Source organism: Daucus carota, chromosome 1 (assembly GCF_001625215.2).
Source record: "Daucus carota subsp. sativus chromosome 1, DH1 v3.0, whole genome shotgun sequence".
In the NCBI taxonomy this organism is placed as follows: Eukaryota; Viridiplantae; Streptophyta; class Magnoliopsida; order Apiales; family Apiaceae; genus Daucus; species Daucus carota.
The window spans coordinates 21907813-22036086 of NC_030381.2; the positions used below are offsets into that span (position 1 = coordinate 21907813).

At 34.6% G+C, this 128274-nt stretch overlaps 9 protein-coding genes and 1 long non-coding RNA gene across 13 annotated transcripts; 4 read left to right on the forward strand and 6 right to left on the reverse strand.

The window, feature by feature from the left end:
- Window positions 1–4457: 4457 nt before the first annotated feature.
- LOC108198760 (protein BEARSKIN1) lies at window positions 4458–6870 on the reverse strand. Its single transcript, XM_017366533.2, has 3 exons — window positions 6626–6870; window positions 5574–5863; window positions 4458–5290 (listed from the first exon to the last, which is right to left on the reverse strand). Exons 1-3 carry the CDS (start codon window positions 6786–6788, stop codon window positions 4670–4672), a joined length of 1074 nt encoding a protein of 357 aa, XP_017222022.1. The 5' UTR covers window positions 6789–6870; the 3' UTR covers window positions 4458–4669.
- Window positions 6871–12054: 5184 nt separating this feature from the next.
- LOC135152626 (uncharacterized) lies at window positions 12055–14755 on the forward strand. Its single transcript, XR_010291988.1, has 2 exons — window positions 12055–12929; window positions 14420–14755. It is a non-coding gene; the product is annotated as an uncharacterized LOC135152626 (long non-coding RNA).
- Window positions 14756–18277: 3522 nt separating this feature from the next.
- On the reverse strand, window positions 18278–25162 carry LOC108203783 (coatomer subunit beta-1). The gene is made up of 6 exons (XM_017372954.2): window positions 25007–25162; window positions 22150–24241; window positions 20698–21207; window positions 20141–20226; window positions 18711–18957; window positions 18278–18501 (listed from the first exon to the last, which is right to left on the reverse strand). Exons 2-5 carry the CDS (start codon window positions 24193–24195, stop codon window positions 18753–18755), a joined length of 2847 nt encoding a protein of 948 aa, XP_017228443.1. The 5' UTR covers window positions 24196–24241; window positions 25007–25162; the 3' UTR covers window positions 18278–18501; window positions 18711–18752.
- A 24799-nt stretch (window positions 25163–49961) lies between these two features.
- LOC108194412 (probable beta-1,3-galactosyltransferase 8) lies at window positions 49962–53796 on the forward strand. Of its 3 annotated transcripts, none has more exons than XM_017361366.2 (9): window positions 49962–50064; window positions 50958–51184; window positions 51280–51338; window positions 51462–51661; window positions 51746–52003; window positions 52097–52184; window positions 52358–52483; window positions 52912–53021; window positions 53363–53796. In XM_017361366.2, the coding sequence occupies exons 1-9, from the start codon at window positions 50052–50054 to the stop codon at window positions 53509–53511; spliced, it is 1230 nt and encodes a 409-aa protein (XP_017216855.1). In that variant the 5' UTR covers window positions 49962–50051; the 3' UTR covers window positions 53512–53796. The 3 variants fall into 3 exon arrangements, with proteins under 3 accessions (XP_017216855.1, XP_017216861.1, XP_017216850.1); XM_017361372.2 differs by having other exon boundaries at window positions 49994–50064; window positions 50895–51184; window positions 53363–53616; XM_017361361.2 differs by having other exon boundaries at window positions 49995–50064; window positions 50937–51184; window positions 53363–53616.
- Window positions 53797–55344: 1548 nt separating this feature from the next.
- Window positions 55345–64321, forward strand: LOC108204783 (conserved oligomeric Golgi complex subunit 6). The gene is made up of 11 exons (XM_017374393.2): window positions 55345–55720; window positions 56463–56515; window positions 57337–57484; window positions 57585–57692; window positions 58320–58387; window positions 60627–60750; window positions 60834–60980; window positions 61101–61364; window positions 61459–61743; window positions 62505–62651; window positions 63552–64321. The coding sequence occupies exons 1-11, from the start codon at window positions 55505–55507 to the stop codon at window positions 64053–64055; spliced, it is 2064 nt and encodes a 687-aa protein (XP_017229882.1). The 5' UTR covers window positions 55345–55504; the 3' UTR covers window positions 64056–64321.
- A 743-nt stretch (window positions 64322–65064) lies between these two features.
- LOC108208514 (protein NRT1/ PTR FAMILY 4.4-like) lies at window positions 65065–67794 on the reverse strand. The gene is made up of 5 exons (XM_017379051.2): window positions 67587–67794; window positions 67236–67453; window positions 66674–67120; window positions 66438–66580; window positions 65065–66257 (listed from the first exon to the last, which is right to left on the reverse strand). The coding sequence occupies exons 1-5, from the start codon at window positions 67699–67701 to the stop codon at window positions 65375–65377; spliced, it is 1806 nt and encodes a 601-aa protein (XP_017234540.1). The 5' UTR covers window positions 67702–67794; the 3' UTR covers window positions 65065–65374.
- Window positions 67795–76343: 8549 nt separating this feature from the next.
- On the forward strand, window positions 76344–78111 carry LOC108194555 (GDSL esterase/lipase At1g71250). Of its 2 annotated transcripts, none has more exons than XM_017361543.2 (5): window positions 76344–76590; window positions 76743–76876; window positions 77009–77251; window positions 77344–77599; window positions 77722–78111. In XM_017361543.2, exons 1-5 carry the CDS (start codon window positions 76344–76346, stop codon window positions 77946–77948), a joined length of 1107 nt encoding a protein of 368 aa, XP_017217032.1. In that variant the 3' UTR covers window positions 77949–78111. The 2 variants fall into 2 exon arrangements, with proteins under 2 accessions (XP_017217032.1, XP_017217130.1); XM_017361641.2 differs by having other exon boundaries at window positions 76749–76876.
- A 191-nt stretch (window positions 78112–78302) lies between these two features.
- On the reverse strand, window positions 78303–78949 carry LOC108194741 (transcription initiation factor TFIID subunit 10-like). The gene has a single exon (XM_017361819.2). It carries the CDS (start codon window positions 78947–78949, stop codon window positions 78539–78541), a length of 411 nt encoding a protein of 136 aa, XP_017217308.1. The 3' UTR covers window positions 78303–78538.
- Window positions 78950–85157: 6208 nt separating this feature from the next.
- Window positions 85158–86578, reverse strand: LOC108213930 (uncharacterized). Its single transcript, XM_017385720.2, has one exon. The coding sequence runs from the start codon at window positions 86515–86517 to the stop codon at window positions 85321–85323; it is 1197 nt and encodes a 398-aa protein (XP_017241209.1). The 5' UTR covers window positions 86518–86578; the 3' UTR covers window positions 85158–85320.
- An 8863-nt stretch (window positions 86579–95441) lies between these two features.
- On the reverse strand, window positions 95442–100187 carry LOC108204967 (disease resistance protein RUN1-like). Its single transcript, XM_017374678.2, has 5 exons — window positions 99468–100187; window positions 97951–99043; window positions 97552–97827; window positions 96051–97430; window positions 95442–95961 (listed from the first exon to the last, which is right to left on the reverse strand). The coding sequence occupies exons 1-4, from the start codon at window positions 99989–99991 to the stop codon at window positions 96435–96437; spliced, it is 2889 nt and encodes a 962-aa protein (XP_017230167.1). The 5' UTR covers window positions 99992–100187; the 3' UTR covers window positions 95442–95961; window positions 96051–96434.
- Window positions 100188–128274: the final 28087 nt, after the last annotated feature.

A 128274-nucleotide genomic window follows, 5' to 3' on the forward strand; every position in this document is an offset into this window, starting at 1 on the left:
AATTTACTATTATAACAATAATAAGGAACATGAAGCATTGAAGTCTACATTTTATTTGGAGTCTTGAGTCCAAAATCCTAACCATCCATTATATGTTAATCTAATGGTCAGTTCTTTTCCATTTTTTTGGAATAAAAGTATACAAACATAATGTTAGAAATCAATAAGTTTTGATGATAACATAACACTCTGTAACTTGTTCAGTTAGAATCTTTATCATTTAATCAGTTGTAATTGTTATTTCATTTATCTTGAGATGCATCAACGGATGGATAGAATAGTATGGCTAATTGTAAATATCCAATGCCATGTAATTTTGTAAGTGAAGGATGTTCAACGGATGAATCATAGCATTTCAACTGATGAAGGCTGCACCACTTTCGATTGATGAAGATCAAAGTCTTCACTGCTAAAGCTGGTACAGTGTTCGATCGATAAAGTCTGTAAATCAATCGATGGATGAAGCATCAACGGATGAAGCAAACAGCCGTTGAAAGTGACTGGAGCTTAATTCTGACAGATCACATGGGTTGATTACACTAATTTGGACATGATAGCGTATTTAGGACAATAAAGAAGAAACAAAAACACATCTGTTTTATGCAATGCAACTTGGATTATTTGAAGAAGATCAGTCAAAGATGAAAACAATTCTGGAGACATGCATAAGACAAATGGGGAACAACAAGGTTTAGTTTAGAGTGCAAATTTGTATTCTAGTTAACTTTGTAAACTTGGGATATATAACCAAGTTGGAAACAACAATAGTTCTTGTTCGAAACATTAGCAAGCTTGAGTGAATTGAGAGAACTAGTGTTGAACCAGCAGCTGTGAGAATTGTAATCAATCCATAGATTTCTTCTTGATATAAAATTTATCGGGTGGATCAAACAATCTACCCGTAATTTTTAATTACTGGTGTTATATCTTTTCTGCTACTAGTATTGTGTTTTGTTCTTGAATCTTTTAAGTTTTTAAAAGATTGTATTCAACCCCCCATCTACAATCTTTCTCTAAGTTCTGTGTAAAATAACACATAATATTGATAATATTATTTTCTAATATGTTAAAACTAACGGTGTTAACATCAGTTATGTGCAGTGCATAATTGTCGAAAATCAAATAAATCTTATTATTATCTTCTCTTGGTTGTTCACATTAATCACTACACGCCCTGCAATTTTAATCGCGTATCTGCTCCATCCTACAATCAAAGAATATGCTTTTTTCTCTTTTAATATGATTGCATATTATTGTTTCCGTATCATGTTCTTGATATGAATTGTGATGATAACGCATTTAGAACGTTGATTTTTTGTGGCATATGTAATTCTCAAAGAATTAATGAGGCTATTTATATTTTGTGTAAAAAAAAGAGGTTATTTGTACTTTGTTTGATTTGTGATGTTCTTCGATTTTTTTTATCAATTTTTTTGACAAAAATGCACTTGCTCGTAACAAGATACACCCATACTCCGAGAAGTTTTTTTCATTGAAAAGCTATTATTTAACTGAAAGACATGAAAATGTCTACGAAAGTTTAGACAATAAAACTTAATGTCTGAAAAGAGAACGTCCCAACTTGTAAGACCACACTCCCTGAAACTAATACGATCCATTAATAACAAGAAAAATAATAATAATAAATTTAATTATTAAAATCTGTGTAGTTTGTCAAAGAAGGTAAAGTGGATGAATGATAAATATAAAAATAATTTGTCAAAAAAGAAGATAAATATAAAACAAAACAGAAAAAATATATCCAACCAAAAGGGAGACCCTTTAGCTAGATATAAAACAAGCTAAATCATTATTAAGAATATAATGAATAATATAAGTAATACAAATATAAATTTTAAAATATAAAACTCTAATCTTCAAAATAATATCTAAAATTTTAAATAACAAATTAGATATAATAAACAAGCCGACAAAATGGCACAAAATTGTTGTTTACGATATATATATATATCAAATAAGACACTCAATTATTGTTACCGAAGACCCATTTTAAGTTACAATAGGTCTAATGTAACGCAAAATTACCATTTCATGGGCTAGTGCTATCATTGCTATCAAATGTAATGTTTTGATTATCAAATGTAACACAACTAAAAGCATTACGTTAGGGAGATAGACCAACACCAGATTAACCAAATGTAACACTAATTCACTGTTACCTTAATTTATGAAAAAATGACGTGGCACCCACTTGGTTGGACTGCCACGTCATCATGTGGGACCCCTTGCCACGTCAGCATGTGGGGCCCCTTGCCACGTCAGCGTGTGGGACCTACCTGCCATGTCAGCTTGTGGGGCCCACTGGCCACATGGACCGACTCATCATCATGCAGGGCCCACATGCCACATGAACTGACACATTAGCGTACGCTAACGTAACACTTTTTTTCTTATGACTAATGTAATAGTTTTAAATGTAATGTAACGCTAAGTGTAATTAAACTTGCAACAGTAATAATAATAGCTAATGTAACATTAAATTATCAAAAAATCTGAAATGTATTGTTTGTAAATACATTAATTCCACTCTTCTCCGTCCGCGGGATGACTAATTTCTCCATCTTTGACATCTCGATTCTTGTACCATCTCATATGGTCGGATGTATGTTTTGACATATACAAGCGTTGTAGTCGAGGAATCAAAGGAAAATGTCTCAATATTTTTTTGGTATTTTTTTACCATCTTTCCTCAAAACATCCCGATAACGATCTTTACCACATATATCACACACAACTTTATCCTTGTCATCTCCATAAAATAACATACAATCATTCTCACATAAATCAATCTTTTGATATTCAACCCTCAAACCCTTCATTATCTTCTTCATTTCATAATAAGTTTGGGGCAACGTGTTTTTTTTTGGTAATACATCCGCAAAAAATGTAAGCAAACTATCAAAAGCCTTATTACTACAATGTGAGATATTCTTGAATTCTAACAATTTTGTGGTAAAGCTTAATCTTGTATACTTCGTATTACCGGGATAAATAGGTGCTCCATTTTCAACAATCACCTCATACAATTTTCTTGCACTATCATTTGGAACTTCTTCTACATTCCTAGTTCCCGTATCCACGTTGTTATAAAATTCGGAATTTTCACCGGCAAAATCATGTAGCATCACATTCAAATCTACCGGTTGTTCTACCCTCGTAGGTTCCCGAACACAATAACGATTATGCGATTTTCGACTACGTTTTCTTCCTCTTTCTTCACCATGTGATGTCCAAACGGTATAACCCTCAAGCATCCCCTTAGCAAGTAAATGGAATCTAACATCATCGATACTTAACCAATTCAAATTCCTACAACGTTTACAAGGACACTTCATTGTACCATCTTCTCCCATTCCATTTTCACTTGCAAATTTTAAAAAAGTTTCTACACCATTCCTATATTCCGGAGTTAAGGAAATTTTATCACTTTGCACTTGATTACTAATCCAACTTCAATCCAAGTTTGTCATCTACACACACATTTAACACACATTTAACACACACATTTAACACACACATACATTTAATAACACATACATTCAATACACACATACATTCAATACACAAATGTAATAACACATACATTTAACAAATAATTTCACATGAATTTCATACATTCAATACAAGCATTCAATACACACACACACATTTAATATAACAAACACATTTAACACACCCACCACACACACACATTTAATGCAAAGAAATGAAAATCACTTACTTGAAATGTTTGCAAGCAATAATTCTTCCCCACTTTAGCTCCTTTCTTCTCCTTTGATTTTTATTTCAAGTGAATGGGAGCTCACTACTAACTAAAAAGTGATATAAAAGCTGCAGGTTAAAACCGACCGACCAATCGGTCGATTTTAGTACCAAACAAAAAAAACGACGTCGTTTTAAGGGGCTGACGCACAGATATTTTTATTTAAATTGATTTTTAATTATTTTTCAGCGGAACACAAAACCGACCACAGGGAACGGTCGGTTATAACAGTGCCATGTCATACATATAACCGACCGTTGCCGACGGTCGGTTTTATTTGTTGCCACGTCACCCAGGTCGACGTCGTATTGTGATTTCGATGGGTTAAAACCGACAACGCGACTGTCGGTCGGTTTTATAAGCGGCGGTCGGTTTTGTGCGGTCGGTTTTGACCTGTTTTCCTGTAGTGTTGGAAGCCAAGACATGAAAAATAAATTATTTTTTTTACAAATGCCAATACATGAAATATGAAAATATGATTTAAAATTAATCATAAAACATATTATATATATATATATATATAATAATATTATTTATTGTTTATACTAATGTTTATAATACAAAAAGAATATTGTAGAAACTAAATTAAACACAAGGGTTAATTAAGTGCCGGTATTTCTGTACATGAGCAAAAATGGAAGTATAAAAAAGAACAAATAAAATATGAGTGGAGTATCTATTCCCAGAAATAACATGAGTGTACATTCAAATTCAGACTTCTTAAATTCCGATAAATAATGTTCATAGTACTATAAATTGGTAGTATATAGTTTAAGAGCCACACACATGCTTATTATGTCCAGCAGCTCCAATATCTACTTAATCAGAAATGTTTACACAGAAAATAATCAATGTTGATAATAAAGCAAAATGTACTAAACACAGTCACTTCCCATAGTTCCAGAAATCTCCACGCAGTGAGAGCTGATGAATTTGATCATGATGCATGGAGGAGTTACTTGCATTCGGCATATCCTGACCATCAATCATTCCCCAGCCATTCAGTGCCTGATCATGATCATTTCTCCCATCTCCAACCATGTTCTGCGAAGACGGTTCACACGTGCCAACTTCGAGTCCAGTGTCACACGTTTGGTACCGAAGATTGTCACTCCCACTCTCACATTGGTCTCTAGGATTTGTCATGAGTTGTTTGATCATTAGGGGTGACTCGGATGGGAGTGTGGGGTAGTCGTAGCCAATTGTGCCTTTGTGATGACTAGTAGGGATGAAGTTTTGGGCTTCAAGGTGCTGGTGATGATTGTATTGAGATAATGCCATTGGATTGATGTTGTGGGAGTAGTTGTTGAGGCCGAGATCAAAGGTTTGTTGGGTTTGCTGGTGGAGGAGATATTGGTGATGATTTTCGCGGTGAGATAGCATGTTGTTTGATGAATTGATGTTGTTGAGCTGGTCCGAAACTGAGCTAGCTGCTCCCCCTCCTTCATTCACGATTTTGAACAAGTTTTTCTTCTTGAACACTCTGCAGATCACCCAGCCATCTTCCTGCAATTATAAAAAAGTGGATCAGAAGTGAGAACTAAATTAAGACTTATAAGTGATTAGACTTTTTGGGAAAGAAGTATAAGTCTTGAAATAAAAACTAGCATTCTTAGCTTTTTATAAGTGCTTCTGGCTTTTTAGACAAACTAGTCAAGAAAAGTAGAAGCTGGTTTATAGGGAAGAAGAAGCACTTATACATTATACTTTATTGCCAAACAGGCACTAATATTGGTAAAGCCTAGCTTGTCTGTAGAGCATTTGGTAATTCAATTAGTACGATTCTTACGCCATTGGACATGAGATTTCCATCAGGATCATTTTCACCATCTTCAAGCCTATACTCATGCATGATCCAGTCGGTCTTTTGGCCATGAGGAGCCCTGCCGCGATAAAAGACAAGGGTTTTCCTCATTCCAATCTTCTGGAAGCTGTTCCTGATGCATTTATCTCTTCCTGTTGCCTTCCAAAACCCTGCATTGGTAGCTCTGTTGGTTCTGGAGCCTGTTGGATACTTCCTGTCCTTGTGGCTGAAAAAGTACCACTCATTCTGTGGTGTCGACCCAATCTTACATTTCTCTGCAGTATATACTCAAATATGTTCAATACATTATAGAACTAAAAACTTTAGTATAATTTTAGTATTAATCAAAAAAGAGCTAATCAAAGCTGGAGTCCCGTCCAAGCCTAAAATTTTAGTATAATTTTTTTGATCCGGACTTATAATTAAAAATCAAAAAGTTTTATTAAGTCCTGGACGGCTAAATAACATTAAGAAATTAGTTAAAGTTCATTATAGCTCGGGCTAGTTGGTAACGGGATTCCCACTGATAGGACCCCAGGGGCCAGGCATGCATCTATAATAATAGAGTCTAAACAATCAAACAGCAAGTTCGATAATCACTATTCACTGGATAATTCGAAAAATTAATTTTGAATATACATGCCATGTTAAAATTGCAGTTATATGCATAAACTACTTGCATGCGTTCAATTCTCATACAGAATATCACCTGGTTCACTTAATTCAAATATAAGTGAATCCATCAAGGTAGTTAAGGTTTTCAAATTATTCAACTTTTTTAACAATTAAAGATTTATCGATCTGATATATATCCATTATAGCTAGCGCAAAATTCAAAAACTTGATCCGCATGCAGATGATATAAAATTAACGAATTCAATCTAATACTTTTCATTGATATTAAATTTGTTCAAATTCAGAAGTTTCCTCTACCAGAATGATAATTAAATTTCTATTTCATTGATATTGTTTAAAGTAGCTAGACAACGTAATTAATAAGAAAAAAAAAAGGAGGGAAGGATGTAATGAAAATTGACCTTGCAAGTCCCAAGGCTCAATCTTGTTCAAATCCACCTCTCGAATCACCTCCATCTCAAACTTCTCAAACGAAATCTTCTTCTTCAAGTAGTAATGAAGCAGCTCGTCGTCCGTCGGATGGAACCTGAACCCCGGTGGAACGCCGCCGTTAGCCGAAGCCATCGATGATTAATTCAGAACCTTGCTAGCTCTCTCTTTAAACTTCCAAGTTATGAGCAAGTGCTCTTGAAATGAAATGAAATGAAAGCACTTGAATATATATGAGTATCTCATTGGAAGTTGCATGCATATATTTATATTTATGAGATTTCGATTGTCAACTACGTGTGTAACTGCGTTGACGGCCGGTGACTACGCCGCCGGGGAAGCTCAAAAGCAAAAGCTAACGTAGAAACAACTGCAAGTGAATATGCATGGTCATTTTTCGAGATTAATATATCATAACCTAGCTAGCTAACCCTAGTGGTATATCTCTCCCTAAAATGCGTTTCTACACGCATTATGGAGCGTGCATGGAACCATTAATTATGTCATTTTATTATAATTACAATTAATTTTGTTAAAAAAATGATGAATAAAATTTAGTTGTTTATGGATGGTACTCAAGTCCGAGATTGTGCGCATGGAGTTATGTTGGAGGGTTGTTAAGATGAAGTGAAACAAAGTTACAAAACCCAATGTGAGGTTAAGTGTTGGATCATGTGCTAGCACAAACAACTAGTAAAATTAGGTAATAGCTGCACCTTTTGTTCTCACTGTTGTTGCTCACAAACTACTCCCTCTGTCCCATTTTAACTGATGTTTGACTTTTTAACACGTATATTGAGGCGTAAAAAAACAATAGCTACACTCAATAAAAAAGTTCAATTCTTATATCAAATAAAAGTTTAGATTCCAAACTTTAATTTGATATAAATTTTATAAAGAATAACTATGTTCAGATATGATTTTTTTAACATCTTAAAAGACGTGTAAAAAAGTCAAAAGCAGTTAAAATGGGACGGAGGGAGTACTAACAATACTTGAAGTTCTCATCTTCCTATGCTGTATTATCTACAAGGAACGTGTACCCAAACAAGCATGCATGTGTACAAGTCTAGACTCTAGAAGATGATCTTATAGCTCATTCGGTCATCTTCGGCTGCCTCTCAAAGTGTTGGAATAGTGAGTTATACGAGGTAAAAGTCGAAAATCAGTTCTAGATTTAGTTGTAGGAAATATAGTGCGTGTTTGGAAATAGTTTTTGTTTTATGTAAGAAACAAGAAACACTTGCTTCTAATTTTTTCACTTTTAATTTAAACGAAAAAACACTTATTTTCAGCTTAACCAAACGTGAGAGGATCGTCCGCAATACCCGCAAGTACTAAGATGGAATATTATTTCTATGACATTATTAAATTGACATATTATAGTTTAGTTTCCAGCTAATATTAAAAATAATATATTTTCATTAGTTATAATGTCATATACTTATGAGCGTTTAACTTAGTATTCCCTCCGTCTCAAATTAATGAGTTTTTTGTAAAATAATTTTCTCAAAGTAGTGGATCTTTTTCTCCATTCAATTGTATAAAAATAGGATGGAAGGTGTAGCTATCATAAGAAATTTTATGGAATCCGAAAATTTTGTACTATGAGTTGGGTTGACACCAAGAATGTTAATATTACTCCATCCGTCCCACCCAATTCTTTACATTGGGTTTGGGCACGGAGGTTAAGAAATATGTATAAAGTAGTGGAAAAGAGAAGGAAAAGTGGGTGAAGTGGTGGGACCCATTGATTTTTAATATATAAAAGGGAGTTGGTGGAGTAAAAGTAGTGTGAAAAGGAAGAAAAAGTGAGAAAGTGGTGGGACCTATTAACTATTTTAGGAAAGTTTTGTGATGTAAAGAAATGGATGGGACGGCCAAATAAGGAAACTGTAAAGAATCTGGTGGGACGGAGGGAGTATCTTATAACACGTGCAATGTATAAATATTTTTTGAAAATATAAATTTATTTTAATGTACGGATTATTTGTACAAATATGTATAACATTTTATTTTATCATGATGATTTATTTTATGAATCATCTTACTATATTTTGAACGGTGAGTTATACATTATTGTTAAAGACAATATTTTCATTTCACTGAATATAAAAAGATTCAGAGATGATTTAACAATTATATTTGAATTAGATCATAAAATATGATATAAAAAAGTATAAATTTGATAATAAGAAACATATTCTATTTATGCAACCTCATTTATTTGGTTAGGTCATAAAAGGCGTCAAAATGATCATATTCTAATTTAAAAACCTTTTTGTTGGTTTTTATAAAACTTCCTTCTATTCCGTGTTTTGGCGATAAAAGGAATAGGAAAGATATTATAATTAGTTACAAATAAATTTCTAATTGATTTTTTAAACAAGAAAAATATAAATACCATTTTATATTTAATGTAATACATGTAATCTTTATTATTATATAATCTTAACTATTTATCACGGATATATTTGAAAGTAGTATATCAAACGACCAAATTATCTTCTAACTATTACTCCCTAGTCCCATTTTACATGTCCATTTTGACTTTTGACCATTCAAATTGACTATATTTTGACTGAACTTTACATATATCAGATAATTGAGAAAAATAATAAAAATTATAATATTAGAAAATATATTTAGTCTATTTTAATATGCAATTTTCAGATTTTAGAAATAATTAGTAGATAATTTGTAATGTTGAGTCAAAAATTGGTCAATTTGACTGCTCGAAAAGCAAAATGGACATGTAAAAGAAGACGGGGAGTATATATAAAGAATATATTATGATAAAACATATGTATGTAAATCAAAAAAACACTGAAAATCACTTGCTATCACACGCGTTGAAGTAGCTTGGCATAAGGTTAAGTGCAGCGATTAAGATAATGAAACAAACGATCCCGAGGAATACTAAAGATAATAATCATGCGATATTTGATTGTTATCCAAGCAACAGTTCCGAATAACAGCTAAAACCTTCTTGGAATCCTGAATCTTGATTGGGCGGCCCATTTTTAAACATGTATTATCAACGATAATTAGGATTATTTAGTCCATAAATCAATTGAAAACTAGGCAGAGAGATGCATGCAGTCGCCATAGCTCGGGGAATTCACATGTGGCCCAGTTTTCTCATCACTTAGCTTGCCTCTATTTTACGTTTTCAAGTCTAGTAGTGACCTGTTTTATTAATATTTGCCTGTAAATTAAGTGATCGTTGAATTTCTTGTTTTATTTTTCTATTTCTTCGACAAGGAATGAAAATTCAGTATCATAATACTTGTAAAAAGTAAACATGAATTTATGTCAAGCTCTCCCATTTTTTTATAAAATATATTTTACTTGTTGTTTTGATTTTTTAGACTTTTTCTAATAAACTTGCATATAAGTGTGTATTCTAGAAATAATTGTCGAGATGAGTCAAAGTAAAATTTTAAAATTTGGTTATTCAAACATATAAGATTGTGGAACTCGAAGATTCATTTGCACAAGAAAGAGATGAATTCTGAGATTCGGTTATGAATTATATATCTCATGAGATATAATAAATCATAATACTAGTGAAAATTAAACATAAATCTCTGTCAAACCCGTTTCGGAAATTTTTTATAAATATGTAGATCGGTATATATTCAAATAATAATTTCCGAAGTGATAGAAGATCAAAATTAAAATTTTGGTTATTCCAACAGATAAGGTGAAGGTATCAATTTATGAATAAATACTTTTTTTTTGAGTAAATTTATGAATAAAATACTTGCTATAATTTTGTGGGATTTGGTTATGAATTCTACACAGCGATAAATTAATGAACGGATATTCTTAAAACTCTGATTACAGTGGGTCTGTTTGGAAGTGTCGTTAAAAATTGATGTGTGGTCAGAAAAAGTATCGGTAGAAAAAGTGTTGTGATAGAAATCAGATAACTTTTTGGTAATTTTTTTGATATTTGCTTATTTTGAGTTATAATATAAAAATAATAATTTTCTTGGTAAGGTTTGATTGTGAAATTTGTAACACCTTCCTGCAAAAGTTGAAAACAACTTTTTTCAAAAGTATGGGAGGACCTGCTTTTTCTAAAAGCAGCTTTTCAGCTAAAAGCTGCTGTTCAGAAAAGCTGTTTATAGATATACCAAACAGTTTTTCACCTGCTTTTCAACAAAAAGCTGTTGTTGCTGTTACCTGATGTACTCACCCGTCCCCAATTTGAGTGAGCTGATTTGATTTTTACGGAGATTAAGACAAAAATAGTACGTAGAAAAGAGTAAATTGAGTTGAAAAGTGGGTAAAGTTGTGGGACCTATCAAAATTTAATAATAGATTTCAGATATTGGAGAAATGTAAAGAAAGTAATAGCGTTTTTCCAATAAAAAGGAAATATAAAATAGATATAGTGAATGTAAAAGGAAGTATAAAATAGAGAAGTATTGGGTGTAATATTAAAAAATAGTGTTCAAAAATAACAAATATAATAGATTAAAAATGATTAAGGGTAATATAAAAAGGACATTAGGAGTAAATGTTATCATTGTTCCAACAGAACAAAGTAGATATAGGCTTGACGTGAAACCGAATAGAGTGTATTTGAGATGAGTACGGTAATAAATGATTGGTAACTTGTAAAACAGGCTGCATGACAAATGAACTAGATTAATTTAACGGCAAGTCACTTGATGTTCTTGCAGCTATAAAGAAGTGTCTCCCCAAAAGTACAGGGAACCACACGTGCAGCTTAATGAAATAGTGGACTTCTCCTTCATCAGGGCATTGACTTTTTGCTTCTTCAGTAACTTCAAACTTGCTTCATCTTAATAAATGATCTTTTGACTTTAATTATGTGATTAATTTCACTACAATGTTGATCACTAGTATCACAGTTTTGCCGCTACCATTGTTACAGTGGTTATTTTCTTTTGATGTGCCTCAAAAAATTAATACTTGCGTCACGGAGGTTCGTTTGACGTTTTACACGTATTTTATTTTTTTTGTTCAAAGTCGTTTGAGCTTTTCCTGGAGTATGGCATGAGTTATTTCAGCGCCGTAGCGTTTGGTACTCGAACATTGGCTCGAGGCAAGAACTTATTAAATCCATCGTTTCGGCTCATAATAAATTAAAAGTTGCTCCTACTGCTCAGCCGCCTATCAGTAGAAATGAATCAATTTAGATAGTCCTTTGTGGCTCCGGTGGCGGCTAGATCTACGCGTTATTGCTGCAACTTTAGGTCCTAGAATCTCATCTACATTCCTCCCTAATGGAAAGAGAGTTGGAGAGGTGACAAAACTTTATACTTTTCATTACAAAACCAATAAACCCGAAAAAGATGGATTATTTTGTAAACACATTTTTGGGCCTATCAAAAGTGGAATTTGCGGTTGTGAAAATTATCGAGTACGCCAATTTGGAATATCTCTTTTTTTTTTAAAGGAGACTTACACTACAAGAAAAAGGTCAATAGACATCATAGATTAGACATCAGTCACCCGTGCCACTGATGTTAAAAACATTTTTAACATCACCCCATTTTTAAACCATGTCTATAGTCTTTTAAAACATCACATGATTTTAAACCGATGTCTAAAAAATCATTAAAAATTTTCAACGCGCGGGCCATCCAACATTTTCCCCCCTTAGTCAAAAAACATCCCGCTTATTATCAAAATATTCCCCTCCTTAGATAAAAATTGGATTCCCCCCGTTTTTTGCCCTTTTGAGACATAATTTAAACAAAAATAAAATCTAAAATCAAAACTAATAACTAAATCTAAAATTAAAACTCTCTCAATACTCTCATCTCTCTCGACACACTTATCTCTCTCGACACACTGTCTTTCTCTCGCGACTCAGCTCACCCTTGCTCCACCGGTCACGACCGCTCCTCTCCGCTTATCTCCTGCAAACACTTTGTGACAGCCCTCCACTCACCTTGACTGAAGTCCACTCATCACCTCCACTGCAACCGCACTCACCTCTGCTCTTCACCTCCGGTATTTTCTACTCTCTACTCAACTTGGTAAGTTTGAATTTTCACCTCCGATATTCTCTACTCTCTACTCAACTTGATAAGTTTGAATCGAACTGGGTAAGTCTTCTCCGCTCATCTCTTGGTTAAATCGAAATCCTAACTTTGTAAATTTGGGGTTTTTTCAAATCGAAACCCTAATTTTGTAAATTTGGGGTTTTTTCAAATCAAAACCCTAATTAACTTCTCTGCCTTTGAATTTGCTGCAGGACCTTTCTTGGATACGGTTGTGGAATTAAAACTTCAAGTATGAATTTAAATTTGAATTTGTGTGTTGCAACTTTAACTGGGCTTGTGTGTTGAGTTGAAAATATGTGTATTTTAAGTGAGCTTCTTGATTTTGATGCCTTTTTTGTAGACATAGATTATGTTTTCCCATAGTAATTACTCTAGAAGTTAATACCCCGCGTTATGCCTCTGTATTTCTGCATGTAAAGGATTGCAAAAGAGATACTTAATGCAAATAAATAGTATTACCTGCTTAATATCAACAAGGTTCACGTTAGCTCTTTAATTAATATTGAGGTGGCTTGAGTTATCACCTGTTTTCATAAATCAGTCTAGGACAAACAAATGTATTGCCCATCACAAATTCAACGATAGTAGCAATCCACTTCATACTTGAGACTAACATATAGTGCACTAATTGTTTTTGTAATCTCACACACACAGAGGTAAACATTGGTCACTGGCTATAACATATTTAACCCCACTGACCCAATTATTACATGTAGTATTCTTAAAAAAAGTGATGCCATGAAGTGCCTAAAGAATTTTCAAATCTACAAGCACTATAATTGTGGACATTGATTGTTTCATTTTGGTATTTTGGCATTCTTAATGGTCGTTTCATTTGATGGGTCTTTTTGGCTAGTCTCCGCAGCTTAAGAACAGCCTCGATATCAAAACCCTTATCCTACCCCTTTTCTCTGGATATTGTTCTGTTCCCCTGCCAACACAGAAAGTATGGCCTTCTAGTTAAAGACCTAAAGATGGCTAGTGTATGCACTTATATTAAATATAAGAATAATGGGAAAGTCTTCTCAATTAAATTCAATATAATGCAACTTTAACCCTGTATAACATATTTAACTCTCACTTTGAAGTGTCTAGGCCAAACAGGAGATGTGTTAATGCGGAATTAGTTTATTATGGCGTAGACAGTAAAGAACTGTATCATAGACTTTTTTCCTAACCTCTTGTTAGCACAAAATATCTTAATAACATTAGCAGATGTAGCACATATAGGCTTGAAGTCCAACAAGACATTGCAAAAGCATGAAGAATGGCTACAAATAAATTACAAGAAAAATAACCAATGCAGGGGCTGATGAGCGATCACAATTAACTGTTGGTGTTAAGTATACAAAAATGAGACAATATCAAAATTAACCAGTAATGTGCAAGTGTACCTCCTGTATAACAAATGCACAAATATACAAATGTAGATATGATCATTTAGTTCATAACCATATTTAAAATTTTACTAGCCAGTCATATCTTGGATTTTTGACAAGGCAGTGTTGGAACCAATCTTTTGCCCTATTGCAGCAGAAGAAAATGTGAATATTTTCTTTTTCGTACATTTCTTTTCTGAATAGTGCAGATATAATAATTGATTAACTTGTTTCATCTATTTTATTGGTCAAATAATTTGAATAATTCATGTGTTCCTTTTATGAGCACTTGTTATGTATGAATAGGTAATAGTGGTAATCCTTTAGTATTCACTTTCAGGCACCACAGGACGAAGATGCTACAGATCTCGAACGTGCAACTTTTGCGCTATTCATGCTGCCTGACTGGTACTTCTAATTGCAAGAGCACATATGACCTTTAGGTCTTCTCTGTGTAGTAAATTGCTAATTTAGAAAGTTTCTAGTGGTAGCCTTATGTTTGGTACATAATTAATTAAGGTCATTCAATTTGTAGTACCGGAACACTTCAGTTAAATAATAGTGGTAGGTCGGTAGTTTGTATTTTGGTATATTTTTCCGGATTGATTGAATTGCTAGTGATTTTGTGTTTTCAGATTGAATTGTTAAGGATGAACGTGGTAGTTTTTTTGGTTTATTTTGCGGATCTGATATGTTGGGTGCTGTTGGTTGATGTATAAATTGAATAGTTGGTTGATTGAATTTTTGGCTACATATACTTACGAAGTTTCAGATTTGTTTCAGTAAAATCCAAATATACATCACTTTTATCGAAACTAAACTGATGTCAAAAAGGTTGCATAAATCACTTTTACTAATCCAAAACTGATGTCTAAAATAGAGATATACATCACTTATATTAAACCAAAAGTGATGTTAAAGAACATATAAGACATCGGTTTTAATTTATCAAAGCTGATGACTTCTAGATAAATAGACATCACATGTTTAAACATAAACGATGTCAAAAAATATCATTAACATCACTTTCAAGAGAATACATGATGTATGTGTGGAAAAATTCATGGCACCTTGTATGTGTAATGTCATATAATAAGAGTAATTTGATTATAAACTCATTTATCCCTAACATGTTTTGTAAATAATCATTGCATGGACATCGTCAAAATAGTTATATGTGATGTCCAATAAAACTATAGACATCGGTTTTTGACCGATGTCTATATACAGACATCACCGACAAAGACATCGGTCGACAAAGCACATAGACATCGGTCAAAAACTGATGTCTATTAACCTTTTTCTTGTAGTGTTAGGCAAGTGCTTTTTTAGAAACAGCTTAAAACATGAATACTATGGCTGTAGTTTTTTGAAAAAGCTAAAGCCCTTTATCAGATTTAAACTGATGACTTACGCCTTACCATCGCGTTACTCCACCGCTGAATTAAAAAGGCCATTTTGCTTCAATTCCTGAATTAGTCACTTTATGGATAGAACCTAAAATGGAGGACTACAAATTGTTGAATCAACTGCTCATTGTTCAAACAACTACTCAGAGTTCCTAGAGCCCCTTGTAAGGCTTATTGGAAAACCAGTTGTCGGACTTGATTAATCGCTCTTTGTTCAAAATTAATAGTTTCATTTTTTTGACCTTTGAGGAGCCGTATGAGATGACAGTCGCATGTACGGTTCTGTAATAGCGTTGTGAACAGTAATGTTATCGTCGACTATAGTTATCTAACAGTTCAAGTACAGTTGATATAGTTGAAGCGCAGTCAAAATATGGTTTTTGGGGGTGGAATTCGTGGCGTCAACCTATAGGGTTTGTCATTTTTCTAATTTCGTCCTTAGCCGGGTCTGAAAGATTACCTTTTTTTTTTTGATAATGAGAATGAATCTCAACGAATATGAAGCGGCAATTCACCGTGATAATTCTTTCATTCAAGAAAGTTTATCATCTAACCATCAGACATGCAAGATGACCGGAGAAATTTAGATAATAAAACTTTAATGTCCGAAAAGAAAAACCGATCTTCTTCCAAGCATCCTGAAAATATAAACAAAGGAAACAAGGTGAATATAAGTCCATATATAACTGATTATATATATTATTAAAAATAAAGGATAATATGTCCAATAATTAATAATTATTAACATCATGTGTGTATCATTCAAGTAGTGAAAAGGAAATTAAATAAAGTCGCAACCAAAGGTGGATCTTTGGTGAGACACTAAAGAATAAGAAAATATACCGAAGATATAACATAACAATTATTAATAAGCCAACAAAGTAGCACATAATTGTAGCCAACAAAGTGGCACGTAATTGCCTTTTACAGGCCAAAAATATGCCATCAATCATGGTCACCCATAAATGGTACATAATTAGCCATCAATAGAGGCACAATTAACACACTAACTGATTTAAATGTGAAGAAAGACATTTTCAAAAAAATTCAAATAATTTCCATATATACAAAAGAATCAACTTTAATGAGATAAAGGAAATTCCAATTAAGAAAATTAAAATTTTTATATGCAGTCCTTAGAGTCTAAGAATAACGTCGATTAATAAATTTAATATAACAATTATTAAAAATGTTATTATAACAAATACTAAAGAGGTTAATATCAAAAGTTAAAAAATGAAGAAGAGTCAATCACTATTAAAGGAAATATTACATGATGCAATTACCCTTTATCAATAGAATAATTAAAAATAAATGCACACAATTAAAACTGAAAATTAAATACAATTTTACAAAACTGAAACCATAAACTATGTCAAAACTTTAGTCAAAAAATATTACAACCGGAAGCCACCACCGCGAACCACCGTTAAACCACCACCGTCTACCCGACATTTAAAATCTCGTAAAAAAACAACATGTTAACACTAAATTAAAAACCTATATTTGGTCGTGGTTGCATATAGTTCAATCTTACGCAATTAAATATCAAAATATAAAGGATATATTTTATGAATAATAATAGTAAGATTTGATGCATCTATCTAAATTATCAACAGATCACGTAAACAAGTAAGATTCTAAATTAGAAAAAGTACACCTTAATTTTGTGGAGTATATTCACACAAAATGAGTCGTTTTCAAATATGATCACTCATTCAAATATGTCCTTGCAGATGTCGGTGAGAAGATCGATATCCGGATATTTGATTCGGTTGAAAACACAAATCCAGATGGATGAGAATTGAAAGTGTGAATAAGAGAGTAAAAGAGATCAAATCATGTTATACTAAAAAAAATTTATATAAACATACAAAGAAATCATGTAAGTGAAGGCTTGAGTATAGACCTGACCTTTAACTTTGAGATTAAAGATTACCTTTTGATTAACCAGAAGCTTGTTTTGACTAAATAGCTAAAATCATTATTATTATGAAAAATATTCTAAACTATAATGTTAATCATATATTTTTATTTAATTTTTATTATGCGATCAAACAACTTAGAAATAAGTATCAAAATGTCAAATGATCTATATTTTCAAAACTCGAATAGCTTCTTAATTCTCATCTTTACTCGTTCGGGTCAATTTCAAATTTTATTCGATTCAACTTTGTTGCACTTGCCATCGAATAACTCAATTCTCATCTATACTCTTAATCAATTTCAAATTTCATTCGGTTCAACATAATTCAATTGTCATCGTTTTATATTATTCTGGTTCATACCATAAACAGTCTTTCCTAATTCACGTATTTTTGTTGAAAATTTTTATTTCCTCTTGTGCACTTACAAAAAATTACTTATGACTTGAAATCACCTAAATAGATAATTCAGATATTCTTGATATTGCCCTCGGCCGCAAGGTGATCCAGCGGATCAGAAGAACACAATCTCTCATACATAGTACATACAGAGTAGAGAGGACTGAGGAGTCCTTGCTCTTTGGTAGAGATATTTTTTAGTATGTACAAGTATATCGACCGGCTTTATGTTTCATACTTCGAATGTCCATTTTTCATGCAAAGTTTAATAGTTTCGTTTCAGCAAAGCTTGTCTTTCAGCCTATATGAAAAGATTTACCCGCGCCAGGCACAGACTTTTTGACCTGCACCAAGTTTTTTAAAATGATACATAGTGAACAGTTAATGATTCAAAGTACTGGCACAACAGTATAAACTTCATATTAACACAAGCTTGGGAAAACTATTCTTTTTCGGGTAGTTGGGTTGAAAGAAAACTGAATCAGTAGAAATCGATAATACAAATGTTAAAGAAATATCTACTCATGATCATACAAAAACATTTAGATCCAATACCCAATTATTCTCCGTTCACTACAAACAAATTCTTCAAAGAGTATTTGTAACTATAAACAAAGGCAACACTTGTACAAAAAGAGTCCTTAATCCTTGATTTCATTCTCTTAGAACGTTTCTTCAAATGCAAAACTCTGCAATACGACAGACGCAAGGAATTAGATAAATTAAGATACCAAAACTACAAATTTTAGGTGAAAGGAAAAAGAAGAACAAAGCAACAAACTGGGCAAACTCAAGATAGATTTTTCCCCTCAATTGTTCTCCCAACAAATAAAAAGCTAATTCTTAAACTTATAGAATAAAGAAAAGCGGCAAGCTACTTTAATAAAGGTCAACGTACCAATATTATGAAAAGATAAACTACGTTATTCTTCAATGATAATCATCCACTGCCCTTCTGCTTCAGAGTAATCTTGTCACCCAAACTTAGAGCAATACCCTGGGTCTTGCTTCTTATCCGAATATATCCACTCAGCTTAGCATCCGCCTGTTTCTCAATGCTTATATTAACCAAAGCATCCTCCCCAAATACACTCTTTGCATACAAGTTAGCAGCTAGGAATCCACATTCGCCTTCCAAAGCAGACCTAGGAAAGTGGAAAACCAACAGTAGAAAAAGCAATGTCATTTATATGATCAAATATCGAATTATGGAGTGATGGTTTGTTTATACAAGGAAGTTCTGTTAGAGCAACAGGAAGAAGTATAACAAGTTGATAACACAACAGCAGATGTTAAACATATATAAGGCAGTGCAAATTACAAGCTGCTCAATTATTGATACATATAGGGAGATCAGATTTAAAGGTTACCACAACACAAAAGGATTATCCACACTGATATTACTGACACAGAGCACTGACATTCAACAATAAGCCTGGAGGACAACGTAAAGACCCTTTGTATCTATCTGGACAGAAAGTGCTTTCAGCATTAAACTAGCATAGTGTTTTGCATGGATATGGTCTTGAACGGTTCTTGATGACTGATTCAAATAAAAAGAAAGAAGCCCCCCAAGTGTTGTGATTTAATGGCGTGCAGGTAAAATAGATTCACGGTATGGATATGGACTGAGCCTTGTTACATCCTTACATGAGAGAAAACTGACATAGCAAGTTTAAAGAGATAACTGTGTCCGAAAGTGGGTAATAAGCCCAAGAGTGTTCCATTACAATTTAAAGAATAAATAGATCTTCTAATGGTATCATAAATCAGGTCTCGCTTGAGAAGCCCCCCACCCCATCTCTATTCTCTCTATGTTACAGCATATAATAAAGTAATATATAGATATATCCAGATCTCCCAAAGCTGCCCTCTCTTACTTATCTATAGGAAAGAGAGTCCTACAAAACCTGTCGGTCATAGATACCTAACATCTGTTTCTCATTTCTCTCATTCCTGATATACTTGGATATAAGTAAAGCCAAATCCATTTATCCAGCTCTCCATCCAAAGCTTCGTTATTCGCAGAAAGACAAGTTGTAGATTTGATCTTAAATCACCAAATTTTTATTAATAATCCCTTGCACATCATCAATTCACCGCTAACTTTGCCTCACTAAAATAACTATTTTGAAGCAGCTTTGGAAAAGATAAAAAGATGCTAGCCAATGCTCTGCTTTTTTGAAAAAATGTTTTGGCATATTTGAACAAGCTTTACGACAAAAAGTAAAAAAAAAAACTATTAGGATCTTCTAAGTGGACGGTTAAAAAACACTTAAATTACAGGAAGAAAGAACCTTCAAGTAAGGTCAAAGCTATAAGACTTACGGTCCTGTGAGGCACTTCATGTTGGTCGACTTAATAATGTGATCAAGGAATTCTTTCTCATCTTGAATTACAGTGTTGACAGCAACCTGCAATCCAATTTGTCAGATCCAACTTAAAGCACAATAAAACAAATTGCAAAAAAGGATAGAGAACTACTAATGATCATAGATCGAGGACAAAGCGTAAAACAAAGGATGACTAGGAGATGTCAGAGGGAGTATTAAAGCTAAGTAAAAATGAATAGAACACATATAAATTCATTTGGCAAAATAGACAACCCAATGAGTGCCCTCGATAACTACATAAGTTTTCATGAGTATCATGTAAGACCCCCATGCAGCCACGTACACCTACAAAACCACCTTCCATCTCAAGATAAAAAAGCAAGAATCATTTTAGCCTAAAAGGCAAACATATCATTCAAAGAAGATATATGTTTGTTGTCCCATGGACAAAAGCCCTAAATTCTTAAGTCCAAACTCTCAGTTTGATGGAAAACATATAGGAATACGTGCCAGAGATATTCATATACAAGATTTGAAGGATGAGTCTGATACCTTGTTTTCCCACTCAAATTCCGCCCACATAGTTCTGAAGGCAGCATCGCCACATACTGCAGGAGATATGTAATCCATGATGTCAATGTGAATGTCATTTAGGACAACAACAGTTCTCTCAAACACCTTGGAAGTCTCGTAAACTATGTTTCCAAATATGACTCCAGTCTCAGTTGAGGAAACCTTAATGTTTGCTTTTATTTGTTTGCTTGATTCGGGAGCCAAGGTATAATTCTGAGGACGATCTACAAGTTTAAGATCACCCATAGTTGCCAACTCCAAGCACAAATTCTGAAGGGTCTCCTTAGTTCGATTAATAACAGTCACATCAAGAACAATATCGTAGTGATGAACTGTCACGCAGGCCTCCGCATAAACAGGATCACTGAATCCAGTCAATTGAAGAATACGGTTTAGTTTGTTTGCGCTATCTCCATCCTGTATAAATTCCCCTGTGGCGCGTTTCAGATCATCTTGAACCTCATCCTCTAACTCTAGTTGGCTCATACCCTTGTAAGAACAATAGCGACAACATTTTAGAATAGAATGGCAAATTCTAACATTAGTATAGAAACAGAAAAGGAATAAGTGACAGGAAAAACAAAGAAAATTTTACAAAATTAAGACCACGGGTAGAGATGTCAAGTCAATTTAGTATACAAAATCAAATCATTTGAACTGATATCAATCAGTAACGTTACAAAATTATGAAAATACCATACAAAAGTTACATTATGTCAAGACAGGTAAGCAAACTAGATGCAGAATGATGCAGGACAAAACGAAGAAAAGAGAGTACATGCATATTTAGACAGGTAAGATGTACAGACATTATATACAAAATACAACAGTAGAAGCCACACAACTTATGTACAATGTACTACTAACATATAAACTAATACTCCCTCAGTTCGTTTGGATTTTTAACACTTTTTTTACATTGCTTAACACGCATTTTAAGACGTACATAAAATATAGTTCCATAAATTATTTTTGAATTTTTTTCTAAATTAAAGTTTGAACATTATATATTATTCAGGAGAAAAATAAAAGTGAAAATAATTAATGAAACTATACTATATAGGAGCCTTAAAATGCGTGCCGAATCCTCTCTCAAAAATGTTAACAATCCAAACGGACAGAGGGAGTATAAGAGTAGACTGACCATTATTAATTAATTAAATAACAATTCATAATAAAACAAACAAGTCTATTAAATGTTGCAGGACTACATCAAGTTCGTCTTAGTAGGAACCGTCTGTTATAGTCGAACTTATTAATACACACACACACACACACACACACACACATACACTCAGTAAGTACCAAGAAGGCAAGAACAGAACAACTAATTTCACTATTGTTATCCCAGTTGTTAGAAATAAAAATATTAAAGTAATAGCATGAGCTTTAGCTGCATGTAGTAACTTGTTAGAAGCAAAGATATATTACCTTCCTGCTCTTCAGATGGTAGAAATCAATAAGGTCATCTGGCTGTGCAAAGGATATCTGTGCCTTCGCTTTAATTTCCGCTGTTTCACGCAACTGTTTATCTGAAAGCATCTTAACAAAACTTTCACGGCAAGATTGCAACCATATCTTCCTGACCTGATCCCCAGTGTTGCACAGCAACCTTATGCAAAGGACAATCCTGTCATGTGAATCATTATCAATTGGATGCGAAAGAAATGAAGATTGGCCTAGTTGAATTATGGAGACTATGATCAATAATGCTTGAGTAGAAGCTTTATTAACTTCGACTTTTGATGATTGAACCTCTTCATATCTCAGTATGAGTTTAGTTAGTGTGCAGGACACAACTGCCCCGAGGAAAAAATCTCCAGACAGAAGAAGGGATCTCAAATTTCCAGAACTCAGTGATCCTTGAACAACAGTAGGAGGTGAAAAAGCCGTTTCAGAGGCAGCACTCTGAGTAGCATAGGTACCATCAGCCAGAATAGCTGGCCTTTTAGACGAGACAGTAATAGAGTCAACTTGCTGAGGTTTCTTTGAAGAATCAGCAGACTCCCCTTCCTCTGCATCAGTGTAGAAGGGCAAGTCTCCTAAGCACTGTTTAATGGTTGTGATGCCACTCTCAACTTCTGAAAGAGAAAGGCAATACTCTCCAATAATCCAAAGAGCACATGAACAAACTCTGGCTGCTCGGATCTGGTAAAAGGTGTCCAATAATCTCGTTATAATTGAAACTCTCAATTTTGGGTTACTTTCAATTATCTCTCGGACAAAAACAACGACATCCATAGCAGAAGCAACGTTGCTGTCCCCCAGAAAGTCCATCAACAGATGAACAACAGTACTTGCCACTTCTGGAAACTTTATTGCGCAAGAATGAATAGCTTGAATGAGCATTTGGCGGTACTCCCCATTTTTCTCAAGCTCCCCACTTTGAGTTTTCATCACTTCCTTCTTCAGAGTAAGAACTACCTCATTGATGTTCCGGGGAGTAATTAATTCAAGAACAATATCTAGTGTTTTCCTGCGAATATCAAGGTTTGGGCTCGAGACAGCCCTAAGAACATCCATAATCAGATTGACCATTATCTCTTTATGTGCCGATTTCAGCTCAGTTAGCCGATCAAGTACAATAAGTTTGACATTGTTGTCACTTTGAGACGACAAAAGCTGACAATAAGTATTTGCTGCAGCGGTAATAGCTGTAGGCGCAGACGAAAGAGATACAAGTGTTCCAGCACATTCGTACACAACAGCAGATGAAGGAACAGTTAGTAACGATATAATAATCTTTATATATCTTCCTTTCTCTGCCTTATTTGTTCTACATACTTTTCTAATCAACTCCAAAACAACCATTTGAAGCAGCTCTCCCCACTCAGATACCTTATCAACATGGGTTAAAAGATAATTAATAGCACGTTCCTGGGCACAAGTGAAAAGCATAAGAAATGCATTTCTCTTGGCTGATTGATCTTGTTCAGTTGCAAGAACTTTCTCAATCATCTCAGGGGCATCAACCAAGAGCTGCTCCCCATGAGGGAGCTTGTATATGGCCATCACTGCAAGTATTGCATTCCTCCTAATATATTGGTGTCGATGCTCCAAGTTTGCCAAAACAGAAGGAATCAATGGCTCAATGATCTCCACCTCATTTAGCCGGCAAAGAAACCTTAAAGTCACACCCCGTATGTATTCATTTGGGTGCTGCAAATTGTTCCTCAAATTCTGGCAAATTAAGATCATTTCTGGCAAGACCATTCCTCTAGCATCTCTCTTCTCAATAATTTCAAGATAAAGAAGTAATAGCTTCTGAACAGTATGGTCCTCAGAAGGCAACACATATCTAACAATTGTGATAAAAAGCTGTGGAAGAGTTTCACCATTCAGCAACAACATGATAGCTTTCTTCATCGCATCAACCTTTGCTTCCACATCATTCCCTTCTAAAGCTTCCTTAATCTCATTTGCAATAGCAGGTGTACCTTTATCAAAATACACAAGTAGAGAGCAAGATTTCTCCATATCTCACTCACCTAAAGATACAACAAAGCAAAGATCTGATCCAAACCTGCAACATTTAAAGCAAAAAAATAATTACTTCACACTCGATCTCAGCATACTAGCAGCATATAAATTTATTTAGACAGAAAAACAATGTCATAGAGCTTCTATTCCCAATCAAAACGTAATTAGAGCATAAACCATAGACAATTTGAAATGATTTGAGGAACTACAGAAGTTTGGGCTCACAAACAACTATAATCTTCATGAAATTTATGAATCTGATACAAAATCATCATTGTAAAGCAGAACATACCAAAAAAGTTTCAGATGACAGATCAACTTAAAATAGCATGTTCCAAATAGACATTCAATCAACACATTAGAACACGCACAAAATCAATACATTAAGATCTAACAAACAAATTCATAGCAGATCTCTGATCAATAAGTATATGTGTGCATTATGTAATTCGAATCTACAGAACCACAAATCACAAACAGCAAATCGGCAAGTGTGTGTGGACTAAAACATGACGCCATGAAGCATTGTCGAATCCGAATAAAATCACCACATATTATCATATTCTACGGCATCAGATCACAGATCAATAACAAATTAGTACACTCAAACTACGCATCTAATACGAAATCATCTTATATAATAACAAAAAAAAAAAACAAAACAAAATCCCAGATCGAGTGATAAAACAGAGTGATTCACACCGAGATTCAACTGATCGAAAATTCCATACATTCAGATCTATAATCAAATAGTAAATACATACAGTATGTAGTTCAAATCTAGATAATCATCATGTTCGAGAAATACCAGAGAGAGATCCCGGCGAGAGAGATGAGAGAGAGAGAGATTGCGATGTCACTAATTTATGCATACACTGATCAGATTTATATATTTCCCCCATTTATCTTGCTTCGCCAATCGCCATGTTTTTTACTCGCTACACTGTCGTTTTACATTAGTTTTACTTTTTCACAAGAAGTAACTCAAGAAATAATAAGTGCATTTTTTTGTTATTCTTTTGGAAGATCTAGATAAATCAACTCAAGAAATAAAAAAGTGCATTTTTTGGTAATTTTTTTGCAAGATCTAAATAAATCAACAAAATATATCATATACTTTAAATATTATTGTTATCTTAGGAAAAAAAAAGTTGAGAGAGTTAGACAAAAAATAAAAAAGTACATATATGTTATGTATAATATATGTAGAAAATTTTGAGAGCCAGATATTATAGGAAAAAAATAGATATATGTTATATAATAATATATGTAGAAATAAAGTTGAGAGAGCTAGATAAGAGATAAAAAAGTAGATATCATTGTATTATTCATATCATCCTTTTGGTCTATATGACATCAATATATAAATTACAAGACAAGTCAAAAGTCATATTATTAATAGGAAAAATCAATAGCCAAAAATCATGAAGTCAATTCTGAGTTAAAAGTCATCCACCCTTTAACATTTCATAACACTCCCCTTGTGACTTGTATCAACATCATGTCTCATTAAAATCTTATTCGGGAAAATCCAGTAGGAAAAAACCATAGTGAAGGAAAAAGAGTACATGAGTTGTACAAAATAAAAAAATATATCGTTTTTGTCTCCCCCTCGTCATGAAATGACTATAAAAATTAGCAAATATGTCGAAGTCTGCACGTCCTGATCATGTGTACTAATTTTTCGAAAGGAGTGGTGGGAAGATCTGAATAAATTATTAGGTTCCCACATAAATGAATTTAACTTGTCGCTGTTAATAAATCCTTCCTTGCACGTGATGATGCCTTGATAAAAATCTTACGAGAAAAACCAATGGAAAAAATCATAGATAAGGGAGAAAGAGTCTAGTGTGCATTTGCTCCCCTTTAATAAAAATTGCCTGCAATAATTTATCTCATAATAAAAGAGAATCTCCAATATACTCTATATAAATATTCAATTTCAGATCCACCGCTATCATAATCAAAATAAGCACTTGGTCCTGCAAAATTAAGTGTGTTTTTGGCTAACAAAGTTAAGCGCTTCTTTTCATATAAGTTTTCTCCTGCTTTTTGTTGTATGTTTGGATGCAGAAGCTCACAGCACTTTTCTAGCAATTTAAGTTGAGAATTTGGAAGCTAGCAAGTATAGCTTCTCAGCCAACTTTTTTCTCGAAAGTCTATACTGTCTTTTAATTCAACTTGTATCTGATGTACTAAATTTATATTTAAATAAATTAGTGTGATTTAAATTTTATATATTAAGTTTATACTTATATAAATTAAATTTTATTTAAAAATGTCATATTATAATTTAAATTATTGACCGAGAATTTCTTTCAATTGTTCACAAAAAGTTAGTGTACTATCGTTTACTTATAATCATTCTCGGATTCACATATAACAATATAAATCATTCATCCGGCAGTAATTCTTCTTTCAATATATACACTAGAGAACACTTTATCATAAATATGACATAGAGTATTTTGATTATGAGGTGCAACTCAATTAATTGTTAACTAGAAACACATTCTAATTTTCATCTGCTCTAGTCAGATACTTTATGAGTTGTCACCTATAATATGATATACAATGATAACATGTATATTGTCAAATAATATTATGTTGGATTGCTGGTCCGAATCCCTTTTTCATTTGAGGAGAGTAATGTTCTCTAGTGTTTGTTATAATGCTTCTGGCAGTTAAGATCCTTCTAGAATTTTTATTGTCAGGTGGGTCATATAAAACTTAAATTGAATATTCACATAGTGCGAGACAATTTTGCAATCAAATAATCATTTCCCTCACAAATTATCATTACTTTTCATAACCAGTACAAGATTATCATACTATTATTTGAGCTTTACATTCATAAATTCTAGAACTTCATTTTTTTTGTGCACAAATAATCATTCATGTCCCACTGACTTGACACATTTAGGTGTGTGAACTTCAATTTCAAATATTTTTATATTTTTAAGAGATAATTATTCGTTGAGCTCGCTACTTTCACAACTTCAGGGGTGAGAGGACTACTGGTCCAAATAATTTTTCTTTGTAATTGGTTCAATTATCTCTTCTTTTTTCTTGACCAGTTTTATCAATATTCTCTAATATAATTTGCTTCTTGATCCTCATTATCACTAATAACCTCAAGTTCAATAAATATCATCAACGTCGATTTGACTTATAATTCCACTTTATTCTTGAAATGACATAGTATATCGAGATCTCAATATTTTTAAGTACGTTTACGTTTTCTCTAATTATTCATGTCTATAATCTCTTCTGGAGACCCTTCAAAAGTTATAGACTTCTCAAATTACCAATCATCATAGATTCTTTTACTTCTTTTCAAAATTGTCATGTCTATAATTTATTATAGAGATCTTTCTAGAGTTATTGACTTCTCAATCTAGCCATCACCAATGTTCACTACTTCTTTTTACTTTTAATATTTATTTCGGATATAGAACCTACTATATCATGTTTCAAGCATTTTTTTTTTATATAAACATAGTAGTATCTTCAAGTTGTCCTTCTGGGACATTAATATCAAAGGAGCATATGTAGCCGATGTTTATGACATAGTCACAATTTATGGTCATCAAAATGAATTATCTTATGAAATCTGGTTCATGTTCTTTATTTTGAGGATCAAGATGAGGCAATAATAATTCATTCTTATATCTCTATTTTCACTGGCTATTTATTATCTCCCCCTGATTTTGGGAAAACAAACTCGTTAAATCAAGTCATAGCAAATTCACATTAATGATTCCAATTGCACTCATATGTAATATATATCCAATCGAGAAATCTATCTTACCAACTTGGCGGAAAATCTGTTATGACCAAATAATTTGTTTATTATTGGGAGAAATTACGAAATTTGTCTATATGATGCGAATCAATAAACATATGATACAAAAAATCAACAATTTTTATGGACAAGATAATACTCATTGTGAGATGCACCTGCATTATAAGCTTATATTCTAAATAATTAATCGCACATACTTCAGGCTGCGAGTTGATAATAACTTCATATATAACTATATATTTTACAAAATGTCACACTGTTCAATAATGGGAGATTTTTACCTCATGTCATATCTTCATTAATTCATTCTCAAATATGACAAATCACAACTATATCTTTGTTCATTATTAATTTTTCCTTATAAGCAAATAACATATGTATCACTGAGAAGAAGAATCTACAGTTTCTTCAACAAAAGCCCGTAGAAAATATCAATTACTATTTGCATCTTTATCAAATTGAGATGACTTAGCTAGTCATGCCAAACTATAAACTTATAAGTAAACTTCTAGTTTATTTCAAAATCAATTTCGGTTATGGTTATTATAAACTAATGGGGAAACTTTCTCCAAATTACTTTTAGTGCAATGAAATATACTCAATATTTAAAAGCACTTGATAGCTCAATGGGATATCAAATTTCATTCTTCAATCTTTTTGGGAGAGTATAATTGCATCAATATACAGGCAAGTGCTCAAATGAGAACCCCAACTAGTGTGAGATATGAGATCTAATCTCAGCCACACATTTTTATCCCCAAATTAAATCACAACCCCACATTTGAACCTTTATTTTTTAATCCATCTCTTTCATTCACCTCTCACCCACACCAACCACCCACCCACCACCTCCCAGTCGCCCTCGCCCGCCATCTGCTCATCCCTCTCTCCCTTTCCAGCCGCTGCCACCACCGCTCCGATCTGCCTCTTTCTTTGCTGTTGCCGCCGGTGTCGTGGTGGAGTGTCCACCGCCGGCGACACTACAACCACTTCCACTCCCGGACACCACCTCCGATCGCAATCATCCCCCCACCCCAGCCGCCATCGTCTTCACCTATCAGGCCCGTCTTCTTTCTGCCTCGACTTGCTGCTGTTGATTTTATGCGCTCAGATTTGAAACAATCGTCGATGATGATTAATGCTAGTCACCGGAGCTCAGATCTGCTGCTGATTTTTGTATTTGCTGGAGGTTTTGGTCTCCGGAAGGTGGGCAGAAATAATGGTTGGATGTGGTGAATTTCATTTTTTATGGTGTTTTTGATTTTCCGATGGTGATTTTGCTTTGTAGTTGGTGGTTTTTCAGGTTTGGGGGTTGTAATGGTGGTTAGTAGATGGTGGTGGTGTTGTGATTTTAATTTTTAGACGTTGTTTTGGTTTCCTGGCGCTGATTTATTGTTTTCTGGTGGTGATTTTTTATTTTATGACGTTGATTTTTCATTTTTTGACGGTGATTTACAGATTTGGGGGGGGGGGTGGTGGTGGTTTGTAAATGGTGGTGGTGTGGTGATTTTAATTTTTTGGCGTTGATTTTTGGTTTTCTGGCGGTGATTTTTAGTTTTCCGGTGCTGATTTTTAGTTTTCCGATGGTGATTTTATGTTTGCCGGTGGTGATTTTCAAGTGGTCGTCGGAGGTGGTGGTGGTCGCCGGAGGAGGTGGTGGTGGTCAGCGGTGGTTGAAGGTGATAAGTAGTTGAATTAAAAGAAGGTGAAATATTAAAATATTAAATGAATGGTGAGAGATGAATATAATGTATTTAAATGAGTGGCTGAGATTAGATCTCATATCTCATCTCACCATAAGATTGGTTCTCCCTGGAGCATGACTCTATATACATGCTCTTCTGGAGTAAATGTACTTGAGAGAGTAGATAAATACACGCTCTTCAAGAGCCTTATTTACGCTATTCTAGAGCTTTATACATTCTCTTCCCGAGTCTAATATTTAGAATAATTATAATGAGACATCCTATATAATACTCCCCTTTGAATGAATCATATTAGATATGAATTATTGATACTAATGATCTTTATATCAATCAAGAGAAATATTTATTATACACATAGTAAGAATATGACTAAAAATATTTGTAATGTCATGACCATTGCTACTGGCATGGTTGATATCTTTTTATTTTCTAAATATTTATATATTTATATAAAGGAGGGTCTTAACAGACTGACGTTGCGTCTTCCACATCTTGTGTTCTATTTTTCTCAATTACTAGGATTTTGCTATTTTTTATTGACAAGTAATTTGAAATTTTGGAGTTATCGACGGTTACTGCTTACTGTAAGGACCTTTCTATGTATGTGCTAACTACAGTTTCGTGTCTCGACGGACTTTTCTTCAAGCTTCTCGCTCTATCTCTCTGCAATTCTGTATACCATCTCTCTCTCTCCCTCCCTTCGTTCTTTTTATTTTGATCTGATTTTTTTTGCTTTTTTATTTGAATTTCAGGCTTCCCTCTCCCTCCCTCCCTCTGTTCTTTTTAATTCGACCTGATTTTGTTCGCTTCTTTTTGAATTTCAGGCTTCCCTCTCTCTCCATCCCTATGTTCTTTTTAATTCGATCTGATTTTTGTTTTCTTCTTTATTTGAATTTCAGGCTTCTATGTGATAAGTCTTCGTTCTCGTAGAAAAATTTACAAAGCGATGGAATGGATCGTGATGGAGAAACCTCATGTATTCAGCGTATCACTCTCTCCCTCCCCCACCCCCTCTCCATTTTACTTGATTTTACTTGTCTGATTTTGATGGTTGTGTAAGTGTCGACGAATATTTGTAAATTTAATTTGCGATTGGGAAGATGAAATCCAAATTCTAAATGGACAAGCAATTAGAAATTGTATTGATTTTGATTAAAGTGGAAGTCATGGAGTTTAATCAAAGATTTGTTAGGTGGCTATCATGATGCTGATGATGCTCTGGATTAAAATCCCATTATAGTTTGCTCTGTTGGAGTCTCTCAAAAAATGACAGGATGAGGAGTTTTTCAGTGTGTGCACTTTGTCTGGTTATAATGACAGGATGAGGAGTTTTTCAGTCTTTTGCTCTTCTTAATGTGAGTTCTTTTGAATTTTATTCATTATTTTTTTATATTGCCTGTGTTAGTATATATGTATATGTATTTATGTCTTGCCTTTTATTTGTTTTCAGTAACTTGGATATATTGAGACTGATAGTTGTTAGGTGGAGAATTGATACATTTTGCAAAGAATTCTTTGGCCAGTGTGTATTTTTTTAATTATGTTTTTCATCATTATTTTGCTCGGTAAACTATTATGGTTTACTTCTGATGCTATAAGGATTCAATATCTATGCTCATTTACTAATTAGATTGTTAGAGTAGTGCGAATAACTGTATGATTGTTATTAGCACAAATGATATTATTGTCAACACTCAAAACTTTGTACCTATTTTCCATATTCCATCCTATTTTCCTATTTTTCAAGCTTTCTAGAGTATATTTTACTGATTTTCGTTTGTGATTAAAATTAGTTAGTTAAAAATTCTCAAATTAATGATCGGGTTTTCTTGAAATGGATTGATGCTACTTCTTACACTTTATTTGGAATTACAGGTTTGTTTGCAGCTAAACTGTTTTAAAATGAATTTGCAATTTACACGTATAGTGTTTTTAATATGTTTCAAGTACTGAAAAGTGGTGACCAATCCGTTGCAGGAAGTATTTTCCTGCTATTTGGTGGTCCACTTTTTTTTATTGCAATTCTTGCTATAGTGCAAGTTGCCATTTTTAAGAAAGAAGAGGTTCAGAAGTAATTGAGTAGCCACTAATATTATGTTCTAACAGCTGGTTCTGTTGATCCTGATTTTGGCTTCGATTCTGGCTCACTCGAGAGTTATCTATGCAAGGATTTATGTATTAATGTATGCTGTCATTTTCTTTTGAGTTGATATATTAGTATAATAGAGAGTACTTCATATGGCACGTAATTTGTCTGTATAGGAAACCTGCATCAAAGAAGACACGATTTCGCTTATGAACATTCCCTGTGATTGTAGACGGTCCATTTGGGGTTGTTTTTGCTGGGGAGTTTATTGGAATTCTTGCATTTTCTGTGTTTATAATCAGGATTGCTTTTGTTTTTATCATAGAAGACAACAACAGCAACGTAGTTTATGCGATTCAATCCTTTGTTGGAGAAAAGGTTAATTTACGCCTTATATATTGTGATTCTTTGAAGCATATAGCATGGTTATTTTCCATTAACTATAGGAGGAACTATCATCTGTAATCTTATCAAACATTTTTTTGCTCTTAATACTCTGCAATCATCATGTTATCTATATGAGTTGTTTAGAAGCAAGTGTCCATGATTTTTGTATGATTGTTGAATATTTTGAAACTGGGATATCTTTATACTATTGTTGATTCAATGATTTAGGTATTTTTGACTCTCCTCTAATCTGACATTCCTTTGACAGTCTTAACAAATGCAACTGAACCTCGTCCTTCACTCTTTGTAGGCATTTTTTGGACTTCTTCTTGCTGCTGGTCTTAAAATTTTGTTCTCTTTCCTATCTTAATTTTGAGTCTCATTATCGATTTTTCATTTGATATTTTTTTAGTTATGACTAATTCTGAATCTTGACAGAAAAGTTATTGTGTAAATTTCACTTGGCATATTGGAACGAAGAGCTACTCAATAACCAGCAGGGTATGTGCGGGAGCCTGTGGTACGAAATCCTTCTCCACAGTGGTCACGAGAGACTTTATCAGAAAAAGATGAGCGAGGTTTCTGCACTTAAAGATAGTCTCAAAAAGGTAAGGATCTTTACTGAGTATGTATCAACGAGAAAAGCTAAGAAAGCCTGACGTGCGGAAGATGGAAGTAAAGGCAAGTGCTCTGCTAGGAGTATATTGATAGTGTTTGATTTGCTGGAAATGTAATTGATCATATGAGATCCACATTTGGCTTATCATATTTTTCAGAAATAAATTACTTATTTACCAAAGTAAGTTCTTATTTTCATAAAAACGGGGGCCAATTTTTACCTTCAATTTTTCTTTTTCGATCTACAAGCATTTCTTAAAGCCTGGAGGGAAGCATCAAGCATGCCACTGTGATAGAAAATGTTCGGTTACAGTTCTAAAAAGGAACTTGCAAGCTTGAAAATGTAGGTTTTGTTGGACCATGCAAAGGGGTGACATGATTTTTCATTAGGGGGTCATTGTAGCTCCTACTGATCTAGCTCGGTTCACAGAGCACTGGATCCTCTTTCAATATGTTGACAACTTGTTGATCAAAGGTGGTGGTACACTGGATGGTCAAGGAGTTTCAGCTTGGCCACATAATGACTGTAGAACTAATCCTCATTGCAAGCCTCTTCCTGTTGTCATGCACTTACTCTTATCAAATTACCTTCCTCTTTTTGCTATTTTGTTGTTTTATTACTAGAACAGACACAAATGTGTTTAATTTTGTTGTGCTTTTCTAACGACACAGAGCTTTGGTTTTGTCAAGCATTGATGGCCTGATTTTAAGTGAGGCCTTCACAAATTTATTATTTGATATATTCTTATTTTGGATTGATTATTTGTTTTCACAATAATTTTTTTGCCATTTTTTTAATATTCAAAACCTAACTTAAATTAAAATAATGAAGTACATGAGCTTCTTCATCGCGCGGAGCGCGTTTCCCCCTAATTGTTATATTATAGTAGGATATCATTTTTTGCAATTCATAATTCTTTCATCAGTAATTCAAATTTAATTTTTTCAAAAAAAAAATAATTCGAATTTAATAAACCACAACTAATCACAATATGAACTCATGATTTTAACAACCCAATTCATAATACTATATCCGTGAGATACTGTATAATATTTATTTATTCAACTAAAATTTATTATATTCAAACATCATACTAGTCTTTATATAGATCTATCCTTCAGGGATATTATATCATTTAGGATAAACTCATAAATTAAATATTATGCTACTATATCATTTTTCTAGAATGTAATAAAGTACACATAACATTTATTCTATAGGCATCGCTCAATGTCATTTTTATGAAAAATATGATCAATATCCTTTGGAAATTTCACAACAATAAACAATGATGTGTGATAATAAAATAAAGAATTATATTATATAGAGACCATTTTTGGTTGTTATTTCGTGCAACTTCTGGTAGCTATCACTTACTATTATTCAATTAAAAACAACATCAACCGGTAGTTGTCAATTATATCAACATCATTTAACTTAAGTGGTAAAAATTACATTTATCAATGCTAATTTAAAATCAACTATAAATTTAAAGGCACATAGTGATATTCAAATTCTATCATATACCAAGAATATCATATAGAGGTTTCAGAATGCCACTTGTTAGGAGAATGTATGATATCTAATATACACTCTGATATGTGAGCAAGACAACTTGATATAAGTGATATAGCGTGTGTGCGCAAAAGTCATCTAATTTAAATCATAATATGTGATGTTTTGCACTATCTCAAAACATTTAATGTTATCATAAATTGAAAGATTATATATGGACATGCAAGTACCTTTGTAGCATATATTAATCGGGGATACATAGAGAAGTCAAATATAAGGTCACACATAATTTACCTAGATAAGAAGTCTAGAATACTTTTTGTCTCACTCATACAAAAATTAGATATGCCACTAATCTGTGTATACAATCTTCTTATTATGACAATTAAGCTTAACACCAATCCATACTCAGATTAAAGAGGACAATGACTTGAGATAAACGATTTTTAGATTAGAGGGTCATATATGACTCATGATGTTTTAAAATTAGAACAACTTACTATTTGATTTGTTTTAATCCAAAAACATTTAATCATAACACTAGTGAAAATTCATTTTCACATTTTTCTCTTACTTTCAAAATTTCTATTTCACCCAAATTAAAATGATTTCTTGAAATTGAATTATTAGTATCATCTTTAATACCCGAAACCATATTAATCAATAAATTCAAGCACGTCTACCGACTACCTAATAACCAATTTATACAATATACTTCAAGTATTTCGTTATGATAATTTTTACAGTCTCTTGCTGGCCTAAATTAAAAATCACTTTCATAATTTACTCACGAGGCTCACTAAATATGTCAAGTCATGTCGATCGATTACACAATAAAAAAGGTTATCGAAATTCCGACCACTTGCACATAGATTATATCAACAAATTCCTATTCATAATTCTTTCCAAAATTCACTTACGACTCGTGAATTTTCTATCTTAAGTAAAACATATACCTCCCACATTTCATATACTCAATTACATTTTCAAGATTCTATGAATCAAATTCTCACAAACTCATCAATAAAAATTCTTACGATATCATCGCAAAAAACACTTCTATATTCATGTCTAAAAATTTAAAAATATTATTCACCGTTATCTACATAATATCCTTTCATTCACTTTGATTAAATTCCCGATCTCTAAATTATTTCTAACCACATACAGTGGTTTCTTCTCAATATTCAAATTTGATTCATTATTTTGATCGGATTTAATTAAACATATATCTCAAAATAATCATCCATATCTCAAAATAATAATACATTTATGCACATCACTTACATTTCAATTTATCCACTTCATTCTGAGTGTCACAAAATTTCTGTTATAAAATTGTCTTTTTCACCAAATGCTTCGACAATAATTCTATATTATATAAAATGGACCAACTCAATATGGTAACATTAGCATAATCACTTTTTTAAATCTATCTCACAACCAAAATATGCAAATAATTTCCGAATTATTTTGAGACAAATATTTTCACTCTCCAATATGGAGGGTCGTACCCGAGTCAAACCACCATCCATCTATATCATTGACTAAAATACCAAAATACGCAAATAATTTCCGAATTGTTTTAAGACAAATATTTTCACTCTCCAATATGGAGGGTTGTACCCGAGTCAAACCACCATCCATCTATATCATTGACTAAAATACCAATATTACGCTAAAAAAACACATATTTTATTTGCTCTCTATTCCGAACATTTTAAAAAAAATCTTATACAAAATCATCTATTCCAATAAAAATTCTCAAATCAGACACAATAATATTATTTCCATTTCCACTTACTCCCTAATCTGAGCATTTCAAGAATTTCCTTTTAATACAATGCCGTCTATTTCAACGATTTTTTTATTCCTTGTCGTCAATTTTAAATAATTTACTTGACTCTCACTTTCACAATTGTGCATCGTCTTGTAATTTTATTTTCTTTCCAAAATTTAAGAATTTATCTCGTAAGATCTGGTCTTTTTCAACCATAATGCACAATTACTTTTCCTGGACACGAATTACTTTTTCACTTCTCCTTACTTTAGGCATTTGCCCCTATCTTATAAATAAAAAATAATCATTAATTACCTAATGTATCACAAATATAACATATACAACAAAAAATGTCTAAGCCTACAACACATAACTCAAGAACAAAAAACAAAATCTCGTGAAATAAAAAACAATTAGTAATAGGTTGACACCTAACCACAAATCAAAACTAGATATGATAACATGCACATCCATAACTGTTAACGGAGAAAACTGGTAGGTTAACAAAGATGAGGTTCTCGGCGTGGATCAAGATTTCTGTTGGCGAGAATATAGGAAGTGGTTGGTTGTTTGTTATGGAGGCGGCTGCAATTGTAAGCAAAGGGTTCAAGATTGCTAACTGGAATAGCTCTCAAGAATGATCGATGCCTACAATCTGCCTACGTACCCCTATTTATAGGGGATCAAGCCGTTACGTAGTTCTTTCTCCTAAGAGACCCATGTCGGCTGGGCCTCCCCTTCTAGAATCTTTCTCCCGGAAGGGACCCAATACGATGAGGCCTAGCCCTTTGGGCTTACCCCAAATGCAAGGGCACTCTCCTACTCCCCGACAGGGACAACCTGCCAGACTACAGAGATAGGACCTCCCAGGGTGTCTTCCTCTCTATCCTCTACCTCCTAAGGAGGACAACTCCCCAGACTACAAGGTAGGGTCTTCTTGATACAACAATGAGATCTACTCATGCTCAAGGGCGTCCCCCTAAACACAAAGTACCCCTCACTGTTCTTCGGAACTATGATAAAATGAACTTTCCTCAGCAAGTGGGCGCGCCTAAAGATAGGGCGCGCCCTATCTTTTGACAGGGTTACTTTGAAGCTGAACTAATCTTGACTTTCCTGGCCCATGTAGACGCACTCACATAGACCCGGCCCAGTCGCTATTCTTCACAATTCTTCACAAAATCATCATAACAGACGGAGAGTCTGGCGTTATGAGACGCCCCATCTCCGGCTCGCCGCCGGTATTCATAAGCAACGAGGAGTTACTCAAGGAGTTGCACTACTTGAGAAACGAAGCGAGAGAACAGCAAGCGCTCAGAGAGCGAGTCGCGCAACTGGAGTCCCTTGTTCCCGGAACACATCGTTCCGGGAAGCAGCCCTTTGAAGAGGAAAGTCAGTCAGGCCATCGCGATGATAGAAGGCCTGTGATTGTTCCACGAAACTTATTCGCGTCAGGCGGCCAGACTACCGCCGGAGGAGAGGGCGCCAGGGACGGAGGAAGACCCCCGCAAGATAGACGAGCGACCGCACATCTGGAGGAGGCCAGTCGAGATGTTAACGCTCTGGCGGAAAGATACAGAGGAAGAGTCAGTAGGGCGGATCTTTTGGCCCTGATCAAAGATCTTGAAAGCAGACCTGAATATGCGAGTACCGGGTCAAGAACGGCAGGCACGGGTCGAGAAGGACATAGGAAGGAGATTCCGCATGGATCAGACTCAAGAAGCTATGACAGATCGCAAGAACAAGAACCCCGTGGTTTGGGAGGAAGATCGGAGCGAGACCCGATCGTGCTTGAAGGACGGCAGAGTCAGGGAGGAACGCGCGAGCATGCGACGTCTCCGGGCAACGGAAAGACTCATCATCAGGTTCTTTTCTTGTCTCCTCTTTGTAAATTATCGTAAAAGTTATATTATATTTCGTTCTGGTAGTAGTAGGATATGTAATAATGAATGGTTAGGCAAATCTTGATCAGACCATTGCCGATCCGCGCATTCAAGCCTCGTCTCAGGCCAATGCTCATGCCAATCCGCATATTCAAGCCTCATCTCAGGCCAATGCGCCCCCATCTGCTCAGACTCACGCTAATCAATCCAATCCTCTGGCCACGGCAAGTGATCTCATGGCTACCGGAACACTACCATCAATGACTCTGTCACAGCCAAACGTTCAGACCATTCCAGGCATCGGAGCTATTGATGTCAACAGCTTAAGGAAACTTCTGGCACATTTCGACGGAAGCCAAACGTCTCTTTCAAGCCAAGCCCTATCACCATTCTCTGCTGAGGTGATAGAGGCTCCGCTGCCAGCCAATTACAGAAACACCACCTCCGATTTAAAGTTTCACGGCAACTCAGATGCTGTAGAGTTTCTTGGAAGATTCAATGTTGAGATGGGTGTTTACCAGATACCGGACCCTGTCAGGTGTAGACTTCTTGCGGCCACATTCAGAGACAGTGCCTACCAATGGTTCCGGAAATTGGAACCAGCATCCATCACTTCTTGGACAAGCATGCAGACTATGTTCTTGACTCAGTTCCAGGCAACCGTCAAGTACGCTCCACCAGTCACCACTCTGGCAAACATCAAACAAAAGGAAGGAGAGACTCTTCATGCCTACTTCAAACGTTTCAATGCAGAGTCATCCAACGTTCGGGGGGCAACTGATGAGACACTGAAAAGTTTCTTGGTGGCTGGGCTTCGAGTAGGAACTGATTTTTGGAAGCACTTGCAAGGCAATGATCCCAAGTCTCTGGCAGATTTATATGCAAGGGCTGAGGCATACAAAAATGTTGAACAGTCACTGGCTGAGAGTCGAAAGAATGAGAGAAGCCCTGGTAAGGCCCGACAAAAGAGAAGGGACCGGTCCCCAAGTCCAGAACAAAGGGGGAGGCGACGAAGCCCCAACCGGGTCAACACCATGTATAGAAGGAACTATACACCTCCTCGAGATCATGAAGAAAGGGAAGATCGCTGGACACCACTTGCCGCGCCAATCGGTCACATCTTCGAAGTTAATCGTGACAAGGGACTCTTCCGCAGGCCAGCTCCACTAAATTCTTGGCAAGCCAAGAATAAGGATAAGTACTGTGAATACCACGAATCAACCGGGCATGATACCCATGAATGTAGACAACTGAAAGAAGAGATTGAGTTGCTAATCAAAGAAGGCCAGCTTAATGAATGGATAGTACGAGAAGCCCGGTCCCGACGGGATAGTCGAGCCAAGGACAGAAGGGGGCTCGGCTATACTGGCGATCAAGAAAGAGGAAAGCAAGAGGACATCCAGTTCGTTAAGGAGGGAAGCATTCATGTCATCTTTGGAGGGCCACATTTGGCCGGTGAGGGGACCAGGGCTATGGAGAGATATGCGAAGGAAGCAAAAGGTAGGCCTCTTACTAGTATACATAATTTGTCATCTAGACCGCCTAAAGTCTTTAGAGGCGAAGCCATTGACATTACCTTTTCAGAAGAAGATGCCAGATGGGTTCACCACCCGCACAATGATGCCCTGGTGATCGCCCTTCGTATTGGTCCAATGAACGTTCATCGTGTGCTCGTTGATAACGGAAGCTCTGTCAACATTCTCTATTATGGCACCTACCAGAAGCTTGGCCTCCCTGATAAGGATATGAAAGTTGAGGATGTCTATATCTATGGATTCGGTGGAGAGGCTGTAAAGGTAAAGGGGACCATCCGGCTCCCGGTAACTCTAGGAGAAGGAACATGCTCAGCCACTCAGGTGATGGATTTTATGATTGTGGATCACGACTCATCACACAACGCCATTGTTGGGCGACCATTACTGAAAGAGATGAGAGTGGTCACGTCGATATATCATTTGTCTATGAAATTCCCAACACCTGGAGGGATTGGAGTTGTAAGGGGATGCCAATATGACTCCAGAGAGTGTTACCTGCAATCTCTTAAAGGTTTCAAGAAGAGTAGACCACTGAAAGAGCCCCTTGTTGCCAACACTGGTGGGGAGGTCAATATGACTTACTTCGTCCAATTTCCTGATGAAGGAGATAATCTCGGGCAATCAAAAGGGAAAGAACCAATGGAAGTAGATTCAGATGCCGAGCTTAAGCCTTGCTCTATATGGGAAAAAGGGGAGACATCTGGAACCAAAGAGGAGTCTGATCTAGACCCAAGGTTGCCCCTAGAGTCAACCAAGACCGGTCCAGCTGAAGATACCGTTGAAATCCAGGTTGGGGAGGCCAGAGAGGCCAAAACATTGAAGATAGGGTCTAAGCTGAAAGGAGAGTTGAAGGCAAGCCTTATCCGTTTCTTAAGAAGCAACTTGGATGTTTTTGCTTGGTGTCATGCTGATATGGTAGGGATCGACCCAGAAGTAATGAGTCACCATTTAAACATTGACCCTACCAAGAAAGGGATGAGACAGAAGAGAAGGCCTGTTAGTGGAGAAAGGGCCCAAGCACTAAAGGAAGAGGTTGACCGGTTGTTGGGTGCTAAGTTGATCAAGGAGTCGTTCTACCCTACATGGCTGGCTAACCCGGTCCTTGTCAAGAAGCCTAATGGGAAGTGGAGAACCTGTGTTGATTTCACAGATCTGAACAAAGCATGCCCAAAGGATAGTTTTCCACTCCCGAGGATAGACCAGTTGGTGGATGCCACAGCAGGACACGCTCTGTTAAGTTTCATGGATGCCTATTCAGGGTACAATCAGATACCCATGCATGAACCAGATCAGGAGCACACTTCTTTTATAACTGACAGAGGACTATATTGCTATATAGGGATGCCGTTTGGACTAATCAATGCTGGCGCAACTTACCAACGCCTTGTGAACATGATGTTTAAAGACCAGATCGGTAAGACTATGGAGGTTTATGTAGATGACATGTTGGTCAAGTCCAAGGAGGCGCAAGATCACATTCGGCACTTGTCTGAAATGTTTGACATACTTAGGAAGTATCGAATGAAGTTGAATCCCCAGAAGTGTGTATTTGGAGTTGAGTCTGGTAAATTCTTGGGGTTCATGGTAAATCATCGAGGAATCGAGGCTAACCCTGCAAAGATCAAGGCGCTACTTGATATGAAGGCTCCTCAGAATGTCAGGCAGGTTCAAAGCTTGACAGGGAGGATAGCAGCATTAAATAGATTTGTGTCCAAGTCCTCCGACAGATGCAAGGAGTTCTTTAAAGCGATCAAGGAAGCCGGAAAGACGTTCTTATGGACGGAAGAGTGTGAGGAGGCCTTCCAAAAGATAAAGAAACAGTTGGGAAAGCCACCTCTCTTGGCCAAGCCTGTAGAAGGGGAAACATTGATCTTATACCTGGCCGTTTCAAGATACTCGGTTAGCGCCGTTCTCGTGAAGGAGGAGAAGGATGTACAATTCCCAGTGTATTATGTTAGCAAAAGGCTATTGGATGCGGAGACAAGATACACTAGCATGGAAAAGTTGGTATACACCTTGGTCTTGGCAGCAAGGAAACTTCGTCCATACTTTCAGGCTCATAAGGTTGAGGTAAGAACTTCATACCCTCTCCGTCAGATTATGCATAAGCCAGAAGCAACGGGAAGATTGATGAAGTGGGCAGTAGAGTTAGGACAGTTTGATTTGGAGTATAAGCCCAGGGCTACGGTCAAGGGTCAAGTTCTGGCTGATTTCTTGCTAGAATTTGAAGATGATAGCCAAGAATGGGCAATAGTGCCATATAGTCCCAACGTTGAGCCCATTGATGGTCTTTTGGTGGAGGATGACACATGGTGGAACTTGCATGTCGATGGAGCTGTCAACTCTGACGGAGCTGGAGTTGGTATAGTTTTGGTTAGTCCTGGGGGGTGTAGGTTGTTAAGTGCCATTCACCTAGGGTTCCCCGCAACCAATAATGATGCAGAATATGAAGCTTTGATCAATGGTCTAGCCCTAGCTATAGAGATGAAGGCCAAGAACCTTATCGTGTACAGTGATTCTATGTTGGTGGTTCATCAGGTAAACGGGGGGTTCTTGGCTCGGGGTTGGAGAACGAACTTATACATGACCCATACGCAAGAACTGATGAAGAAGTTCAGAGAGGTACATTTGGAAAAGGTTCCTCGCGAGAAAAATGAAGGTGCTGATGCATTGGCCAAGGCCAGTTCTAGAAGGGACACCAAGTTATTAGGAACTATCCAATTCTGTGTTCAAGAGAAGCCAAGTGTGTCAGAAGCACAGAAGGTCACCCGGTTCAGAGGAGATCTGATGGAGGTAGAGGATAAAGTTGTGGATACTTGGATGACTCCTATACTTAAGTTTATCCAGGAAGGTCAACTTCCGGAAAGTGTGAAAGAAGCTAGGAGTCTCAGATATAAAGCTGCGAGATTTGTAATATACGATGGTGTTGCTGAAGTGCATTGCAGGGGAAGAGTGCAATTATATCTTAAGGGAAGTGCATGAAGGAATATGTGGCAATCACTCGGGGGGTAGTTCACTTGCACTGAAGATCCTTAGGCAAGGATACTACTGGCCAACTATGAGGAGTGAAGCAAGCAAGTTCGTGCAAGCATGTGACAAGTGCCAGCAATTTGCCACATATTCATCTCGTCCTGCAGCAAGTCTGACTCCATTACTCAGCCCATGGCCATTCGCTTTGTGGGGGATAGATCTCATTGGAGAGCTTCCAAAAGCCAAAGGAGGAGTCAGGTATGCAGTAGTGGCAGTAGATTACTTTACAAAATGGGCCGAGGCCGCGCCTCTAGCAACCATTACTGCTAAGAAGATAACAAGTTTTGTATTCAATTCAATCGTGTGCAGATTTGGTATCCCGTACAAACTGATATCTGATAATGGGAAACAATTTGATAGCAGAGAATTGAAGAAGTTATGTGATGACTTGAATATAAGGAGGAACTTTGCAGCTGTGTATCATCCACAAAGCAATGGACAGACTGAAGCAATCAACAAGATCATCAAACACACGCTGAAGGCCAAGTTGGAAGAGAAGAAAGGTGATTGGCCGGAGGAGCTTCCAATGGTACTATGGTCATACAACACTACGCCAAGGACAACCACTGGGGAGTCGCCGTTCATGTTGACCTATGGTTGTGAAGCAATGGTTCCGGTAGAGGTCGGAGCAGGTTCCTTCAGGAGAGACCATTTCCAGGAAGAGGACAATGTTGTTAACCAGAGGCTACATCTAGATATGTTAGAGGAAGTCAGAAGGGAGTCGCAAGTTAGGTTGGCAGCATACCAACAAAGGACAGCCCGATTCTACAACAGTCGAGTCAAGCCTAGACCATTCAAAGTGGGAGACTTAGTGTTGCGCAAGATGATGCCAGGGATGAAGGTGCCAGGTCACGGAGTGTTCGGGGCAAATTGGGAAGGACCCTACCGCATTCGGGCTGAGATCTTTGGAGGAGCATACTACTTGGAGGACATGCAGGGTGAGCCCATCTCCAAGGCATGGAATGCTGAGCACTTGAAGAAGTATTATCAATAAAAGCAATATGGACTCTGCTAATAGGGGTAGCATGTAGACTTTAGATGAGGAAGAACACCTTGTGTAATCACAATTCAGTATATATTGGCAAGACTCTTTCATTCATTTTTACTGCCTGCAAACACAGGGCGCGCCCAAACATGGGGCGCGCCTACTTGCTAACGACTTGAAAGATTACTGAGTTATCAAAGACAGTAACTCCTCTTAAGAATTCTGATTAAGAATAAACCCGCGGGAAGAGTAGTAAAGCAAAACGATCAATATATATATTAGACCAACTGCTCTTTCTGACTTAAGTAAGATCAAGACTGGGCGCGCCAAGTGATACGGTGCGCCACGTGCTCCCTTGCAAATATTTTATAACACAAGCATAGTCAGGGAGATTCTCATATACAGGATGAAGTATAAGAAAAATGAACAAGCAAGCAATATCATAAAAGATAGCACTTGACAAAAGCAGTTAATAATTAAATGCAAAAACAGCAATATGAGGGCGCGCCTCATATTCAAAATCCATCACAGTCGAATAAATAAAAGTATACAACTTGCAGGGTTACAGGGACCCGCGCCCAAAAAAACATTTATAAAGTACGTGAATAAATTAAGCCTGATCTTGGGAGGAGTCAATAGGATTGGGCTGAGACCCGGAGGCAGTGGTAGTCTGAACGTCTGGAATGTTCTCACCATTCTGCAGCCTTGGAACTTCATCTTCTCTAGTCTCTTCGCCATCTTGGCGCGCCTCAAGTGGGTAAGATTGCTCGAGGAATTTGTTTGCAGAATCTGAAGCAGCCTCCAGTTCAATCTCCATTCTCTTATCCTCGATAGCCTTGGCTTGTTCCACCTTGAATTCCTCTATCCATAGTCTGGTAGCAGGAACGAACTTGCCCCAGTCATAATCGGGATCAACAGCAAGAAACCCAGTTACATAACTCCGAAACCCTTCAGCAAAAGCTCTCTCATGGGACGCGCCCAGTTGGGTGGTCAGCTCTGTGACTTTGTTCTCTAAGGACAACACCTGTTCGCTGGCTGCAGTAAGTTCTTGAGCTGTTTTGTTCAGATCTGTTCTAAGAGTATCAGCATCAGCCTTTAACTTAGGGATATCCCTCTCAGCCCTTGCTTTATAACTCTCAAGTTCTTTCTTTTCTTTCCCTGCCTCAGCCAGTTGTTTCTTCAATTTGGCATTCTCTTCATTTGCAGCATCTAGGCGCGCCTGAAGTTTTTCAGTATTCGAGGGGTTGCACGTTAGATGAAAGAATAGCTCTCCTGCGGCGCGCCTACACGCCTCAGCCGCTTGCTCGCCGTTTCTTTCGCCCCAATTCTTGAACCTTCCGGGGCCAACATAGGCGTCTGCCATCTTAGCAAACCAGTCCCCTGCAGTTGTCACCGGCGCCTCGTAGGGAAATTCAGATGGTGTCTCCTGCAGTTTCAACTTCTTTGGGGTGTGTACCCCCAATTCCTGGCTCTTTCTTTTATCATGACCCCTCTTCTTGGGAGAGGGAGGCTTGGTAACTTGTTGACTAACAGATACCTTCGGTACCTGTATAGAACTGGACGCGCCCACATTTGTGGCGCGCCCACCTTTCACGCCAAATCCAGCGGGGAGTGACATATCTGAAAATATAAAACAAAACAACATGAGAAAAGTTACAGACAACAGCACGGACTAAAATATGAGCACAAACATGTCTAACATAACAGTAATAAGGATATAGACGGCAAAGAACATGTAAACATATTAAAAGAAGGGGATTAACCGTCAGCAGGCGCGCCCTGATCTGTGTCTTCTTCAGATTCTTCTTCTTCCTCAGGATCGGGTTCATCCACAACTCTAGCTTTCCTCTTTATAGGGCGCCCCCCGTAAAACTCTTGATACGAGCATATGTTTCCCACTGACTCGCTTAAAAAGCCATACTCTATTAAACGATCAGTAGTGACTAGATGATTGATAATCTTGCTCTCGTAGGGAAGATTGATTATATTTTCCGCACGCTTCTTGGCGCGCCCAGAAAGCGAAGATTGTTTTCTTTCGGCTAAGGAATAAAGGGAATAATAATAGATTAAGTATGGGAAAATTAAAAACAGAGAATTAACTATCAAGGCGCGCCCAGCAGAAGTAATGGAGGACTTACTAGGTTTGGTGTTAAACTGAGTCCTGATTCTCTCATCAGGCCAAGTATAGAAAAACGGTTCCTTCCACTTCTTGTCGTGGCTAGTCTTTCCTTCTGACCAGCCTGTAGAGTTATGAGTTTTCCACACAACTAAATAATAGTATCCACAACTGGACGCGCCCAGTCGGAAGAAAAAGCTCAGATCCTCCATGGTGGGGGCACGGTTATTATGGTCACGGTATAACGTATATAGAGCAATAGCTAATTTCCAGCTGTTAGGAGATAGCTGAATAGGGGCAATGTCATACCATTCGATGATGGATCTAAAGTAGGGGTGGAGTGGAGGCCCAATACCAAGCTTCACTAGTTTGGGAGTAAGAACCATCCTTGGAATGCGCAGCCGGGGATTATAGTCAAAAATGTGGGGCCTCATCCATGGATGAGGGCGCGCCCAGATACACCCCTTATCATAGTATCTTAAGCACCACTCAATTTCTGCTTTAGAGGCTGTGGAAGATAATCCTACACAGGCTAACTTTCCTGCCTTTTTTCGCCTCTTCGCTTTCAAAGCTTCACGGACTTCCCCTTCCTCATCCCAGTCGAAGTCTAATTCAATGTCGGTTATTTGGGGGTGAACGTAAGGATTAGGAGAAGGAGCTGGGGAAGGAGGGCGCGCCTCATCTAGAAGGTCTTCTCCGTCTATAGCATTGTAAAAGTTTCTAGCCTCTTCCTCGGCTGCAGCCTCCTCAGAATCTTCTTCAAATTCGTCGCCATCATCCTCCAATTGGTCCTCATTACGTTCATCTGATTGGTCGTTCTCAGATTCCAGAACACCATTCTTCTTAGAGAAATCACGAAGCTCCCGTTCGTCTTGATCTAACAGATCATTTATATCAATTTGATGAGTTTCTGGCAATTCAGGGGAAGAGGCCCCGCTTTCAGTCATGCCCACGGTAGGTCGAGGAGGAAATGAGCGTAAAGGAGTAGGTGAAAGAGGACCTGGCGCGCCCAGGATAGCCAGCTGCAAAAGAAAAGGAAGGTTGTGACAACTGGGCGCGCCAAGATAAAGAAAATAGAAGGAGAAAACATTCGTTGAATAAGAAGTTAAGCATAAAGAAAGAAAAGAAGGAAGGATGAATAGAAAGCACAGGAAAGCTTCAACCTTTAGCCACAACAATATCAACAGAGATAGTGTATAGGCATAAAACGGAGGTGATCAAGGAATAAAAAATAGCTACAGATAATGGGCGCGTCTAGAGATAGGGCGCGCCAGGAACAGAGAAAAAGGGGAACTCAACATAACGGAAGGATCTAATCCTATGGCACACATATACATAGCAAAAAGCCAAGAAATTACATACCACCATTACAAGGCGCGTCTAGTCTATGCCAAACAACTCAGACATCACAAACATCTATCTCAGATTAAAGATTCCTTAAGCAAAATCAAACAGTAATACATACATATATACATACAATCAACAATGAAGAACACTAAAGGAAACGAAAAGACACATGCTCAGAATTGACAGATTGCCGGGTGAAATAAAAGGATAAAGACATGGGCGTGTACCTTATGAAGAGGGGAGTGCTGGGCTGGTCTCAGAATTTGCAGGGGAGCACGGACGTGGCTTGTAGAGCTCGGTGAAGATCGACGACGGCGAGAGGTTTTTCGGAGTATAAAGAGGTGAAAATGAAGAAGTGAAAAAAGATAAACACCCGTATTTATACTCGGGTAAAAAAGGGGATTAAAATAAAAAGAAAAAATAACGCGAACGTGGGATACAGCTGTATACAACAAGGACTTCAACGGTCATGAACATAAGGCGCGCCTAGATAGGTCAAGGACAGTTGCTGAAAGGAGGTGAAAGTTTTAAAGATCTCGTCGACATTTTCAATGACACCAAGATCTGGGGGGTAGTTGTTATACACAAAATTGTGAAGAATAGCGATTGGGCCGGGTCTATGTGAGTGCGTCTACATGGGCCAGGAAAGTCAAGATTAGTTCAGCTTCAAAGTAACCCTGTCAAAAGATAGGGCGCGCCCTATCTTTAGGCGCGCCCACTTGCTGAGGAAAGTTCATTTTATCATAGTTCCGAAGAACAGTGAGGGGTACTTTGTGTTTAGGGGGACGCCCTTGAGCATGAGTAGATCTCATTGTTGTATCAAGAAGACCCTACCTTGTAGTCTGGGGAGTTGTCCTCCTTAGGAGGTAGAGGATAGAGAGGAAGACACCCTGGGAGGTCCTATCTCTGTAGTCTGGCAGGTTGTCCCTGTCGGGGAGTAGGAGAGTGCCCTTGCATTTGGGGTAAGCCCAAAGGGCTAGGCCTCATCGTATTGGGTCCCTTCCGGGAGGAAGATTCTAGAAGGGGAGGCCCAGCCCACATGGGTCTCTTAGGAGAAAGAACTACGTAACGGCTTGATCCCCTATAAATAGGGGTACGTAGGCAGATTGTAGGCATCGATCATTCTTGAGAGCTATTCCAGTTAGCAATCTTGAACCCTTTGCTTACAATTGCAGCCGCCTCCATAACAAACAACCAACCACTTCCTATATTCTCGCCAACAGAAATCTTGATCCACGCCGAGAACCTCATCTTTGTTAACCTACCAGTTTTCTCCGTTAACAATAACTAATAACATAAATAATAAAAACAATTAGAAGCTACATATACAGAAGAAAAACCAGCCGCTTTGAAGAGTATCAAAAACAAGATCTAGATTAATAACCAATATGCGTAATAATACGGAAAAAAGACCAAAAACACATATGAACTTGCGATTATAAAATATGAAATAAAACTACTGACCCATGAACCAAAAATAAATATAAAAAATTTTTCCAAAAAAAATGGATATATGTAGAACCCAAGAATGAGCGCCTGTTAATTATGTGCCAATAGAAAAGACAGCAGCAGTGATTTCCATAACCAAACCATGAGGCATGACAATTGACAAATAACTTTGTTTTAAAAGAGAACTCACGAGGAAACCATCAACTATTTGGATAAATGGCTCAAGTAGAATTTTAATGGCCCTCAGACAGGAGAGGAAAATGGTCAAGAAAAAAAGACCAAAAAAATGTCTAAAATTGAAAATAAATAAATCCTAACTCTTGATATCAATGTTACTCTTTTTTGAATAAATGAGTTCATTCAATAATAAAAAACCATACGGCATCTACATAAACAGTCGCGTCGAACAAACAAAATACAGAAACAATCACCGATCAACTCTTGATATCAATGTTGGAAAATGACACGTGCACAAGATATACAAGTACATAATAGGTTCAAAAAATTAAATAATCTTTTTTGAGTTAAGGACGGATCGAACAAGCTAATCTCATTCTATGTTAGTGTTTTTTTCTGGATATCATCCACTGTTTGTAGGTTTTTCTTCCACCACCTTCACTCCAATCGTAACAGTCTCCTTGCTCATAATCAATATTGTCATATATTTGTACTTACAAATATAATATTAATTAAAAATATAACACTGATTATAGTGAAATTTTTGATTTGTGCTTTTTTGATTCGATTTCTGCGCCCGGAATCTTGAGGCAGATCCCCATTGCATCACCATTCTCCAGTGGAAATGTGGAATTGGTTATGGGAATTGATTATAGTGAATTTTTTTTTTTTTTTACATTTTTTCACTATTCTAAATTTTACAAAATTATAGAAGTGTCCCCTCTAAAATTTAAAAATATATAGGTGTTTTTCGAAAATTTGCTAATTCCGTCTCTAGATCAGCCCCTGCGTGTGAGGCCTGGCTGGGAGGCAAAGAGGAGGATGTTAAGGCTCCGCCCAAGAAGAACAGTTTCACCAAAATATGCATCATCATCAAAACTTTCCACTACAAACACATCCAGCTCACCAAAATAAAACTAGATTGCCTACCAAACCATCCTTGTTTACTGCTTTACGATCGCCTCATGTCGATAACAAGTCGAGAAACAAAAAACAAACCATCCTTGTCCCCATGTTTTACTGTGTTATATGTCCATGGACAACATTCGCCATATAGTTCGTAAAAAGACTAATTTGGGTAAAAAAAAAACAAAAAAAGAGGTTGAAATATGCATAATTTGTCTTTCGTACATTAAAATTATTCAAATTCTATGATCCAAACGGCACATAAGTGTCCGAAAGTTTCCTCTGACCCGTGTCGAGGAGGCACACAAATACGTCTACATTACTACTCCTGGACATGAGTTTCTTCTAAATGTGTCACACAAACAGGTTGTTGAGCCATGAAATCCACATGACTGAACTGCCACTCTATGCAACCAGAGCCATCCATTTAAGAACAGAGCCTACTCACCAAACCTAAAAATACTTATGGCAATCAACAACTACTAATTAATCTCACTCTGCACTTCTGGTGATTCCAAAGAGCCTGCATGTCACTATTAGGTACATTTTTTTCTATGATAAATTTTTCATGTGTTAATTAACATCAAATGACTCTGTCACAGAGGCCTAACTCCTGAACATTGCATATGATGATTGTTCTAAACAGACTACTTAATTAGCTTCCTAGTAGATTAATTTGTGGTTCATGTAGCTGCATTTATGTGATTTACTCTAATTTATTTTATATAAGTTTTCAGTAACTTCTCAAGGTTTTTAATTATAATATTGAGTCAGATGTATTCGCCGAATGAACCTCCCTGGTATTCCTCGAGTCGGGGTAAGGTCTGCGTGCACATGACAGTAAATAAATCATACATATTTTTCAATAAATTTCAGTAGCTTTCCGCTATTATATTTTTCAAGTCAAGGTTTTACAGAAACTATCTCTCTGCTCTTTGAGTAGGAGCATGCAGACTTATTTATTAAGTACATGCTTAAAGGAACCATGCATCTGCAGAAATTAATTTATGTTATTAATATATAAATAAATGCCTTCTAACACTGAGTATAGATGAATTTTCTGTGGCTGGGAACTGGAGTAATTAATTGATCATCACCTTAAAACCCCATATCTTTTCACATGACATGTTTTTAGCAAACTGTGGCATAATTCAATGTTTGAAGTTTATGAGGAATCATGGCCACCCTTAGCTCAATGGATTTAATGTTCATGAAAAGAAAAACATTCCTTGTTTAACTGTATAAATATGGCCTAATGACAGTACTTCTGTTTGATCATCTACCAAATACTAATCTCTCTTTTTTAATTTTATCCACAATTTCGTGGCTTTTACATTTCGGTATCTCCATGAACAATATCACAAAACCAGAATTTTTTAGAGTGCTGCTGAGCGATAATAACAAGCTTATAGTACTATCGCGTCATTTGGCAGTACGATTGTGGCCTGGACAGCTTGTGTTGGACAAAGACCAGAACAAGAAAATGAGGGCAAAATCTGTTTCTGGGAAGGTCATTTTGGCGCTATGCATTGCAAGTTTTCTTGCAGGTTCTCTTTTTACCAACAGGACTTGGACTCGCCCTTCAGAGAGTAAAGGCGGAATTTCTCATCATGTCGATGAGAATCTGAGCTTAGTCGGTGCTGATTGTGACCACAAGCGTGTAAGCTGTAGCTTAGCTTATGTCTAAATTTGTTCATTTATGGGAATTATTGAATTGATTAACTGATCAGTTAAGTTTTTGTTAACTATTTTCAGAAACTGGCGGAAGTGAGTTCATTTGACGGAGAATTTGAAAAGACTAATCAAGCTATTCAGTAAATTTCTTATGCTTTATAATGACGCTAATCTTTTTGAGATGTCTTTTATTCTTTTACCATTTAACCATTTTATATGATGAAAATGCTTAATCATGTTATAATTCGATGCACTGAATTCAGGAAGCTTGATGACACTATAAAATCACTGGAAACCGAGCTGATACAGTCACGGACAAGCCAAACTGCTAGGAGTAAACCTGTGTTGGAAAAAACATTGACGGCTAGTAAAGCAAAGAAAGCCTTTGTCTTCATCGGAATCAATACAGCTTTTAGCAGCAGGAAACGTCGTGACTCTGTTCGAGAAACATGGATGCCAACAGGTTCCCGATTTCACAAATTTAACTAAAATTAATCATTTATAAATAAACATTAGGTACTAAGTCTGCAAATACTTTAAAATGCAGGAGCTGCACTAAGTAAGTTGGAGAAAGAAAAAGGGATTTTTATACGGTTTGTTATAGGACATAGCGTGACACCAGGTGGAGTCCTTGATCGAGCAGTTGATGAAGAAGAGGCCGAGTACAAGGATTTTCTTAGGCTAAAGCATGTCGAGGGGTACCATGAGCTGTCCAGCAAGACCAGGCTGTATTTCTCATCAATTGTTTCCATTTGGGACGCTGAATTTTATGTTAAGGTTGATGATGATGTCCATGTAAATTTGGGTAAGTACAAAGAAAATGGTGCTCGTAATCAGCTGATAACTGAATCATTTTCCCATGCAAGCTAATTTACAAAATCACACTGGATATTTGCAGGTGCACTAGTGAATACACTTGCCCAGCACAGAGCGAAGCCAATGGTCTACATTGGATGCATGAAATCTGGTCCAGTTCTTTACAAAAAGTGAGTATTCTAATAGAATCAAATATAAACAGAGTACTCTTCTGCGTTAATTAGTTTAAGAAGCATTTTAAGCCACTGTGATTTTACACCTACAGACTTGATTTCTTTTATAGTTATGCAAAATCTCCAAGCTAGTTAATTTTTGTATGCCTGGTTAAATTTGGAATGGATAGAGAGGAGAAATACTATGAGCCGGAGTTCTGGAAATTCGGGGAAGAAGGAAACAAGTATTTCAGGCATGCTACTGGCCAAATTTATGCCATTTCCAGGGGCCTTGCTGACTACATATCAGCAAATTGGTCGGTACTATTGTTTTTCTGTCTATTTAAACATGTGTAAAAATAATATTAGAAAAGGTCCAAAAAGTCACTATTTTAAGCCAAATGGGTCTCAATGTCATTTTGAAAAATAGCCTCAACTGTTACTATAAAACACGACTTGAAGTTGCGTTTTGGTTTTTCTGAGGAAAACACGACTTGAAGTTGGGTTTTCAACATAAAACACGACTTGAAGTTCAGCAGAAAACACGACTTGTAGTTGCGTTTTTATTAACACAACACGAAGTTGCGTTTTGAAGTGACAGTTGCGGCCATTTTTTCAGAAAATGACAATAAAAACTTTTTATTACTATATAGTGACACTTGGGGCCAACACCCTCCAGAAATATGTGGCTTGGAGCTAATAGACCAAGGTACATGAATATTTTTTGTGTATTTGTTGTATACAGGCCGATATTGCATAGATACGCCAACGAGGATGTTTCACTGGGTGCATGGTTCATTGGCTTGGAAGTTGAGCACGTTAATGACCGTTCCATGTGTTGCGGGACTCCTCCTGGTAACTTCATGTCTTGAGATTATATATCAGTTACGCTTGTTTTGTCATTTGTCAAGACAACTGATACTTTATCTCAGAGTCTCGGACTCTACTTTCGAATGAGACATATGTTCGGTCTTATCATATGTTAGGACACGTGGGGTGTTTGGGATTTAAGTTAAATCCTTATTAAGGAGTAAGGACTTTTTTAAAATGCATATTTTTGTAACGAGGACTTATTTCAGGAAAAAAAATAGAGTTTAGTGTAACTTAATCTCTCCAGAAATAAACCCTTATTCCTCAAAAATAAGCTCAGGCAAACGGGCGTTTGTTAACATGCTTTGTTTTATGGATATGACCAGAATGCGAATGGAAATCTAAAGCAGGAAAAACTTGTGTGGCATCATTTGACTGGCCATGCAGCGGAATTTGCAAGTCAGTAGAGCGGATGAAATTCATTCACAATATCTGCGGAGAAGGTGATGCAGCTGTGTGGAATGTTGCTTTGTAATATCAAGAGCAACAGGAACCCATGACAAGCTACAGCCACCATTTTACAGTACTGGGAGAGAATGAGAGGGGAAGAGTTTGATATCCAAGTTCTTGCTTAGACTTATTGTAACCTAGCCAGCTAGTGTTGAAACCAAACACAATTTTATCTGCTGCATTTCTAATTTTTCTATCAAAAAAGTTTCCAGAACATGCATGCATCAGACTCAGTTTTTGAATTTTCATATTTTGGTTTTATCATCAGCATCTCCGCCTTTATCGTTATATTATGAGTTCCTTATATTATATAAACAAAAATCCTCAGCCACATCATCTGACTATATATTCTAATTCCTCTAATTTAATTATTAAGAATCAAATTTTCTTTTTGTATGACCTAATTTTGAGGGAAGGAATATTCAAATAGAAAATGTTTTCAAATTTTGATTTCATCTTTAATTTTCATTTTAATGGCCAATTTTTTTTAAAAGATAGAAATTCAAAATTTTTGAATCAGAAGGAAATAATTGTGAATATTCAAAATAGAAAAGGATTTCGAAAGGGGAATTTGATTTCATTTTTAACTTCCTTTCTAATGGCCGCCCCCCCACCCCCACCCCCACCCCCACCCCCACCCCCCCAAAGATAAAATGACCTAATTTTTTAAAAGACGAATTTGAAATTTTCTGATATTATTTTAACTTCCTTTCTAATGGCCTAATTTTATTTTATTTTTGATAAAATGGCCTAATTTTTAAAAATACGAATTTGAAATTGTCTGATTTTATTTGAGAAAATAATTAATAACATATTTTAAATAGAAAGGTTTTTGAAAATTTATATGAAGAAGAATTCGGATGTATCTCTATTTTTCATTCAAATGTCCTACTTTCTAAAGATATAAAATCTGAATTCATCTAAATTTTTTGATTGAATATCATATTTTAATTTTTTAATGTTCTATTTTTCAAGAAAGGGAAAAATTATCAAGAAATTAGAGATAGAATGCCTCTAAGATATATAATAAGGAATATATTTCAAAACAGAAATATAAAAATAAAATATTTTTTATCTGATAAATAAACCAATAAATAATATTAAATACAAATATGTTAGTATTTACCGAATATAATAATTTCTTGACAAAATGTCTCTCATTAAATAATTAATACCGTCCACTGTAAATATATTGGTTATTAATATAGGGTCGAGCTAGATGGAGAATAGGTTGTTGCGCACTTTCTAAAAAGTGAAGATCTCTTTACAAAATGTTCTCGTCTCAATCACTACCCGTTAATATAATTATAATTATAATTATATAAGTAATAATATATTTAATTTTATGAGAAATTGTAATTTTATAAAAATAGAAAAATATTCTTAAATTAATTTTATGAAAAAAATAGTAAATCCTAAGCAAATTAAGTAGAAAATATATCGTCTATGCAAGCACTGCGAAATGGGAATGAGCAGGGGTGTAATCCAGCTCAGCCGAACATTGTCAGGCTCGGCTCGAGCTCGATCAGGGGTTCGAGCTCGAGTTCGACAGAGCCCTTAATTTTAAGATTAAGCTCGGCTCGTGAAAGTTCGATAGGCTTGAATTCGGCTCGAAAACTCGAAAGATTTTACAAAATAATAACAAAATTCAAAACATTATTGGTTCATAAAAAGGATAAAAAATTAAATATTTTATATAATAATATAGAAATAATATAAAAACAATTATAATTATAATTATAATTATAATAATACATGCTCGATTAGGCTGGCGAGCCTCTCAAACCGAGTAACATGAAGCTCGAACTCGATTTGGAAAATCATAAAAATAATTCGAGCTCAAGTTAGGATCGATTATTTTTTAGCAGAATTCGAATATTTTACTAGCCGAGTTGCAGCTCACGAAATGTTCTGTTCATTTACAGCCCTGCGAATGACAAACGAAACCCAAATCTGAACCAATTTCATCGTTGAATTAAGTTAACACTCGTAGCATATTTGCACACAAGCTACAAGAGATGACGACGGTGTTAGCGCCGGGACTATCAAGGAAGCTGAAGAAAGTGCTGGAAACTCGCACTGACACGCCGGATCTACTTGCGTCTCTCAACACTCTCTCCTCCTTTTACACCGACAATTCTCCCGTCGCTCGCCGAAATCTCCGATCTACTATCGAAAATCGTGCTCTCGATATCAATCGTGACTTCCTCCTCGCCTCCTCCACCGCTCAACAGGTCCGCTATCACTTTTACACACATTATGCTTACACACACTAGTGCGTGTTGTATTGTGCTTAAACGATAATGATTTAAAACGAGAGTGAGAATCGGTGATTTGTTTATGTGAAATTAGTAATTTTGATGCTAAGAAGTGATCTTGATTGCATTTAGATGCCAATGAGTGATTGCGGTTAAACAGAGACAAAAATGCATATGCGTATATTGGAACGATTCAGAAAGAGAATTGTGAGATCAGTGATATTTGTAGGTGAAAGTAGTGATTTGGATTCGAATGAGTATTCGAGATCGCTTTGACAAATATGTACAGACAGCGAAGAAGCAAAAATGTATATATGTTTAGGCTTGTGCGAATGAGATATTGCGATTAAAATTATGTATGTATATGTTTTAGTTGGAACTGCTTGAAATGAGAACTTGTGATTCGTATAGGTGAAGACGGTGATTTTGGATGCGAAAGAGTGATCATGATTATGTATCTTTATTTAACAGAGAGAAAATAATTGTATGTATATTTAGTTTGTGCTAATGAGAAATGGTAGAATTGATGATTTGGATGAAAATGGGTGATTGCAGTATGAATATAATTTAAAGCTTACACTCACACAATTTTCACTTTAATCAACATTTAGAATACTCACTTTGAGTTTGTTCTCGTTGGAGCAATTTTAGTTTTCATTTTAGCTAAATTTGTGTGTGTTTATAAGTGATTGACTGTTTTTTGTGTTGTTGATGGAAGGCTTTGGACCGGGTGGAGGAAGAGATTAATGCTATTACCGAGTGTTGTGATAAGTAAGTGTATGCTTCTTATTTGATTTTATTCATATGAAGACTGTAAATTGTGATGTTCATTTTTACGCTAGACAATTAGGCAAACACTAGTGTGCGGGCGATATTTTTATAAACAGACGACAACTTACAAATAAACACCTAGTATGCAATTCATGATCTAGCTACATGACAAAGAGGTTGATTGACACATAAAATCAAATCATTATGATTGTTAGAAGATGTAGCCAGTCGTGGTCAGTCTTTTTGCCAGAATTTTTCTTTGTACTCTTGTTGGTGCTATTATTCGCTTCTTTCAATCGATTTCACTTGATAGAACTTTTCTCCTGCTTAAAAATTGGAAATACTATGAATAATGGCTCTTTTGCAGTTGAATAATCCTATTTATATAATTTTTATCTTTTAATAAATCATATCTTTGTATTAGGTCCAAATATAGTTATATGCTAGAATCTTTCGGATGATGGTTGAATAATGGTTTGTGTTCTACTTCTGTTATCCTGTAAGAAAACTACGAAATGGTAGAAGTTCTTTGCCCGTGGACAATGTTATCTTCTCTAAATTGTGTTATAATTATTGCATATGTATGTTTGATTGTTATTATTTATTTTCCTCTGAATTGTGTTATTAAAATTGTTGCTATTTATTATTTTAGTGCACTTCACATCCCACTTAAGAGTCTAGGAATTCCCTTGTGCTATGTAGTATGTAGTGCTTTTCACTCCTTAATAACCTTTTCTTTAAAGAACTGCGTTTGACTTGATTATTATATTTTTGGATATCTACTGATATCAAATATTGAGATGAGAAGCTGTACCTTTCAGTATTTCAAAGGCTTTAAGCAGTTGTAATGCGACAACTGGAGATATTATTAGCACCACTGAAAGGCTCAAACATGACCTTGAAATCACTACGCAGAGGCAAGAGATCGTGGAAAGCTTTCTACGTGATTATCAGCTTTCCAGCGAGGAGGTGATAGCTTAATCATTAAGATTGTTTAAACTTGGTAATTGCCTTTATAGAAAGCTTAAGCTTTACCCATTATATCAATTTCTTATGGCATTTCTTATAGATAAATGCACTAAGGGAAGAAGAGTTAACCGAGAATTTTTTTAAGGCGCTTTCTCATGTCCAAGAGATCCATGCGAACTGCAAAGTACTGCTCAGAACACATCACCAGGTGACACCACTCACTCACTGGCTCCTTCTCTACATACGATATTTAATATATATTTATGTGTTATAATTGTGCATCTGTTTCAAGTGCTGCATACCATACTTGCATCCTGTTCTTGCGGTCCACTCCAAATTGGCTTTCATTCTCTGTTAAATGATGCAAAGATTTTGTCATATGTAAGCCCATGAATGCTTATATTATAGAGACAACTACATATGGTTTAAAGATGTCATAAGTTATTCATGTAAACGTGTACTTAATTGTAACAAAAATATAAAGCATGAAAAATAGTTGATGTAGAATGACGGTGCCACAGTTATACGAGATTCTCTCATTAATTTTGCTGACTATGTATAGATTACTTGAATATTTGAATTGCAATCTCGCACCTTTATACTCTATACATATTAGCGTATCCAGATGCTTTATTATAAAAAAATTACCTGTATTTGCAAAAATGTAGCAAGTATCCTATTATAAAGGCTATTTGGTTGGTGAAGTGGTAAAATTTAGAATGTTATATCTGATTTTAGTTTTATAATTTATAAATTAACTCCTTTACTTTTGTAAATTGTAAACTGATAACAAATTGTTCTCTCTCATTGGTACTCACTAGAAGAACGTTGACAGCGTGCAGGTTTGGAGCTTATGGATATGATGGCAGTGCACCAAGAAGGAGCCTATGAACGTCTTTGCAGGTGAAATATACCTAAATTAGCATATGCCTTGAACCATGAAACATATTGAACCTTTTGTTTACTACTCCCTCTGTCCCCCTTGGTTCTTTACATTGAGGACAGACTACAGAGGTCTGGGCACATATTTTAAGGCTCCTATAAAGTATAGTTTCATAATCTATTTTAAACTTTTTTTTCTTTTGAATAAAAGTTTAATGTTTAAATTTTAATACAAAAAAAGAAAATTTTATAAATAAGTTATGAAACTATACTCTATATACACCTTAAAATACATGCCAAGGAGTGAAAGAAAACTGTAAAGAAATGAGAGGGACCGAGGGTGTATATGTTTGTATAGATATGGTTTTCCGTTCTTAGGAGCCCTACTATGTAACATAAGAATAATAAATATATTATTTCGTGAATATACTGCAACAGTGAATGTAGTAATTAGATGAAGCATGTAGACACCTACCACTGGCCGTCTGCAACTTGCTGGACGTTTCGGGTAAGGGGACGGCTGGGGTATTTTCCCAAAAATCTGGAGACGGCATGCCGATGGCCTGCTAGATTTGGGGACGCTCTGGGGACACCAGAATTACTAAACTAGCCGTCCCCACTATATACAAAGTCTAAATCCATAATATATATTTCAGCTGCCTTTCTTTCCCCCCTCTTTCTCAAAAAATACATCTAATATACTGATCTGGAAGTTGTTTAAAATAGAAGGCACATCTACTTAAAATTAATGATTTAGGGGCTGCTATATGTAAGAAGGTCTACTTAAATAGAAAAGAAGAAAGAAGGCCACTAAGGCTGATAGACTAAATGGCAAAGCTTGAAGAAGAGTTGATATCTGATGTTGTTTATATTTAGGAAATAGGAATGCATGATATATTTTATGTCTTAATCTTTTTACCTCATGTCCTTAATCTAATAATTAACCGTCAACTACTGTGAGCTTCTCAGTTAATTAGTTTCTGATTCTATAGTTCTCTATGTCGTCCACAGAGTCCCCAGACATCCGTTTCTTGTATTAGGAGGTATTCATGAACTGTCAGATGAAAAGAGAAAGAATGGAGGCTAGAGATAGATGCTTGAAGGATAAGTGGTAAAAAGTAGGGGGATTTACATAAAATACCAGATAAACAGCGAAGACTACAGAATTACAGATTAGTGATAGATGTTAGAAGAAGCGGCGAAGAATGGATAGGCTAAATTGCTTTAGTGTAAACTATCTTGCCAACATGGCTATATCTGAACATGTCACAAATGTGGAGACTGGAGAGGAGCACACTTCACTCTTGAGCTCACTTAAGTCGGGTTATATACGAAAATACCAGATAAACAGGGAAGAATATAGATTAGTGATAGATGTTAGAAGAAGCAGTGGAATGAAAACGGACAGGCTAAATTGCTTTAGTGTAAATTATCTTTGCCAATATGGCTATATCTGACCATGTCACAAATGGCTATATCTGAACATGTCATAAATGCGGAGATTGGAGAGGAGCACAATTCACTATTGAGCTCACTTCTAGAATAAATATTCACTGATTCTGTATGCTTACATGTTTATTCTCCTGGTTTACTGTGTTCCCAATGAGCAAATAGATAACTGTATTGCAAGTTCTATGTATAGTATACAAGGGTATGCTTTTTTTAAAGTAGTTGATTAAAAAATCATAGCCATGAACTAGTGGACATATAGGGCTTAATACAAGTTTGATCTAGTTAGTTCAGTGTAGGATGTAAAGACTCAAGAATTTTTTTCACATTGTCACATTAAATCTAACACTTTACTAGCACACAATACACTTCCAGCTAAAGTAGATGGGAAAGGGTTTAGTTTGTCTTAATTGCAAAAACACTTTAAGACAAACCCCAAACATATTAGGTTATGACATGTAAGTATATGAATTAAACCAGAATATATGTCATAGATTACAAACTAAGCTTAACATTTTACATTTTATTCTTTCTCGATATGCTTAGTGAAGAAACATGACAAAGTTAAGGAAATGTTATATTCCTGTTCCGCAGACCCACAATGCTAATCCCTCTATACTCAAAGGTTGAATTTTTCACCGGCAGTCTATTCACATATACTGTGAGATCCCAATATACTCAACTATTTTCGTCTATTCTCGGCTGCTGCAACCTATCTTTTTGTACTTCCCTTTGGACATACCAGTATTGCTTAGTATTCGTTCTTCTGCAGTCACATAATTTCGACTTCATTACTGTTAACTTTATCCAGGTGGGTTCAGAATGAATGTCGGAGATTGGGTGACACTGACAATCCTGAAGTTGGCGACCTTTTGAAAAATGCTGTCCGTTGCCTCAAAGAGAGGCCTGTGCTTTTCAAATATTGTGCGGAAGAGGTATCTATTGTACTTTAATTCTAACCTCAAGTAGCTACAGTTGTTGATTTATCTTTTAACTTTTTATGCGTGCTTATATATAGGTAGCAAATATGAGACACAATGCATTGTTCAGAAGATTTATAAGTGCCCTTACACGTGGAGGACCTGGCGGAATGCCCAGGCCAATCGAAGTGCATGCTCATGATCCCTTAAGATATGTAGGCGACATGCTTGGTTGGCTTCATCAGGTTTGATGAACATTAGTTTGGGTTCTTTTGTCTTGTACTTCTAATATATGGCTGTAATATTGCTATCAAATTATCTAAGTATATTATTGTAAGTTATTATTTCCTTTGTATTTGATGCAGGCCTTGGCATCAGAAAGAGAATTAGTCTTTGTATTGCTGGATCCTGATGCAGTAGTTGATACTGGACCAACTGCAAGGCGATTTTCTACCAAGTCAGACTCTGAGTCAGGAAAGACAGAACTTGATTTGACATTCGTACTAGACAGGATATTTGAAGGAGTTTGTCGGCCTTTTAAAGTGAGAGTTGAACAAGTTCTTCAGTCTCAGCCAAATCTTATAATTTCGTATAAACTCAGTAATACACTGGAGTTCTACAGCTATACTGTGAGTATTTATAGTTATAAGCTTCGAATTTGTCAATAATACCTCCTCAGAGATTCTCTTCACCTTAAGCTGTAACTAATTGTCATTGTGACAGATATCTGACCTACTAGGTAGAGAGACAGCTCTGTGTGATACTGTATGGGCACTCAAGGATGCTGCACAAAAAACATATTTTGACATACTAAAAACTCGAGGAGAGAAACTTATCAGATACCCTCCCCTAGTTTCTGTTGATCTTTCTCCACCACCTGCAGTTAGGGAAGGTGTATCTATTTTGCTTGAAATAATTGAAATACATGACAGCATGATGGTTCCTGCATCAGCAACGAAACCTGACTTCGATCCAGTAATATCTGCTTTGCTGGATCCTATTATTAAGGTCTGTCTGATGTGATACATAATAAGTTATATAATTACACTTGATTAGTTGATTTTACCAATATGAAGTGTTTGATGTATAAAATGGAAGTAAAAATATTGTGTTTTATATGCCCTCATCGAGAGTACTTAAATATGTGAGTCCTTGTGTGCAACAGTTGGTTAAGAGTTTATACCATTCTTACGTTTCTTCTAATAAATTTGTGCTAGACTAGCAGAATACCTTACTCTGAACTTTACTAGCACAGACAAAGGTAATAAATGGCACAGCCACATACTTTCAATTGTTATTCTCACAGCGGGTCTAACAAACTTGATTCCTTTTTATATGGTTAACTTCTTTGGATCTGGATTTGTATAAAGATCAACTTGGAGTTTTCGTAGGAAAATAAACACATGAAAATGTTATTCAATTATAAAACTCCCTAGACCTCCATACTAAATAAGATATAAAGAATAGATAAGATAATTCAATAGTAGATAATCCTTCTATAAAGCCTAGAAGATAGAATTATTGACTTGGTTTTAGGATTTGGATCTGCTAAGTATGCTGCAACTCTATGGTACTATGGCTCTATGATATTATCCTTTTTAACCTTGTGCCGACAGGTATTTTAACAAAACTCAAATTCATATACTATGTGTGAAGTTGCATTTTTTATTAGAATATTTTTGCTGGAAAGTGGAAACCATATTGCCATGATAAGATAATGAGATCTCCATATGTGATATAGTCACTATAAACTATTTTAATTTATCTAGATGTGTGAGCAAGCGGCCGAGGCACACAAATCCAAGGGTTCCATTCAGTCATCAAGACGAAGTAAAACAAGTGCTGATCAGGGTCAATTCAGTAAATCTTCTGTTGATGCAATGTTGGTACATAGTAGATCTGCCCATTCATACCAGGTATGTTTCTGTTTGCTTTATGTTCCCCTTTCATGTTATAGAACTTGCTGAATTTTAAAATAGATTTCATTCCATACCTTACATACCATTCATGTTTGCATCATACTGGTGATGCTATATTACTATATTTTGTTATGCACTTTACATCTTGTATAGTAACATCATGAACTTTCCTGATAGTAAACTTTTATGACAGAACTACTTTAATCATTTTTAAGTTTCTGTTTTTATGGACAAATTATCTAATTAATAAGTGCTTTAGTGGAACTTCATAGTTATGTTAGCCAACAGTAGCTGCTTTTCAAGAATGACTGTAGACACTTCATTTAGGTCTATATTATTTCAATACGATACCAAGATTATATCTTCTGCTAATTCCTCTTTAAATTTAATAGTTTAATTAATAATGAGTTTATTCAGTGTCATGCTTCATTATCCCCACGTTGGAAATACTTGTTTATACTAAGCTTCTCTATTGATCTTTTAACTTGGATATGTGCAATACTGCAATAACAAGTCAACTTTAAACTGGCTGTTTATAGCTTTCATACTTTTTTCATTTCATCTTATGCCCCTCGATTTATCTTCCTCTTCAACTTTTTGTTACTACTTAAGCACAGACATTGCATTGAAGCATACGAACTGTTTGCCAATTTTTTTATACTGATCCATATTCGCCAAAAATAACGTCTTTGTAACCATTTTCCTAATTTATTTTTGAGCTCTATACCAATTACCACTCCCTTAATATTTCAGTCTAAGTATCAAATATATAAGGTTAATGATTGTATGATTGTCTCTTATCACCTATAACTCGCATTATGTGACATTTCTCTATTTAAAAGCAATCAGGTAACATGAATTACAGATAATAATAACAATTGGGTGAATTATATGCAGACCACGGAAACACCTTCCAAGATCTTCCTCATCAACTGCTTATGTGCCATCCAACAGCCATTGTTAAGACACGATATTGCATCCAAATACGCAATGAAGCTTGGAGGGATGATAGATAATCACCTGCGTGATCTTGTAGGAAAAGAAGTTGATGCCATTTTAAGTAGATGTGGTTTGTCAGAGAAGATGCTTCGCATTCGTAATTCTTTAAAATCCGAGTCATTGCCATTGGCCGAGACAGAGGAGACATCGCCTGCCTATGTTTCAGAGTCCTTGAAAGCTTTCTTTGGGCTCGTTTTGGGAAGCGAAACTTCGTTACCAGAATTTGAACAAATGCAAGTTCCAAAGCTGAGATCAGAAGCTTGTGTCCAGTTGGCCAAATTGCTGGCTGAAGCTTACGAGCTTGTTTACGAGGCAATCATGGATCCCAAGAATCGATACCCAGAACCCAAGTCACTGGCGAGGCATCCTCCTGACCAGATAAGGACCATTTTAGGAATATGAATGTGCTGAACAAAATGTATTATTTTTCAAGGACGGTTGTAGAAGCAGGATACTAATTGTGTGTATTTGGTCCGTCAAGACGCAGAATGGTACAGTAAACTATAGAAGCCTGAAATTATGTCATCTGAATTTTTATTCAAGGATAAAACACCAAAAAGATCACATTGAAGAAGAATGTTTCGGATGGTCAGGTTGCTTTACTGTGTATAATGGAGGGCACCTTTTTAATATTTGTGGAACATGTTTCATCTTTGGTTTTGAGTTGACGTTGGTTGTGCCTTTTATCTTTAGAAAAGTGAGCCAGTTGTTTGGTGTACTTTTAATTGTAGATGAATTTTGCCCGGATTGTATTATAAATCTGGATTTATAGAGTTTAAATCTGGATTAATTATAAATCTGAAAACTTAACTCCTTAGTCCTGTCATGCTATCAACCAACCACCTTACCGCTCCCAAGTGCTACCCTCAGACAAATTCTTGACTTTAAAATTGTAATGGAGCATGGGACCGATTTTGTGCAGCTTAAAGCTATAGGTAATGGGGAACCTTTAAATCTTTTAGCAAACATGTAAGTGGAAGGTATCATGAAATGTAACAGTGCCACAGGCCAATGGCCATAGCCGGTAAAAAAGGTTGCCTGCAAACAAACACATTATCCTGAAGATCTCCGCAACTTATCCTTATTTTTCATAATATTTATGTTTCGCGGAACAGGATATCAAGTAGACATTCGACCATCACTGAAATCACGGACGGGACATTCCCACTACGACAGTAAATCATAGAAGGAACAGTAAAGAAAGGATTTTAATGGAGCAGAAAACATGTAGTAGACATGTTTGCTGTTCAAGGTGAAAATGATTCCAAAAGTAGAATATTCCAGGGAACATTTCCAGTCATTCAAATCACATCAAAAAAAGTTATAAGATTTTTGTCCAAAATTTACTAGTGAATTTTTAGCATAAAGATTTAACAAACCCTACACCACTTGCACAAAAAATCAAAAGAGATCCAGAGAAAGTCTTTCATGGAATTAGACCTAACATTCTTGTACATACAGATTCTAAGACCAAAGATCAGACACTAGGGAATCTTAAAACTTAACCAAAGTAGACATAGGCATCACAATATTACATTAATAAAGTTAAGAACTTAGCTTAAAGGTGCTAGAGGTTCATGAATACTCTAATGCTAATATGCTATCATGATCATGATTCCAGTATTTCTTTTTCCTTAAACAAACTCGAATTCCAACATGCGTGGAAAGACTAGATCTGGTGATGATGACGACGACGAAGATGATGATCATAAAAATGTATTTCATGGTAAATTAGCCAGTTTTGTTTCGATACAGTTCTTACTGGATTCTTGTACTGCATAAGGTTGATTGGGAGGACTGGTGAGGGACAACGACGGATTGTAGGAGTACCATCGCGACCAGAACAGATAGTTGAAGAAGTTTACGAAGCTCAGAGCAGCTAGAAGCCAGTAGAAATGGTCCAACTTATCTGTGTTAAGATCATTGCCACTGAGCCATCCACCACCAGAGGAGCCTGACGTTATCTTATTCACCAAGGAGACTAAAAGAGAGCTCAAATAGAACCCGAATGAGTACGAGCAGTATGTCATGGCTGTTAGAAATGATTGCATTCCTTCCAAAGACTGGCTGTAGAAGAACTCAATGAGGCCAACTGCTGTGAACATCTCAGATAAACCGAAAATAAGAAACTGTGGGGCAATCCAAAAGATGGTTAGAGTTTCATTCATCAATGCAGATTTTCGTCTCTTGTTCTCTACTATTGCAGCTGAGACCATTGAGAAAGTGGCTATAAATAGTCCGATCCCAACTCTCTGTAGAGAAGTTATTCCAGAGTCTCTTCCTGTTATTCGTCGTGCCATTGGAACAAAAACAGTCTCATAAAGAGGCACAAGAAAGATGAGCATAATATACGGAATGGCTTGAAGAGATGCAGGGGGGATTTGGAAGTTTTTGGTGAGACGTTTGTTCATGGTACTTCCTTGTTGGACTGAGAATGTCTGCAGTTGAGCCAGAATCGTGTTGAAGATGATGGTGCAGGCAAATATCGGAACAACTGAAATAAGTATCTTCACTTGTTCAACTTGTGACACGGTGCATAATTTCCACGGACTTTCCTTCATCTCATTTCCATCTTCAGTTTTGATGCAGGCCTTGTCTAAGAACCTGCAGATTTTTCAGACTATGAATATTATGCTTTGACAAAATTAATGTAATTCATTAATCAAACACATTTGATCAAACCAAAATCTTGGATAGAATGTTAGAAAAACATATAAAGTTGTCCCAGTCCCACCATGATTATTTGTTTATTTTGTGTGTGCGTGCAAGTTACACTCTGCCTACCTGAACTTTTCTGTATGCAGAAGAGTGCTGGTGGCTGGAGATGAGGCAGAAACGCGTTGGAGCACGATGGTTTTGCTTCCATGGAGCAAATCCGCATTGGAAGGGCATACCTGCTTTCTCTTTGTGATTGCAGCTACAAAAACCTTTGAGAAAAGAACAAAATTTTATAAGAACTGGAACAGAGAATTACTTTCACATGAAATAGTATTGTATAAGTAAAGTTTCAAACTATTTACTTGTGCAATTGGTGTGAAAATGCTTCCTCGAGGCCTATTGTTTCTGTAAAGAGAAGTTCCTGATACGAGGCAAATGAGTCCGACAGTCATGGCAGCCGCGGAGACTCCAAAACCAACGTCCATGCCCGAATGTGTCTGAACCCAAACGAGGACCGTAAGGGCAATAAGCTCGCCCATGCAGAAGGCAAAATAGGCACAATTGAAGTATGAGGAAAGCTTTCTGGACTGCTTGGAGTCCTGTTTTGTGAATTGATCAGCTCCAAGTGAGATTATGTTCGGTTTCAAACATCCACTTCCTAAAGCTACCAAATATAAGGCCACGAAGAATATTAAAGCCTTGTAGCCCTTTGCTTCCGCGCACTCAGCTGATGCGCTTGATGATAGCATATTGCACTTAGGTGGCTTCAGTTGTGGAAAGTGAGCTTGCACCGAGAGTAATATAAAACCCTGCATAAACATGAAAAAAGAACCGTTAAAATAATAACATAACCGAGCTCTGATACCATGTTGAGTGACCAGTTCGTCCAAAAGCTTAGAATTGATGGTTTTGGTAGGGACTTACTGAAAGCTCGACGAATCCAAAGATGAGCATAGTGGCAAAACTCCCAAGATAAGAATCAGAAAGGAAGCCACCAAGGAGGGAGAGCAGAAAAACGGTTCCGACGAAGTTTGTGACAATATTGGCAGCCTTGGATAAGGGATAGTGCATGTCATTGAAAACGTAGGTTATGAGATTGTTCCCAACAGCAGCAATTGCCATCATCTCAAATGCCTGTAACCCTGCATTCACAACCACAAATATTACCACATCGTACTCTCTGTACAGGGTCGTGCTCAAATGAGAACCCGAAAGTGGTATGTAAACAGATCACCATGTATGGAAATGTAAAAACAGGTTAAGAAATGGAGGTACCAAGAACAAAAACAGCAGCTGACATGCCACCATGTTTGTTAGACTTGGAGGGTCTTCCTCTCCAGTCAATCGATTCTTCTTCCAAATTCTTCATCGTACCTTCTCCATTCATCATTTGCTTCACAAACAATCCTTTTGTCAAAGAATTCTTGAATTTATAATCTTGCAGAAGAGTAGTATTAGATAAGGCTACAAAATGGCTTGTGCCTTGGTGGTATTTATAATGTAATCTGGCATGTAAATTACACTATGGTTCTCTCTTAGGAAAGTTGACTTTTGGCAATAGTGGAGTGGCCCACAAACCCAATATTCAGCTTCTCATTCAGGCTATTTAGGCCACATTATCAGTTTTGAGATATATAAAAAGATAAATTTTAGTGACAAGGCACAATCTTCTTGCATAGTTGCATCTTCATAATCTAATCTTGAGTGTAACACATGAGATAAGTATGTCTTGGTACATGTATATTCAACAAGCTGACAAATATATATATGGAAATTTTTTAAAAGAAACAAACTTTTAGTGACGACACACCTTGCATGGGTCTTAATAATCTTAACATTCATCCTCATCATCGGAAACATTGATCGCTACTCCCTCCGTCCCAGTTCATTTGTATACAAATGGTTGGGTCACGGAGACCAAGGAATTGGGTAAAAAATGAGTAAAGTTGGATGAAAAGTGGGTATAGTGGTGGGACCCATTTATATTTAATAATAGATTTGAGTTAGTGGAGGAAAATAGTGGGTGTAATGGTGTTTATATAATTATAAAATGGAGATAGTGGAAGAAAGTATTGGGTGTAATGCTGTTTTATATTATAAAAATTTGTTATTTTGGGAATGTATACAATTGGTGTACAATTCATTGGGACAGAGGGAGTATTATGTTTGGAAAAACGTATTTTTTTACGTGAAACCTACAAGTATTAGTAATCTAAGAAAAAAGCGTTTCTCCTCAACCTGATTAGATAGAATGATAACAGAGCTACAAATACAAAGTATTAGTAACCTAACAAAAAAATGTTCCTCGATATTAATGTGTTTGCTCATGATAATTGTGAATCTTGAAAGAATCGATGACTATTTCTTTGATGCACTGCTAGTACTAATTGATGTGAGAGTTACATAGTCCACGACCATGAAACAAAAAATTATGCCCAACCTATACCGAGATATTGATAGAATGCTATCGAAACTTTATTATGTTGATTACAAAAATTATTCATGTGAAAAAGTAATTGGTTTGCGATAAGCAATGCGATTAAAATTATGGAAACAAGGAAATATGCATGTGAAATCAATGACTGGACAAGTCACTGTAATGCGAGGCTTTGATGGACAGTGAATAATGTCGCGTAAGAAACACTAGCCATGAATTGAGAAAGCACAATGATCATATTGGTTGGAGCCAAGTTTTTGGGGTCGACAGCTTCTCCCACTATAATTTTTTGCTGCTTTAGCCACCCTTCATTATCATTCATGGTAACTTTGCTTTTCTGTGTTTTAGTCACTCCAAATCTTTCTGCTTTTCATTTGTCGCCCATTAATTTAATAAGCTTCAAATTTTAAGATACCGAAAATGACTATTTAAATCGTTTATGAGGGTGATGTCAAATAACCCGTCATTTTCTGATATTGAAAGATCATAAATGGATAGATGAGATTCAAATTAGAACCACTGTTAAAATTAGAACTGAAGATCAAACACATCTATTAGATGAACATGAATTTAATCGTTATTGATCTGTGTAGCTAATATAAATATAAATTACAACTAAATGTTATTTAAGATATCTTATTTTATATATAAATCATTATTAAAAAATCATAATAATCATTAATTATTACTTACTCATCATAATAATCTATTATATATGCAATTTGTAATGCAAACCAAACCTACAAGAACATGTGATCTCTATTAATTTTAATAATATAATTTTACAAGACACGAGATTCTGCTGCATTATATGTAATATTACAAAATATGAGATTCTGCTACAGTGCATATGTAGCTCATATAATATGTACATGTAAACTGTAGTAATAATAAATCAAAACATACACAATCGGTCAGCTCGTCATATATCGAAGTCCTGTTACAGTATATGTTGATAACATACGTTGATAACAGTGTTATAAAATCATAATAGATATATTCAATTTTTCCACATATCATGATTCTGCAGCACTATAATAAATTTACACACATATATATCACTTCGTCACACTATTGAGAGACATGAATTAAGGATCAAATGTATTTTTTTTGTCAGAACAATCAAATATAGTTAGTTTCATTAAAATTGATAAGGTGCGCATTGATTAAAAAAATACACACACAAACATATATATATTTAAATATGTACTATTTTAAAACACATTTATATGTTCAATTTCACACATTTAAATTACTTTCATTTAGTGACTATTAATGCGGTTCTAAGATTCTAAGTTTAAACACTTCAATATGAAACTTGACCCCGGGCAAATAATCTAATATAATATCTGAATGGACCCTGGACAAATAATCTGATATAAAATATGAACTCCGTTCAGAAGAGATCTCGAGATATTATTACTTTCTCTGTCCGATTTTATATGAATCACTTTTTTTTTTGGATGTCTCAAAAAAATGAGCCTTCCATTTATAACAATTATTTAAAATTATTACAACCCCACATTCATAAACCAACTTAATTTAATAGTACTCATTATTTTTTTGTGTTGTTAAGATTAAGTCAAATATTCATTTTTAAAAACCGTGCTAGATAAAAATGGTTATACAATATGAGATGAAGGGAGTAGTATTCAATCAAAAATATAAATGCTAGAAGAAATCTTCTCTCGAAAACGAAATAATGTCTGTTTTAGTCAAGAATGAAAAAGGACTTTCTCTATATTTACTTGCTCACAATAAAAAATTATATTTATACTTAGACGAATCTTTAATGCATAAATTTATACTTTTAGACATGTATTGACGAATAGTTTAATAAAATTATATTTGTTTCGTACTTATTTGTTTGAACTTATTATGGAGCAGTGGAGGTTGCTCTAACTTGAGCTAGTGGAGCAAATTTCAGTTACTTATTCTCAGTATTTAGTAGGTAATATGTGTTTCATCATTATGATCTGCATTAGTGTCTAATTAATATAATCAAAAAAGTTTTGAAGCTACATTATCAGAACTTAAAACGATTAGCGTTGACATTAATCTCAAACAAAGGAGATTAAGTTGACAATAAGCTGAAAATGCACATATGTTCCATTGTTGCCGACAAAATCTTCAGTAAAACTAGTGTCTGTATTATACTCCCTCCGTCCCTTTTTATCTGTCCATTTTGAAAAAAAAAACACATACCAAGGAATAATTGATTGTATGAACTTTTTCATTAAATACCTCTAATTAATATCTTGAAAATGGTGGAATACCCCTACTTTATGTCTTGAAAACATGAATTCAACCAAGTTTTAAATAAGTCAAGCCTTGAAAATTGAAATTATGGAGATATATTTGAAAAACTATCATTAAATTAGTTTTGAAAGTATAAATGGACAGATAAATAGGGACAAATTTTTACTTCCAAAGTGGACAGATAAATAGGGACGGAGGGAGTATTATCGTGGTGCAAAACTTTCTTAGTGCACTAATTAAAATGTTACTTGCAAAACTTAAAACGTTTGTCTCTATGCAAGAGTAAAGTACTTAAGTCGGCAATTGACATTATTAGTTTCGTAAACATCATTACGAAACTTATAATGCATGTTTAACGTATTACTTAAGAATTAATATGCATGGTAGCTAGTCATAGGTGTTGATCCCATGAATTGGATTCATGCACGCTCCGGCTAAAACTTGAATTCTCGACTTTTGTATGAAAATGTAGAAACTAAAAATGGTGAACTTTAATGAACTCTGGACTTGTGAGAGAAAAATTCTCAGGTTCTTTACGTTAGCTTTTGACACCAGGTTCTTTACGTTAGCTTTTGACACGTATTTTGAGTTAGAATATAGTTTCATAATAATTTTTAACTTTTTTTTCTGAAATAGAATTTGATGTTTATTTTTTTTATGAAATTTTTTAAAAAGATATTATACAACTATACTTTTTAGAAGTCTTAAAATACGTGTAAACAGTAAACGTAAATAAGACGCTGGGACGATAAGTAAAATTTTATGATTTTTTACTTCAACTTCGATACATGTTACTATTAGAACTTGAACTCTCGATCGTGATATAATATTATTGTTGTAAAGAGAGTAGAGGTTAACAATCTGTGTGTAAATAGGTTAACAATCTGTGTGTAAATTTTGTTAGAAGCAACCAAACATATGGACGTGATAATGGAGAGAATTGTAGGGCATAAAACCAAGTTACTGAGCAGAATGATCATCATCTACAATTATGATCATCCCCATTGACTTGGGAAAAGATGAAGAAAATAAAAGCATTTGACTTTGAGAAGGAAACATTTGTTCTGTGGTCGAGAGTCTCGTCAAAAACTTAATAATCTTGAACAAGGCTGCAAAGAAAAATGATTCCGAGAAATATTATAATGTGTGTGATTTTTGAATTTCGGCAGGTTTTGCGGCGCTTGACGTGCTGATTTGCTCGAACAATCAATCATCTGTTTTGTGAGGGCGTTATAGAAAATGTGTAGTAAAAAGGGTGATGAATAAATTACACAATTACTTAATAATTTTTTGATATTTATATACTATTTTGTAACGTTTTCGATGAGTTTTGACCTACGACTGTTTTTTCTAAAATTAAAAGTCAACTTTCTCCGAAACCTGGAGAACCTCCTTTTTCCGGAAAGTAGCTTTGGAGTTAAATTTTTTTTTTTTTTTTTTTTGCTTTTTATAACAGCAATACCAAGCCTAAATTGGCGTTATTCTGTGGGAGCTAGGTGACGTTTAATTTAACTTTTATTTACAAATTTTCGCAAGTCCTTATCAAGGTAGGATTAATCTTTGGGAAAATTATATATTTTCATACTTTTTTTTAGAGGGATATATTTAGGTTATGTTCGTCTGAGTTTAAAAGACCAACTTCTGGACTTATAAATGAGAAGCAATTTATTGGTATTGTTTGTATAGAAAATTTATAATTCAATTTTCGACTTATAAGCACGAATATTACAAGTTGAAAATGCTCGTTTTTTTGTTATCAACTTATTTTTATTTTTACATTTTGATTTTACAGAAATGTAAAGGACTACTATAAAAGATAATTTATAATATATTATTATATTAATAATTTTTTTACCCTATAAGTTATAAATATTCAAAAAAATCCAAACATATAAATTAAAAATTACTTTTTACTTATAAATAATTTGTCACTAATAAGCAATCAACTGTTTCTAAGTTAACCACAATGCCGATTATTAGACGACATGATTTCAAATATGACCTTATAAAATGAAAACTGATTTGTTAACGGAGAAATTCAGGAGTCAACAAAGTTGAGGTTGTTACTGTAATCGAGATATGTGGCGACGACTGAGATTGTAGGCTGACATTCGTAATTGTAAAGAAGATTAGGGTTTTTCCACAAGTCTCCCTTTCTCAAAAATTGAAACTACCTATAATATACCTACTTACCCCCTGTTTCTTGGGCTCAAGCCGTACATAGTTTTTGTCCAAAGAAACATACTAGGATTCGGTTTCCCTTCTATCACCTTTCTAGAAGGGCCCCAAAGCAATGAGGCCTAGTCATGGGTCTCGAAACATCTCGGTCGGTCCAGGACCTTTCAAATTATATTTGGGCTCGGACTTTCTCAGGCTCAACTTTACCGCCACTCCATAACTTACTCCAATTGCTAGGGTGCGCCCTTACTCCTTGATGAGGATAACCACTAACTCTATAGCAAGGGCTTCAAAAATATATTCATGAGAAGATCTTTCAAGCTCTCTAGTAAGAACAACCCACCAGAATACAGAATAAGACTCTCTCGACAATATCTCAATACTTCTTAATGAGGATGGTTCACCAGAATACAGAGTATGGTCTTCCAACCTCGACGACAAAACTCATCTATATCTAAAGACGTCCTCTTAAACATGAGATGACTTCTCCCGCTCTTCGAATTTTCATACTAATCATTTCCATATCGAAGAGTTCTACTTCCAATCAGGGTACACCCAAATTGGAGGTCTTTGTTGGAGGCGCTATATAAGTGGGCGAGCCCACTTCCTGAGAAGCCCAATTTTGATAATTTCCTGACCCTAACATCATATCTTCCGTGTTCAAGTGAGTTGGCCCATCAAGCAAGTCCTTATTGTATTTTGGGTATAACTACCTTTAGTTCTTTCTAACATTAGAAACATTGGAGATATCTAACTACTTCTAACAGTTCCATCCTTCCATGTTCTCATTGTTGCACATTGATGTATACATCTTGAATCGTGGGTGTCCCTCGACTTTGCGTCCGCTATGTTAATGACTTTTAGAATCCCTTGGCTGGGTAACACTTGTATTGTAGTTCAACAACTTTCATTTATTATTAAAGCTATTTTTTCAAAAAGTCACTTGTATTGTAGTTCATCAACTTTCATTTATTATTAAAGCTATTTTTTCAAAAAGTATAAATACAACCATTAGTACTTTATTTTCTACATTTCTCTCCAAATTTGCTGCTTCTTTCTCCTCCCGTCACTGTCGTTGCCCCTCCAGCACTCCATTGTCAATTCCACCATCGTTTGTTCAATCCTACTCATCTTAGCGTACATTTTCATATCTTCTTTTTAGATTTAAACAACATAATCTGCCATATTTAAGTACTTGCCTCTCCATTTTTTCATGTTCTTATTCTTTTAAATATATCTATATGTGTATCCATATGTTTGATCTGTTTCCCTTAGTTATAATATTTGAGTTGGTGTTTGTGAGGTGCGTTGTAATCATTCCTGCCACGACTAAAGTAGGGCGTACCAAGTTTTTGCAACGTTGTTGTTCAGATGTTTGCTTTGAGAATTTGTAAGCAGTTTTTTACCTGTAATCCAACAAACGCACGTTTCTTTTACAATGATATATTTATGATAATGTAAATTTTAATAAACGCACGTCCTTGCAACTGTCATCCGTGTGCCCTCTCCTTCTCTGTTATTTCATCATCACATACAAAATCTCTAATCTTCCTAAATCCAATGTTCCTTCACAGACCCGACACACAATATAGAGTTATAGAGTTATACCCACACACATGCCTAATTATATTGTTCAATTGAATCAATTCCATCAATTTACACCACCATAACTATTACTTGCATCTTTTAATTATATTATGGGGCCGTTTGGGTGAACTTAAAATAAGTGCTTATTGCTTAAAGTAAAAAAGTGAAGTAGAAGTTAGAAGCAAGTTAAGACTTATAAGTGATAAAAGTGTTTGAGAAATAAGTAGAAGCCATAAGACAAAAGCTAGTAATCGTAGCTTTTTTTTAAGTACTTCTTGACTTCTTACACAAACGGTACAAGTGCTTCTAACTTATAATTCAGAAGCCGGGCTTATAAGCCCGTGCCAAACACCCACAATATCTAATATACAATATAATCATTAAATTTCCTGCACTGAATTTCCTACACTTTAATTACCATAAATTTGGATCGAAGAGATTGCAAGTGAAGAGACGTCAAAAACGGAAAGGAGCACGGTTCTTACTTCCAGAGTCATCATATACGATGTTGTTCGGACAATTAATAACAGTTGTCCATTGATATTGTATCACTTCCTCTTTTTATTTTTATGCAAACGTATCATTTCACTTAGTGTAATTTTATATTAGAATCAAATGAATGAGTTTTATGATTTCTCGATTGGAGTTTGATTGGAGAAGGGCTCAAATCATTCGATGAGGGAGGATTTCACGACAAAAGCGAGTACATGTAAATAAATCAGGATCACTGTGATTAGAAAGACGGGAATCTCTTAGAAATTTGATACGATATGAAAGCGGAGGAAATATAAGTATTGAGAGAAAAGCATTTATAAGATTATAATTCAAATCTTTATATATAATTGGCATCGTGTATCAATAACAGAAACTACCTTCCGTAGCACAATCTAAAGCGCGCCCATATGTTCTGCTAAATGCTTGCATTAGAGTATCTCCAACCACGGAGACCCTTTTGCTAAAATCTTAGTTGTCATACCAAAAATAAAAATTATAGCTAATAGCTTCAAAAAATTCGCGCTCCAACCATCGCCATCTGTTATCCATAATTATAGTCAACCTCCTATGGTTATATTTGTCGATCCGCTATAAGTTTGTAAGAAAATCTGTAGGAAGATTACATTACTTATTATCATATTAAAGTGAGCTCTCCACTAAATTTAGCCTGAACAGCCGTTTTTGGATGGGTTTCTGAACGCTGGACAGACTCTTTTCTTTTGTCCAAGATCATCAATGGAAAACATGCACTCCTACTCCTGGTCTACAAATAGAACACATTTGTGCGTGAGTATTTCAATCTTGCATTTCATTATTTTTTTGTTAAAGAAGAAGTTGGAAGAGTTCGAAAATTTAAAAAGGCAAGCATTTTTACGAAGAGAACATGATAAATTATTGTCTTCTGTTTTGAACCCTAACCGTTTGAAATGGACGGTTTCAAAATCTCAACTACTTTACTTGCAAATGACATAGCATGACCTATCTCCATACTTGCTTAACAACTTTTTTTCAGCTTTACGATATTTATATCAACTACTTCACTCGAACAAAGCTGATATCAACTAAGAAACAGAGATATGGTTTCGAACTATGAGTTGATAATGTTGCTGGTGCTGTTTCTCCGCTGCTCGATCCATGATTCATTTGTAGAAGCTTCAGAGGTTCCAGCCATGTTTGTGTTTGGAGATTCGATTGTCGACACTGGCAACAACAATTTTATCAATTCTATTGCTAAAGCAAATTACTATCCATATGGCTGTGATTCCATCTCCGGACTTCCTACTGGCAGATTCTGTAATGGCAGAACCGTCGTCGATTTTATGGGTAATGTTAAGTCTTAGTAGCTACTTCAGCATTCAAATGAAGCCGCATGCGAATAGTCATATTTATGAGCAAATATCATATGAACTATCATTTTATGAAATCTGAGTCCCAAATGCTCAACCCTTAACAAATTTATACCTTAACAAATTTAGTTGCAGGAGAGATGCTGGGAATCCCAGCGCCTCCTCCCTTTGCAGATCCAGCAACAACCGGGGACAGACTCAGTGGAGGAGTCAGTTACGCTTCAGCAGCCTCAGGCATCCTGGAAGATACAGGAAAACACTATGTAATATTACTCCTACCTCTCTTACTATGACAATCAAAAATGAAAACTTCGTGCAATGTGATAATTTCTAGTTGATCAATACCATAAAGTTAAGAATCTAGTTTTTGCTGGTGAAACGGTATACTCATGCAGATAGAACGATTCACGTTGAGCCAACAAGTAGTGAATTTTCAGACTACACTAGACCAACTTCGAATACTGATGACACCAGAAGACCTCACTAAATACCTTGCAAACTCTTTCACAGTTATGGTGTTTGGTAGCAACGACTACATCAACAATTACCTCATGCCTTCCATGTATCCTTCCAGCTTTCGATACTCACCCCCTGACTTCGCCAACCTTCTCCTTGACCGCTATGCTCGGCAAATTGTTGTAAGTAAATCTATTACTATACTGTCTCACTCATCAAGCTAATAGTAAATGTATCTACCTTAGCACTATAAAGTCGAATATGTCATGTACAGGCACTGCATAGTGCAGGCTTACGAAAATTCTACCTAGCAGGAGTCCCTCCTCTTGGATGCATCCCTAGCCAACTGGCCATAGGCCAACCTCCACCAGGAAAGTGTGTGGACTATGTAAATCAGATTCTTGGTACATTCAACGAGGGGCTACGTTCACTAGCCATCTCATTGAACAGAGATCACCCTGGAGCAGTTTTTGTATATGGCAACATTTATGGTGTAGTTGGTGACATGATTTATAATCCAAGTAAATACGGTAAGAACTAATTAAATACAGCTTAGCAGGAAAAAATAAAAATTGAATACTTTTTTCGACCCAACATATTTGACAAATCTTTTCGGAAGTAAACTCATAGTGTTTTGTGTGCACGAGAACAGGATTAAGTGTTGTAAGTAGAGGCTGTTGCGGATCAGGAAGAAATCAAGGGCAATTAACTTGTATGCCTTTTCAGCCTCCGTGTTACAACAGGAATTCACATCTGTTTTGGGATGCCTATCATACTACTGAAGCTGCTAACTATGTAATAGCTCAAAGGGCTTATAGTGGACCACCTTCAGATTGCTTCCCCATGAATATTCAACAAATGGCTTCAATCAAAATTTGACATGTTCCCCTATCAGGTTCTTAAAATACTTCCTAGTACTAACACTAATTATAACGGAAGTTTCATTATCACGTGAAACTAAAAGATGAACAATCTCCTGTAAAATTCTATATCATATCACATTTTTCAGTCTGTACTCAGTCAACAATAAGTTTGCCTGTTATTTCTCTTCTTGTATTCATGTGAAATATTTATCTTTTTCACTTAAAATGGCAATGTAACAAAGTTCTCCAATGATGTAGTGTACTTCTTGAATGTACACTAAACAAATATGAAAACCTGGTATATTACTATACTTGGTTACTGATACTGCTTAGAAGATAAACTTTTTAAGTTGGCAAATATACCCAAACATAAAGAATAAGGCACAATACATAAAATTACGAATCCATGAACACCCAACTAAACATTATATCTTGATTCACAGTTTTCCTTGCATTCGGGTGAGAAATTGGACTAAAATGTAAATACAATTTGGAGATAACAGACATGGTCCAGAAAACAAAGTATTTCAGTACCTGCCCATGATGCCGCATTCATTTCCAACCAAATTACTGAAGGCAGATGATGTAAAAATTAGGTAGAGTTTCTCATTCGTCTCTTGAGGCAGCATCCAACCCAGCAGAAGGGCTATCAGCAAAGTACTCCTGATGCTTGACATTCACACCATACTCTTGCAGCGCTTTCGAAAGGTCCTCCATCGCCAAGGTCAGGCGTTTATCCTTTTGAAGCTTGTCTCTTTTATCTTTGACTACCGCAGCTTGTCTTGCTTTACAGTGCTGAAGAGCATCACTAGCAACATCTGCAATGAACTTCTGTGTAGCTACAGCTACCAACCTAACAAGTCGTACGTCTGGACACTGAAACCCACCTTTGGCCAGATAATGCTCAGCCAATTCATCTGGTATAGTGGGGGTATAGTCCAGTAAGGAAGCCAAGAAATTGGAAAGTGCAGCATCATCATCATGTTTGTTTTCCTCCAACTGTTGCCTTTGGTTCATTTTCTGTTCCTAAAGAAAGAACTTCTAAACCTAAGAGTCAGATGGTGGGATAATATTAAATACTATCTTGATAGAAGATAAGCAAAAAACTTCTGGGTTATACTTTCAGTTTGAAAACCTATTTCAGAATCCTTAAGAAAAGAAGATTGATGGCGTTTGGAATAATTTTCTGCTCTTACATACTGGCTTCTGTTTGGAAACGAAAACACATATATGCAACTACTTACATTCTTCGAAACTGAAAGCAGCATCACAGAATATTATTAAAAGGTTACAAAATATATATAATAAAAACTAAAACATTTTTTTTATCCCGTTATGCCTATAAAAGTTGCAGCTACTTTCAGCTATTACAAGCAATAGATTTACTAGTGGAAGTAGAGGCATATGAAACTAATTAACACAAAAAAAATAAGATCATGAATATCAAAATTCAAAGGTTGTTACCAAGCCAGAAACTTTAGAAGATTAAGAAAACCTGAATGTACGCCAGAAAAAAAGGTGCAGACTAAGACATATTTACTAATCAGTAGCACTGGAGAAAATGATTTTTGACTCTGGTCTCTGCTATGAAAATATCATAATACTTTATCTTTTCAGGTTTAATTTAGGAAGCAAAACTTTCACAGGTTTTAAATAATAAGATAGTTACCGATAAAAAAAGATACATGAAGAAAATTACAGAGAATGCAAATCAGGCCTTATTATATATTCTAAAAAACAAGGAAACGAGTGCAGGATGCGGGATACATAGATTTGAAAAATATGATGATACAAAGATTCAGGTGCGGGGTGATACGAGTACATGACATATATAATAATACCATAAAATATGTATCTTATGTAATAACAAAATATATTAACAAAATTAATAAAAATTTGGCGAATTGAATCAAATGTATACTTAAGTTAAAAGTTTCATTTTTGTATAAGCAAATATAGACATCGAATCTTAATACAATCTAAGTTCAAAATTAAATATAAAATAACATATTATAGGTAAAGTCGTGCAAGCATCCGAGTATCCCCAAGTATCCAAGTATTTTACATTGGATAATCCAAGTATCCCTGCTATCTACTTTAAATGGAATAAAGGAAACCTTATTTATTCTGAGAAGCTCCTGTCAAGTGTAATTTATAACGAGTCCCCATTCCTAAATAACTTTAGATTCAGATATGATGGACAAACATTCAAACAAGGGCCAACTGAATATATGTCATTGTACGACACATAAGTTAACATGTTCCGGAATCAGGAAACATAAACTATTTTCCATAACAGATGTCAATATACAGGTTACATTAAATTATACATCTGTTAGTAGACAATAAACGTAAACACACAGTCCAGACGTTAGAACTTAAAATGCAATTTTGTGATCAGAAGGTCCGCAAAAGATCAGAAAAATTTAATCAGCCTTATAAGTTTACCGTCCACATGATAAACACACACGAGAATATAAACACCTCATGTCCGACTCCTCTTTTCACCCTTTCTAATTTACTTCTTGATCATCACAGGAAAATTAACCCCATTTATTAAATATGAGAATACAAACGCCTCATGTGCGACTCATTTTATTCTTCCCTATTCTAGTTTACTTCTTAATCACCGCAGGAAAATTAACCACATTATTAAATATGACTGTGACCTAACAATCTGCTCAATCATTAATTCAATATAACCGTTCCAAAACCGCGAAATGTATCTAGTTAATAAACATTGCTTACAACTGTAGCATATTAAATCCAATCCAATATACAAATCAATAAAAGATCACAAATTTAGAACAACAAAAGATCACAAATGTAGAATTTCAGAGACAATATTCACCAAATCAAGAAAAACCAAATTCTAACATCATGTAATTTAACCACACAAAAAAAGAATTATGCTACTGGGCTCATAAGAATTTAATTACATATATGACTAATATATTTCAAGACAGTATTTCACCAATTCAAGAAATACCCAAATCCAAGAAACACAAAACAATACAGAACTATCATAAGTCATGACAAGAAATTAATCACCCAAAATAAGAATGAAGCCACTGGGCTACCAAGAATTCAAGTAGATAATCTGAAACGGCATCATAAAAAATAGGCTAGGGTTTGGTAATGAAACATGTAAATTTGATGTGACAGAAGAAAGATCGTACCTTTATGAATTAAGAGTGAAATTTGTGGGGGCGTGTCTAAGAAAGAAGTGGCTCCAGGGAGGGTTTTAATTGCCGGGAAAAGGGATAGAGTGTTTGTGTGCAAATAATCGGGTTGGGTATGAACCCCGCTTTTAAAGGATAGAGTACCATATTATAATTAAGGGGTGTAATCGAGCCGAGCCGAGTCAGAACACTCCCAGGCTCGGCTCGAGCTTGACTAAAAAGTTCGAGGCTGAGGCTCAGGCTCGAGCTCGAGTTCGACCGAGCCTTTAATTTTAAGTTCGAAGCTCGGCTTGTAAATAGTTCGATAGGCTCGAGTTCGGCTCGAAAGCTCGAATCGAGTCACCAAATATTGACAAAAACTCGAAATATGTTCGGTTCGACTCGAGTTCGATTCGATTAATATATAAATTATAAATAAAATATTAAATATATTTGTGAAAAATATTTATAATAAAAAAAATTAAAAAATAATAGAAGCTCGATAAGGTTCGCGAACCTTACAAGCCGAGTGATTTGAAGCTCGAGCTCGGCTCGGTAAAACATCCAAATAGCTCGAGTTCGAGCTCGGCTCGATTATTACCGAATCAAATTCGAATATTTTACAAGCCGAGCTCGAGTAGTTCACGAACCGTTTGGTTTGTTTACACCCCTAACCATACCTACTCAGTATTCCCGCTTAGAGCAGGGTCTGAGGAGGGTAAAATGTACGCAGCCGGCAGCCCTGCTCCTACCCTTAAAGTAGAGAGCCTGTTTCTGTGAAGACCACCGGCTTAGTGCACAACAATAAATAAAATAGTGTGTGATACAATATAAACGTAGTATCTTAGCCCATGGCCTTCTTTACACGGGACTTACCTTTGCCCATGATTTTGTTACATGGGACTTACGTGTGACCAATGTTCTCCACCAATTGAATGATTTGAACGCTTTTCAGAAGATGATAACTTGAAAATGGACTCTGCCTCGAATATGATATTAAATGAAACCAACACCCATGTGCCAGAAAAAGTTTATGATTTCTAAACAGTTCCGTTTGTCCATGATGGGTCCATTGTTTAATCATTCAGAATCCATAAATATCCAAAACATGTGATTACATGTGCCGCACAAAGCCGCTGAAAATATGAATGAAATCTTGAAGATGGGAGAGAAGAAAATGAGAGCGGTTAGAGCGGTTTCATCGTCCAATTCAACCTGTAAATCCAAATATTATCTAACTAATTTGAAATTAAACTGAAATATTATTAATTTAAACCTTTTTAAAGGATAGAGTGTGCGCGCGCAAATAATCGGGTTGGGTATGAACCGCCGCTTTTAAAGGTTTCCGTTTTTCTCAAAATATATACCGCAAGAGTATCTCCGACGCTAAATATGAAACTGTTAGCTAAAACATAATTAGCTAAAAAAAATTGAGTCTGTAAGGATTTTTCTCCCGTGGATATTAGCTAAAACAATTAGCTATATTCAAAATATTATTTTAAATGTCAATTATAAATATACAATAAAAAATTTATTTAATTGTTACTCTATATTATTGAAAACAAAATAATATCTATAATAAATAATGATTAATTGTAATAATTTAACATTTTTATATTATTATATTATAATTTTTTAAAAATTTTATTGATAATAAAATAACATTTTCACATAATATTACATAACAATATTATTTATAAAAAAACCATAAATAATACATATATACTTGCAATAATAATAACAGTACCTTAAATATTTAAATTTAAATATTGTAAAAATGATTTAAGGTAGAATGTTATATGCTATAAATAAAAAAATAAAATTTACAAGGACAAGAATCAAAGTTAAAGTGAAATATTTTAAGCTAATTATCTTTTGATAAAAAGGGTTTGAGAAAATCAAAATTAGAAAGTTAATTATTTTTTATTTAATACAGGTGAAAATAAAAATATAATTAATAAAAATATATATACTGATACTCCTATAAAAATAATAACTTGAAAAAACTAATTAACAAAACTTACTTATATTATGTAAAATATTTACTAATTTTCTTTGTCACAATTGACATTAAATAACTATATAAGTTATATTAGTTTTATTATATTATTTTTTATTATAAATATTTTTACACTTAACAATACATAAAATTAAATTATAAAAATAAAAAGTTATACAAATATATATAATAGAATTATAATATCATAATACATATATAATATAATATAGACACCTAGGTTGGATGGAGCAGAGGTAAATGTTTTTTGAGTTAAATTTTAAAAGAAAATGACGGAGATATGATATAGATCATTTAAAAATATTGTTAACATGTCTCTGGAGTTAGTGTTTTTTTTACATATAAGTATATGAGCTGACATGCAAATGTTAAAACTCTGCATTGGAGATGCTCTAATATAATTAGACCGCGTTGGAAATATTTATGGTCTGTTTGTTAATTTGAATTTTAGTTAAAATTCTAGATTTGGACTCCCAAAAGAAAAATTAATAATATTACTCAAGCAAAATTAATAATAGAATTAGTAAACTATCGTACTCAAAGATAAACTCCAGGAGACAATATTATATATAAAGTTGTAGACATATATTATATCACCATAATATTACAGATTATCACTATATTTTAATAATACCAAAAAAAATAATATAATATTAATAATCAAATCCAGACCTAATGCTAAAAAAAATATTATAATGTTAATAATCAATCCAAAGCTAACGTTAGTAACAAAAAAAAATCTGAACCTAACATTAGTGACAAAAAGAAAAATAATTATATATTAATGGCAAGTTTCTAAATATACAATAAATTGACTGACGAAAAAATCTATTTTCCTTATAGTATTTTAATTTTTAAGAAATTACTAGTCATCATTTAGTTCATATAAAATAATTATATTATAATCATCTTCTATTTTCAAAAACTTTCTCCCTCAAAACCTATTTAAAATTTATTATTATGATAATGAGGAACAAGTATTGTTGTTAAATTGATATATATATATATATATATATATATATATATATATATATATATATATATATATATATATTGAATTCTTGTTAAATTGATATATAAATCAATAAAATTCAGGGCTTTTTTTATTCATAACCAAGTTTTCAATCTTATTTTCAAAAATACTACATTGTCCAATCTTATTTTCAAAAAAACTACCTTACGGATTCCAAATATGAGGTCGAAAATGACATTTGAAAACTGGAACTTGAAATCAGGATTTGTAGTTGCATATATGGTTGCATATGAGGTTGTATTCAATTGATTCTATTATAATCTAATGACCCCGCCAGGGGCACCCATACATGAGTGGTAACTTACAGTTTTCCGTTGCATATGAGGTTGCATAGCAATTAAATGCAAATGAAAACTGTAAGTTATGGGTGCCCCTGGTTGGGTCATTAGATTGCAATACAATCAACTGAATGCAAACTCATATACAACTAAATGCAATCTCATATGCAACTAAATGCAACTGAAAACTGTAAGTTACAACGGATGAATGTTGTGCCCCTCGCGGCGGGACCATTGGATTACAATCAATCAACTGAATGCAACCATATGCAACTAAATACAACCATATACAATATATATCGATTCCAAAGATGAGGTCGAAAATGACATTTGAAAATTGGAACTTGAAATCAGGATTTGTAGTTGCTTATATGGTTGCATATGCAACCACCGTATTTTTGGAAAATATTTTCAAAAATATAGTATATTTGAATTTTTTTAGAGAAAGTAGTATTTTTGAAAATAAAATTAGAAAATGTAGTATTTTTGAAAATAAGATTGAAAAAACAGTATACAAAGTAATTCTCCAAGACATGATTTTTAACAATATTATAAAAGAAAGTTCCGGGACAGTGCTGGGTTTACTCTAAATAATCATCGGCTCTGTAATCAACTTTACGGGCATGAGATAACATATTATTTTATTGTAATTTGTAAGTGTGTTTTCATAAATTTCAAAAATTATGCCTTACAACCTTACAAAAAAATAAATAAATTATGCCTTACAAAGGTATCCTAATTCTGAACTGTAATTCTTTTATTGTTTCTTTAAGTATGTAACTCTCAAGTGTAAGACTCCATGGCCATGAAACTTGGAAGAAAATTACAATAATATTGTAATGAAAAGTGACACAGGTTAATATACAATTTGAACAACTCGAGAATAGTATAATTTAAATCTAGCATTTTTTGCCCTCTGAACCATCCTCTTCTAGGTAAGCTTTCTTCCTCCTCTCCACCCTATCCAACAGACAAATCACAAAGAAACACGTGGCATAAACCGCCTGAACCTTCCAGCTACTCTTGGGCGCTTGATGTAACAATGCCATATGCAACACAGTCATATAATAATGTAACCCAACAGCAAAGCCCACAAAGGCCTGGCCCAAACTCAACACCTTCGAGCCCAGCCCAGTATTCATCGAAAACACCAAAATCATGTACATTACCAAGAGCAGAAGGTACAACATGTAAGCAAGTGTCTGCACCACTTGAATAAAAATGTACATGGTTGGCCAAGTCATGTAGAAACACTTTAGTGGCTCAAGACCGGTCAACAAGGCCGAAAGAGAGAGTATAAAAAAATATATGTATAAATAAATATGGACGAAAATTAATATTTTCTGGAGCGAAAAATAAGCTTTGATACGGTTGAAAATGAAGGACACGAGAATGAGAGGGATGAGAATGAATGCACAAGAAACTACTGACGCAATGGCCGGCGCGTATTTTTTACCTACTAGGGGTGTAACGTTTTTTGTGATCTGCTTATTGGCTTTTTTGATATAAACCTGCGAAGTCGATGAGATTTTTTGGATATCGGGCATTAAATTCTCTTGAAATCTTGTGGTGAGATCGGTGAATTCGGATATCAAATCATCGTCGCTTATTTCCACGTCGGCCCAAATGGATTGTATCGGATTTTGAATATCAACAGACGCGGAATGTTGTAATGGTTGTTTGTGCGTGTCACTGGGTTTGGACTGGAGGGAGGAAATTTTGGTCGAATTTGATGGTTTTGAGGTGGAATTGAGCTTCTTGACTTGGGTTTTGATTGTTAAGGCTGAAGTTGTGGTTGGTTTGATGAGTTTGGTTTTGTTTTTGGCTAATGAACCCTCTTTGATGATTTTGGTCTGGTTTTTCGACGAGACATTATTGTTTGCTATCTTCTTCTTATTGATTGGCAAGTCATGATCACTCATAGCTTCGCCAATTGCCCTGCCTGCACCATCTTCGTCTTGTCGAATTTCGAGTAATTTTCGATTACTAAAATACCCTTCATTGCTGTGAGCTTGAGCAGTGGCAGCTCGGATGGAAGAGCAGGTGATCAGAAGACATGCAAGAGCAAGAAAGATTGGTCTCAGAAGTGGAGCCATGTAAAACAAGTGTGGATATTGAGAAAGGCCCTAGTTTAGAGGGTTATATACAAGAGAGTAATGGGTATTTTAATTAGTGGAATGATTAACAATTTGTAATAAAAAATAATTAAATTATTAATATAGTGGGATGCCTATATGAGATAATGTGATTGGTAGTTGTGGTGTATGTGAAAGGATATGGGAGCTTAGGAAGACTTTTGGTGCAGATGTAGTAGAGTCCAGAAGATGGCGACGCCAGTGTCATGGGTTGAACTATCGATTTTTGTGGAATTTCTACGCGGATATTTCAGTTCTTAGTGCCTTTGTGCCGGCCAGTATGCTATCAAACAAAAGCCGTTTAGGAAAAAATGCATACATAAAACTACTGTATTTTTCGGTGATTACCAAATAAATTTTGAGTAAATATCTATGTTAAATCTTGTGAAGGCACTTTTAGTACTCCCTCCGTCTCTTAATACTTTTCCCATTTGTACTTTTCACGTTTGCCAACGCACACTTCTAATCATTAATATCTTTAGTTTCGTATTAGTATTAAATATAAAAATTTCACCGTATTAAAATACTTATGAATACGAATCCAACAAGATCACTCATGACTATATTTAGTCTTATAGATGAGACGTAAATTAGTAATTTGTCTCATGTTATGAACAGTCCCGACATTTCAAACGAGAAAAGTAAATAGAAACGGAGGGAGTATAAATTTAACATATAGAATATTTTTTAGTGTTAAATTCGAGTATTGTAAGAATCATTAATCAGACTTAATTAATAAAGTAAGGAACAAAAGCTAATCAGGAATTAATAAAATAATTAATTATACATAATCAAATATTTAATCCGTTTGGTGAGCAACGAAGATCAATCATCGACTTTTACAATAATACTAAGAGGTTGTTTAGGATTTAAGTCATAAGCTTAAAATTCTTCTGACATTAAGCTGAAAAACATCTGTTCGTGTAAATAGGCAGAAACCGACTTAAATAAAAAATAAATCATATGCAACACTTTTTTTAAGTGCTTTCGGACTTATTTTAGCATTTTAAATTGTTTAAATTTTTACGTAATGTTTGACAAAATAAACAGAAGTGTTTCTTTTGAATTTTTTAAGTCAAAAGCTAGAAGTCAGAAATGCTAATTTTTCCTACACTTTTTTAGTGATTTGTATTTTGTTGCGAGGTTGGTGCGTTTGAACCGATTATAATGCATAGTCATACTTTTAAAATAATATATTATTATTCTCTTTAGATAAATAAACCTACACTTCCTTAATCTACAAGTTGGTGCGTTTGAACCGATAACAATAAATAACCATATTTTAGAAATGACATATTATTATTCTTTTTAAGTAAATAAATATATTATATTAATATAATAATATATAATATGAAATATTTGTACAAATCTTTACATATTTGAAAATTTTAACATGCCCAACACTTTTTAATTGTTGTACAGATTAATACTCATTTTGATCTTCTACCTAAAAATAATCGTTGAATGAATGAATAATCATTTCACTCGTCTAGCGATTAAAAAGTGTTTGAGTGTAAAAATTAATATCATCTTGACTCGACAGCTGATAAATGTATATTGCATAAGAAGTCCCCCAACATACACGTGCGACTACCCAAATCCTCCTCAAACCATTCTTCAAGTAATTTACACTAACTCGACCCAAATTTTAAAAGCTTTATTACAGAAAATGTTAACTTACAAATTTAAATTACCGAATACTCAACTGACTTATAAATAAAATTATTTAAAAACTGAATAATTAATGAGTGTATTTTCTTCAAACATTTTAATAAATTATAAGTCTTAACTCTTTTATCATTTATAATCTGTTTCGATAATTTAAACAATAAATAACTTGTTTCAAGTCTAGTAAACAGTTTCATTTGGACGCATTACACTGCACATAGAATTTCCAGTGCTTGCAAATTTACCGCCAAATTGAATGTATAGAATATTTTGGTACTTAATAAAATCGGGAATGACCGGTAGCCTAACACAGAATAAAGTTGGTGGTTTTGAGTACTTTCGATCAAAAGTCCAACTCCTACCTGATTCACTGAATTGCATTTGAACTTAATTCTTAAATAATAATTTTTTAATTATTCTTTATGTTTTCAGAACGATGCTATATATGCCATTAAATAAATCATGTTACTAACTGAAAATTATTGAAAATCAAGTCAACTTCACCCCATTAGTTGAAATAGTTGACAATTGCATGCTTATCTATATTATTATACACAAGTTTATAATTCTGCACGGTCGCCCGGAGACAAACATGTTGGTCCCAAATACTAATCAGAAATATTTTATTTTTTAATAATTCCAATATAAATATAATTTCTCATCAGACATATCTTAAGATATTTATTTTATTACACATATGTGTAGGGCTGTTTAACGAACCGAGCTGTTCACGAACAAGCTCGAGCTCGGCTCGTTAAGAGCTCGTTCGGCTCGGCTCGTTAAGTTAACGAGCTCGAGCTCGAACACAAAAAATTGTTCGTTAAGTAAACGAGCTCGAGCCGAGCTTTTAGTATGTTCGGCTCGAGCTCGGCTCAACCTCGGCTCGTTAAAGCTCGAAAAAATATAATATTTTTGGTTTTTTTTATATTTATATATGTTATTGAACTCAGAATTCAACATATAATATACATATATATATAGATAGATAAATTTTAGTGATGTTTGGTTTGCTATTTTAACAGTCAGATAGAAGTTTGAATAGTATCGCTAACTAGTGTTTAATATTAATTTAGTGTTTCGATATTTTAAAAAATATTTTTTACCGATCCAACAGTATGGATGTTAACATATATACATTTTGGTGAGATAACCAAAGTTTCAAAAATATAAATAAATTAATTGGTTAGCTATTTTAAGAGTCAACTAGCGGTTTGCCCTTTTTTTTTTTGGCTCGACTCGACTCGGCTCGGCTTGTATTTGTTCGCGAACAAACTCGTGTTCGGCTCGTTAGTTAACGAGCTCAAGCTTGAACACAAGTTTTGTTCGATAAGAAAGCTCGGCTTGGCTCGGCTCGTCAGAAAAAAAATTAAAGTTCGACTCGGCTCGGTTCGTGAACAGCCCTACATATGTGTATGTGGTGTTATTAAGTAGGTCAGGATCGCCAACCTAAAATCGGAAGTTTGTCAAAAATAGAGGTAATGAATTTAATTTATCAAGAAGTTCTGAAAACATAAATTGTCATGATTTTTACTGGTACAAAAGTGAAGATTTATAAGAGTGAGATTGTGATTTTTAGATAACTCTAACAAAAAAGGCTTGGGTTATTTTTTTTTATTATATGTGATTGTTTGCAAATTTTTATCAATATGCTATAGCTCCAAAAATTCATATTAATCCATATTTGGGTGTCTTGTTTATTCATTAACATGACTTACATAATTTATAGTGACAAATAAGTAATATACAATTCATTTATTCGATTGAGGTTTGATCATGATAAATATATATTGACGCTGATCTCTAATGAGAAAATTTTGAAGAATGTGAATTATTATCCTGTAATATTCTATTATTCACCGAATTATATAGTAACAAAATGTACTAGTTCATATATACACTTATCATCATATATAAATATAGTCATTCAGATATATTTGTTAACTTTAACATATTTTTAAAGTTTTATTACTCTCTCCGTTACTTTTTAGTTGTCCACTTTTGACTTTCAATTGTCAAATTGACCTTTTTTGACAAAATAGTACGGACAATTTTTTAATTATTTTAAAAAACTGAAAATTGCATTCTAAAATTTATTATTTGTACTTTACAATGATATAATTTTTTTAACTATTTTTTCAACTATGCGATATATACAAAATTCAGTCAAATTATACTCAATTTGACCGTCCAAAGTAAAAAATGGACAACTAAGAGGAAACGGAGGAAGTAATATGATATTCAGTTTAACGTTAAATATTTAGTTTGACGTATAATATAATTTGACGTTAATGTTATTGACATATAACAAATTTATGTATCACATATTATCTGTAATATAAGTTTTTCATCCCATTTAAAAGTTTGAACTTTGATATATTTAAAAATGAAAATAATTTTATCTATTAAATTTATTTGTCAAATGACAACAAAATGAAGATGCCAGTGTGGAGGGGGCCAAAAAAATACTAGCATAATATAATTTCTCATCTGACATATCCTAAGATATTTATTTTATTACACATATGCATCGGTGGTGTTATTAATTAGGCCAGGATCACCAACCTAAATTGGAAGTTTGTCACAAAGTCCACAAAAATTTAGAAGCTGCCAAGTCAACCCTGCTCATGGTTATTGACTTGGTTACATCCACTTCACATCTCGAGTCTGGTGGCTTTGATCGGTCAAAACTTTTCTATTAGAGTTTCGAACATGTTGGTACGGGTTGTGATTTGTTTCTCTGTCGGTGCCTCATTAATTTTAACATTCTGTTTGCTAATAGTAATACTCCCTCCGTTTCTTTTTTCTTTTCTTGTTTCTAATGTCGGTACTGTTCATAACATGAGACAAATTATTAATTTACTTCTAATCTATAAAACTAAATATAGTCATGAGTGATCTTGTTAGATTCGTATTCACGAGTACTTTAATACGATGAAGTTTTTATATTTAATGCTACTACGAAATTAAAGATATGAACGATCAAAAGTGTGTGTTGGCAAACGTGAAAAGTACAAACAGGAAAAGTATTTAGAGACGGAGGGAGTATATTTTATGTATTAAACTATTACTCCCACTAATATATTTTATGTATTAACTATTATTCTCTCCGTTGCTCTGATTTCTATACATTTCTCTTTTTTGGATGTCCCACTTAATTTTATACATTTTAAAACCTTCTCAAAGTGGTAACCTTTATGATATAAAAATTCCAATTACTCACTACTTTCATGCATTTTTACAAATCTATTAATTATATATTGATGAATTCCACCACTTTACAATTTTTCTTTCTTTTTCCTCTTACTTTATACTCCTTCTGTTCCTCTCATTTCTTTACACTTTTTTTGCATTGCTCGACACGCATTTTAAGACGCTTATAAAACATAATTCTATAACTTTTGTTTGAAATTTTTCATTTTTTATAAAAGTTTAGACATGAAATTTTTATTCAGAAGAAAAAAATGTTCAAAATTATTTATCAAACTATATTTTATTAGAGGTGTGCCGAGTCTCGTCCCCAATGTAAACAATTGAGGGGACATAGAAAGTATTACTTTATACACTTTTTTTGATCTGCGTGTTCAATCTAAAGGTATACATATCCATATCAAAGGGATGGATGGAGTATGGTCCATTAATTCGGTTCAATGAGCTTTCTCAGTTGTGTCTGTATTTTCAGAGCTCAAAGTATCTGCATATAAAAACATGTCAAAAAAGTTCCCCCGGTAAAACGAATAATTAAGATTGTGCTCTCGTGTGTAACTGATAAAAATTAGAGACAAAGAAGGATCAAATGATATGTAAGATTCGAGTCCAACGCGAAACCATGTTTTTAAAATATATTTACATTCTATTATGTCCAAAATTGGTTTGGATCCTGACAAGTCCACATTTGAATATGGGACAAGTTTCATGGAGATATATGATCCATCATGGAAATATATGGTCCATCATGTATGCTGTCAAAATAGTCTGAAGCTGATGTCTCCAGATACATCAATATTAAGTCCACTACTACTTGATGGTCCATGAGATAAACAGTTACAGCTCTTCCTGTAAATCATTTATTTATTGAACTGCTGCTCAAGCTTTTTGTTTATACACTATGTTGCTCTTTCACGTAACAAGGAACTTACTACCTGGAGAATCCAACCACTATCAAAGAAGCTGAACTGTGAAAAAATCTGGTGAAGCAAATTAAATAAACAGCGAAAACAGCACAGGACAACTTAACTTTTAACATGAAGTAATTAGCTAGGCAAATGAATTTCCAAATTTCAAGTACAATATTCCAAGGATTATTGTTAACAAAAAATGGCCATGAAATTTGTGCAGAAAATAGAAATTACATAAGTCTCCCAAATTTTCACCTTCAATTTTCTGAAAGGAACTTTCAAAACCTTCGCTTTAGTAAGTGTATAATAGGCTTTAAATTGAAACCTTAACTCTATCTCCACTTTTCATTGAGATTCATGAATGTCATAGACTCATAGTTCTGTGTCTTACCCTCTGTTTTATTAGTAAATACAGCCCTAATGTGAGAATATGGCTCGGTGTTTTTGCATGTATAAGCAACCCAATGCCTGGAACCTAAGAAGTTATCTTCCAAGATTGATGGAATGTCAAAAGAGAGTGTACCCGCGCTGCATTTCTTGTTGAACCATTCTGCAAATTTCTGGTTTGGTAAATGAGCTTTGAATGAAGAGTAGCAGTTTAGTTTCCTGTTATTAAAAAAAAGGGAAGATTGATATTAGTGTGATTGAAGTGAACAAGGTAGCACAAATGAACCTGAAGCAAACTATCCATCAAGATGACTTCTAAATTGTTATTCCTAACAAGATGCAGATGTTTCAAGTCCTTCAAGATGGACCTATCTGGTAAATTTTGTAGGCTGGTGCAACCAAAAACATCAAGTTTCTCCTGATATGGAGGAAGTAAAGTGAGTGACTGAAGGCTAATGTATCTCTCGAGGCACAAACTTTCAAATGTTCCCAGCTAGAAAAATCAGGTGGCTGTTCCGAGGAAGCATGCTTATATACCTTCAGCTCTTTTAGATTCAGAGGAAGTTCTGGATAGGAGAGCCCAAAACTTGTGCAGTTATTTTAATGTACAGCTTAGAGCATCTCCAAGAGTCTCCGAGTTGGCTCTTATACATAATTTAAAATATTAAGTACTAGTAAGTTAATATAAAACTAAGAGTGCCAACTCCAACAATGCTCTTTATATTTGCTCTTAACTTATATTTTATTCATATTTTGAATTCAAATATTTGTCATGTAGTGGGAATCTAATGTAAGAATTGGAGGAAATTATTATTCTATTGATATACAAAATTACAAATAGTTAAGAGCCAACTAGCGGCTCTTAAATTAGAGGAGAGAGAAGAGGCTCTTAAGGTTGTTAGAGCCTCTTGGAACTCTATTTTTTCTCATCCTCTTTATATATGGATTTAAGAGCTAGTTTAGGAGTCTCTTCAAGATGCTCTGAAAGGCTAAACAGTTTGGTTGAAAGAACCTCTAGCAATCATCAGTAAGATGTAATCTTACCAAAGAAGACATATTTGAAATAGTAGTCTCGCATAATCTTTATATCACATTTCAGACTAAAATCTTCCAAATTCATAGTTTTCAGCATATCAGGCAAATTAATTATAATCAAGTTCAAACGCCGCTAAGCATTTCATATACCCTAATAGCTCAGGTAACTTTCTAAGCTTCTTGCAACTGACCAAATTTAAACTCGACTAGTTCCATCAGGTGAACAATTAAACCTGGAAGTTGTTTAATTTTAGTATAACTTACATCAAACATTGTCGGAGATTACCTGATTAATAACTTTCTTATCAGGATCACGTTGTGACCAATTATTCTATATTAAAACTACAATCACTTCATACGAATATAAAGATGATGTTAATTTAAAATAGAAAATAAACAAAGGCAGTGGTGGAAGTTTGATAAGAACTCTTAACATGGGATTATAAAGAAACACAGGATGTTCTATACTGACTAATGAGGATTCAAATGTAAAACCTAAAAGCAGCCATCTGGCATTTAGAAGCATACGTCATTATTTTCTGATCACTAAAAGAACTCTGGTCTTTATGTATAGGCAGGCTAAGTGACAATATGCTACTGTTACAAGATACCAGTTTATCGGGTTGTACTATTGGCATCAACAGCCATAGAGATGTCCTGCCAGCACTGGAGTGGCATAACTCCTTGGCCAAGCGATGCCACAAGATACAGATTTGGAAACACTGGTAACGATGAGGCAAGTATCATTTGTTTGTCAAGTTTAGAAAGATGACAGAGAGTAGATCTTTAGGGAGATCACCCCAGGACATGGTTTTGTAAAATGATGGAGATTAGCTCTTTCTGGAATCAGGGTGTCGCCAATCAATAAACTTATATTGAGAACCTCTAGCCTGTATATAATTCTTCACTCGCATCTTATACAATAATTTAATATGAATATTATTATGAAAAGGAATTGCATGTTAACTAAATTGTTATACAATAACAAGGAGAAAGAGAAGAAAAACACATGTGACAACACAAATATAGCTTAAATAATTTGATATTTGCTTTCAGAAAAAAACCTTAATAGGGAGTGTATTCCCACTGCTTTTGTAGCTGAACCATTCTGCAATCTTTGGTACATCAACTTTGATTACCTGTATCTTAAAAAAATTGTTTTCATATTTATAAAAGTTTCATTGCAGATCATGAGAGGGAGAGAGATTAAAAAGCAACAAACCTGAAGGTAGTTCTGTTTCAAACTTACTCATTCCAGATGGCTGCACCTACCAAAAGTCACAGACGCCAATTCTTTCAACATTGACATATCTGACTGATCTTGTAGCGTTGCTTAAGTGTTTTAGATTAGTTGGAAGTTCCGAAAATGATGATCCTATACTTTTAGGACTGATGGATCAACATAGTAAAATACAGGAATAGTCCAAATCTCTATTCTCGGGCACCTAAGGATCAGTATGAGCTCATTAAGACACCACGACAAGGTGGAGACAATAATGAGGAAGAAGAACAAGGCACAATTAATCAATTACCTCGTGGAAGACATGAAAGAAGGATAGTTACAAAATGTGAGAATGATTGTTTGTGTGTGCGGCACAGAGAATTTACAAACATGAAAGTGCTTACAGATAATCAAGCAATATTGAATATGGATTCAATTACAGCTCTCAAACGCAGGCGTACAAATAAGAGTTTTTTTATTGATTAAAAGAAAAGGGAAATATAAATATGATGAATGAAACACATTTATACGTACAAACATCTAAACACCAGTTACCAAGTTATTGAAAAAACACGGGAAGTTGGGGGTGATCGGTGATCTTTGTATCACATGAGCTCCACACTTCTTCATCTTCACTTCTTCGTAAGGAAATTCTACATCTCCGTCAGAAAACCTATATAACTGCCTTTCAAAAGAAATGTGAATGCTGTCTCCACTTCTCATCAACATTTCATCTCCATTAATGCATCTTACCAGATTATATACATCACCAACTCTATTACAATATACAGGGATCTCATAGTACATTGTTATACCATTTGTTTTATTAGTAACAACAGCTCTGATGCTAAAATTGTCACTGTTTTTGGATGTAAAAAGAATCCAGAGCGCAAGACCTAAGAAGTCATCTCCCGTGAGTGGTGGGATATTAAATTGGAGTGTACGCCCACTGTTTTTGTAGCTGGACCATTCTGCAATCTTTGTAATACAAACAAATATATGTTGTTAGATTTATTAAAGTGCAATTGTGGAGCATTAAAAGGGGGAGAAATTAAAGTGCAACAAACCTGATGGTAACTATGCTCCCACTTGCCAAAACTCAAAAATGTCAAATCTTTCAATATTGACAAATCTGGTAGATCATGTAGACTTGGGCAATGATAAACGATAAATGAATGAAGATGAGGAGGAAGTGGAGGAAGTGATTCAAGGCTGCTGTAATTTACTATATCCAACTTCTTCAACTGTTTCAAGCCGGATAAATCAGGTAGATTTATCAATGTTGCATTGTTATATAGGCTTAAGTGTGTTAGACTCGGAGGAAGTTCAGGAAATGATGACCCAAAACTTGTACATCTATTCAGTTCGAGTAACCGTAAGTTGTGAAGCTTAGAGAGACTAAATGGCTCCATTGAAGATAAACTTTCACCTTCATCACGAAGATATAACTCCTACAACAAAGAGAAACTTGAAATCATAGGCAACCATAATCTTATATCACAAGTCAGACCCAAGGAAACCAATTTTGTATCCTTCATTGTATTGGGTAAAGTAGTTATACTGATGGATGCTTTCAAAAGATATAAGTGTGTAAGTGATGTAAGCTTCCATATGCTATTCGGTATATATTTAAGATTCTCACAATTACTCAAACCCAAGTACTTTAACTTGCTCAGTTGTCCAATAGAATCAGGTAGTTTCTCAATTGCTGTATGAGATGCATCAAGTGATTCTAAACATTGCATTTTCTCCAATTGCTCAGGCAATCGCTCCAAATTTGAACACTCATCAAGATATAGTCCTGCAAGCAACTTGAGCTTCCATATGTCATCCGGTAGATTTTTAAGCTTCTGGCAGGAACTCAATATCAATTGGAGCAAATTAATGAGGCCTCCAAACGAATCTGGCAATTGTTCGATTGCAGTATCACATGCACTAAATATCTCCAAGCCTTCCATACTCCCAAATTCTTGAGGTAACTTTCTAAACTTCTTGCAACTGGATAAGTTCAACTCAACCAAGCTCTTGACTTGAGTAATAGAATCTGGGAGTTCTGTGATTGATGTGTGACTTGCATCAAGATACGTTAAACTTTTCATGTCACCCAATTGTTCTGGCAATCGTCTTACATTGCTACAATGACCCAACCGCAAATAGCCCACATTAACCCACTGCCTCATAGGCTCCGGAGATCCTTTCACATACCAATACAGATAGCCCAATATAGTCAATTGCCCAACTGGTTCAGCCAATTCTTTCAAATTGGTGCATTCCCTCAAATCTAAATTATACAAATGAATCAACTCTCTGATTGATGGGTGAAGTTTTAGCAGGCTTTCACAACCACGAAAGAATAACCTCTTAACCAATTTTGAATTTCCAAAGTCGGGAGTCGTTTCCAACTTCACAGAGTAATCCACATCTATAATCTTCAGACTCTTGAAAGGCTGTTTAGTGTTTCAAGGAAAACAAGTACCCAGTTAGTAAATTTAAAATAATATATTATATTTTGTTAGTCATTAATAACAAACTTATACAGATTATGCTTTACTTAAAAGAAATTCATACCATGGAACCACTCCACAATATCTTGAAATTGCTAAATGGCATATTAAGAACGACAAGATTTTCGGGTTGAAAACTAGGAGGTAAACAAGTCCATGTACAGTATCTCCAATAAAAGCACCTTAATTCACCAAATGAATTCTTGAAATCTTCCTTAATGCGAGGAGCACCAAGTATCTCAAGTAATCTCAATTTAGGCAGCTTGTTAAAGATTTGAGAACTGATTTGATTCTTTGATTCGGTCAAATCTAAAATGAGGCCTTCAATTATATTTGTTTCCTGTATGTAAAACAAATGAAATCATATAATATTAGTAGGATAACTACTATTAACTAAATCTTGTCATGAGATTAAATTCGAACTAATTACAAGTTTACAACACAGTATATATGTTTTTATTACCTTTTGATTTTGCAAACCTTCCCATGCATTTCCTTGCAAGAATAAGTGAGTGTTCTTGGCTAATCTCCTTCCCATCTCTTGTATAAGATCATGCATTTGAAACTGATTATCTTCATCAACTGTTAGCAGACTTCTTTCCACTAGAATTGGTATTCCAACTTCTGGATGAAAATGACAAGATTTAAATATCTCAACAGCTTCATATTCGAATTTTCCAACAAAGAAGAATGCAATATCAAGAAACATTGCCTTCTCCGTATCACTTCCTAATTCATCGTAGCTCAATTGAAGGATTTCCAGTATCCCTTCCTCTGGAATTTCTTTAACTTTCTCAAGTTTAGCTTTCCAGAATGACTCATCTTGATTTCTACCGCGTAAAGATGAACCCAACACTTTAAGAGCTAATGGAAGACCTCCAGCATAAGTTACAAAGCTTTCCGAGAGCACTTTTAAATGTACCGGTGGCCTTGGTGTTCTGAAGGCATGATAACTAAAGAGCTCCAATGAATCATCTTTTCCCAATGTCTTCACCATGTATGTATCTACTTCTGGTATATCAATTCTTATTTGATTTACCAAATTTGCATCTCTTGTCGTTACAATAATTCTACTTCCAGCCGAAAAGAAGTTGCAAAGTGGTACTAGAAATTCTGAATAGCTTAACTGATCCAAATCATCCAAAACAATGAGAGCTTTCTTATAACAAAGAATTTGTTTCAGCTGTCCAAAACCACTTTCAATATCAGTGACTTTATAATTCTTTCGTCTGAGAAGTCCAATCAGTACTTGGTTAAGCAAGGGAAGTAGAGGACTACCTGCTTGTGAATATTGTTTAACTTTATCAATAAAGCAGCTAATATCAAACATGTTGTAATATTTGTTGTAGAATGCTTTGGCAATTGTTGTTTTCCCAATTCCGCCCATCCCACAGATCCCAAGAGCACGAACATGATTTAATTCCATCTTTAGTTTCTGATAAATCTCTTCAATGGCAGAATCTATCCCAAGTAGATCGTTTTCAAGGTGCAATGCCCTTTTGGATACTTGTCGTGTCACGTTCTCTACAATTTGTTGAATAGTCTCGGATTCATTCCTATTTATAAGCAACAATTCAAAATTATAATTCTAAAAGTTTGAATAAACATATATAATGTATCCTGTTGTCATTGGCATTCAGTACCACAGGAAACTTAAGAAAAATCATGACTAGATACAATTAAACATAATGAACAAAACTGAGGAATGAAAACAATATATTGACTTAGTTACTCACATATTTTGACTCCAATAAGCAGATTGCAGAGGCTTTCAAGTTGTACAATTGCATCTAAAGTTATTAAAAGTTCTTGTGTACTGAAATCAGTTATTTATCTTATGAATTCAAATATTTTATGCAACAATTTTAAACAACTCAAATATAATCTAATTTGTCGAGGTCATTTGAGTTGTGTACTGAAAAACCAATCATGACAATTCATTATGCTAATATGTGAACATCGAAAAAATAGAAGACATACTCATTTGCATGTTTCTTAAGATGGTATCCGGATAGCTCCGCGATTTGAGCAAGAGCAGATCTCCACTTGTCAATCATATCATCAGAGTAACGGTCTTTATGATCTTTAAGAGCTTCTCCAACACAGCCTTCCTGGTGCCGCAAATGTGATGGTTCAACATAGTAAAAAACAGGGACGACCTGATAATCTCTAGTCTTGCAAGTAAGAATTTGGACGAGCTCTTTAAGGCACCAACTTGAACGAGCATAGTTCTCTGATATAACAACCACAAACATGTTTGAGTCTCTAATTGCACCGAGTAGCCCAGGTGAAATTTCTTCACCCTTTTCAAGTGCAGGATCATCTCTGAAAGTTAAAAATTCAGCTTCAAACAAAGCTTTGTAAAGATGTGAAATGAAGTTTGCACGAGTATCCTGGCCACAAAAGCTCAAGAACACATCCCAGCTGCTTGGTGGAGATGATGAAGAAAAAGGGGCAGTTATTTCAAGATCACTAATATTGGTGGCCATGGAATTAACAATCATAAGGATAGCTAGAAATTGAAGGAATGGTTGGAAACAAAGTCAGTCAATGCTAATTCTTTTAGTTCAAACATTTAATCTCAAGAATACATAGTTTTAATACTTTTGTTAGAAAGATGAGGCTGCAAGCAATAATTATAAATTATACAATCAGAATTAAGATCTACATCTGATATAGATATATTAATACAAGTTGAAACAGAAAAATGAATGAAGACAAATGAAGTAAATGACAATCTTTTGACTTTGGCCTGATTACAAATATGTCATAATAATTAATTAATTAATTAAAGTCTTGAATATTAACGTAAGACAAAAGCAACATAAATCGTGAAATTAAACAAGGCAATAAAAAGGAAATTAAAATGATAGAAAACCAAATGAAAGTGGTTAAAGTGATATGTGCTTGGGATACCATTACAGATATTGCCCTTCATATGCTTCGTTGAGCTATGGATGATCAAACTCTTAGCCCGCAACATAGAATTGTCTTGTTTACTTGACATTATCCATATTTTTGAAATGATAAACATGAAATTGGAAGGTGGATAGTTAGTCCAAGGACGAGGGATCGATTTTTGGTGAATATTACTGTTGTCTGCCGTCAACATTAATTATATTGCTGCGGTTAACAAAAAAACAAATTATGTTACTCCCTCCATGGTCCCCCTCAACTATTTATGTTAGGGATGGGGGCTCGACAAACATTTTAAAACTCTCATGAAATATAGTTTGATATATTAGTTTGAATTTGTTTCCTTCTAAATAAAAGTTTAATGTTTAATTTTTAATTTTTTATACAAAAAAGAGAACTTTTAAAAATAAGTTATGAAACTATGTTTAATATACATATTAAAATGCGTGTCAAGTCATTCAAAAATACCGTAAAAAAATGAGAGGGATAAAGGGAATGCTACTGTGTGTCGTACATCTCCATTGAAAACTCATCTAAATTACTTCGCGGAAAATGCCTGGATTAAAACTACTCTGTCTCGACTCGACTAATTGTTAGAAAGTTGACGCTGCAACCAATATTAAACTACAATAAGGTCTACATCTGATATGAATATATTAACAAAGACAAATGAAGCAGGTAGATACAACACAAATGACAGAATCTATTGAGTTTGGCATGATTAAATTAGTACAAATATGTCATGATAATTAATTAAATAAATAAACTGGTGAGGATTCCTGGAACATAAAGCAAAGCAACATAAACAATTGAAATTACACAAGGCAGTAAAAATAAAGTGCTTACAGTAACAGATATTGATATGAACTGGTAATTTAGTACTTGGGGGTTCCGGTACAGCTCTAAAGAATTCATTTGCTTCATCGATCCATTAATGATCCAACTCTTACCCTCGCAGAAACGTCGACGTCTTGAATTCCAATTTTTTAAAATGATAAACATGAAATTGGGAGTGTCATTAGGACATATCCCCGGTTCACATTTAAAGTTACAGCAGGTACTAATATTTTTCCGATAATCATTCGTTGATACTCTTTTCTTGTTCCATAATATGCTGAAAATGCGACCTCTCGCTTGCAATTTTCACTTCACTCAGCTGCTTGCGCGCTTTTAAAATGAAACAAGGAGCTGTCTCTCTCTTTAGGGATATGTGTAGTCTAAGCATTCCCGTTGGCATGTTTACCTTCAGTGTTCCCATCAACTGTTGTTGCCATTGCAATCGACTCGACAAGGCCTTTTCTTTTCTTGAGGTCATCTTCAAGCGTAGTTTTGCGTCTCGAGGTGGTGATCCAAAAATCAAAATTTAGGGCAGATTTAACTCATCTAAATTTGGATCACCACATTTCACTCAAATTATTTCGTTAATTTTATATCATTTGCTTATTAGACTTAAAATTATTTTGTAATTATTAAAATTTAATTAATAATAATTTATAATTAATAAATAAAATTAATGTTTTGATAAAAATTTATAATAATAGTAAAGCAGATTTCACTGAAATTAAAAAAAATGTGTACATGTAAGCATAAAATAAAATGTACATAAAATGCATAAACTAAAATTACAATATTGGAAAATGATTAGAAGACAGTACGATAAATATAACGTTTTGCAATTGTTTCCGGACCATCACGCTTTTGGAGTAAAAATGTACTCCAAGATATAATTTATTTATTTAATTGAATATAATATAAGTAGTTAATAATGATTAAATATTAAATTTAAGATCATATAGTATAATATAAAATTTATGTAATATAATATATAAAATATAATTTCGATCATGCTGTTGAAGTTGGTCATAAATTTGGATCAGAATTTAGATCAGTTAGTGATCCAAATTTGAAATTTTGAATCACAACTGTCGGAGATGGTCTAATATCGTTATCTAACTCTACTTAATGGGTCCTTATCAAACTGCAATGGTATGGTCTAATGTCGTTATCTAACTTTAGTTAGGAGGTTCTTATCAAACTGCATTGGTGAATTCAACGGTGACCTAAATCATACAAATTTAGGTCGAGTCCGCCCCTATTCATCGGGCTAAATCTTAATAATAATGAAATATTAATTTTATAATTTTTTTTGATAAAAGGAATTAAATCATTAATTAAAAACCATACCGAATCTACAAATATAATCGAAATTGGACAGACGCCGAAGGATATCGCTGTTAAATCCTTCCTTATTCGAGAGTCAACTAAGCGATTCGAAGATGATTTGAATATATGTACTTGTTTCCATCTGATTGGTTTTCACCTTACTGTTTAAAACAATCGACCATAGATGCGATCCCATAATAACCTTCAAACCTGAATCAAACCCATGAAAATCAAGCCGATCTATAACCCCGATCATGGAAAACACCAAAACACACCAAAACAAAACAAACCAACCCTCACAAGAAGGAGAAACTAACAAAACCCAAATAAATTGGGAATTTATTGAATGGAAAATATGATTTCAAACATGAAAATAAGACAAAGGAATTAGGGCTTTCCACCGGTGAAAACCGATGGAAGCCCCTCAAAAATTTATAATGGAGGTTAGGGTTTTTGAGAGAGAGAGAGAGATGGGGGAGCTTGAAGGTACATTTAGTTAGTTAATTAATTATATGTTAGTATAACTATTAAATAGTTATAAATTTTATTTAAATTTTTACTTACTTATATAGTTATATATTTATATATATTTAATTATGAAATATCATAAAATTAAACACTTCTAATATTTATTGAATTTAAATTAACAATACATTAAAAATGAAATAAAGATTTCTTTTTCGATCAAAAATACTATGTAAATTTTCGGTTTTTTACTCTTCTTATATTCCATAGGTACAGTGTTTGAATCAATAGAGAACCTTTTCTTCTGTATGAATCGATATTATTCCATTCCAATTCCTTTCCGGTACCTCTCAAGGAAAATCTCGAATTGGATTCCAAATTGATGGGTTAGTGTGAGCTTATCCAAGCGGTCATGCACTAGGAATCCATTTTCTGAAAGACCCTGGCTTTCGTGCTTTGGTGGGTCTCCGAGATCCTTTCGATGACCTATGTTGTGTTGAAGGGATATCTATAGAATCCGATCGATTGTGTAAAGCCCGCGGTAGCAACGGAACAGGGAACGTATACAGAAAGCATAGTTCTTTTCTATTATATTAGTATTTTATAATATTATATTATATAAGATTAGATTAGTTAGTGATCCCGGCTTAGTGAGTCTTTTCTTCCGTGATGAACTGTTGGCGCATGTCTTACATTTTGTATATGTGGACCAAGGAGAAAGGGGACTCGGCGGGAAGAGGATTGTACCGTGAGAGAAGCAAGGAGGTCAACCTCTTTCAAATATACAACATGGATTCTGGCAATGCAATGCAGTTGGACTCTCATGTCAATCTGAATGAATCATTCTTTCCACGGAGGTAAATCTTTGCCTGCTAGGCAGGAGGATAGCAAGTTACAAATTCTGTCTCGGTAGGACATGTCTTTCTATTAGTATGAAATTCATAAATAAAGTAGTTAATGGTGGGGTTACCGTTCTCCTTTTTGTGACGAATCTTGTATATGTTCCTAAGAAAATTTCTTTTTATTTTTCTTCGTTTAATTAAATGTAATGTTTTCCTAATTTAATGAATTTATTATATCATGTTGATATGAAATATTATATTATTGTTAAAAGATTAAAATAATAATATAAAAATAGCTAGAAGAATAAAATATTGATATATTAATTTAGACCAAATTTAGGCCAAGCTATTGGAATGGAATGATGGATCGGTCTAAATTGGATTTTGGCACTGACTACCCGTATATTCATCATTAATGTCCTAAATATCAGGATCCAAAATAATGGCCCTCAAATACCATTTAGTAATTTTACATCGTGTAGAGTTTTGGTTATTTAACAAAACACAACATCGTCTAGCGTTGTGTTAGGTTATCCTAACAGAATGCTACATCGTGTAGCGTCTAATTAGGTTAACCCTAATTAGAACGCTACATGGTGTCGCGTCTAATTAGGTTAACCCTGATAGAGGCTACACGCTGTAGCGTTTTGCTGGGGTTAAGACAGCAAAACGCTACACGATCTAGCGTTTTCATCCCAAAATTGAAAACACTAGATTATCAGCGTCTCTAACTGGTATTTGGGGTCATTTTTTCCTAATCTGTTATTTTGGGCATTGCTTTAAAAATATTTGAGATTTGGGGCATTTTTCGTGTGACGGACCCACCATAAATAACCGACTAAAGCATGCATACCGATATATATAATTAAACTACAGAATTATAAAGATTAAACTACACGTTTAAATCCACAATCCCGGAATCACCAGGATTGAGTATGAACAACAACTAAAGTTATTACAAACGCAAATTAAAAGTCTAAGTCATTACTACAAATTTTAAATCCTCAAAAGTTCAAAAGGTAATAACTAAGGAACTACGAGTTCCCAACCTGCTCCATCATACGGCGGTATGCAATCCATTTCCTGAGGTGGACTTACGGGCGGTCTGCTTGAATCGGGCCATTCTCGGGTTTCACTGAAGGGTTATAATAAACAACAAAATATATATGAGCAAAAAGCTCAGCAAGTGAAAGCAGTATATGTAACAGTTCACAATATGCAGTATAACAAGTGCAAAAACAACAATAGATATCACAAGGTATAATTACAAGTAAAGTTGCAAGATGAGATATCAATTTTATTGGAATTGGAAACACACAGCACTACGAGCATTGAGGGGTGATCAGCCCACACCAAGCTCCGAACCACATAAAGTGATTCAACCAGGGAGGATCCTCGGCACACATTGGCCATAAATAGACATCAGTGTGACGCCCCCAGATCCACATCCCGCAGATCTGGTCCGCCACTAAACATCTGGCTCAAAACAACACTTGCATTACCTATTAATATTACACAATCCAACTCTTTCCCCACAAGTCCAGGGTCGATCGTCTTGCAACATTACTACTGAGTCTAACTTTATTACATAAAGGGAAGTCTGATTTCAAACCATTATAATAACTATAGCTCGTACTACCAAGCGGCGTAGTCTAGCAGTCTCAGCTTGGATGATGCCCTTTTCCCTGCTTTTGCCAAAAACCCATTTCCGGGCGGTTTCTCTTGAGTTGTGCCATACTCACTATTTACTGCTCAAAAAGGAATAAAATAGATGCAAGAATGAGCAATCAAATTGCTCAGCAAGTCCACACAGAACAAAACAACAATCAACAGAATATGCACGTAAGGCATAGAAAACAATTCAAGTCAAAGCAACATAAAGCAGCTACTGTCAAATGACAACACAAGTTCAAGTAAAGAAAACGCTGGTCTTCCACCTTTCAGTATCACTACATGGCTCGATCAGCACCATTTCGTGAATACCGTTCTCCTGTGTGATCTTTGCAGTCTGATCGTAACCGCACAAGACACACCTACCACTCTCATTTGCTAGCATAAGGGTTAACATTTGTAACCCTAAACTATCTGCCTTACCAGATAGTAAATTCTCAACTCTACCACGAATTTAATAAATTCGTGTTGACCAGCTTGAACAGATTCCTCCGAATACAAGGAAATTCTCCCAAACAAACACTTCTCAATCATCTCTACCAAAGAAGTGCGAACAATGCACCCTTTCAACAAAGATTACCCGAAGGTAGAAGTGAATGATAATCAAAATGACTAGATTCCAAAGAATGAGATGATCTCCAAAAAGGGAGTAAGTTAATTGTGGTGAGATCATCGCTGCATGTATTCACTTCAAGTTTCGAAGATTCAAAATATTATCGTTATTGGGATCGGCTCATTCCCGTACAATGAGAATGCTCGAATTATAGAAAGTAATATATGAACAATATCTTTAGAGCCTTCAAAATGAAACGGAAATATTTTCTCGATTTACATTGGTACGAAATGTAATATCTCACGATCAACACTTTTCACATAATTATCGAATAGGCACGAAAACTTCACGTTAAGAGAGGGATAGTAAACTTGCCTGATGTCCTTAGCTTATAAAAATACTTCTGAATCAAATCGATTAATCAAGCTTTGCCTTTTCCGAATAAAAACATTCTACGCCACAAAAATAATTGATTTAGTAATATTCATCACAAAATAATGATCTCGAAAGATCACTAAAAATTATTTAATTTATTCTAGTATATATTTAATCTCGAATAGATATATGATTATCTTATTCTCTTTCTTTAAATATTTCACTCCATTTTTTTGTGGTTTGTTCAATTTAAGAATATAAGGTTTATCCCCCATGAATAGCGATTTCAGTATTTCCACTTTATAATATCTAATTTCCCCAAGTTCTAACTTTTCTATAATTAAAATTCTAACATAATAAGTTATCACCAAGCCCGTGTTTTATAATTCCCTCATTTCCTTTCCACCAACCCAAACAACCTATTTGATTTTATAAATTCTTACATATCAATAACAAATATTTATTTATCCACTTAATACGTGATCTCACTCTCTTTATGTAGGTCAGGCTATCCAAATCCAATTAGCATTGAATATTCAACAATTATTTAATAAACTATATCCAAGATTATTCTTTCATTTTCAAGTTATTCACAACTTTTATTATACTTTAAATCCAACTAAATTCTCTCTCAAAATTAATTAATATTATAATATTTCCACACTAATCATTAAATTATAATCTTACACCATCCACTTATTAAAATCTACAATATTAGTCCAAATTCAACATTAAATATTCCCAAATTACCTTATTTCCATTTTATTACTATTACTTCTCCCATTTATGAATTTAATAATCTATCTTTATCTCCCCCAACTCACCTCTCTCCCTCACCACATCTCTCTCTCTCTCTCTCTCTCTCTCTCTCTCTCTCTCTCTCTCTGCCGCAACACCACCACCAACATACACCCGCCCCCGGCTCAGGCATACACACACATACCCAGAACACACACACACAGAAAGGATACCACCGTACGCACATAACTCGCCTCTCTCTCCCCGTGTCTCCTTTCCTCACCATCTCTCTGCCTTGCTCACCCCCTTCTCCCCCTGCTTACTCCGCCGCGAGACTCCGTCGGCCGTGCCGACGCGAGAGCTCCGCCCCTCTCCTGCCCACCTTCAACCCCCGAACCTTCAACTTCCAATACCCAACACAATTAATCAACAATTTCAAGCTTGAAACCAAACCCCACTTTATGTATATACTCCCATAAACCATAATAAAGAAAGTAAATTAATTAAAATTACAAAATAAATATGCAAGATTCATGCTAAAAGGAACATAATAGGATAAGTATCACAGATGAAACATAAATTATACATACTGCTGGGTACCCATTTCTTGAATAAAGAATATACATAAAAATTTCCTAAAAAAAAAGGTTATTACCTTAATTAAAGGGATATATATTTTCTTTTTCTTTTTCTTTCTTCTCGGTGAATTCTTCCAAAAATCCTCCTGGCTCACTTCCTCTACTTCCCCATTTTTTTGTTTTGCAGACCAAACACCAAACTCAATTTTCTTCGGTTTTTATACTACTTCTTTAATCGCAATTAACATTTAAAAATCTCTTTAATCAACCCTTAATTAGGTGATTACTTGGGCCCTAATTTAAGGAACTTGGTCGCCAAGTTATTATAAATATATTTTATTTATTTATTATTTATTTATTTCTTTTCTTGCGCACCAAGTTACGCTTCGCAAAAAAAAAAAAAAAAATTAGATTGTTTCGTTTATTCTTGTATAATCTGCTCCCGGCTCATTTAACGTTAATTATTCTAACAGTTTTCGGAACTATAAAAATAATAATTAATTAAATAATTATTCTAATATATATATATATTAAATATTTCGAAATTTATAAATATAACAAAATATTTACTCTAGCTAACCCGTAATATTTATAAATTTCTTGATCGTACTCTAAAACTTTACGTCTACCAACAATTATTCTGGTTCTACTAATACACAACTAAATCTAATTTACTGGCCAATACCGAATAAAAATCTAAATCTGTACTATCCTTAAATATTGAAATATTTGCGGTATGTTACATTCTTCCCTCCTTTAAAGGATTCCGACCTCGGAATCAGATTTTGCTGATGAACAATTCTGGATACTTCTCTTTCATCGCTTCTTCCAGCTTCCATGTGGCTTCTTCTACAGCTTGATTTCGTCAAATTACTTTAACTAATTTTACTTTCTTGTTCCTCAACTCTTGAAATTTTGAATCTACAATTTCTACGGGCTTCTCTTCATACGTTAAATCAGACTGAATGTTTACTGGTTCACAATTTAAAATATGATAGTTGTCTGTCTTGTAGGCTTTTAACAAAGACACATGAAAACATTGTGGACATGTTGTAAATTTGGAGGTAGGGCCCGTTGATAAGAAACACTTCTCATTTTCCTTAAAATTTCAAATAGACCTATATATATGGAATTCAACTTACTTCTTTTCTCGAATCTAATTATATCCTTCTAGGGTGATACTTTCAGAAGCACTTTTTCTCCCACATCAAAAACTTTCTCTTTTTATTCTAAAGCTGCATATTTCTTTTGCCTATCTTGGGCTGCAATTAACCTCTTTCAATTGATTGTTTAGTGTGTTGAGCCAATTCAGGCCATAGAATTTTTTTTTTATTTTTTTTATTATTATTATTATTTTTTTTCCCTCTCCAACTTCATCTCAACAAAGAGGTGATCTACATTTCCTACCATACAGTGCCTCAATAGGTGCCATCACAATGCTAGAATGATAGCTGTTATTATAAGCGAACTCTACTAGCAGTTGATGATCATCCCAACTTCCTTTAAAATCCAAAGAACATGCTCTTAGTATATCTTCTATAGTCTAAATTGTTCTTTTACTTTGTCCATTAGTCTGAGGGTGATATGCAGTGCTCAGGTTAAACTTAGTACCGAAACATCCCTGAAATGCTTGCCAACATCTCGATGTAAATCTCGCATCTCTATTTGAAACAATTGATACTAGCATTCCATGCTTGAATACAACCTCATTCATATATATATTAACTAATCTCTCAAGGATTTATTTCTCACTAATTGGAGGAAAATGCGCATATCTTGTCAACCTACCCAAATAGCATCATGATTAGCTCGGGTTTTGGGTAAACCCATTATGAAATTCATGGTGGTACGTTCCCATTTCCATTCTGGGATTTTTAATGGGTGCAATACTCCACTAGGTCTTTGATGCTCTGCTTTTACTTTCTGATAAGTCAAACATTTGCTTACCTAACTGTGATCTCTCTTATCCTGTTGGCTACCAATAATTCTTCTTCAAATCTTGATACATATTTGGTGCTTCCTCGGCGTATCAAATATCTCGATTCGTGAGCTTTACTTAAGATATCTCTTTTAAGATATAACATGTTAAGTATCCAAATTCTATTAGCAAATCTCCTAATTCCTTTCTCATCTTTTACACTTAAATCCTCATCACCTGTCAATTCCAATCGTCTTTCTTTAATCATCAATTCTTGACTCTTTTTGATTCTTTCTAATAATTCTCGTTGCACTAATATCTCATAAATCCTTCCTTCCTTATGCTCTAAATCCTTAATTTTCAATTCTAAATTTTCCATTTCCTTAATCAATTCCTTTTGGTAGAAACATCACATTCATTCTTTCTTTTCTAATTAAAGCATCAGCAACTACATTCACTTTCCCTAGGTGATAGTCAATCGTACAATCATAATCCTTTATCAATTCTAACTATCTCCTCTGTTTCATATTCAATTCTTTATGTGTGAACATGTAGTTTAAACTCTTATGATCCGTAAATGTCTCACATTTCTCACCATACAAGTAATGTTGCCAAATCTTTAAGGCAAATATTGTAGCAGCTAATTCTAAGTTATGGGTAGGATATCTCAACTCTTAATCCTTAAGTTGTCTAGAAGCAGATGCTATCACTTTTCCATGTGCTCTGAGTCATTATCTAAATTCTGACCTCCGTGTTGCATAATGAGACATTCTAGTCCTTTATCACTATAGATCATAAAATTTCCTGTCTCGTCAGGTAATGTTAACACAGTGCTCTTGTAAATCACTTCTTTAATTCCTGGAAATTCTCTTCACACTTAAGGGTCCATTCAAACTTCTCTCCTTTTCTAGTCAACTTGGTCAAAGGAGTAGCAAGCTTAAAGAAATCTTTAACAAATCTTCTATTATATACTGCTAAATCAAGAAAACTTCTCACTTTTGTTGGGATCCTTAGTCTTTCCCAATTCGATACTGCCTCAATCCTTGCGGGTCTAACTATATGTCCTTAAAAACTGTACTTGCTCAATCAAAATTTTACATTTCGAAAATTTTGCATATAACTTTTCTTTCCTCAAGGTTTCTAAAGTTATCCTAAGATGCTCAGCATGCTCTTCTTTCATCTTCGAATAAATCAAAATATCATTGATAAATAACAGTGAACTTATCCAAATATTTTTTTTACATACTCTATTCATAATATCTATAAATTTTGTAGGTGCATTAGCCAATCCAAAAGGCATCACTAAAAACTCACAATGTCCATATCGGGTTCTAAAAACTATCTTACGTACATTTTCAGGTCTGATATTTAACTGATAGTATCCAAATCTCAAGTCTATCTTAGAAAAATATGATGCTCCCATCGATTGATCAAACAAATCATCAGTATTAGGTGAAAGGTCATCTTATTTAACTTCCGATAATCAATGCAACAATCCTCAAATCTGAGGGTCTGGATTTGATGTCTCCATACAAGACCTTCTTGAAACACCTTTAAAAGAAAAATTGTATTTTTTTTAAAAGAACAAAATTAAAGAATTTGAAATCTGATCATTTTGAAGAGAACTCAAAAGAAATAAGAATTTTAAAACTTTCTTGGATATAAAGAAGTCTTTCATGGTGGTAATCACCGATCAATGATTTTTTTTTTTTTTTCAAGATAGTTTTCATTTGAAATAAAAGGATGATTGGGAGACCAATATGACCAAATGAACTAAGTGTTGCGTGTCTAAATTAAGACACTACTAAAGGTTGTTAACCTTCTTGTAAGCACAACACACACAAGTGATGGCGTCCCATCCAACTCCTATCACACAGATAGGTATACCTTGTGTCCCCTATAATTAGGGTTGTTCATCCCAATCAGATTGAAGAAATATCAAGGAAGATTTATTTCAAAGATTTGCTTTTGAATCGTTATTTCACAATTTGGACAACCTTGATCTACCATAATTATTTCTCAACACACTTCTTCCAAGGAATGCGAGCAATGCATCCTTTAATCACAAATCAAGGATTTTCAGTGGATAGCATCGAAGATAGGATCAAATATGGGATGATCTCTTAGAATTATTAGATTGAGATCATCATTGTGGTATATATTTATTCAGATTCTCGAATATTAGATCATGAATCTCAAAAGATTTTTTTTTTTTTTTTTTTTAACATCAAAGAAATATTGATTATTAGGAGCAGTCACTTTCGAACAAAGGAAGGACTCAATATACACTATAAACTTCTCAGTTTTCAAAATGAGATTCGATGTCAACTTGAGCCGAAACAGTGTGAAACGTAATATTATTCATAAAAAACGTATTCCACAGATCTTACACTCAGGCAGTATGGGTCTCCTTATAACATATTTGCAAAGTTCTAAACCTTTGATTTCCTTCTATTTTACCTATATTCTCTGTTCGCGATATCTCTTACTTCACAAAAGTTTCTTCACACTATGAGTCCAAGGTTTCTTTTCAACATTTTGATTATTTTGCAGGGGTTTCCGATTCTTATTGACTTTCGCTTTGTTAAACAACTCACTGCTTGACTCAACCATACAAGATTTGTGCACTCACGTCGCATAGCTAGCAATCTCGAGAACAGTAACCCTATTCTGAATCCAGGGCTTTAAGCCCGACTGATAACGTCTATCTCTCTTTTTTTTGTCCATATTTACTTGATGTGGAATAAATTTCGAAAGTTCGATAAACTTAGCTTCATGTTCAGTTACTAACATATTCTCTTGCTTAAGCTCTAGATATTTGAGCTCCATTTGATTCTCTAGGTGTTTAAGAACATACTTCTCTAGGAATAACTTTGTAGACCTAGTCAATGATATCCCACTAGATTCTTCTAGAACTCTCTTATCTTCCCACTAATAATTAGCCTCTCCATTAAGCATATAAGCATCAAAATTCGTTTTCTTATCTTCTTCTACTCCAACTATTTCAAAAGTCTTCTCTATTTCTCTTAGCCATATCTTGGCCTCAACGGAATCCACAATCCCTTTAAACTCTTGGGGTTGAAAGAATTGATTGGAAAGGTAAGTTCGATAAGTTGACTCGAAGAACTTCTCTCAGGATTGTTTTCAAAATTATGGGTATGTTGTTGAAAAAAAATCAACAAGTAATTGAACATGATTTGTTCTGGGTTGAAATCCAGGTGGAGCATTTGGTATTGATTCATCAAAAGAGTTGTCATTGAGGTTTGAATCCGTCTCAATATATAAGAGTAGACGAAACAGTTTAATAGGTCTCATCATTGTACAAAATACAAGGTTTATCCAAAGGTGCAATTTTGTAAAATACACAGTGTATAACTTTTGAAAACAGGTTCCACATTTTGGTTGAAAATACAAGTTGTACAAAAGTTGCATATTTTTGAAAACTTTAAAGGTTGCACCTTTTCTTTTGAAAACTCTAAAACTTTAGAAACTTGAACGTTTCTCTTTTTTTTGAAAACCTCAAAAAAAAACTTTAAAAGTTTGAATAAATACAAAATTTCCACATTGGATCATTGATGTAGCAATTGCAAGATAGTTGACATAAATGAGACACGTCAAAAGTAGTTGACAAGTGTAAGAAGCATAGGGAAGGTATAGTCAAAGAAAGAGATACTAATATGTCATAAAAATTGATCATCCTTCCCAAGATGGTCATAATATCCGAAGCTTTTAAGGGTACAAGTCATAATATAGAAAGTACATCTGGTTATCATCCTGCTACATCTGGACATCACTATATAAAAGATCATCTATACACATCTCTACTGTCAGAATGATCTATTGATCGAAATTATAGACTCTGGATAAAAAGGATGTGCACGATCCTCTAGTCCGATATATAATGTCTAATATTCTCCAAATACATCATATACTAAAACCGAGATACACATAGACTACATCCGTAAACTCCCGAAAATCAAACTATACAACAATTTATCAACCAAATATCTTTGAGACCCTATACTAGAACTCTGAAAAGGTTTATTTTGTAACAAGTGTAACATTTACATCTCCCGAGATGGTGGAGAGTATCTTACTAATATCAGTACAGAGTCCCTCAATTACATAATCCAAAATCTGATTCACAATCTCCATACCAAACTCTCAGCCAAAATAAAATAAAATAAAATCTGAATCTGTAGAACAAACATAGGATCGTAAGATCCTGGAATCACAAATCTAGAGTCGTAAGAAGACTCTTCTCAACAGCTGGTACTGATAGACCAATGACATGTAACCAGAAAGTGGCACATAGTCGCCACCTGATAATACATAAACTGGTGTAGAGAAAAATCAATTAATCTGACAAGGAGTGGTCTAAGACACAGAACAGAAACAGTGGATATACAAGTGAATGGTACAAAAGTCTCTTATATGGTAGTAACAAGGGGTGAAACTCGAACTCGAGGTTCAAATATGGTATAAACAGGGGTATGGCTACCCAAAGGTGGTATAGGAGCATTTCCAATCAAAGATGACATAGCAGTCCCAAAATGATAACAATCAGAAGTATGTGTGGTAATAGGATTATAAGAAAGAGGTGTAGGCTCGAAATGCCGAGGCAAGTCCAGAATGGAAGGGTCTTCACTCTTAGAATCAAGTGGAAGAACAGTAGAATGGTAACCAAAAAGGAAATGGTCAAAGTAGGATCAGAAGTCAACTAAGGTGAAGATGGAAAAAATAATCATCCCATCTTTCTTAGTGAACTCAAAAGATTCTCTATTCTTGATCTCTTCAGATACTAAATTAATGATCTCAGGTGCCCGTGGCTCTAGTAGCTGTATAGGAAAATCCTCATAATCGTTATTTATCATCTCAATCTCCATTGATGAATCATAGTCATCCTCATAAGCTGATATCTACGTAATACAACAAACATCATCATCAATAGTTACTACTACTATTGCTCGTAACTATAAATGTTTATATTTGTAGGGTATCTAACCCTCTACTAAAAGTTTATTTGACGTATATGTTCTCTAACATATGGAGATAGGTTCATCTAGGATACCTATCTTATATTTCGTGTCATTCTCACTCGTTATATTCCTAGGGTTTCTCAAATCCTAAGGATATAACTACAGCTCTGATACCAAATCTGTGACGCCCCCAGATCCACATCCCGCAGATCTGGTCCGCCACTAAACATCTGGCTCAAAACAACACTTGCATTACCTATTAATATTACACAATCCAACTCTTTCCCCACAAGTCCAGGGTCGATCGTCTTGCAACATTACTACTGAGTCTAACTTTATTACATAAAGGGAAGTCTGATTTCAAACCATTATAATAACTATAGCTCGTACTACCAAGCGGCGTAGTCTAGCAGTCTCAGCTTGGATGATGCCCTTTTCCCTGCTTTTGCCAAAAACCCATTTCCGGGCGGTTTCTCTTGAGTTGTGCCATACTCACTATTTACTGCTCAAAAAGGAATAAAATAGATGCAAGAATGAGCAATCAAATTGCTCAGCAAGTCCACACAGAACAAAACAACAATCAACAGAATATGCACGTAAGGCATAGAAAACAATTCAAGTCAAAGCAACATAAAGCAGCTACTGTCAAATGACAACACAAGTTCAAGTAAAGAAAACGCTGGTCTTCCACCTTTCGGTATCACTACATGGCTCGATCAGCACCATTTCGTGAATACCGTTCTCCTGTGTGATCTTTGCAGTCTGATCGTAACCGCACAAGACACACCTACCACTCTCATTTGCTAGCATAAGGGTTAACATTTGTAACCCTAAACTATCTGCCTTACCAGATAGTAAATTCTCAACTCTACCACGAATTTAATAAATTCGTGTTGACCAGCTTGAACAGATTCCTCCGAATACAAGGAAATTCTCCCAAACAAACACTTCTCAATCATCTCTACCAAAGAAGTGCGAACAATGCACCCTTTCAACAAAGATTACCCGAAGGTAGAAGTGAATGATAATCAAAATGACTAGATTCCAAAGAATGAGATGATCTCCAAAAAGGGAGTAAGTTAATTGTGGTGAGATCATCGCTGCATGTATTCACTTCAAGTTTCGAAGATTCAAAATATTATCGTTATTGGGATCGGCTCATTCCCGTACAATGAGAATGCTCGAATTATAGAAAGTAATATATGAACAATATCTTTAGAGCCTTCAAAATGAAACGGAAATATTTTCTCGATTTACATTGGTACGAAATGTAATATCTCACGATCAACACTTTTCACATAATTATCGAATAGGCACGAAAACTTCACGTTAAGAGAGGGATAGTAAACTTGCCTGATGTCCTTAGCTTATAAAAATACTTCTGAATCAAATCGATTAATCAAGCTTTGCCTTTTCCGAATAAAAACATTCTACGCCACAAAAATAATTGATTTAGTAATATTCATCACAAAATAATGATCTCGAAAGATCACTAAAAATTATTTAATTTATTCTAGTATATATTTAATCTCGAATAGATATATGATTATCTTATTCTCTTTCTTTAAATATTTCACTCCATTTTTTTGTGGTTTGTTCAATTTAAGAATATAAGGTTTATCCCCCATGAATAGCGATTTCAGTATTTCCACTTTATAATATCTAATTTCCCCAAGTTCTAACTTTTCTATAATTAAAATTCTAACATAATAAGTTATCACCAAGCCCGTGTTTTATAATTCCCTCATTTCCTTTCCACCAACCCAAACAACCTATTTGATTTTATAAATTCTTACATATCAATAACAAATATTTATTTATCCACTTAATACGTGATCTCACTCTCTTTATGTAGGTCAGGCTATCCAAATCCAATTAGCATTGAATATTCAACAATTATTTAATAAACTATATCCAAGATTATTCTTTCATTTTCAAGTTATTCACAACTTTTATTATACTTTAAATCCAACTAAATTCTCTCTCAAAATTAATTAATATTATAATATTTCCACACTAATCATTAAATTATAATCTTACACCATCCACTTATTAAAATCTACAATATTAGTCCAAATTCAACATTAAATATTCCCAAATTACCTTATTTCCATTTTATTACTATTACTTCTCCCATTTATGAATTTAATAATCTATCTTTATCTCCCCCAACTCACCTCTCTCCCTCACCACATCTCTCTCTCTCTCTCTCTCTCTCTCTCTCTGCCGCAACACCACCACCAACATACACCCGCCCCCGGCTCAGGCATACACACACATACCCAGAACACACACACACAGAAAGGATACCACCGTACGCACATAACTCGCCTCTCTCTCCCCGTGTCTCCTTTCCTCACCATCTCTCTGCCTTGCTCACCCCCTTCTCCCCCTGCTTACTCCGCCGCGAGACTCCGTCGGCCGTGCCGACGCGAGAGCTCCGCCCCTCTCCTGCCCACCTTCAACCCCCGAACCTTCAACTTCCAATACCCAACACAATTAATCAACAATTTCAAGCTTGAAACCAAACCCCACTTTATGTATATACTCCCATAAACCATAATAAAGAAAGTAAATTAATTAAAATTACAAAATAAATATGCAAGATTCATGCTAAAAGGAACATAATAGGATAAGTATCACAGATGAAACATAAATTATACATACTGCTGGGTACCCATTTCTTGAATAAAGAATATACATAAAAATTTCCTAAAAAAAAAGGTTATTACCTTAATTAAAGGGATATATATTTTCTTTTTCTTTTTCTTTCTTCTCGGTGAATTCTTCCAAAAATCCTCCTGGCTCACTTCCTCTACTTCCCCATTTTTTTGTTTTGCAGACCAAACACCAAACTCAATTTTCTTCGGTTTTTATACTACTTCTTTAATCGCAATTAACATTTAAAAATCTCTTTAATCAACCCTTAATTAGGTGATTACTTGGGCCCTAATTTAAGGAACTTGGTCGCCAAGTTATTATAAATATATTTTATTTATTTATTATTTATTTATTTCTTTTCTTGCGCACCAAGTTACGCTTCGCAAAAAAAAAAAAAAAAATTAGATTGTTTCGTTTATTCTTGTATAATCTGCTCCCGGCTCATTTAACGTTAATTATTCTAACAGTTTTCGGAACTATAAAAATAATAATTAATTAAATAATTATTCTAATATATATATATATATATTAAATATTTCGAAATTTATAAATATAACAAAATATTTACTCTAGCTAACCCGTAATATTTATAAATTTCTTGATCGTACTCTAAAACTTTACGTCTACCAACAATTATTCTGGTTCTACTAATACACAACTAAATCTAATTTACTGGCCAATACCGAATAAAAATCTAAATCTGTACTATCCTTAAATATTGAAATATTTGCGGTATGTTACAATCAGGCTCCCCGCTACTGATGCTGCAATAATTGACTGGCGCCTCAGTCTTAATAAATTATTATCCAATTCCTTTTAAGGTCTTTCAATTCAATTCATTTTCAAAAAGGGTCTTGATCAAAGACAAGTCATAAGCAAGGGTATTTTCAAAATACAAGTGATCTTTCTAAATGAGGGAATGTTATTAAGATCAGGGTTCCAAAAGAGATAATTCAGTTTAATGCGGGGTATCAAGTTCTCATTATTCATCTAGGGACTATTAGAGTGTATTCATGTGGTTGTAAGGTGATATTATATGAAAAAGGGTAATTCAAGTATTAAGGGTATTATTGGAATCCAAAGTTATGATCATAAGGGGTGATGAGGTAATTCAGTTCTAAGTAAACAGTAATTCAACATTCACAGGGTATACAATTATCAAGCAAGTATAAAGGAAGAGTTTCACTTGCCTGGACTAAGCTTACTAAGCTCTTGTATAGATGCTTATAGGGGTTCCTTGCCTGGCCTCCTACTTGCACTTATAATTAATAGTATCCTCGTCACTATAATGCTAACTTCCCTTTCGTGTATAAATATATATATATATATATAAATAAATATATACATATATTTGAAATATACACTTAAACTTAATTAAAACCAGTGGTGGGTTTATCCTCTGTTGACCCGGGACACCCGGGTTCGACTCTGGCTCACCCCGAGAATTATTAGAACAAATATTAAGTTGTAAGGCATATAAGCTTGCATTGTCAAAAAAAAAACAAGTAACATAATCATCAAGTAATGCACATAACAAGTAAAGCATGACATTTTATTACTTAACTATTATCACTTAATAAATCTCTAATTATACTTAAGTCGCTTAAGCAGTTAATCAAGTAGCACATAAGGTCTAAGACCAATACCTCCTAACTATACTCTAATAGCCTCAACTTAACCAATTAATAGTAAGGCACACTTGTGCCCCACCTCCCAAGACTTACAAGTGAAGTGCAACCTAAGTGACTTATTGGTATGTTTACCTTGGCGACACTTGTGTGCCTTGGTAAAAATAATGCATCTACACTATGTGCATTGTCTTAAACTAACTTGAACTATCTAATATGACTTAAAACTAACTCATGGACTTAATATGAGGTCAAGGCCTCACTGATGACACACTCAAATGCAATGCACCCTAAGTTGGTTCTAAAATGTGACTCTATGTGTGACACTTGTGTTCTTTAGTAGAAATGAGGCATCTCCACTTAAGGTATTGACTCTAAATTAATTTCTATAGGTTGGTACAATCCTAAACTAACATTATGAAGTGGTGTAACTCAAAGGCCTTGCCTATATGGGTCCTTAAAAACTAGTGCACTAAAGTGACCATTCTGCCTAGGCAGTTTGACACCTCCTGGGGGTTTTGGCAAAAACAAGTGTTTCCATCATGTTCCTTGGTGAAATTGTGACTCCTCTGGATACCTAAGACCTAAATCTAAGTTGTACACTTGAAATGACACTAAGGCCTTGCTTAGGCCTCCTTGGGCCTCCATGCCAAGTTGGCACAGAACACCTTGACTTGCTGTGGGGACTGCCCTGACTTTACCAACTTGAAACTCACTATACTCACTCAATACACCAATCCAATGACTCAAATAGCTTCCTAAGACTTCCATAAACTCATCTAAATCAAGGCCCCATGAGGGCCTCATCATTGACATTGCTTTAACCACTCAAGGATGCAATTGATCCTAAAGTGCCCTGTTCTGCCCCATGCTCAAAAAAGTGTGTGCGCATTTATGTAAATGATTGTTTTTATGATTTTTATGGATACTGGAGACTTGTATATACTAAGTCCCAACTCCAGGAGACTTGGGCCTATGAGGGCCTAACCATGACACTTCCAATTCCTTAGTTTTCTATAGTGCAAAAATCTGCCTAACTGTGTGTGTGTCTCCTTCCACCTTTACTCCCTTCCAAACACCATAAACCAAGCAACCAAGTCACAAACCTACTCTATATGATACATATATCTACTGTCTATCCTCACCAAGCAAGATACCACAATTTCTAACCATATAAAATACAATGCCGAAGTGAAATAATGAACCAAAAACAGAGCAGAATTTTCAGGGAGTATACATGAGCAAAATTTCGAATATATCAGCATGATACTCTCAAGATAACTACTGATTATTACTAGATATCATCATACACACTATAAACTATCATTTAATCACTTGGATCATGGCATGCATTACTCAAAAATCACATACAAAACTCAAATTCATGGAATTGCATTCGGTTTCAACATGCATCACTAGAATCTTTTGTACAAGCTCTAATTCATGCTATATCATCAAAATAGTAGACATGCAAGGACTGAAATCACACCAAAACTTCAGCAAATCATCACACCTTTCGAATATACAAGCAACCAACCTCAAAATCATGAAATTCAGATCATCATCTCACATATATATATATATATATGTATACATTCGGCTCCTCATTGGAGTCATTGCCGAATGTGATGATTCAAGAGAATGCCTTGGCCAAATAAAAGTATTAACCTCACCAAGATCATCTCATGATCATCTTTAGGAACCCCCAAAATGGAGACCCCAAGCTCATAAGAACTAAGGCCCCATTACGACTCCATAATCACATGCAAGCAAAAACTAACCTTGAAATAGAAGATACAAGTGTGGGTGATGAAGTTCTTGGCAAAACAAGCTTGATTCTTGAAGAAGATGAAGAAATTGAAAATGGAGGAGGGTTTAGAGAGAGAGAGCCGAGAGGAGAGGTGAGGGAGATGAGAGAAATGAGAGAGAATGGGTGTGTGTGAGTTTGTGTGGTCAAGTGGGTATATTCAAGTACTTCCACTTTGACTTGACTAGAAAATGTGAGTGGATTGTAGAAGTTACAAGCTTACCCTTCTTGCTAGAGTTAGAGATTTTGCATGCAAGGGTAGAGTAGACATTTGATAAATAATAAAAGTGTGATTTAAAAAGTATTAAAAGAAAGAGTTTTAGTAAATAAAGTACAAATCTATAAATCATGAAATTAATATCACAAATAATATGGGATTTTAGAAGTTTAATAAAATTGTTTTAAAAAATTTTGGACAAGGAATGAGTTTTAAAAGGATTATTACAAGTAGAGCTCTAATAGTCACATTTCACATAAATATAAAACACGAATATAATACACGTAAAATCTCGAGAAGAGTATATATATCAAATCTCTATTTTACAAGTTAAAATTTATCGGCTACTCGCAATTTATCAAATATCACTAAATCGCATATATCTCTATTATTATTAAATCGGGTAGCGACAACGATCACATTTATTAATATAAAGTCAAAACCGTCGCAACTAGTAATATTATTTAATCGCGTAGCGAGAATTATTCATCATAAATCATACAAGCACATTCTAACGATATACGAAAGTCACGTAACAATAAACGAGTCAAATTCACATAATTTGGCAATTAAAACACGAAAATTTATGTATCACCAAAAATGAAAACTGTAATATATATATAAGTCAAATATTACAGGCGTTATATCTCGTATAAATTTGAACCAAAATTTAGGCCAAGAACTATTCCAAGATTGGAGATTGCCTAAACCTAATATAGTGAGTTACACCACAATCATTAATTCATTATGCAAGCATGAGATGCTTTGAACCTCCATTTTGAGATTGAGAAAGGCATATTACCATATATTTGGACTTACACTCCAATCATTCAGGTCCTCTCCTTTCCCAGAATCTTTATCACTCTCTACCCCCTCTCTCTACCTAAAACCTCTCCCTATCTCACTCTCTTCATACAAAAATGCTCATCAAAAACATGAATCTTAAAATTCGTCAGGACTCGATTAGGTTTTGGATTTCAATCTCAATTAGGGTTCAATCTCAATTTGCAGGTATATATCGATCTATCCCTCAATTTCTCTTTATATATTTGTGTATGTTTATATATATTTGTGTATATATATGATTTTGATTTTCGGTCGAATTTTTAAGCATGATTACGAAGAGCATGAGTTGATTTTGCAAGCAAAATACATAATCATTTCATTAAAATATTAAAATAAAATCGACCAATGTGTCCAAACCAATCAGGTTAAAACCGACCACCTTTGTTGGTTAGTTATAGGTATAAAACCGACCAGTTTTGTACTTAACCGACCATATTTGCCGATCGGTTTTACCCTGTTTTTTTGTAGACGTTAATTGAGATAAGAATAGAAAGAGTGAATATCCTAATATAATACTCTGCTACAATTCTCCCAAGCAGGCGTATTGTATAGAAGTATGAAGCATGAGTGCGCGATGCGGGGATATATACGTGGTTGGGGGTTACGGGAATTCGACAAAAAAAACTAAATGAGCATTCGGGTGCGGAGGGACACGGCAAAAAAAACAATTTTAAAATATATATTATATATTTAGATATATAGTTAATTTATTAGAACATGTTATATATTACGAATACCCGTTGCATAATACCGATCGTCTGATAAAACTCGACCGACTAATAAAATTATTAATATTTCGGTTTTATTAGACTAATATATAACATGTTCTAATAAACTTTTTTATCATCAATTATGTCAAAACATTTAAAAATTTGGTCAATATAATGGGTTTGTATTTCAATTAAATTTAAAATAAAGACGATAAAATTACAAATGTTCTAAATCACCCGTGTATGATACCGGTTATAAGCTAGTATATAACACTTACAAAAGTTGTTTACTAATATATTATGCATTTCTGAACAAATTAAATCAAGATGACAATATAAAAAAAAAACAAATCTAAACGGTAACATTTATAAAAAGAAACTAAAATAAAATACTAGTCGCGGAGTCCATATTATATACTTATATATCATAAGCGTAAGGGAGATAATTTGGTCGCATGGTTGTACGGTCCAAAAACTTATCATCCGTTGGATCGTATATTTAACAAATAAGCACCGTTAGATTAAACACAATTAAATTCTCTTCTATAAGGCAACTAATATCTACTTGCATGTTTATAATTTCTTTTCTGAATTCAAAACAAATTATGTCTTTCACGAGTTTATGACTTTTATTAATGCAAAATAAATATTTCATACCAATTTTATTTGTGGAATCATATAAATCGCACCGTCACAATTTTTGCATAATATATTTTAAAATTAATAAGTCGGATTTATGTGAGGGACGAATACAAAACTTTTCCTTAATCTAAAACAGATTCTACCTTCTTATTGCATGTTTATGATTCCTTTTCTTAATTCAAAACAAATTATATTTATCAATTTTAATCTAGAACTATATAAATTTTTAAAAAAAATATTTAAATCACATTATATAATTCTAATATAAAATACATTTATGAGTGATTGACACTTTGCACCCCTTATGTTTAGGCGATTTTTCGATTTGGTCTCAAACAATTTTTTTTGGCATAGAGTGCAGTTTAATCCCATTGTGGAACCTAATAAGCTAAGCAATGCATAAATATCTACTATTAATTCCAATAGTGGCTATTATAATAATTGCGATTTAAGACACTATTAGAACACGAGAACATACAACTAAACACATCTAGAACAACAAATGCAAACGCATGCTCAGTAAACATTTCTCATCGAACCTGGTCCCTAAGCCCGAACGATCTGCCTCTGTTGCATCCTTGGTTTCTTTTGTGTCTTTCTAAATTTCCGAACAATTTTACGAATCAGCCAAAGGTGCCTATCCATTACAATCTTTCCCATAACAAACCCAACAATAAGACCACTTCCAAGTCCTGCTATATGAATAACCAATCAGAAAGCTTGGCTAACAAGTGCGAGCATCCTGTGGAAAATATTTTTTTTTGAAAAAAAATATTTCAAAACACTCATGAAAAAAAATTAAAATTGTGGGGTGCAAAGTGAAAGTCTGAAATCTGTTAACTTTAACAGTCAATTAACGGAGATTGGTCAAAGGGGTGCAAAGCGAAGCGCTTTTCAAACTTCGGGGTGCATACTGCCAAAAAAAATTGTTTGAGACCAAATCGAAAAAGCGCCTAAACATAAGGGGTGCAAAGTGTCAATCACTCTACATTTATAAATATAATCTAATAGAAATTCGTGTCACATATTCTATTCAAAATATATCAAAATTTGATAGATAAACCTCCTGCCTTGCACGGGCTATAAGCATAAGCTAGTACTAGAAAAAGATACACAACTACGAACAGATAGCCAGCACGCCGAGGAGTATCAAACATTCAGACTACAGAAACTCAATAATAAGCGTATATACGTACAGTTAATGCCATGACAAAGGTATCCAACTTTTTCATAAAGTTTAAACTGTTCGAGTTGTCTTGTGTCTAGCTCGGATAGAGAGCAGGAAAGGGCAAGATGAGTAGTAGTACTCGTCATGTAATTGCTTGCCTGGCTCTTGTACTACCAGGCCATTCCACTGAGCACTGTGTGCCCTAGTGGTATTCCTTGTGGGCTGAGATTTTGTGATAAAAGGGACAATTAGATATCATTTCAACTAGCCAGCCTATAAATTGTCATGAGCCATCATTATGCTCAAAGAATGACACACCTCAAAAAGCCCTCTTGCTTTCCAAAAGCCCTAGGTCCCCAACCATGAGCTGCTTACTCTTTGTATTTTTTTTACTTTGCCTCTTAAATTCTCTTTGTTTAAGTACCCCTAAAACTTAAGCGACGAACTAGGGATTTTAAATATAGAAATAAAGACAAGACGAATAATGCGGGAAACTTGTGCACAGGTTTGCAGACCTAAACCTGTGTACAGAGTGCAGATTTTAGGTGCATGACTCAAGGAACTTGTGAATTATTTACAACCAACAACAATTTCTCATGACAGCTTGCTGATGAGAATACACGCATAGAGACTTTTCCTTTCCCATCAAGAAAATGATGAATTTGTTTTTAAGAGATACAAAATAATAATTCTCCCATCACTTCCACCTCCAACCGAGCCCATATATATTAAGCATCATTGCTAGTGTCATCATCATGAAACTTATATGGTGCAAAATTAAGTTACGGTTTTTCTATGGTGTGCCCATGAGCACACACTAAGCATCAAAATTTATGAGTTTGGATGGTTTCTATTGGCCTATCTTTTTCAATAATGGTGGACCCCCCTGCAATTACAACAACCACACCAATCAAATCCCTTCAATTCTATAAATGTTAGTGTTTAGCATGTGCCCATGGGCACACACTAGACAAACCCATTAAGTTATTATCAAAGTTCAAAAAAGTTGATGATCTATCAATCAATGACATGGAAAAGATGATTACCTTTAAGATAGAGATCCCAATCGAATAAAGTTTGCTACTTTGTAATCGTTCAAGGAACTCAGTATATTTCCCAATATCTTTTGTTCCCCATGGATTTTACTTAATTCACATAATCAAGCTTAAACATGTCACTTTGCATAGAGGTTATGGAAAAAGTGCCACACATTACAACCCAAATAGAAAGTGGCATTTTAATACAGGGAGTCCGATCGATCTCATGGTTTTACATCCAATTAAATTTTGGTTACGTAGTAGAATTAGTGGGAAAACAAAAATTTGAATTTAAAAATCAAGTCAAACCAGTGTATTATGGGAACGTTTGGCTAAACTTATTTTTCAATAAGGACATATTTCTCAAAAAAATGCATAAACTATATTTTTTTTTGAAATAAATCTTTATTTTTTTGTCAAATAACCAATATAAAATACTTTTTAAACATTTCTATCCAAAAAAATATAACTTTTAGAAAAAATAAGAACATGTTTTTCAAATTAAATTGTTGCCAAACAGGCACTGTACGTATTGCACAAACCAAAGAGCTATTCATATTCACTTTCAGGTTTAGTTTAAGCTTTAGCCGAGACGTAGTAAGCCATGTGAAACCGTTTTGCCTGGACAAAAGTACAGTAGATAGGGAATGGATAAAGCAGACATGAGAGACTAGTCTATACATGTAGTAAAAGCTAGCTCCATATGTTAAAGGGGAATAGCATTAATGGTGGATATCTTGGAAGTAAGAAATGTCAACGGAGTTGCTTTTTATACAATTAATGCACATACCATGGACCAAGCTTTTCTCTTCATCTCTTCTACGACTAGTTACTCTGATTATATAAATTCATTTCGCGCATTTAATATAGAGGATCGGAGATTTTCCATGTATACGCAATCGTTTGCCATGCAGCAACTAGTTTAGGGTTTTTCCATATGATTGGCTTAATTTCATTCAATTAGTGAAACATTAATTATGTATGAACACACATGGTTCTATAACGAAGAGAAAAAGGCATTCTATTTACCTAAAATTTGAGTTTTACAACACTTGCAATACTATATTTTAAAACACTATGATTACAATTCTGTTCTTCAAGATTTTTCTCGGTATGTTTACTTCCATCAAGGGTTACTAACAGTAGTATTTTGCTCAAATACATATATACAATAACAATATTGAAATTATAGTATTACAAATGTTATTATATAAAGTACAAAGTGCACATACACGACCAAGTACACTTTAATCCCTACCTATTTGTATTTTAACCCAACAAGAATATCAACACTACATGGAAGTACATGAACTAAGAAATATTTTAAAGAGCAGGATTGCAAGAATAAATTTTTGAACTATAATATTACAAGCGTTAGTAAATCTAAAGAATAGATGCATACAAAATGTATTTTTCTGAAAGTAATATGAAAAATGAAGATAAAAAGTAAACAATATGTTAAATAAGACAAGTTCAAGTTATGCTTAATCATGGTGGATATGAATAAATTTTATATTCATTTAAAATTTTAAGTCATGTGATAAATCAAAGAAAAAAATAAAAAAATCCTGTGATTCAGTCTGATAATTGATTCAGAGAGCACTATAAATAAATATAAGAACAAGAAAAAGTTGCGTGTTGTGCTATTGTTGTGCTATTGTTTTAGTTGTGATTGAATATTCAAAGTCACGATGTTAAAACTATACTCAGAGCATCTCCAGCGGAGTTTTAATATATTTCCTAAATATATAATAAAATATATATTTTTTAAGAGATTGTTATATTTTATTGAATGGGGAGTCCAACAATATCAACTTGTAAGTAGGAGAGAGAAACGAAGGAAGAGTGAGAAAAGGGATAGAAATGAATATTTTATTATTTAAAATAAAATGAGGAATGGTTCCACAATCTTTAAAAATGAGAAATGAATTGGGCATGTTAACTTTTTAAAGAATCGCTAAGACTCTCGGGGTGAGCCAAAGTCGAACCCGGGTGTCCCGGGACAACACCACCACTGGGCTATCCAATCCTACTCGCTTGAGATGCTGATAAAAGTTAAAATTAAAGCATTAGAATTTTAGAAGAGAGATTGCGGCGGCTAACGCTTCCTCAAATCTCGCCGCCAATCTCTGCGTATTTTCTCTGAATCTTTCTTTCCTTTTTTATCATTTCTCACATTTTCAAACTTTAAAATTTGAACTTAACTTATTTCTGCTTCTACAAGACCCTAGAGGATTTGATATCATCGATCATGTTCTGTATACATTGACTCTCATCAACATAACATCTCCGCTTTCATTTTTTATTATATAAATATTCATAGAACAACATCTTTGAGGGTCATGTTCACCTTAAAACCCTGATTAAAGAACTATTTCTAGTATTAGTTAATTTCTAAAGAACTGTATATGCAAAAAATGTCGTGTTTACATATTATATTTTTTAATTATTTTTAAACACACAACGATGCAAAAAATTAGATTTAGATACCGAAAATTTATATAAAATTTTGAGGCTCGCTAGCAGAACTTACTGTTTCTAAAATTTTATTGTAGGGATTGATTTTTTCTTGAGCCACATCTTTAATAATATTTTGACCCACATCTTTAATAATCTAAAATTTTGACCCACATCTTTAATAATATTAAGTAACGATCGGTTAAATAAGACATGTAACATTTTCTACAAAATTTATCAATGTACAAGACATTATACTCTCATAAGAGTGGCTATATATTGATTGACATTTCTTGAAAATGGTATATTATTATATTAAGTTCTTAAAAGTAAAATATTTTATTTTAATATGATACCGGATGATATGGAATTAATTCACTGCAAGTTTGGAAAATATAATCGACAATTTCATATCG

Excerpts from the sequence above, each read along its gene's own strand:
- LOC108204783 (XM_017374393.2), top strand. The coding sequence starts at position 55,505 with ATGACGACGGTGTTAGCGCCGGGACTATCAAGGAAGCTGAAGAAAGTG. Across the intron at positions 58,388-60,626 it reads GCCTATGAACGTCTTTGCAG|GTGGGTTCAGAATGAATGTC; the intron begins GTGAAATATACC and ends AACTTTATCCAG. Across the intron at positions 60,751-60,833 it reads TCAAATATTGTGCGGAAGAG|GTAGCAAATATGAGACACAA; the intron begins GTATCTATTGTA and ends GCTTATATATAG.
- LOC108204967 (XM_017374678.2), bottom strand. The coding sequence starts at position 99,991 with ATGATTGTTAATTCCATGGCCACCAATATTAGTGATCTTGAAATAACT. Across the intron at positions 99,044-99,467 it reads CTTAAGAAACATGCAAATGA|GAATGAATCCGAGACTATTC; the intron begins GTATGTCTTCTA and ends GCTTATAAATAG. Across the intron at positions 97,828-97,950 it reads AAGGTTTGCAAAATCAAAAG|GAAACAAATATAATTGAAGG; the intron begins GTAATAAAAACA and ends TTTTACATACAG.
- LOC108198760 (XM_017366533.2), bottom strand. The coding sequence starts at position 6,788 with ATGGCTTCGGCTAACGGCGGCGTTCCACCGGGGTTCAGGTTCCATCCG. Across the intron at positions 5,864-6,625 it reads TGAGCCTTGGGACTTGCAAG|AGAAATGTAAGATTGGGTCG; the intron begins GTCAATTTTCAT and ends TATATACTGCAG. Across the intron at positions 5,291-5,573 it reads GAAATCTCATGTCCAATGGC|GAAGATGGCTGGGTGATCTG; the intron begins GTAAGAATCGTA and ends TTATAATTGCAG.
- LOC108194555 (XM_017361543.2), top strand. The coding sequence starts at position 76,344 with ATGGTTTCGAACTATGAGTTGATAATGTTGCTGGTGCTGTTTCTCCGC. Across the intron at positions 76,877-77,008 it reads AAGATACAGGAAAACACTAT|ATAGAACGATTCACGTTGAG; the intron begins GTAATATTACTC and ends ATACTCATGCAG. Across the intron at positions 77,252-77,343 it reads GCTATGCTCGGCAAATTGTT|GCACTGCATAGTGCAGGCTT; the intron begins GTAAGTAAATCT and ends TGTCATGTACAG.
- LOC108213930 (XM_017385720.2), bottom strand. The coding sequence starts at position 86,517 with ATGGCTCCACTTCTGAGACCAATCTTTCTTGCTCTTGCATGTCTTCTG.
- LOC108208514 (XM_017379051.2), bottom strand. The coding sequence starts at position 67,701 with ATGATGAATGGAGAAGGTACGATGAAGAATTTGGAAGAAGAATCGATT. Across the intron at positions 66,581-66,673 it reads TTTTCACACCAATTGCACAA|GTTTTTGTAGCTGCAATCAC; the intron begins GTAAATAGTTTG and ends CTTTTCTCAAAG. Across the intron at positions 66,258-66,437 it reads CTGCATACAGAAAAGTTCAG|GTTCTTAGACAAGGCCTGCA; the intron begins GTAGGCAGAGTG and ends AAAAATCTGCAG.
- LOC108203783 (XM_017372954.2), bottom strand. The coding sequence starts at position 24,195 with ATGGAGAAATCTTGCTCTCTACTTGTGTATTTTGATAAAGGTACACCT. Across the intron at positions 21,208-22,149 it reads ACCATCTGAAGAGCAGGAAG|GGTATGAGCCAACTAGAGTT; the intron begins GTAATATATCTT and ends TGTTCTTACAAG. Across the intron at positions 18,958-20,140 it reads ATGAAGTGCCTCACAGGACC|GTCTGCTTTGGAAGGCGAAT; the intron begins GTAAGTCTTATA and ends CCACTTTCCTAG.
- LOC108194412 (XM_017361372.2), top strand. Across the intron at positions 51,185-51,279 it reads CTGATTGTGACCACAAGCGT|AAACTGGCGGAAGTGAGTTC; the intron begins GTAAGCTGTAGC and ends AACTATTTTCAG. Across the intron at positions 52,185-52,357 it reads GGTCCAGTTCTTTACAAAAA|AGAGGAGAAATACTATGAGC; the intron begins GTGAGTATTCTA and ends TGGAATGGATAG.
- LOC108194741 (XM_017361819.2), bottom strand. The coding sequence starts at position 78,949 with ATGAACCAAAGGCAACAGTTGGAGGAAAACAAACATGATGATGATGCT.